Source organism: Canis lupus, chromosome 22, assembly GCF_048164855.1.
Source record: "Canis lupus baileyi chromosome 22, mCanLup2.hap1, whole genome shotgun sequence".
Lineage (NCBI taxonomy): Eukaryota > Metazoa > Chordata > Mammalia > Carnivora > Canidae > Canis > Canis lupus.
Genome location: NC_132859.1, coordinates 40,735,917 through 40,876,440, shown reverse-complemented (window position 1 = coordinate 40,876,440; position 140,524 = coordinate 40,735,917). Strand labels below are relative to the sequence as shown.

General features: G+C 48.2%; 4 protein-coding genes and 2 long non-coding RNA genes across 23 annotated transcripts in view; 4 read left to right on the top strand and 2 right to left on the bottom strand.

The window, feature by feature from the left end:
* The window catches only part of NKTR (natural killer cell triggering receptor), a 52,775-nt gene extending 18,431 nt beyond the window's left edge, over window positions 1–34,344 (top strand). For 4 of the 7 annotated variants that reach the window (XM_072793144.1, XM_072793147.1, XM_072793145.1 and 1 more), the window contains 15 exons: window positions 2,096–2,170; window positions 2,923–3,030; window positions 3,574–3,618; window positions 5,357–5,444; window positions 13,914–13,943; window positions 14,482–14,627; window positions 15,615–15,837; window positions 16,270–16,425; window positions 21,776–21,863; window positions 22,305–22,450; window positions 23,924–26,809; window positions 29,349–29,444; window positions 30,278–30,334; window positions 30,862–30,966; window positions 31,555–34,344. In XM_072793144.1, the coding sequence (XP_072649245.1) occupies window positions 2,096–2,170; window positions 2,923–3,030; window positions 3,574–3,618; window positions 5,357–5,444; window positions 13,914–13,943; window positions 14,482–14,627; window positions 15,615–15,837; window positions 16,270–16,425; window positions 21,776–21,863; window positions 22,305–22,450; window positions 23,924–26,809; window positions 29,349–29,444; window positions 30,278–30,334; window positions 30,862–30,966; window positions 31,555–31,642 (4,337 nt within the window). In that variant the 3' untranslated portion in view covers window positions 31,643–34,344. Of the gene's footprint in view, window positions 1–2,095; window positions 2,171–2,922; window positions 3,031–3,573; window positions 3,619–3,923; window positions 3,952–5,356; window positions 5,445–10,959; window positions 10,983–13,913; window positions 13,944–14,481; window positions 14,628–15,614; window positions 15,838–16,269; window positions 16,426–21,775; window positions 21,864–22,304; window positions 22,451–23,923; window positions 26,810–29,348; window positions 29,445–30,277; window positions 30,335–30,861; window positions 30,967–31,554 lie in introns of those variants that run through there. The other 3 variants (XM_072793148.1, XM_072793150.1, XM_072793151.1) reach the window with 3 other exon arrangements.
* On the bottom strand, window positions 15,631–39,386 carry LOC140614186 (uncharacterized). The gene is made up of 3 exons (XR_012015085.1): window positions 39,025–39,386; window positions 34,535–34,772; window positions 15,631–30,358 (listed from the first exon to the last, which is right to left on the bottom strand). It is a non-coding gene; the product is annotated as an uncharacterized lncRNA (long non-coding RNA).
* ZBTB47 (zinc finger and BTB domain containing 47) lies at window positions 37,661–52,489 on the top strand. Of its 3 annotated transcripts, none has more exons than XM_072793163.1 (6): window positions 37,661–37,800; window positions 43,321–44,892; window positions 46,494–46,641; window positions 48,146–48,261; window positions 48,691–48,835; window positions 48,960–52,489. In XM_072793163.1, the coding sequence occupies exons 2-6, from the start codon at window positions 43,402–43,404 to the stop codon at window positions 49,325–49,327; spliced, it is 2,268 nt and encodes a 755-aa protein (XP_072649264.1). In that variant the 5' UTR covers window positions 37,661–37,800; window positions 43,321–43,401; the 3' UTR covers window positions 49,328–52,489. The 3 variants fall into 3 exon arrangements, with proteins under 3 accessions (XP_072649264.1, XP_072649262.1, XP_072649263.1); XM_072793161.1 differs by lacking the exon at window positions 37,661–37,800 and adding an exon at window positions 38,728–38,933; XM_072793162.1 differs by lacking the exon at window positions 37,661–37,800 and adding an exon at window positions 39,546–39,701.
* Window positions 52,490–65,402: 12,913 nt separating this feature from the next.
* Window positions 65,403–73,272, top strand: KLHL40 (kelch like family member 40). Of its 2 annotated transcripts, XM_072793165.1 has the most exons (7): window positions 65,403–65,472; window positions 66,598–67,846; window positions 68,965–69,125; window positions 69,520–69,627; window positions 69,787–69,972; window positions 71,730–71,876; window positions 72,719–73,272. In XM_072793165.1, the coding sequence occupies exons 2-7, from the start codon at window positions 66,680–66,682 to the stop codon at window positions 72,828–72,830; spliced, it is 1,881 nt and encodes a 626-aa protein (XP_072649266.1). In that variant the 5' UTR covers window positions 65,403–65,472; window positions 66,598–66,679; the 3' UTR covers window positions 72,831–73,272. The 2 variants fall into 2 exon arrangements, with proteins under 2 accessions (XP_072649266.1, XP_072649265.1); XM_072793164.1 differs by lacking the exon at window positions 65,403–65,472 and having other exon boundaries at window positions 65,950–67,846.
* Window positions 73,273–73,493: 221 nt separating this feature from the next.
* LOC140614177 (protein-cysteine N-palmitoyltransferase HHAT-like protein) lies at window positions 73,494–139,790 on the bottom strand. Of its 9 annotated transcripts, none has more exons than XM_072793152.1 (26): window positions 139,671–139,790; window positions 126,176–126,427; window positions 123,995–124,143; window positions 120,364–120,506; window positions 118,697–118,786; window positions 114,829–114,945; window positions 113,512–113,616; window positions 111,221–111,382; window positions 108,226–108,402; window positions 106,351–106,557; window positions 104,032–104,171; window positions 103,442–103,525; window positions 101,146–101,268; window positions 91,948–92,102; window positions 89,229–89,343; window positions 80,437–80,555; window positions 80,000–80,067; window positions 79,335–79,448; window positions 79,025–79,219; window positions 78,479–78,688; window positions 77,963–78,134; window positions 77,343–77,487; window positions 77,185–77,220; window positions 74,461–74,662; window positions 73,936–74,077; window positions 73,494–73,735 (listed from the first exon to the last, which is right to left on the bottom strand). In XM_072793152.1, exons 2-26 carry the CDS (start codon window positions 126,397–126,399, stop codon window positions 73,611–73,613), a joined length of 3,519 nt encoding a protein of 1,172 aa, XP_072649253.1. In that variant the 5' UTR covers window positions 126,400–126,427; window positions 139,671–139,790; the 3' UTR covers window positions 73,494–73,610. The 9 variants fall into 9 exon arrangements, with proteins under 9 accessions (XP_072649253.1, XP_072649254.1, XP_072649255.1 ...); XM_072793153.1 differs by having other exon boundaries at window positions 126,176–126,422; window positions 139,671–139,720; XM_072793154.1 differs by lacking the exon at window positions 79,335–79,448.
* Window positions 81,426–96,999, top strand: LOC140614187 (uncharacterized). Its single transcript, XR_012015086.1, has 3 exons — window positions 81,426–82,177; window positions 84,016–84,204; window positions 89,580–96,999. It is a non-coding gene; the product is annotated as an uncharacterized lncRNA (long non-coding RNA).
* Window positions 139,791–140,524: the final 734 nt, after the last annotated feature.

The following is a 140,524-nucleotide window of genomic DNA, read 5'->3' as shown; positions in this document are numbered from 1 at the left end:
TTCTTCACCAAGTTAGAGAATAAGATACTGGAGGTGAGTGTTTTTTTTTAAAAAACATCATTGTGTGGTATCCCTCTCTGATTATTAGACCTGGAAATATAATCACATTTAACTGTTTTCACATGTGTTATACCACTAAGCAGGTTCATAATTCCTAATCATCTACAAAGAAGAAACTATAAACATTTGAAACTTTTACTGGCTTTCTTTTAGAGGCATTAAATGTTTTGAAAAAAAAAAAAAAAGAAACTTGATATTGAAGTTACTATGGTCGTAAAAAGGCTAAATTTTTTATTGTTTTGATTATATCTTTTATCCTGAAAAGTAACCGTTTTACAGGGGCCCTAAATATCTAAATATGTTCTAGTCTGCAAAATTAGAGGACTTTGAATTTGACACCGACCTAGCCAGCCATTTCCCAGAGACTTAGGAAGGTTGATGAAAGTACTTTTCCAAATAAATACAGAGTGGTTATATTACTGATATTACATGCATTTTTTAAAATTCTCATTTCCTGGGGTGCCTGGATTGCTCTTTCGGTTGGATGTCCGACTCTTCATTTCAGTTCAAGTCATGATCTCATGGGTTGCCTGCACTGGGCTCTACGCTCTGCTTGAGATTCACTCCCTCTCCTTCTGTTGCACCCTGTGGCCTCCCCGCCCCCCCCACCCCCCCGCATGTGTGTACCCCACCCAGTAAAATAAATAAAATTTTTGAAATTTGAATTTCATATCCTTCTTCATTCCTTTAGATATAAAGATCAGCTAAAACATTTTGAAATTGCTTTAAAATTTGGCTCCATTGAAGCTATAGACAATGTTGACCCAGGAGAGTCTTATACCATTATTCTACTTTTAATCCCTTAAGGATGTCTGTTATGTAGTAGCTTTGTAGCTTTGTTTTGTACTCAGGAACTGACTCACATGACCAAGAATAAATTCAATTCTTAGCAATAGAGAGTAAGTCAAGTCAATTTGTGTCTGTGCTGAAAGTGACTTAGATTTGGTACTCAGTTAATTTTAATTTATAAGTTCCTTTGAGTAAATAAAAATGTTCATTCATAATGGAAAAGATTCTGTAGAATAAAGGGAAAGAGGACTCAGGGAAGTGATTGTAAATCAAAATATTATTTTTTACTTTATTGAGAGCCTTTCATGAGGTCTGCAGAGTCAAAACTACTTTTGTGATAATACAATTTGCTTGTTGTGCTCCTATTCACAAGTCAAGTTTTCCAGAGATTACACAATATGTAATGATGTTGCCACACTGAAAGTTCTGGAATGTATGCTTTTTATATTCTTGTGTTTTTAAAAATTTTTGAGTTTTAATGTATAACATAGTACATAGCTATAGATTTAACCTACATTGTAAAAGCTCAATAATTTTTAAGAGTTGGAAGGAGTCTTGAGACCAAAAAGTTGGTGAGGCACTTTTTTGTAGCGTAGTTCGATCACATGTGTGGGCTTACTCCTTATCATCTTCTGTGTATTGTATGTTTTTGTCTGTTTTGTGTGGTTTTGGTATTTTTAGGAACCATAACCTATTCTCTATGCTCTCTCAGGGAATAGAATGTGTTTTAATTGGAGGTGACAATTCAGGAGGTTGGCTCTAAATAGTTCTTGCATAGAGGTAGAAAGCAGAAAGCTAGATATAGAAGACCAGACTTTCTTCTAATAGTACAGGCCAGAATGACTGTCTTATGGTCTGATGTGCTCTTATCACTGGAGGGGCTTAATAATAGATTGGACAACTGTTATTGAGAACATTCTAAAGCAGATTAATAGTATTCAGGTAGGGGACTGTACTAAAAGGGATATAATAATGCAAAGCCCCTTTACAAGACACTTAAAATCGTACAGTTTTGGAGCTGAAACCACTTAGGCTGCCTCTGAATTCTAACACTAACAAATAGAGTGGTATTCTTGTCGGTTGGTATTAGTTAAATTTTTTCCTGTTAAGTCTTTAGAAAAATTGAAATAAATTACAAAAATGGATCTTTCAATTTGTTAATTCTACTTATTTTATTTCTCCCATGTAAAATGTGGCATATTTAATCATCTTGCTTACCTTTTTTTTCTAATGTGTTTTATTTCAGTTGGTCGCATTATGTTTCAGCTCTTCTCAGACATATGTCCAAAAACATGCAAAAACTTCCTTTGCCTATGCTCAGGTAAATGAACTATTAAATTATTTCCAATGAGAAGTCATGGCTTATGGTTTTATCTTGCTTAACAGAATAGTTATTTTCAGTAAAAAGTGATTGACTGTAAAATGAGTTTAGCCTGTGAAAAAATACTATTTTCATTGATAGGAAATCAGGGAAGCATTTCTTAAAAGGATAGGGAGGACAAAAGAAATGGTCTCAAAAGTAAATAAGAAAGTACTACTGTGTGTAATAAAGTCCTCTCTAAACATTGTAGTTCATAAATTCTAAATTTCAGTGTTTTGAACAAATTTAGTTTTCTAGATTCACAAGAAATTTAGGATTAGAAGATAGGTAAAATATGATGCAGTTTTTTGTTATCTGTAATGGGATTTGTGTTTTTTAAAAGTAGAAAAAAATAGGAAGAACATCTGTGATGTTATTTTAAAATAACAAGTTTTTTTAAATCCATGCTTTGATACACTTATATACATATATGATCTTTGCGCCACCAACTCCTTGATTGCCCTCTTTTACCGGAGTGATAACCATTTCTGGTCCTTTTTTCTCCTGTGACATGTAGAGTCTGTGCCACACAATTTAACATTTATATGTTGCTTGATATGTTTTTTAGTTTCTGTGTATGTTACCTCGTTGCCCTATGTTTTGTATCTTGTACAGTGCTAGAAAACAGGGATTTCACGAAGGACTAATTGGATGCTTTTTTCCACAGAAAGATGTTTGTAGCTAAATTTCATTTCTTTCTTTTTTTTTTCCAGGAGAGAAAGGCCTTGGGAAAACAACTGGGAAGAAGTTATGTTACAAAGGTTCTACATTCCATCGTGTGGTTAAAAACTTTATGATTCAGGGTGGGGACTTCAGCGAAGGTAGAGCTAAAAGTTATGCTTTGAGTAACTCCATCAGTCAGTTTCTTAAGTGTATCATTCTATTAATTATGAATATTGTGTCACATATTGTGTAAATATTAAGTGGTCAATGGATAGATGTTGGATGAATGAATGTTGTGAAAGAATGTGTGAAAAGCAAAATACTAAGCCGTTTTACTTTGATTTTTGGACCTTTTGTTGTTTTGTTTTTATGTACTTTTAATAATATTAGAAATACTTGGTCAGGTCTCTTAAAATGAATGCCAGGTACTTTTGGATTATTTTTATTCTTCCTGAATTTTGTTAGTGTGATTACTTTTTGAAATCAATGTGTTATAGAGATAATTCTTAGTAGTATATATTATAATAGGATTGGACTTTTTTTGAACTTCTATTTTCAAGGTAAAGTTATTGAGCATTTGTAGAATTTTTATTATTGCAATACAAGGTGTTAGCTTCTTTAGCAAATTGAAAGCATAAAAAATTATAAGTATTAATATATTTTTAATTTTCATCATAATTAATGTAGCTCATTATTTGCAGGTAATGGAAAAGGCGGAGAATCAATTTATGGTGGATATTTTAAAGGTAAGGCTTAATATTTTATGGTCTTTTGTTTCAGTTCTGATATTAAAGCAAATTTGATCATGTACTTTTAATGAGGAGAGGTTTACTTATAGTTCACTTTTTGCATGAAACTAATGCTGCATGAAAATACTTTATTTGCATGAACTTTGGGATAAATTATATTATAATATGTAACTTAATTGACAAGATTAATTAAGGCTAACTTTATGGTTAAACATGACTTTCAGCATGGAGGTTAGGCAACTATATACATGAAAACTCCTATCTTCCTGCCTAAAACTGTCAACATATTCTTTTGTTTATAGAGAATGTGGTCTTTTGCAAAATGAAAAGGTAAGAGAACGAAGCTCAGTAACACAAACTCCAATTCTGTTCCCTTGCACCCTTCCTAATAAATTTATGGACAGCCTGGGTTAGGTTGTGGCTGGATTTCTCATAATTGCTTGAAGACTTGGAAAATTCTGTATATTATTTCATACATGCATCTGTATCTTTTTTCTTTTCCCAATGGGTTATTAGTTCTACATCAGGGAAAAAAATCTAGTTGTGTTTTTTTCCCCCTAAACCAAACAATTGCTTTGAATAAAAGTTGGTATTTCCTACTTTCTCAAAGGTTTGTATGTTTTCTTTTATATAATAGAACTATATGATTGTGTTTTATTCCAACAGTAGTAGTATTTGCATAAGTCTAACTATTGCACTTGCCCCAAAAAGCCTTAGAAAAGTCAGTTGCAGAGATTTTAATGGGATCCAATCTTACTAGATTTTAATGCCATGATAGCTTCAGTGTTATAATAGTCTTTTATATTTCTTTTGGGGGAAAATGGATTACTACTCTTTTTCAGAAGCCTGTTCCCAAGGTAATCATTTTTTAAAGTTTTCTATGTTTCTGTTTGTTCTAAAGAAAGATTTGTTTGTATGAATGTTATAAGGAAATTTAAATTAGTTTTGAAGGTATTTCTGCTGGAATTAAAATCATCTCTGAGTGATCTTTATAACAGTTTTTCCTTTGAACCAGTAGGAAGCAATTCATTAGCTGGTTCTATCAGCTTGTAGCAATTTGAAACTAATGTAAGCCACTTTAATGCGGTTCACTGTGGCAGATACTTGTGTATCTTAGAATTATATTTTGCCCTTTATGTTTTTGTTTTTATAGGACTTTCTTCATTAGATAATTTTTGATCCTATTCATTAGGAGTCTATATACTTGATTTAATTTAGGTACATCCTTACAACTTAATTTATGTAACTTTTTCTGTTTTGCTCTCATAGTCTAGCTTCAATACAATTAAATAATAAGTTTATCATATAGAAATTAAGCAGAGAAGATTATTAAACTTCTCCCATTTATATTACGTTAAGCAGGATAATTGGAGAGTTGAAGGAAATGAACTTTACTGTAGAGATTTTTAAAGATTTTTTTACTGGTTTTCCCTGAAAGTTTATAGTTTACATATCATTTAGCCAAAGTATGTTACTACTAAAAGTGACTATTCTAAGGCTGTTTGTATAAAGCATTAAATACATGTTCTTTCCTCAAGGCTTTAAGTAGTATTTTTGATCTTTTTACACTTTTGTTACTTGATTAGTTAAAAATTTTTTTTCTAAGTATTCAGACAAGTATCTGTACTGACCAGAAGAGGAATTTCATCCTTTACTTTCTATTTATTACTGTGACATTACACTTTAAAAGTGGCTTATAATTGGAGACTGACGAATTTGTGTTTTCTTCAAACAGATGAAAACTTTATTCTCAAACATGACAGAGCGTTCCTTTTGTCAATGGCAAATCGAGGGAAACATACCAATGGTTCCCAGTTTTTCATGTGAGTAGGCATAATTCAGAGATGAGCTTTTCTTAAACAGAGAAGCGCTGTTCATGAGAAAGATGGTATAGTTAAACCAAGTTTAAATGGAAAAATACTGTCAAATTGGATTTTGTTATTAATCTCTAACGTTACAGAAACTTGGTAAGCTCTAACAACTGCCTCAGCATTCAGCATGTATCTTTTAAGATGGTACTTAAAAGATGTAACTTGAAGATGTACATTATTTTCAAAATATGTTGTCATCTTAGAAAAAGAATTTGGCTTTAACTTAACAAAATTTTGGTGCTCAGTTTACCAAAACTAGATTGGAACATAAACTATTGATCAGCATTTAAAAATGGACTAGGACTGGATGTGCCCTTGGCCTGGAGAAACCATTGTTTGGTTGCTTTTTCTCTTACTGTTGCTCTTCAATCTTATTTGAGAGAGATACCATTATTTTCTGATACTGTACAGAGATGAGTGATATTGCTGTTGCATCAGCATTGTAAAAAAACCTTAATCTTTGAGACATTTATGCATAACTGAATTAACCCAATATTGCTGTCATTTCCACCAAAATTTATGAGATTAGTACTCAGGAAGCTTCAGAATGCTAAATTTGCTTTTTTTTTTTTAAAGAAAACAAAAACCAAACACCTTTTCATGTATATTCATGCACAACCACAACTTTATTTCTCATCTGAAAGACTTTTGGCATACTTTTAGTTACATTCTTATCTAAAGCAACTCTAAAACCTATTTTTATTATAATCCCAGGATATAAAATAGGAAATATAATTGGCTAGCATGAAGTTTAATCCTTTTGATTGGAGGTAAATCTCTATAGTTGTGCTGTATATGTTGGAGAAATATTTTACTCATAGTTTGCCAGAAAAAATTTTTGTCATCTTTCTGAATGGACAAGTATGAATGGCGCTTCCCTGTCTTTAAAGGAGTAAATTATTCATGTAAAGTAAATCTCACAATTTAAATTTGTCTGCAGAATAGATTTCCAACATGATCTTATAAAGTTCAGATAAGGGGCATTCTGTTCCTAAGAATGTCCTAAAAATGGAAAGCTGATGGAAGATGACAGTGCTTGGAGCTGTGCAGAAATAAAGGAAGACCGAAAACATTTGTTCCTCGATCATATTTTGATCCCATAGAGCAGTAGTTATTAATACTTCTCTACTAGAGTATTTTTCTTTCCTTTACCTTCTTAAGGGCCAAAAATATTAGTGGGAAATATTTTGAAAAACATCTTTTATAGTAATTTAATATAAAATTATATACTCTTTGATAGAGGTTTCCCATTTCCATTTTTAAGCTTATCTGAACTGTGAACATATAAACTAATGAAATTCATTGGTCAAGAAGCTACCATCTGAGGGCTCTAAAGTTTCTTTTAGATTTCCTTTTTTATATTAGTACATTAAAATTTATCAGGCAGCAGCCGCTTCTTCCCATTGTTACATACCAATTAGCTTGTTTAATTAAATGTTACAAGTAAAAACTGGTGCAGGTACATACATTAATTAATATCTAGTATATGAGGTTCTCCCTTCAAAAAATTTTGTTTCTATATTATTTAGTACTTGATTGTCTTTTGTAGGAATGCTTAGTAGCAAACAAAATTAAGGCCATTGCTGTTTCTACATAGTTAATTTTATATTGCACTGTTATTTTTGACAAGGAATGCCGAATGAAAATTTTAACACTGTGAATTCAGATTAAAATTTTTAAGCTTCTTTTTATAATTAACTGTAGATGGCACTAAAATCACTGTGAACTTGTGTTGAGAGAAAATGTTCTACTTTTAGTTTGAAATTTACTTCTGGAAATGAGTTTGCAGTTAAAAGCAATCTTGGAAGTAATTTAGTGTTTTTTGTACATAAAAGAAATCCTTATTATTTTTTTTTTTAAGAAATTTTTGTGGCATGTGCTTTTTTATGCTGGCTGAAAGTACCAGTTCCCTACGAAATAAAACTTAAAATCCACCTTTCTAAACAAAACACTTCCTTGCTTTTATAGAAAGGGAAAATGGAGATGATGGCCCATAAAAAGAAAAGTCTTTGAAAATCTCTGTCTTGCAAGCCCAAATCCTTTTGGAGTTGGAAGTAGTGAAAAAGTAAAATGTACTGTCTTCAGGTTGTATCTATGATCACAGATAAACACTCTAAAAGCCGGGGCCGCAAGAGTTGGTGGTGGCAGAGCCATCTGTTGGCTTCCCGAGGGTGGCTGCAGTGCTTTTTCCCTCTCACCACAGCTCTTCCTTGAGCACCTCAAACAGCTCTTCTGCATTCCAAACAGGAAAGGGTAGTTTGCCAGGAACTGCCTTTATAGTTCCAGTTTTATAGGCTTAATAAAGACTTGTAATACTTCCTTGCAAAATTGTATTTGTAGTTTATATTCTAAATCTACTACTTTGTAATTCCTAAGGAGTGAATTTGGTGTTATTAGTGTATTTGCAAAATATTTCTCAAAGATTCTTGTGCTTTGTGCAGTAACTATTGTCTTCATTACTGACGCATTTAAAACCTCCCCTTCATAAGGCATACATCATTTCTATTAAACATAATTATGCATATATTGCTTTCTTTGGAAAAATTATGTATATGATAATCAGATTTTCTTCTATAAAGCTATTTGTGATTTTTGCAGTAACTGCTTATATCTACTACTGTATTAGTCATAATTTTGGTTTGGGGGTCCTACCTAAGTAGAAGAAAACTGATTCTTCTGAAATAGTACTGCTCAAAAAACGTGGAAGAAGTGATAGATGGTACTGTCCCCATGAATCACTGAGGAAATAATGGTTCATGTTAAGGTATTTTTGAAGGAATTCAAAGATCTGGAACCGAAGGAGTAACTAGGTTAACTCAGTATTTAGTCATTTTGTTCTTTTTATTATTTATTTGTTGAAGCCAAACGCTAGGACTAGGAAGAAACCATAATAAAAGCTATAGAATTATAAAGTCTTAGTGGAAAAGGATTTCAAGATCATGTAGTCCAGCCTTTTCCTTGCAGAAGTAATGCTAAGGTAAAAAGGGAAACATTTTTCTTTTCCTTTGGCTGTTAGTCTTAATTCTGCTCTAATTTTCATTGTTTTTTATGTGCATTCATCAAAAAGATAAAAAAGGTATTGCATGAAGTAGTCATTAAAAAGATTAATTAGGTGGTTTATAGCTTTGTATTAAATAACTATGCTCCTGGGTTATTTTAGAGCCACTATTCTAGCTATCAGGAGACCTTGGTTCTTGCTTTATTAGCTAATTATCTTGAGTTAGTTTTGTCTTTCCTTTTCGGCTTGTGAAGTATCTACCCCATTCTCAAAGATAAACATTTTAGCATGAAAACGTGGACATAAAAGGAAGAAAGTGTTTTGTAGGTTGATCCTAAGTTTCTGGATATGTGGAATGATTTGTGTGCAAACATCTTCTTGTCTAAAAGAAAATAGTTGTAACTGCCTAATTTCCATCAGTCTGAAAGATACAACAAAGAAGCTTCAGGCTCATTTCCCTAAATTAGGCAGCAGTCTTTGTCAGCTGGACATAGAAACATTGGCATGGTGATTACACTTGTTTCCCTTCCCTTAGTCTGTGCGACCTTCTGTACAACCATGAAATAGAAAGACCTGCAGAGCTTTGGGGAACAGTCTCTGTCGTTGGCCACCGTCAGTGGTCATAATTAAAAAATTTAAGAAGACAAGATAATGTGGAAAAGTCCAAATTTTAAACACAAGTGTTATCAGGTATAAATAGACCTATGGGACTAAAATAGATGTTCCGATATATGTTCTAACCAGACTTGCAAATGGCTGCTCACCTGAGTGGGAGAGAAGTGCTGATTGTTTCAGAGCAGAGCAAGGGGAGTTGAACAGTGGTTTGGTGTTAAGGGATTTATAGAGCTAGGTTAGGATTTGGGGTAGCAAAAGTAAATTTGGGCAGAAATTCTTTTTCTCTCCACATATTCATGAGTCTGTATGAAAAGAAATGCTAGTAAGTGTTCATAACCTGGAAAATTCCTAGTTTTTCTTTCTTTTTTGGGGGTAGTATCTTTATGTGTAAATTGCAAGATTTTTCAAATCAGCGAAAAATGTTGATGAAACTTAACCAGGTTCTGAATATCAAGTGTCCTCTGTAACATCCAGTCTTACTTAGTGTTTATGTGACCTATGTATTAACAACCTGGAAGGAATTATGTATCTAGTAGTGTTTGATGTGTATAATGTTAACATTAGTGCTGAATTTTTTAAAGCTCTCTATTTGGTTATTTTTGGAACACAGGAGAGCTCTGTAACATGGCTTGGTTAGTTTCCATGGCCCTTACACAAGCTGTGTTACTCTGTATAATTTGGTGCCTCTTCCATGATGGTGTGGTAGTTTCAGGAGTTGAAAGAAAAAAATTGCTTGCTGTTCAAGGCTAGTTTAGACAAATAGGTTATCTTTATAAGTTCATACTACTTTACACCTGGAATCACTTTTTTTTTTACAACATTCATTGAAAACACATTATTTGAAACATGTTCTTTTTGACAGTAATTCATGTAGCAGTGCCTTTATAAGGAATTAAAGCTTGTTTTTAAATATGTCAAGATTTAATATGTCCAAAACCTTTTTAAACAATTTTGTATGTATACAAAATATATATAATATAATATATAATAGGGATTTTGGTCTGAGTATAATAGATGTGTTTAAAGTTTAAAAAGTTGATTAGACTGTATTTTTTGAAAAAACTTTTTTGTACAATGGGGAAAATTAGGAAAAACAATTATCACAGCCAAAATTTGATAGCATACTTTTATACTTTCATCTCTCTTGCCTTCTTATCCTTTGAGAAGATCCTTAAAATCCTTGTTAAGCTGCTTTTTTGTTTTACTATTATTTTGGAAGACTTTAACAACTCAGAGGTTGTTAAGGCAGTGAACAGAAACTATAGTCCAAACTCTACTCATTTATTCTTGATAGTGGTCTGTTGTGTGTGCTGAAAAAAGATTCCAAATGTAGAAATATGAAGTATTTTTAACTATTTTAAGTGAATTACTAAAAGAAGAAGAAAAGTTCCCTGAAATTTTGTTTTGAATTCTCTTAATTCTTTTCATTGAAATTTTTGCTTTCTACTGGTAGTAACTGCTCCTGGGCATTCAGATTTTTTATATCCATTTATGTACTCAGGATACATTATTCTCTTTTTGAGAAAGATGTTGGTTGACTTAGCTAGTTTGTAGGATTTGCAAAGCGAAATATAATGTTTGGTTACTCACACTCTAGTGTTAAAATATTAAGGCTCCGAACAGATGCCCACTTTCAGCACAGTGTTTTTCTTAGGCATAGTTCATCTCTACATGCATATCCTATGTGAAAGAAAATTTAGAGCCCTCCATTTTAAAAAAGCTTTCTTGCTTTGCATAAAACTTGCAAATATTTAATTTCAAAGTTATATTGATATTAAAACATAGATTCAGTCTTGTCTTAAAAGTGTATTACAATTTATTTCTTGCCATTTTTGTGTAAAATTTACAGAAAGAGTGTTACACCGTGCGCTCCAAAGGTAATGTCTTATTACTCTAAGGCTCTCTTTTTCTTTCTTTGCCTTTATCTCTTTAATCCTGTTGTTATGTGCATTGAACCATTTTAAGAAAAACTTTCTGCTTGATTTATGGCAGCAATACATGTAAAACAAGTGTGTTTTATTGTTCGTGGTTAATCCTGGGAAGTATATTTTAATTTCAGTGGCTTGTTTCCACCACATTTCCACACCTCTTCTGGGGGAGGGTGGGGAAGAGGGTGTATTGTATATAATGGTTTAGATTTCATTTCAGTACAGAACTGTTAATTTCTATATAAGGCCAAAAGCTTCTTTGATAATGGACAATAATGTAGATTGTTTTTTTGGAGTAATAGTGAAACTTCTCAATTTCTAGGATTTACAAAGTTTAAATGAATCCTTATACATATATTTTTAAAGTACGTTCAAGAGGTGGAGAAAACTGGAAAATTAGTGTCTAAGTGACAGGAAAAAAATGGAAATATGAAAATATTGAAAGCTTTTATAATTATAAGTGTTCTTTGTGGTTCTTTCTCTAGGTATGTTTTCATGAGCATGTGTAAACTTACATATTTATGATAGTCTCTGGCCTTCAGGTCTGAATTTATTGAACATGTATCATCAACTGCATGGGTCTTTAACAACTGTATAGTTTTGAAAGATTAGTACAATTAAGAGCTGGTGGGATGAGATCTCTTTGTCCGGTTGAGTAGGATTGAATAGCTTGGACCGAGTATATAATTTCTCCCTGCCCATTTGGCAGTGTCCTCTGTTTATCCATGTCTGGTGTTAGCTTAGTGCCAGTATGCCTGCTTTACACTGTTATTTCTACTCCTGGAATGTAGGCTGAGAACCCCAAGGGGCTTCTTTGTTAAGATACTTTCAGTATTAACATGTAGTCTAATGCAATTTAAGTATAAATTTGTATTTCTGCATCCTGAATTGTGGATGCAAGTGATGGGCTTAATTATTCACACCAGTTTAGGCATAGCAGGCCAGCTGAAATTTGTTCCTGAAATAATGTTCTTGTCTTCATTTTCTTCACGATTGCAGTCAAGGACCAAGTTTTTTTGTCTTCAGTTTTCACTTGAATTTAAAACAAAATTGGAATCTGTCATAGGGTAGCAATTCCATCCTCAAATTGAGTCTCAAATAGTTTATTGCTACCTCACTGTAGTTAGCTAGAGTGTTTTCATCTCACCATTTGTTCCAAAGGTTTGCTGTAAGGTGGTTTTTACAGGACTCCTATTAGCCAGTGTGGCAAATTGAATTGGGTTCTCTGTGTTTTAGAAAAATCTGTAGGCTTTTCCCCAAAAGATCTGAGAGTTGTGAGAGAAAAGATCAAGGAGTATACCTAATTAATAAACCACTCCTTGTTTTCACTGCTACATATTTGAAATTGATCCCTTAAAGTTGTAGAACATTTTTACCTTTACAGATTTTACCTCTTACATCTTTCATGCAGTGGAATCACTGTCTAGCATATGTACTAATTTCTTCCTATCATAAGCGTGCTTTGGTAAAGTTTTACTTATATGGGAAGCACATTTCCATCTTCAAAAGTTCTTATCCAAAGTAGTTTCTGGATGCTGGTTTAATTATTTAAACATTAGTTCCTCACCTGCTTGCTAGATTTTCTTCTTTTTCTTTCTTTCTTTCTTTCTTTTTTTTTTTTTTTTTAACTTACTATTATAATAGCTTGAGTTTTGACTTCTTCAGTCTTCTAACGGGAATTTGAGACTTTGTGGTTTTAAAACTCAAGATTGCTTTTAAAATTCTGGAACTTCTTAAATTGACAATTTTTCAAATTCTGTAGTACTTTTACAGAACTGAATATTCTTAATGTAAGTATAAATGCCACCATTCTTTGTAGAATAATGATTTTTAACGTTGTCAAGGTGAAAATTGTGTTTGGTTGACTTACATGTCTTAGAATTGCCTTAAAATGAATATAAAAATTGATATGGGAGCTTCTAGTACAATTGACTGCTTTACATGGCCTGATATCCAGTGTCCTTCTCAAAATCTTATATTTCTCATTCCTATAAACTAAAATATTTGCAGTATATACTTCTGAGTCTAGTTACCTGCTTTTGAATTTTTTCACTGCAAATCACATAGTATGAAGATTTGTGAAAATGCTATGGGAAATAACAGCTGGGTTAAAAATCTCTTAACCAGATGTACCCCATAGGCTTCCCAAGAGTGACTATCTGCGTTTGTGACAACTGTAGAAGAAGCAGGTTGGGCATTTTCTGGGCCATAGAAATTTAAAGTGTCTATAATGTTATCCATCATTACCTTACTTGCTGTCAGAAGTGTTGATAAAGGAAAGGTTTGCTCCCTATTGCATTTTCAGAGTTGCTGTGAGTGGCAGAGCTTCATCTTAGGTGAGAGAGGCAGGAAGTTCTGAAAACAGGACTCCTGAGTCCTATCTCCATCTGCCCACCTATAAGATGCAGGTTGATGCAGTATGAGAAATAACAAATAGAAGAATTCATTCAAGCTGGGGGCCAAGTGTTGATCACACTTTCCTTTCCTTAGGGCAGATGATAGTGCTTTTTATTCTCTATATCTTGATAATTTTTGAGTTTGTTTTTGCTTTTGTTATTGTTTTGGATTCAAGAGTAACTTTAATTTTAATATGTATTTCATATATTTCAAAGCTGTTTCATACATATGTATAAGGATAGACTTCATATTGGAGATACAATTTTATAATTTGTTATAATCTTGAGAATCTTTTTTAACCAGTCAAGTGGCTACTATTGCTGTTTGTAAAGTTCTTAAGTTTAGATGTATGCCACATTTAACTTTTCCCCTATCTTTTTATCTTTACCTCTTTGTTCTCTACATGCTGTGCTTTAAACCCTTCTGCTGTGTTCACCTGAACACCTGGTTTTTGCCATCTTTGTGTTGATGTTTATTACACAGTACCACAAAACCTGCTCCACACCTGGATGGGTAAGAGTGACATTTTATTACCTTGGGGAGTTGTTGGGTGGCCAGTCCAATACAGGTTGGATTGTGAGCGAACCTCAAGGGGGTACTCTTGATCTCTGGGTTAATCTCTCACAGCCAAGCCCCTCCTTAAGAATCACAGGTTAGTTAGTTTTGAGACCTCCCAGCTGTCATGTCACTGAATGGGGTCTTTATCTGGGCCCATGGATAGACCTCTCAGTCATGCTGTCTTGAGTGACCCCGTAACAACAGTTTCTGAGTATCAAGTGCAATCGGACTGTTCTCAGACTCTTTACCATAAAATAGTTAAGAAATACTGTTTTAGGCAGAAAACTAAGGCCCAGTTGAATAATTGTGGTTTTTTTTCCTTTTATGAAGCATATTTCAAAAATTCTAATTTCCTTCTAGTTGCTTCATTCATCAAACACTGCTTTTTTTATATTGAGGTCTGTAGACATGTCATTTATAACAGTTGTCATGATTACTACCTATGGTTTAATTGTCATCAAACCAATTATTTCTTGAATTTGTATTTTGACAGGGTGCATGTCGTCTTTGGATTAGTTATTTCTGGTTTTGAAGTAATCGAACAGATTGAAAATCTGAAAACAGATGCTGCAAGTAGACCTTATGCAGATGTGCGAGTTATTGATTGTGGGGTGCTTGCCACAAAATCAACAAAAGATGGTAAGAGTTTTTGTAGAGTGGTCGAAGCTTGGATACAAGTAAAACATGTTGAAGACTATAACTTAAAGATACCTTCTGGATTTTAGTAGTGAGAGAAACCATACAAGTAGTATAGCAATAGCCCTGTTGCATCTGTATCACACCTTCTATCCAGGCCATCCACAAATCTTATCAAATCTTCCTTCTTTTTACTTCCCCCTGCTATTAGCCTTGTCCAGACCACAGCTGTCTCTTACCTGAATGATTGCAGTAGCCTCATATCTGTTCCGTTTACCTCTGTCCTTCTTTATAATCTTTTCTCAGCAGCAGGAATTTACTGCTGGTAAATTCTGGTCTCCTTGCTTATACTCTTGATCATCCTCTGTAGTCTGTCCTTAATAACAACCAGAGTGATCTTCTGCAAGGGTTCCCTTCTCAGTCAGCCAAAGCTAAAGTCTACTTGGTTTCTAAGGCACTCTGCTCTCTGTGTATCTCTTCCCCCTTATTCATCACCGTCTCAGCTATGTTGACCTTTACTCAGACACACCAGGCACACAGGGACCTTTGTACTAGCTGTCCCCTCTGTCTGCAACACTCTCCATCCAGATATCTGCATGACCCCTTACCTCACTTCCATCAGGTCTCTGAAAGTAATTTTAAATTACCCCAACTCTCCCTATTCCCTTTACCTCCCGTTTTTTTTTTTTTTTTTTTTGGTTGTGTATGTGTGTGTGTATGTTTCTATCCTAGCACTTACTGTTTGTCATATTTTGCAGTTACTTACTTTCTTATCTGACCCAGCTAGAATATAGGCCTCATGGAGGGCAAGGGCTTTGTTACCTTAGAATCACACCAGCAAATGGTATTATTAACATGAAAAAAAGTTTATTTAAATTTTGTCTTTAGTTTTCTGTTTATAAAGTATGTTTTATGATACCTAGGTAGTCACATTTTCTATTCTGGAAGGTACTGAAATCCAGTACTCATATTCTTAATATTTCTTTAAAGTTTTTGAGAAGAAAAGGAAGAAACCAACTCATTCAGAAGACTCGGAATCCTCTTCCAATTCCTCTTCCTCTTCAGAATCTTCTTCAGAAAGTGAAATTGAACATGAGAGAAGCAGAAGAAGGAAACATAAGAGGAGGCCAAAAGTTAAACATTCTAAAAAGAGACGAAAGGAAGCAAGCAGTTCAGAGGAGCCAAGGAATAAACATATAACGAGCCCAAAAGGGTAAGTGTGAAATGCCAGGGGAATCTAAAAAACACACATACCTTGATGGGGAAAGTATGTGCAAATTGTGTAAACTTAGCTTTATTACCTGTTGTTGAAGAACGATAGCGTTTTTTGGACTTTAATCTGAAATCTGACTGCTCTAGGGGTAGCACAGATGTATCAAAGATTATATATTTGCAGGTGAAAAAAATCCTTGGAACTTAAAAAGTTGGGATCATTTGACAGTTTTCATACTAGAACTTTAGTACTGTGGCATTTAGTTAGGTGTTCATGCTTTATATGTTCTCTTTGTGAAAATTGTACAAACCATTTGAGTGAGATTTGTAAGTTAACAAATCAATTTTATTGCTATTATTAGTTATTTATTGTTAATATTATCATGAAATGCAAACATTGCACATTTTAATTGGTGACATGCTTTGTTCTCAGTCACTCTGAGAGGAGTGATACCAATGAAAAAAGGTCAGTTGATTCAAATGCTAAAAGGGAAAAGCCTGTAGTCCGCCCAGAGGAGATTCCTCCAGTTCCTGAGAACCGATTTTTACTGAGAAGAGATATGCCTCTTGTCACGGTGGAGCCTGAACCGTAAGTATGGTGATTAATCTCTTCTTTTTCATTTCTGTGAATGATAATTCCATCAGCTCATTGCAGTTCCACACATTTATTGAGCATGACCCTTAGTCAAAGCACTTTGAACTATACTGTGGGAGATGCCAGGTTAATGGAATGACATGTACCCTATCTTTCAGAATTCACATTCTACTAGTTGGTAAAAGGGGGTTGGACAAGTTGGCCAAGGGAGAGGTTCTTCTTGGAGTTCTGGAAAGACTGCATTACTCATTTTTTCTTTCTCTTTCATTGGAGATGAGATTTGGTTTGTGAGAGCAGAGGGTGATTTGAACTGTTTGGAGCCAATTGAATGATAAGACATGTTCCAATTTGAATAGTATAAAATTAATTGCATGGTGATTAGGGATATAATTTAGTATCATAAATATGTGACTTGCTCACTTGCTTTGCTGGGTGATAACCTCTCTGCATTGGGAAAGATGATGTGTAGCTTTAGATTTAGTCTCAAAAAGTAGTATGTAATATATTTTGTGTGTTACTTCAAGTTTAGAATTGTTAAATGTTTGAACAAAAATACCATAATGTGGCGTATCATTGGTAAGTTCCCTATGAAGAGTTCTGTTGAATGCTGAGAAGTTATGCACATGTCCCTGTTTACAGACAGGTATCTACATAAGGTTATCATGTAATTGATTAAACACTTTTAAAGCCTAGTATTGTCTCATCTCAAACAGCTGTTAGAAAATGGGATATATCTTTGCATTAAAAGCTTATTAACATGCTGATGTTTTCATTTTTAAAAATTCTGGCTTGTTAATAAATTTTAGTGGGATCCTTCTTTCTTAAAATACAAGACACCAAGTTCACTGATCAAATCTATTTGGCTTTCAGCAGGTAGGAAACTTGAAAGGGCAGTTTCTCTGTCATGGCAGGTGTTGTCCATGGGCCACATTTGGCCTATTGCCTATTTTTGTACAGCCTGTGAGGTAAAACATGATTAAATGTTTGTAGAAAAAAAAGGAGAGTAGTAGTTTGTGACATGTGATAATTATATGAAACTCAGTTTTCAGTGTGCATGAAGTAAGTTTTAGTGGAACACAGCCACATACATTTGTTCAGTATAAGAAAATAAGAAAGGGCTGTTTCTGTGCTACAACAGCAGACTTGAGTAGTTGTAGCAGAGTTTGTATGTGGTGCTCTGTTGCCTTACACTATTACTTGGTGCACTATGCATCACAGTGATGCTATTACAGCTCTCTGGTATTTCAGGTACTAGACACACAACCGCTATAAATGAAAAAAAATATTTTTTTTTTTTTTTATAAATTTTTTATTTATTTATGATAGTCACAGAGAGAGAGAGGCAGAGACACAGGCAGAGGGAGAAGCAGGCTCCATGCACCGGGAGCCCGATGTGGGATTCGATCCCGGGTCTCCAGGATCGCGCCCTGGGCCAAAGACAGGCGCCAAACCGCTGCGCCACCCAGGGATCCCCGAAAAAAAATATTTTTAAAGATAAAATATGTACAGTCTCATTACAGGTCAGCGTTACCAGATGAACAGCATTATCTATTTTGATAGACAACACTATGAACCCTAATTAAGTGAAATGTTATTCAGCCCCCCCCCCAAAGAACTCCGTTCCTCTTGTTAGTAGATCTTTATTACAAAGAAATAATACTCTTATCATATTTCATATTTCATTGATAAAACATTAGTGAAAATTTATTTTCTTTCTTCTTATCTAAGTACCTAAATAATAACCTTAATTTTCTTCTTGGCCTACCAATCCTAAAATACTTACTCTCAGATTCTTTTTTTTTTTTTTTTTTTTCAGATTCTTTTCATAAAAACTTTGCTGACCTTTGTTATCTGGTATTGCTAAAGGAGTAATTGCATTTGTGATTGAAAAGTGCTGATAATTTTGTTTGGTCACATAACATCTTTGGAAGTTATTTTATGCAGAATTGTTTTAAATCATAATTGGCTGGTAGTTGTTTCATGCAAAGATAGCACAATTATTTTATTAGGATCTTTGAGATTTTCATCAGTTGTTTGAGAGCTATAATGAAGTGTCCTTCAAGAAATCAGTATATGCAGGACACCTGGGTGGCTCTGGTTGAGCGTCTGACGCCTTCGGCTAAAGACATGATCCCGGATCTGGGATCAAGTTCCACATCAGGCTCCCTGTGAGGAGCCTGCTTCTCCCTCTGCCTATGTCTCTGCCTCTCTCTCTCCATGTGTGTCTCTTATGAATAAATAAATAAATAAAAAAGAAATCAGTATATGCAAGGATAAGAAGCAGGGGCTGTCAGCCACCTTACTGATACACCAGCAGTTAAGCTCATATCCCTTGTAATTTGCTTAGCAGAATTTGGGTTCCACATTTGGCTCTAGTTTATTTGTTCTCAACCTTAGCTGCACGTTAGGATAATTTGCAGGCTTTTAAGAATATCAATTTCTGGGCCATACAGCAAATCAAATCAGAATGCTGTGGGGAGGAGGTAGAGAGTGGTCACATTGAATCAGTATCTAAAAGGTTCCCATGTAAACATTAATTTTTGCTGAACACATGTAGGCAGGATCAGTGCTTTTTCTTCATGAGGAAAATGGGGTTATTGGTTGTGTACCACAAGTACTTACTTACCTCATTGTGAGAATTAAGTAATGTCATGAAATGACTGAAAAAACTATATGTATACTTTGTAGTTAAGACTCTTACAGTAACATTAGTATGTTTATCTGGAGCCTGCTTCCTAGAGCCTTAGCAAATCCTGTGCATTGGCTTTAAGAGTCAAGTTGCATTTCTTTCTGACTTTGTGCAAGATTTGTAGCCCCCTTAAAATTCTCTATGTTTAAAATGAAGATGCTAATAGTACCTACCTCATAGTGTTATGAGAATTCAGTGAGCTAATGCCTTTATAAAGTGCTTGTTAACCAGCAATGTACAATATGAAACGGGAATTAAGAAAGCAATTCTACTTAAAACAACATCTAAAAGAATGAAATACTTAGGAATAAAGAGGTGAAAGGTTTGTACAATGAAAATTACAAAATATTAGATGTAAATTAATGGAAAGATGTTGCATGTTCATGGGTTGGAAGACTTAAAATTGTTAAGATATCAGTACTCTCCAAAGCAAGCTTTGGATTCAATGCAATCTCTACCAAGTTGCAACAGCCTTTTTGCAGAAGTGGAAAAGTCAATATCAAATCAAATGGAATCCAGGGGGCCTCAAATAGCTAAGACCGTCTTGAAAAGGACAAAGTTGGAGCATTTGTATTTCTTGTTTTCAAAACTTAAAGCAGCAGTCATCAAAATAGTATGGTACTGGCATAAAGATACATATATAGACCGATGGGATAAAATTGAGAGTCCAGAAATAAACCTGTACCAGTATGGATAGCCAGGTGATTTTAGAAAAGGATGCAGAGTCCACTCAGTGGAGAAAGAAGTCTGCCTCTTCAATAAATGGTACTGGAATAACTGGATTTCCACCTGTAACAGAGTAACGCTAGACCCCTACCTCACGTCATATACAAAAATTAAAATGAGTCCATGACCCTCAACATAAGAACTAAAACTGTAAAACTCTTAGAAAATATAGGCGTAAATTTTTAAGTCCTTGGGTTTAGCAGTGAATTCTTACAATTGGCACCAGAAGTATGGACAACTATAACAAAAAGACAACTCAATTTAAAAATAGGCACAGCACTTCAATAGTTGTTTCATACAGATGGCCAGTAAGCACATGAAAGGATGCTTAACATCAGCATTAGTCATTAGAGAAATACAAACTACACCCACAGTGAGATAATACTCACCTACCAAGATGGCTATAATTTAAAACAATAACCAAGAAAACTAGTGTCAGCAAGGATATGGAGAAATTGGAATCCTTATACATTGGTGGCAGTAGTCTAAAATGATTCAGACATTGTAGAAAATGGTCTGGTGGTTCCTCAAAAAGTTAAACATAGATTTACTATGTAACTGAGCAGTTCCATAGGTAGGTATATATCCAAAAGAATTGAAAATAGAAAATCAAACGGAGAGACGCCTAGGTGGCTCAGTGGTTGAGCATCTGCCTTTGGCTCAGGTCGTGATCCTGGGATCTGGGATTGAGTCCCGCATTGGGCTCCCTACATGGAGCCTGCTTCTCCCTCTGCCTATGTCTCTGCCTCTCTCTGTGTGTCTCTTATGAAAAATAAATAAAATCTTAAAAAAAAAAATCAAACAGATACTTGTATGCCAGTGCTTATTGCAGTATACTCAACAATAGCGAAAAGGAAAAGACAGATCCCAAGTTGGTTGAATACACAATGTGATGTGTACATACAATGGAATGTTCCCTGGCCATGAATTAGAGATTACTAGAGGCTGAGAGAGCTCATGGGGGTGGGGGTGGGTGGGGACAGATTCCTTAATGGGTAGAGTTTGGGTTTGGGGTAATGAAAAAGTTTGGGAAAGATAGTAGTGATGGTTGTACAACATGAATATAAATATGAACTTTACACTTAAAAATGGCTAAAATGGGATGGATGCCTGGGTGGCTCAGGGGTTGAGCATCTGTACCTTTAGCTTAGGGTCTGATCCTGGGATCCGGGATCGAGTACCGCATTGGGCTCCCTACATGGAGCCTGCTTCTCCCTCTGCCTATGTCTCTGCCTCTCTCTGTGTGTCTCTTATGAAAAATAAATAAAATCTTAAAAATAATGGCTAAAAAGGCCAATTTTACATTATATACATTTTACTCAATTATGTTAAAAATGCTTAACATAATGTCTGACACATAGTAAGTACTCCATAAAAGCTAGCCATTATGTTAATAACATAAAAAACTTGAGGTATGAAGATTTCTCATGCATGGAGGACAATAGTTGCCACAAAAACTATACTCTTAGAATTACCACAAGGCTGCAGATTCAGAGCATTGACAGAGGGGCAGCTTGTAGAGTGGGGGGAAGACAAAAGATTTATTAAAAATATAGAATAAAATATGGTTTTAAAAACACAATTGGAGCATCAGAGTCAAATATCTCAGGATTCCTTTAGAACATCACTGTTTTGACAAGAGACATGTAAAGAGGGATTTTGTTTAAAAGTAGTTCTGTGCTTAAAAAGATACATAGTATCACTACCCATTTTTGGGTTACTTTTTTTTTTTTAAGGTTTGACATTTAAAAAGTTTGCCTAGAAAATCAGATTATATGGAGTGCCTCGTTCTACAAAAGTGTTGGATCTAAATAAAATGATTTTTTTAATAGGAGTATAAATTCTGCATTTAAATTTTTTTCCTGCATTTAAATATTGAGAAAACTGCCGAGCATTTGCTTATTTTAAATTTTCAATCTTCTTTTCCAGGAAGATTCCTGATGTTACACCCATTGTAAGTGATCAGAAACCTTCTGTATCAAAATCTGGACGGAAGATTAAAGGAAGGGGCACAATTGTATGTGTGTTAATAAGACTTCTTTTTTTTCAAATTACGTATCTAAGGTAGTATAGGCAAAATCCTAGCTTTAATTTTAGGTAAAATCCAAGATCTGTTCAAGGAGTTAGTTTTATTCTCTGTAGGTATATTGCTAGTAGAGCAAAATTTATTTGCTGTATTTTAAATATGAAATGATATGTGAAACAGTGAGTATGTTGAGAAATCTTAGTATGTTGAATAATCTAGGCTAATGAATGCAACCATTAAGACTTAAAGAAAAAAATCCCATTTTTTTTAGTCTCTTTTATGTTTGGCATAACTTCATATCCTCTTTTGTACTTTAATCATTATTTCTTTTGAATGGCATCTGAGATTGGGTCTTATACCTAACTCTGTCCTATAGCAGATTGTAATTGAGAGGTATTATCGAAACAGTTATTCCTATCTTTGTTTTTGAAGCGCTATCACACACCTCCAAGATCAAGATCATGTTCTGAATCAGATGATGATGATAGCAGTGAAACTCCTCCTCACTGGAAAGAGGAAATGCAAAGATTAAGAGCATACAGACCACCTAGTGGAGAAAAATGGAGTAAAGGAGATAAGTAAGAGCTTTAAGTATGAGCACAGTCCTGTTACTACTATATTTTAAGTGTTAAGAGGCTAGAGACTTACTTCTGGACTTTTCATGAAAGACTTAACATTAAAGTTAGACCATGACCAAAGAATACATTTGAGAATACTTGGCAGAAAGAGAGCTATTAAGTAGGAGGGCTGATTGGCTTCAGGATGCTTTTAAATAAAAATTCTGGGGACGCCTGGGTGGTTCAGCAGTTGATTGCCTGCCTTTGGCCCAGGGCGTGATCCTGGAGTCCCAGGATCGAGTCCCACATCAGGCTCCCTGCATGGAGTCTGCTTCTCTCTCTGCCTCTTTCTCTCTTTGTGTTCTCATGAATAAATAAAATCTTTTAAAAATAAAAATAGAAAATAAATCAAAATTCTGTTTTCCCTCCCAAAGCTGTAAAACTACTAAATCAGAGATACCCTTGTTCAATTTTAGAAATAATCAGGACTTAAAAATCATATAGCAGATCCTTTTCTAGCCAGGTCTCTTAGTCATTGATGAATGAATTAGTAGGTAGGAAAATCTGTACCTAGCATGTGCATTAACTTCTGACCCCGAGGACTGTTGGTTCTTTAGAAGTATACCATCTCTTACCCTCAATAATACCCCACAGGGGAATAGCCATTGTTGAAATGGGGCTGGCTCCAGAATAGCTAGTGAAAAATACACCAGTGGGATCCTCTATAATTGTTCATGGTAGTAGTCTCTACTCTTCTGTGGGTGTCCAGTAGAATGGTTAGAAGTTGGAAGAGGGAAAAAAAGATAATGCGTCTGTTGTGTGAGAGTGATTTAGACACAGTGATACAGAGAACTCTTAATGTTGAGCCCTGACACTACCCATTACCAAGTCTGCATCTATTTTCATGTGCTTTTTCCTCAGTTTCTGTAGTAAGTAATTAAACCTTAAGAGAAAGTCTTGATTACTGTGAAGCTGAAATAAAATAACAGCCATGTTAGCTTCTTAAGAGGCTTCTTTTATAAAGGTCAGGCAGCTGTCCTGTATCTGCAGGAAATCAACAGAATTGTTTGGGAACTTGATTGGACTCTCCCTCAAAAATTGTTCCCGGAAGCAGAGGGTCATGAACAGATCCTACCTGGCCAAGGAGCTCTGTCACTAGTGCTCTTATGATGAATTGGTTTGGTTTGGCTTCCAGAACTGTTTTTCTGTGAAATTTGAAATCTTTTTGCTTAGTTAAAAAAAAATATATCCTTTTATAAGTGAATCTGCTAGTAGTTGTCAGCAGTTTCAGCATTTCTCTGAAATTATAGGTCAAGAGGAGGCCTATCCATACCCTTTGGTTTATCCTTCCTATACGTACTTCAGGTGTTGATGGAGTAATTTGCTCTTTAGGCTTTTGTCAATGCATCTGTATTGACAACAAATGTGTATTTCAATTTAAAGCATAGAAAACATGCTTGTAAATAACCATGCATTTTATATCCTTTTCCATAGATTAAGTGATCCCTGTTCGAGCCGATGGGATGAGAGAAGTTTGTCCCAGAGATCCAGGTCGTGGTCTTATAATGGATATTATTCAGACCTTAGTACAGCAAGGCACTCTGATGGTCACCATAAAAAACGCAGGAAAGAGAAAAAAGTTAAACATAAAAAGAAAACTAAAAAGCAGAAACATTGCAGAAGACACAAGCAGACTAAGAAGAGAAGGATTATTGTACCATCAGACATAGAATCCTCAAAATCTTCCACCCGACGAATGAAATCCTCTTGTGACAGAGAAAGGAGATCTCGTTCTTCCTCGTTATCATCTCATCACTCCTCAAAGAGGGACTGGTCTAAATCTGATAAGGATGACCAGAGCTCTTCAACCCATTCCAGCAGAGACTCCTACAGATCTAAATCTCACTCGCAGTCTTATTCTAGAGGAAGCTCAAGATCAAGGACTCCCTCAAAATCCTCATCACATTCTCGAAGTAGATCAAAGTCCAGATCTACTTCCAAGTCAGGGCACCAAAGGACAACATCAAAATCACCAAGAAGAACAACCTCTCAGTTAAGTGAAAGTAAAGCAGTTAAAACAGAACCCTTAAGAGCAACAGCACCACAAAATGAAAACGTCATAGTACAACCAGTGGTGGCAGAAAATATTCCTGTAATACCATTGAGTGACAGTCCCCCTCCTTCAAGGTGGAAGCCTGGACAGAAACCCTGGAAGCCCTCTTATGAGCGAATTCAGGAAATGAAAGCTAAAACAACCCATTTGCTGCCTCTCCAAAGCACTTACAGTTTAGCAAATATTAAAGAGACTGGAAGTTCATCATCCTACCATAAGAGAGAAAAAAATTCAGAAAGTGATCGGAGTGCTTATTCAAAGTACAGTGATAGAAGCTCGGAAAGTTCACCAAGGTCAAGGAGCAGATCTTCTAGGAGTAGATCTTATTCCAGATCATACACAAGGTCACGAAGTCTTGCTAGTTCACATTCAAGATCTAGGTCTGCCTCCTCTAGATCTCATTCACGAAATAAATACAGTGATCGTTCACAGTGTAGTAGATCCTCGTCATACTCTTCTGTTAGCAGTGATGATGGAAGAAAAGCCAAGAGAAAATTTAGATCCAACGGGAAAAAAAATAACACTTCAAGTAAGAGGCACAGCGGCAGCTCTGAAAAGAGACTTCACCATAAATATGTGAAAAACAGAGACAAGTCTTCAAGTCAGAGAAAGTATAGTGAAAGCAGGTCATCTTTAGATTATTCTTCAGACAGTGACCAGTCAAGTGTTCAGGTTACACAGTCAGCCCAGGAAAAAGAGAAGCAAGTCCAAATGGAAATGAACAATAAGCAAGAGAAGAACAGAGATGAAGAGAAATCTAAGCCTGAACAGGAATGCCCTCGTTCAAAGAAAAGAGTCTTGAGAGAGAATCTTTCTGATCACCTTAGAAATGGCAGTAAGCCCAAAAGGAAAAATTATGCTGGGAGTAAGTGGGACTCTGGGTCAAATTCTGAACGAGATATAACAAAAAACAGTAAAAATATTTCCCGGCCATCTTCTGATAAGGAGGAAGGTGAGGCTACATCAGATTCTGAGTCAGAGTTTGGTGAAATTCACAGCAAAGCCAAACCTGCAACAAAGTCTTCAGCAAGTGCTTCGCTGCCTGATGGTAATGGTGCTTGGAAATCAAGTAAGCAGCAGTCTTCGACCTCTGATTCTGAGGGGTCCTATTCCAATTCAGAAAACACTAGAAGAAAGGCACGGAAGCGCAAACATGGGTCAAAGGAAACTCTTAAAAGAGAGCAGACCAAAAAAGCAAAGGAGAAACTGAAAGGGAAAAAAGACAAAAAGCACAAGGCTCCAAAACGAAAACAGGCATTTCACTGGCAGCCTCCACTAGAATTTGGTGAGGAAGAGGAGGAGGAGATTAGTGAAAAACAAGTTACTCAGGAGGCAAAAGAGAAAAAACAAGTTTCTGAAAACAGTGAAACCATGAAAGAAAATATTCCACACACTGAGAAGTCCTGTGAAGAGGGCAACTTTTCAGGTAAACGCAATCCAGTCACGACTTCTTCGGATATGGATCAGCCTGCTAAAGAGGATACTAAACTCAGTGCTTCTCCCACAGCCTTAACTACTGAGGAGAATGTCACTGCTTCTCCCTCCAACATTCAGCCTATTGCAGAAAGTGTCCCAAGCGGAGTGGAGGATGTGCTGCAGACAGATGACAACATGGAGATCTGTACTCCCGATAGGAGTTCCCCAGCAAAGGAGGCATCCCCTCTAGGGAATTCAAGGCTTGCTACCGCAGACGTAAACATTGTTCTAAAACAGGATATGCACACAGAGCATCCTGAGACAGAGGAGTCAAAACAGGAGAGCAGTATGTCCGAAAGTCAAGCAATGGGGGATGTGGGGAAACAGGACAGCAGCCCTGCTAGCTTGGCCAGCACTATAGAAAGCACTGTGAAGAGAGAGGTGGCAGAGAAGAGCCAGATCAGTCTCATGGATAACAAATGGAAGCCCCTGCAGGGTGTGGGGAACCTGGCGCCACCAACTGCTCCCACATCCAGCACTGTGGAGGTAAAGGCATTGACTACTGCACCTGACATGAAGCCACAAGGCCTGAGGATAGAAATTAAAAGCAAAAATAAAGTTCGGCCTGGGTCTCTCTTTGATGAAGTAAGAAAGACAGCACGCTTAAACCGGAGGCCAAGGAATCAGGAGAGTTCAAGTGATGAGCAGACACCTAGTCGGGATGGGGATAGCCAGTCCAGGAGTCCAAGCAGATCTCGAAGTAAATCTGAAACCAAATCAAGACACAGAACAAGGTCTGTCTCCTACAGTCACTCAAGAAGTCGATCACGAAGCTCTACATCATCTTACCGGTGAGCAATGTATTCTCTTTTGTCTCCCCCAAGGAGCGTTTATTACTGTGTAACTTGGAAGAACATCAAAATTAGGGACAAGATCACTCTTTCCAAAAATCTGGAAGGGAGTAAGGGGGTAGTCTTGTGCTCTGTGGCTAAGAGAGCCAGTTTGAGGACATAGGAAGTGGGGATTTTAGGTGAAGAAATTTAGGTTCAGTGTCAAAAACTATTATTTGTCACTTAAAGCTCTCTGGTAACAGAAAGGAGTTGCCATGATAGGTGGCAAGTTTCTCTCCTTGTCGGTGTGACGCTGCTCTCCCGCCTCTCAAAGATGCCTTCGAAGGGAATCCTGAATTTACAGAATTATGTAGGATTTAAAGATCATTAATCCAACCCTCCATTTTACACTAGTGGGAGGTGAGAGGCAAAGTTACTTGCCTAACACCTGCATCTAGTTGATCTTTATTTTGAGGGTTAGCAGGGAGGCTGTGGTAAAAATGATCGTCTTTAGATTTATTTATTTTGGTTCAAGCTGCATCTAACTTTTGTCATCAGCATAGGTTGGACAGTGCAGAGAATGAGAATTTTTACAAACTAAAGAAATTAGGTTGATGATATGAAGCTAGTAAGTAATTTGTATTCCTTTTTTCTTTTCCTTGTAAATATTTCATGGTTTACACCTCACTATCTTAATTGCTCATATCTCGAATGTGTATTTGTTTTTCGTCACTTGACCCTAAAATATAGTAAGAATCTTTGGGGTTTTTCTCCCCCCTTTTTAGCTATTTGTCTTCCCTTTCTCACCGGAATTTCTTTAAAAATAGGAACCAATGCTTGCCATCTGTAACAGCTGTCTCCCATTTACTCTTTAGTTGCTTGCAGTCTGTCTTCTGTGCTTCCCTCCCCCGCTTCTTCCTAAAAGGGCTATTTTCAGGTACTTCGCATGAGTGCCAGGGCATGTTTGCCATCCTTTCCATCTTTCTGGAACCTGCTGCTAGCTCTCCTCGACCCTCTCAGACCATTCAATGCCTGTGTTGTGGGCCCTTCTTCCTCCTCTTGCCCTGACTCCCAGCAGGCCCAAAGAGCTGCTGAATCCTGGCCTTTTCTTTCTAGGTTCATGTTCCTAGACGCAGGCAGCTATTGAGCTATTCCTGTCTGCTTAACATCTGCCTGCCATTCGTGCTTTGACAGTTCTGTGCTGTTGGTGATGCTGGCCACCCTCATTTAGCTTCCTGCCGCTGCCTTTGGGGTGGGTCGCATTTCATTTTATAAATAAAGACAGGGTTAGAAAGCCTAAGGAATTTGCTTTAAGTTATGCAGCTGATGGGTAGTAGACTAGACAGTTAACCTTTACTCCCTCTTTTGGTTACTCACCTGGCTGTGACTCTGCTACTAGACTGAACTCAAGTCTGGGACCATTTCCTACTTATCTTTCAGTTACCTCACAGAATCTGCTCTGTAATTATTTGTTGAGTAAACGACTAGAGTCTTATTAGAACATAACATAATTCTTTCTCTTGTAGATAAACTAGAAGCAGAGCATGTCTTCTAAAACATGAGTACAATGTAGTGAATAAAATAAAGCCTATGAAGATGTTACATAAGTAGCCTAGACACAGGGGTCTTGTTCTGTCATGACAGGTAGAAGGTTGAAGAAGAGTGGGGAGCCGAGGGAATGCCAAGGGGTGGAATTGCACTACTTGTTTTATTAAATATTAAGTAGATTTTTTAAATGATTAGGTATAAATAATATTTCACATTATGTCATCTAGTTTTTAAAAAACAGAGCTTTGACATACCTGATATATCCCTACCCAGTGCCACCCTACTTTCTTCTCTCCTAGAATTAAACATTATTCTAAACTTTTGTTGTAGTTTTGTTGTTGTTCTTTAGATTTGGCACAGATACTTCTATCTGTATACAATGTTTTTGCATGTCTTCAAACAAAATCTTTACAGATATATACCTACATACTTGCGTACATACCTACATACGCGTTCTGTCTGTGCATTTTTCACTCAGCATTATGTCCAGGCGACGTCTGTGTTGATGTACTTCATTCATTTTCCTACTTGAGAATATTTTACTGTATATTTGTGGGCCCCCCCAATTCTATCATTAATGGAGATTGTTTCTTCTTCTGGTCTTCCAGATAAAGCTCCAGTGAACATACCTTTACCAGCCTTTTCTGGTTTATTGCATTCCATTCAGTTTGTTTATTTTTTAAAGATTTTACTTATTCATGAGAGACACAGAGAGAGGCAGAGACACAAGGTAGAGGGAGAAGCAGGCCCCACACAGGGAGCCCGATGTGGGACTTGATCCCAGGTCTCCAGGATCACGTCCTGGGCTGAAGGCGGCGCTAAACTACTGAGCCACCTGGGCTGCCCACATTCCATTCCATTCAGTTTAAACCCTCATAAGCTGTCATTGTCAAACCTAGTATGAAGTGTTTGTGAATGGCCTTTCCTTTGGTTGTATTCTCCCCTTCCTATCCTACTAGTAATTGTTTGAACAGCATGGTGAGTTAATATATTTTTTCACTCTTCATTGTAGATCAAGAAGCTATTCTAGAAGTCGGAGCAGAGGATGGTACAGCAGAGGCCGCACAAGAAGCCGGAGCAGTTCCTACCGCAGTTACAAAAGTCATAGGTGAGTGTGGGGAACCGACCCTACCATGTGGTCTGCATCCTGTCTGCTTTTCTTTTTTCTTTTATTTATTTTTATTTTTTATTTTATTTATTTATTTTGTCTGCTTTTCAAGGGCTGCACAGGCAGAGTGGTGGGAGCCAATGAAAAGAATCCTACCATCACTGAATACCAGACAGGCCTATTGTCTTGTCTAGTTGTTTCTTTCTAGGAACTGTCAGATTCTCACTGGCTTTTCTCAGAGTGAGGAAAGAAGCAGTAGAAATCTTTAAGAGGCCCTGCCCAGGGATCCCCGGGTGGCTTAGCAGTTTAGGCCTACCTTTGGCCTAGGGCGTGATCCTGGAATCCCGGGATCGAGTCCCACATCGGGCTTCCTGCATGCAGCCTGCTTCTCCCTCTGCCTGTGTCTCTGCCCCTCTCTCTGTCTCTCATGAATAAATAAATAAAAAATCTTTTTAAAAAAAAAAGCTCTGCCCACCATCTCCCCCTCCCTCCAGTATATCTTCTTTGACCTCAGTTCACATCTGCAGTCACCTCTTGGCTTGGGTTTAGGACTGGGATAAGAGGATTGATTTGTTAATAAGAGGCCACAGGGTGGAGCATGTGGGACCCATGTTCTCCCAGCTTCATCAAACCCTCTTTCGCCTCTCAGGTAATCTTTCTAATGAAATCCAACATGCTTTTTTTAAAAAAATCCAGTGTTCTTTTGATAAATGAAGTAGATACAGCTACTGGATTTCATGGTGTTTTTTCCTTGATGGTTAAGAAATGTCTAGATTTTTGATATGGCCTATCCTGACCTACAAGATGATAGTCCCTCATGTGATTCATATTAGGACATCCAGCAGGAGCAGATCCAGGAGCAGCTCGTATGATCCCCACAGTCGGTCCAGGTATGAACAGGGATGGGGAGCCACCTGTGAGGGAAGATTTGAAAGGCCTTGTTTTATAAACCCTTCATTCCCTTTCAGAAAGTGTTGTATTCTATTGAAAAATTTAAACACATGTATTTGTCTCTCATAAAATCATATCCTATCTACATGAGGTTTTTTTTTGACCAGCTTTTATCTGTTGGCTCATTGTACTCTATAGTGTCAAAAGTGAAAATTGATACCTGATGGCAAGTATTTATTGAATATAATTGCCTAAAAAGATCCACCAGATTCAGTCAAACTAAGTCAGTGTTAACTTTGTAACATTTTTCAATGCAGAAAAGAAATTAACATTTTTCTGTTTAACATGGTAAGTCTCCCTGGGTCACTTGTTAAATGTTTCCAGTACTTGCTGTGCAAATGTGTCCTTCACAGTGTCATGTAATAATGCCCATGTTCTCAGAGAACACTGATCAGATCATAAACAGAAGTGGAAGCATGTGAATATTTGAATGGGAAAATTGAATATTGTGTTGTTGCTGTTAAAGCAGGTCCTACACTTACGATAGCTACTATAGCAGGAGTCGGAGTCGAAGTAGGAGCCAGAGGAGTGACAGTTACCACCGAGGCAGAAGTTATAACAGGCGATCCAGGTGAGTCTCCCTCCTTTAGATGACTACAGGGTGTGCTGTGCGCACTGGTGTGGGAGGTGACTTTGTCCACTGTGTGTATGTCCCTAGGATCTAGCAAAGTGACTGGCTCCCTGTAACCTTTTCAGAATAACTGAATGGTGACCGTTGCCAGGTCCTCTTGATGCACTGTCCCAGTGGTCCTATCTATACCTGCCCCACCTTCACCCCTCGTGGGGTCCCCATTTTGATTTCTATGTTTTTAAAGAAACTCGTTATGTGCCTTTTTTTATATTCCTTCTTCAGTCTAATTAAATATTGATGTTCATTTTGGGTAACATGGAAAATTACTCTGCTCATTTGCATGAGTGGATTTCAAGTAATTTCCCAAGATGCGATGTTTCTTTATCTTAACCTTGATATTACTACCATCTGTCATTTAAAACATCTTTGAAAAGTCTACACTGTTGCCACAGTCAGGACCCCATTCATCTACCCACTGTGCTATGCCACATCAGTATTGCTTTCAAGCCACTCATATCAAAAAAGAAGCTTTAAGAAGAATTCAAAGGGTTGAAGTTAAAAGGTGTCTGTATATTTCTTTTGTTACAGGAGTTGTAGATCTTATGGCTCCGACAGTGAAAGTGACCGAAGTTACTCTCATCACCGGAGCCCCAGTGAAAGCAGCACATATAGTTGAAAATGTCCCCTTTTTTGATACAAATTATATATTATTTGTAAATATCTGGTAACTTAAAAGTTTAAGAAACTTAATGGCAGTCTGTTGTTCTATTTCAATATTACAGATAAGTTTGAAAAATAGACATTTCTTGTTATTGTTCATTTACATGTGCACAGAATTTAAAATACAGATATGTCTCCCAAAAATATTTTTATGCCACATTTTACAGTAGTCAACTATGGAAATGAATTTCATTTTCTTGAATCAAGAAATCATGAAATTTAAGTATAATTTGCAATATTACTTTAGGTTGTCTCTTTCCATCTCATGTATTCCTTAGAATACAGATTCTTTTTGCCCGTTTTTCAGGTTTTAGCATATATGCTGCCAAGCACAGAACTGTGAAGAACTGTTAAAGGTGGCCAAATATTTATAGACCAGTTACACCGTCTTATACATTTGTGCTCTTAAAACAAACCACCCAGAATTGATACTAATGGTAGCCAGGAGGATAAGGCAGTGGCTCTGGAGTTCTTCATTCATTCATTCCTTCTTGCTTATCTCAGAGGATCAGGAAAGTGGTCATCATACAGCCCCCCATCTGTCTTACTCCAGGCTGGCTGGTGAGGTTAAGAAGAGTAAATCAGCCTTAACTATAATACCTGCACTGTCTCTAAGGCCCTAATATTTTATGTGCTTTTTAATAAATACTATCAGAAGTTTAGATTATAAAAAACAATTCTATTCCAGTTCATGTTTTGGTGCTCGGTACCTTTTGGTATCTCTTTAAGTATACTTTACATTAGAATCTCATAGGAGAGAGAAATGATTTTTTATTTTTATTTTTTTTAATTCGCTGGCACCAGGCATGGTTCCTTCTGAACTATATTCACTTTCAGAATTGGAGAGCTTACTCTCAAGTTCAGGTGTGGCCTGGGACCCACTGGAGCAGGCAGGATTGGCACAGGGAGTTGTGCGGCCCCTCAGGGCTGCTGCACATAACTGGCATGTGTGCCTCTAGGAGAGCAGATTGAAGAGTTGACTTCAAAGTACTACCAAAAGCCTCACTGCCACCATCCTGGAGACATTTTGGAGGGCCTTTGAGTCTTTCAAGTAAGAGAGATCTACCACAATAGCAGTTAAACTGTTCTAAGCACCAGCATGTTTCTCCTCTTTCTTCTGTGACCCACTCTGACTCAGTGAACCCTTGCATGACAGAGTGAGTACAGGATGACAGGGGAAGGGGGCGCCATACAGTACTGCACAAATACATGTTCGGTTTTGGGTGGTTCCTCCAAAAATGATTTGACCTGTAGAAACTGGTGTGATTTTTTTTTTTTTTTAATTTTTGAGTTTTTCCCCCAAGTGTACTTAATCACCTTAGTGCCAGTTTATAAGCCAGTTATGCAGAAGAAATTCATATTGGATGTTTGATATGGAACTTTGCACCATCCTACCGAGGCCTTGCTTGCTTGGGGTACTTGGGAAGTGGGAAAGAGCCCTCAGTTGGAGGGATCTGACAACCCTTGAGGGGTGAAGGGGTGACCATGGATATATTAATAAAATCATCACCCATAAAAAGTTCATAAACAGGGTTAAATTGTCAGCTGTTTGCCAGACTGATAGACGAGAGTACATTGAAAAACAAGACCCAAGTCAAACAAACGTACTTCCTAGTGAATACAGAACAATGTGTTATTCATGTGAAGGGTTTTCAAAAGTTGCCTGTAATACTCCGTGGGGGAAAAAAAAAGGCATTCAGAACCCAAACCAGAAACTGCCAAATCTAATTAGGTTAGGAAAAGTTACCTTTGGACAATGTATTCATTTTCTATTGCTATGTAACAAATTACCCCATACTTAGCAGCTTAACAACACCCATTTCTTAGCTCACAGTTCTGTAGCTTGGGAGTCTGGCACAGTGTGGCTGGACTCTCTGCTCAGGGTCTCACCAGGCTGAAATCCCGGGTTAGCAGAGCAGCATTCCTCTATGGAGGTTCTGGGGAAGGATCTGCTTCCAGGTTCGTTCAGTTCCCTAACTCAGCCAGAGGCTTCTCCCTCAGCTCCTGAAGGCTGCTTGCTTTCCCTCTTGTGTGTTCCCCTCTGTCTTCAAACCCTCAGTGGCCCATCTTATGCTTCCATCCCTCTGCCCTCCTCCACTGTTTCAAGGTTTGTATAATTAGATTAAGCCTGCTGATCAAGTCTCCCTATTTTCAGGTCAGCTCTGCCATAGAACATAGCATAATCACAGGAGTGACTGCATAGATGCAGGGTCCTAGGATGGGTGGGGGGTGGCGTGGGCCGTTCTAGGACCCTGCGGACCCCAGACATTAACTGCCCATTGCAGTGGAGTTTCATCCCCAAAAGGTGGGCCCTTGGAAGAGTTGATTGTTTCCAGCCGCAGCATTCAACTGTGTGTTTACTGAATGAACTACAGAAATAGCTTTTCTGCTTAGAGGGGATTGTTCTGTATTTTAAGTTATTTTTTAATAAAATTTAATTATGTTGTGTATTGTGCTTCTTAATAGAAAATGTATTATTGGACTGTTTTTGTAACGTCTTGTTTACTGCAAATGAAACATATAGCTGGTATTGTTCAAAAACTGTAGAAAATACTTTTGTACATATTGGCAGTGTCTAATTTGTATACACTTCATTTAAATGTTCCTAAAACTTGAAAGGGGGACCTCATAGAAATTAAAATATATACTTAGTCTAAAGCTGTGCCTGTTTCCTTTCTTTACTCATCCAGACTTCAGATCTTTCTGAAGTGTTGAGTCTCTTTGCTGACCCAGCCAGTAAAGAAACTTCATCTCTGCAGCTCATTTTCATCTTGTCCCTTAGTATCAGTGGTGGGGCATGAGGTGGAGCCGGAGAGAACTTCAGGCCGTGATGGAAATGTTCACCTACCCAGAGAAGCATTGATGATGCTTGATCTTTCTTCCTCTGCAAACTTCGGATTTCCTCCAGACTTTGTTGTTGTCATTCAGCTGAGGTGACTTGCATACAGACCTCTTTGCTAAGGAAGGAATATGTCCCATCTTATTTGGGAGTTGCTGCCGAGGGACAGCACGTTTACCTGTGAAACCACGTACAGCCTCCGCACATCCTCCCTAACAGTGGTTCGCTGGGCACATAGCACTCGCTCCTAGAGAAAACATTCATGATATTTTTAGTGTCCACATGAGAATTTGCAGGGCAAGTACAATTAACTTTTTTCTCCTCAGAACTCAGAGGAATTTGTATGTTTTTAGTGAATACAACATAATCTCTCACAGACTTGCAGAGATTCAGTTTTCAGAATTAACAGTAGACCCTCAAGTCAGAATCGCTGACAAAAGTCAAATCTGGATGAGGTAAGATTTAAAGAAAATTTCAGTCTTTTGCTGTAGGAAAATCCCCAAGTGAGGTTCCTTTTTAGTGAGTTCCGGCATTTTGTTCACTGATAGTGATCACTTAGATCAGCAGGGCAGTACTGGAGGGAAGTGCGTTGAGAGCTTCAGTCTTGACTGTTCTGAATTAGCTGGGCATTAAGTAAAGGGTAAGAGAATTCAAGAAAAGTATCCCTATCGCAAGTGACCATGGACACTGGCTAGGCATCACTGTTGGGAAGGGAGAGGAAGCTGTGATCAGTGTAGGGAGAACCTTGCCCTGCTAGTGATGCAAATTAGTTGGCCAGGTGAGGCCTGGAAGCCCCACCTCAGGCTGAAAGAGCCTGGACTCAGTTTCTAGAAAGAAGTCCCATGAGGAACTTGGGATAGAATGAGCTGGGAAGCAAGCTGAGAGGAGTCGTTCTGGGCAGGAAGAAGTCCTTGGATGCTCTAGGGGTGGTAGGCAGCCTCAAATCCGATCACGAATAGGCTGGGGGGCCCTGGAAGAAGAGGGGGAGCGCACCACCATGACAAAGCAGGAGGCTTTAACCGTCCATTTAAAGGTTTTGGTAGAGGGTAGAGGCAGTGCTCCCTTGCCCCTTTCTCCTCCTCCCTGTGGATCACAAGGCCCCAGAGGGGCTGTGCCGAGCTTGAGGCCAAATATTTCTGCCTCCTGGAGACCCTGGGACCTCTGTTCACAGCTCCACAGCCAGCCTGAGGACTGTTTGGGTCCCCTCGACCAGGCTAGAGGGCCGAGGAAATCGGTAACAAAGGAGTGACCCCGAGCCTCTGACTGCTCACGTGTACTAAGAGGACTTGGACTGCCTGTTGCTTGGCTCACGAGCCCTGAAAGAGGGGGTGTGCACAACTGGCAGTTGTGGAAATCGGTGGTGCCCTCCCAGAGGGCTGATGGATGGAGGCTCGGGCTGGCGCTTCCCAGCCTCAGGTCACTCAGGTCCTCCTGCAACCAACATCTCTACCAGCAGGCCAGATTCTCAGAGAACGGCTGAGCAGGACCCCACTAACCTCAATGCCTCTGGCTTCACTTGATTTTATTTTGAGCAAAGGACCTCTGTGAGCAATTATTCTATGGCAGTCCCAAGGGATTTGAGCCAGAGCCACACTGCCTGGGTTCAAGTTCTACTCTGCCAATTCCTAGTTGGATAACTAGATAAATTGCTTGACCTTTGTAATTCAGCTCCTCATCTGAAAATCTGGGAGACCAAGGCCTGCCTCTTCAAAGCAGTGAGAATTAAATACTTAGAACTGAGCATACATCAAGGTCCAGGGATGCCGGCCCCTGGGGTTGCCTGCAGGAGGAGGGTAGGAGCCCATAGGTTTCATGTGGAGAAGCCCAGGGTCCCTTGAACCAAAAGGGTGGGAGAGGACCCTGGAAGCTGCTGGTGAGGCATCGAATGCCAAGGTTGTGACGTTTACACAGCAGGAGGGAACTGGGCAACCTGCTGGTTTGAATTAGGCCCCACCCTCCAGCAGCTGCAGCCTATTAGTGTGGTGCTCGGTGGGGGCAGAACACAGGAGCAACACCCCCAGCTCCACACCCAGAGCTCTATGCTCGTGACCCTGCAGGGCCCTGGTCAGGCCCTAGTGGGCAGCTGGAGCTGCCCTGTCATCCCATGGGCTTGATGCCGTGTTGTCCCTCTGTTCTCTGGCACAGCCCACTGCTGTCCTGTCTCAGCTGCAGCAGCTACATGGCCTCGTGCCCCCCTAGGGAGGCCGAGCCCTGCACATGAAGGCACCCCCACCCCCATGCCCCGTCCACCGCTGGGCTGTTTGTTCTTCCCAGGTTCAGTGGGGCGGGGGGGGGGGGGAGGGGGTAGTCCGGAGTCCCCAAGCAAGCCTGGGAACTGCCCTAGCACAGTTTGGGTCTCTTTCTCCTCCTTGCCATGGGAGAGAACGGGGCTAGATGCTTAAGGAAGCGAGAACACCCTCGAGCTGGCCCCTCAAGGCAGGGGCATGGCTTTGCTGACCTTGCCAGCACCCAGCCCCAACTGTCCCAAGGATCACCCAGCTCTGCACCTATCTCCACAAACTCCTGGATTATTACTCCCGGGGCCTGGGATTCTCCTCCCTGATAACCCAGTCCTACCCCACCCCTCCAGAAAGCCTGCCTTGACCGAGCCTGAAGTGAAGCTCCCAGGGCAGGGCCCTCTCCAAAGGCAAGAGCCATTTTGCCATCCCTGTCAGGCCATTCCCGCCGACAAGAACCTGGGCTTTACCGCATCAAACCGCCTCTAGTTCCCTGCAGATGCTGCCCTGTCTCCTCTCCTGGCCTTTGCAGGGGCCGTTCTCTCCGCCGGGCATACCCCTCTGCTCTCCCTCTGCTCTAGTTAATGTTCACTTCCAGGCTTCAGCTCTGGGCGGCCCCGTCTGAGCCCACCATACTGGGCTCATGTACCCAAGTGCCAGTGGCCTCTCCCAGAGCCGGCTCTGCCCTGGGGCTCCCCTAGTAGATGGACTATAGACCCCAGTATTCCCTCTCTTCCCATCTAACCCCAGCCCCTCCTTGGTTTGACTGCAGCAGCCAAGGCCAATCCCGAGGAGGCCAGCAGCCCTACCTTGGTTACTTAACGCTGGCCACACCCCCTCGCCAAGCCTTAGCTGGAAGCGGGCCCAGAAGTGTCCCGTGCAGTCCTCTCTGCCAGGCTCCTCCTAGCCCGCCGGGAAGGCCACTGTCTCCCAACTTCCCCTCTCCCCAGCTCCTGACACTGGTGCCTGGCTGCATGATTTGTCCTGCTCTGGGCCTCACTGTCCTCATCCAACGATCCTTCCCTTGCCACTTCCCAGGTCAGTGCCAGGACCCCCTGGGTCCGATGAAGTGGGCTGGAAGGGAGGAAGGGACAGAAAGCAGCCCTGAGGTGACCAGCTGGTCAGGCATGCTGGCCACTCTGGCCTGGCCCCAGCCTGAGGCCTCTGGGAGCTGAACCAGCTGTCTGCGCACTTACCAGGGCCACAGAAGTGTAGGATGTCTGCAGCAGCCGCCTCCGGGGGCACGTCCCCGGCTGTGCCCCCACCTCTCCTCCCATGCCTTTATCTACCAGGGTCTGTCTATCTACCCCACGCGCCATCTAGCTATGTGTATCCCTCCCCTTCCCCTTGGCATTCTTCTGGTCACCCCCATCTTCTTTGCCCCTGAGATGTCTTCTCCCTGGCCTCTGGCTCAGGAGGCCCTTGCCATCTTACAGGACAGTCCATCAGATTTTATGGTGCTGCCTGCCTGGGATCTTCACCTCTGCTCCATTTCCTCCCCCTGACGCCCAGAACCAAGTCACTCTGAGCAGGCTGCAGAGTCCCTGCCCACTCATGAGGAAGATTGCATACCCGGGGGCTACTGCTCCAGCTGGGCAGGGGCTGCTGTGTAAGCACAGGGCACGTGTGTGTGGAGGGCCACGGGTGCTGCCAAGATAAGGGCCCTATCAGGGTGACCAAAAGTGGGGCAGCAGCCAGCCTGGGGTGGGGTGGGGGCCCAGAGGGGCATCTGAATGATGGCATGGGCGGCACGAGAGGCCCACAGAGGCCCCCTCTCCACAGTGGTCCAGCCCCCACCTGGGCCCTGCCAGGCCAGCGCCCCGTGGTCCCCACCCTGCTGCCTGCCTGCTCAGCCTGGCAGCGTTCCTTTGCAGCCTCCTGCCAGCACAGCGAGCCCCCTGCCCCCACTGGTGTCCATGCCAGAGCAGCATTCCGCAGGCCTGGCTGCATCTCCCCAGCAGAGTCTGAGCCGGGAGGCTACTCAGCAGTGGTCAGGTCACACGGCTCAGGGGCACAGCGGGGCCTGGGCCTCTGGCCCCCCCTCCTTTCATCTTGCCTATTCCCTGCCAGGGTCCCGGGCCGGCCACCTTAAAGGCCTGGTCACTGCGGCCGTGGTCCGGTCCCGCATCTCCTGCCCCGTGTGGGCGTGGGCGGCCGGAGGAGGCCACCAGGTAGGGATGGGTCCAGCGGCACAGGGAGCCCCGGGCTGTCGGGCATGGGGCGGGGCGCGGAGGGGGCGCCAGCCGGAGGTCCCAGACTCACCCTCAGGTCAGAGCAGCCCGGGCCAGAGGGTGGGGGGCGCTGAGCGAGGCTGGGGTACGAGGGTTCGGTCTCGGCGTGGGCTGGCTCAGGGCAGCAGGTGGAGGCCTTTCCGCCGCCGGTGGGGGAGTGGGCGCGCCCAGCTCCGACCTCGGGCCGCCTCCTACTCCGACCCCGCCTCTGTGGCGCAGCTGGAAGGCACCGCGTTAGACTGTGGGACGGACTTCCCCGCACACCGGGGCTCCGCGCAGGCCAGAGGGGCCGGGCCCACCGCTGGGATGGGAGCAGGGGCGCCCGGCCGGGGGGCCCCGCGGCCCGCGGCCGAGCAGGCTGCGCAGGGGCCGCGCACACCACGCGTGTCCGCGCCCCCCGCCGGCGCGCAGGGCGGCCTGGCCCTTTAAGCGTCCAGACGGCGGCCCCAGCTGACGCGCGGGCTCCAATCGGCGCCCCGCGCCCCCCGCCCGCCGCGCCCGAGGCTCTGGGGCCGCAGCTGCTCGGCGGCTGGACTCGCCGCGGCCCTGCGCCTCCGCCCGCCCGGCCGCGCCCCCGGGGGCCATGGTCGCGGGGCCCTGCGCGGGGGCGGCCCCCAGCGCGGCGCTTCATGGAGCGGCCCCGGCCCGGCCGCCGGGGGCAGCGCGATCCCGCGGGGCCCTGTGAGCCCCCAGCGCCACGGCACCATGGTACGCAAGGCCCTGCCTGTCCCGCCGCTTATCCGCCCACCTGCCCGTGTGCCCTCCGAGCGCGCGGCCCGCCGGCTCGGGGCGGAGGAGCTGGAGGACCTCCTCCCTGCCGGGGCTCCCCGGCCCCTTCTCGCGGGTCCCCGCGGCCGGGAACGCGGCGCTGTGGCGCGGCCCTCGGCGGGGAGGGGGTTAAATTCCTGGGGTGGGGGCCCGGGCGCGAGAGGCTGGAGTCCTGCTAGGCACCCGCGGAGGGGGGCGCCTCTCCGAGCCTGGGACGGCGCCGCCCTCGGGCTGGGTGATGGGGGGGAGGGGGAGGTCGGATTCCCGCCTGGGCCTTGGGCCACGTGGGCGCCGGAGCCGCCCTGCCTGGGGATTTGGGGCGACGGGGCCAAGCGGGGTGTGTTGGGGCGGGACGCCCGCAGCTCCGGTCCAAACTACTGTGTGACCTTGGGCCAGTCCTCTGCCCTCTCTGGGCCTGTGTCCTGGGAAAGGAATGGGGCCATGAGCGCAGAAGAGGCTGGCACAGACACCCCCTCTCCAAGAGGAGGAGCCTGGAAGTCATGAACCTGTGCCCCCTTGCTCCCCCTTGCTCCCCCTTGCTCCCCCTTGCTCCGGTGGGCCCCACCCCCGGCTGCCCGGCAGTGAGGATTGGCGTGGGTGTTTGGGGGGTGGTGCAGATCGTGCCCAGGTTTCAGCCCAGGGCCTCCAGGGAGGTACCTGGCAGTCTAGGGAGCCCGTGGCTTCATGGCACGGAGACAGGGTGCCCCTGGGATGCAGAAGGCTCTGGCCCTGGTGAGCAATCTCAGCAGGTGTCCCTGGCACCTGACCTCCCACTCCCCCAAGCCCCACCCCGCAGTGTCGCTGGCAGGTAGAGTTTGAGGGCTTGAGGCTCCCGCCAACAGGGTGCCTGACCACTGGCCTGATGGTGCATCTTAGACAGGCTGACCTGGCTTGGACTTGAGGGTGGGGTGTGTGGCTGCAGCTGGCCCGGCCCATAGGGCGGGATATGTGCACTTCCAGGACCTGGCACATCTGGCTGGGCAGGGAGGCAGGCAGGCACAGCTGGTGGGTTTTGCATGGGAGGTGCCAGGTAGGGGGAGGGGGTGGCTGAGCCCCGCTGGAGTATGGACTCTGGCAGCAGGGCTGTGCCCTGTCAAGGAAGCCCCGCCAGGGTGCCTGAGAGTCTGAGAGTCTGAGGCCCCTCCAGGGGGCAGGGTGGTGCTGGCTTGGGGCTTACTGCCCTGGGAATGGAGTCTTTGGGGGCACCAGTATCTTCCAGGCTAACCCCTATCCCTCCTTCCCTGCTGGGGCCAGAGGGACCAGATCTGCACACAGGAAGGTCAGGCACTCCCCTTTCTTTCCAAAGCCAGGTAGGCACTGGAGGGTACTGGGGCCCTGGGACCCAGGATGAGCTCCCCTCAACGGGCTTGGCTTTAAGAAGCCCTTATCTAAAGCCATTTCTGCCACTGTCTGGCCCCCCAGTGGCCCTTAGAGGCCCTGCCTGTCACAACCTAAGTTGCATCCTGAGCCCTCCCTGACCCGCAGGTGACAGTAGCTCAGGGGAGGAGGTTGCAGGTTGCTTGAGGTAGTGGTGGGGTCCCAGGGAGCCCAGCCGGTCCCCTGAGTCAGAGGTTCCCCAGATGCCTCTTCCTGCTTTTTAAGTAACTGAAAGCCAAGAAATCCATCCCTATGGCGTGGTGTCTAGTCCAGTCCAGCAGGGAAAGGGTGGCCTTAGCAGAGCTGGAAGGCCAGGGGCTCTGCTTTTGCTCACAGAACCCATTCTGAGCCTCGGTTTCCCCATCTGGGCAATAGAGTTTGGTCCCAGAAGATGAATCAGAATGAGTCAGAGGAGGGAGATGGGAGGGACTTGGCACCATATCCTTGTTAGATTGGCCAGGCCTGGACAGGCCAGCAGCCCTGAGACAGAGGGGAAGATGGGTGGCTTCTTGGCTGCGGGGAAGGCAGTGTGGGAGAACTCAAGGAAGATGGTGTCCATGGTCAGGAGGCTGGCCAGACTGTGAGCTGAGAGAGCATAGGGTGGGTACGCAGGGGTGGGGGTGCGGGGCAGGGCTGATCAGAAAGCAGGTTGCCCCTGTGGCTCCTCCAGGTTCGTCCAGAGGCCCAGGGCCGATTCTCCTTGAGGCAACTGAGAAGGTGAACATAGATAACACCCCCCAGCCCAGTCTGTGCCCACCCACTGCTCCCCCACCAATGGAAGGACTAGCACGGACAGTTGGGTTGGCTATGGATGGAAGGGACTGGGGTTTCATCCCATGGCTTGCAGGGAGGTGCTTGGGGGAGAGAGCTGATGGCATTGTGGCAGTGGGGCTAGGTACCTCTCAAATATAGGAGGCTCTGACCCAGCTAGACAGAGCCTGAGGATGGCCAGAGGCTGGGACCTGTGGGATTGGTCCAGGTGGGCAGGTGGTCGGTAGATATTAAGTGAACACCTGTGGCCCGGGCAAGGCAGTGGGCAGCCTGCCCCCCTGTGGGGTTCACCTTTTGGGAAAGCTGCTATGGAGAAGCCAGTCATGATTAAGCCAGCCCTTATTTCTCGACAAATCACGGGTTCTGGATGTGGCTCAAGGGCCTGATAATCTGACCCACCAGACTTTGAGGGCCTCTCTGAGGCTCCAAAGGCCCCAGGTAGTGTGGCTTCCAAGATGGGGCCACCTCAGAGCCTGTGGGCCTGGACCATACCTGTCCTGGGGTCTGAGGGCCTTCGAGAGAAGAGGGTCTAGGGCAGGCTTTGGGGGCCTCCCGTCTCTAAGCATGGTAGATGGGAAACTCAGCTCTGTCCTTCTACCCCCACAGAACCCCCGTATGAGGGGGAATTGCCGGCAGCCAGGCCTGAGGCCGTGAGCAGCAGCCTGGCCCAGTAGGAAGGGGCAGGCTAGATCCCATCAGCCTCTTCCAGCAGGGCAGTGGGACCAAGGCCTGGGCCTAGATTTCTTCACAAGAATTTCTACCCCTGCAAAGCCTTGGGCCCAGGCCTTGAGGCCCCCACTGCTGGTGAGGTGAGGGGTTTCCTAAGTACTACCCCTAGGGGTACAGTAGCAGCCAGAGGCCAAGCAGAAGCTGGTGAGCCTGACTTTCATGCTTGAGGGACCTGAGGTTGGGCAGGGTGGCTTCATTTGTATGTGCGAGTGAGTATGAGGCAGAGAACCCGTGGAGCATAGGACGTGCTGAAGGAATGCTCGGGTCTGGGGGGACTGACCACCTCGCCCCAGTTTGCCTGGATTGGCCCTGGTTTTAGCACAGAAAGCCCGACATCCCAGGAAACCCGTAGGTCCCAGGCACTCCTGGATGTCGGTGACCCTAGTCCCCGTTCCTTCCTCTTTCCTTTCTCCCCCTTCCTTGCGCAGGATGACCTGTTTCACGGGGAAGAGCTGCAGGCCCAGGAAGGTTAGCCCTCACCCAGGAGCCGACGGTCGCGATTGGAGTCTGAGCTCTAAGGGGCGGCTGGCTCGGGCTGGAGTCCTGGTTCCCCTGCGTCCTTGCCGGAGCTTCGGCTCCTTTATAGAACGTGGAGCCAGGAGTGATGGGCAGGCTGCCTCCCGGAGGGTGGGCGCTGCCCAGGTCACTGGCCTTGACCTGACCTGTGCCCTCTGCCCCGCAGTTGCTGGTTGAGAAGACGACAGACTCACCGGCGGCCGAGTTCTCGCTGGTGGAGGACGTGGCGCTGCACTTCGCCTGCTTGATGGGCCGCCTGAATGAGCAGCGCCTCTTCCAGCCTGACCTCTGCGACGTGGACCTGGTGCTGGTGCCCCAGCGCAGCGTCTTCCCTGCACACAAGGGCGTGCTGGCCGCCTACAGCCAGTTCTTCCACTCGCTCTTCACCCAGAACAAGCAGCTGCAGCGCGTGGAGCTGTCCCTGGAGGCGCTGGCACCCGGCGGCCTGCAGCAGATCCTCAACTTCATCTACACCTCCAAGCTGCTGGTCAACGCGGCCAACGTCCACGAGGTGCTCAGTGCCGCCTCGCTGCTGCAGATGGCTGACATCGCCGCGTCCTGCCAGGAGCTGCTGGACGCCCGCTCCCTAGGCCCCCCGGGCCCCAGCGCTGTGGCCCTGGCCCAGCCGGCCACCGGCTGCACCCCAGCCGCACCACCCTACTACTGCGACATCAAGCAGGAGGCGGACGCCCCAGGCCTGCCTAAGATCTATGCCCGGGAGGGCCCTGACCCCTACTCTGTGCGTGTCGAGGACGGGGCAGGGACCGCGGGTGGCACAGTGCCTGCTGCCATCGGGCCGGCTCAGCCCTTCTTCAAGGAGGAGAAGGAGGGTGGCGTGGAGGAGGCCGGCGGGCCGGCGGGCAGCCTGTGCAAGCTGGAGGGTGGGGAGGGGCTGGAGGAGGAGCTAGGGGGCGCTGGTACCTACAGCCACCGGGAGCAGTCCCAGATCATCGTGGAGGTGAACCTCAACAACCAGACTCTGCACGTGTCCACGGGGCCCGAGGGGAAGCCGGGCACCACCACGGGCCCGGCCACCATGGTGCTGGGCCGGGAAGACGGGCTGCAGAGACACTCGGAGGACGAGGAGGAGGAAGAAGAGGACGAGGAGGAAGAGGAGGACGAGGAGGAGGAGGAGGGTGGTGGCAGTGGAGGGGAGGAGGAGGAGGAGGAAGAGGAGGAGGAGGAGGGTGGCAGTCAGGGAGAGGAGGAAGACGAGGAGGAGGAAGCACACAGCGAGCAGGAGGAAGAGGAGGAGGAAGAGGAAGGGCACAGTGAGCAGGATCAAGAGAGCTCGGAGGAGGAGGAGGAGGACGAGGAGGGGGAGGCAGCGAGCAGGCAGGGGCCGGCGGGGCGGCGGGGCGGCAGGGCGGAGCCCCCTGCCCACAGTCGTATGGCCACGCGGTCTCGAGAGAACGCCAGACGCCGAGGCCCCCCTGAGCCCGAGGAGGCCAGGCCTCGGGGCGGGAAGAGGCCCAAGCCGGCTCCGGGAGGAGCCTCTGCGCCAGCCCGCGCGGGGCCACAGGCCGCTGACGGGCTGGGGGCCAAGGTGAAGCTGGAAGAGAAGCAGCACCACCCGTGCCAGAAGTGCCCTCGTGTCTTCAACAACCGCTGGTACCTGGAGAAGCACATGAACGTGACCCACAGCCGCATGCAGATCTGTGACCAGTGCGGCAAGCGCTTCCTGCTGGAGAGCGAGCTGCTGCTGCACCGGCAGACAGACTGCGAGCGCAACATCCAGGTGGGTGGGCCTCGGGGGCTCCTTGCGGTAGGCCGCCCAGGCCACGCACCCAGTGTCTTGCGCCTGCATCACCCACACAGGCTAGGGAGGCCAGGCTTACCTGGGCCCTTGGGGCCAACCCGGGCCCAGGGTGATGAGAGCCCAGGGGATAAGTCAGGGAGGGCTTCCTGCAGGAGGCAGGTAGACCTCGGCTTTGGCACATGGAGACACTTACAGATCGGACAGGAACAAACAGTACCCTTGGCCAGAGGGACCAAGGAGAGGATGAGAAGAGGGAGTTGTCTGTGTACTGGTGGCTGGTGGGTAGCCAGTTCTGAGGAGGGGGGAGCCCGTGTTTTTTAGGAAATCCTAGAGCTGCTGAAAGCCAGCGGGGCCATCATGTATAGTTTCACGGATCGTGCACTGCACAAAAGCACAGACGAGGTAAGGTAGGGTTTGCCCAGAGGGGGCGCCATTTCCACTTTGCTACAAAGTCTGGATAGAGCAAGGGGTGGCCAAGCAGGAGGAAGCCCCTGCTGTCAGCTCTTTGGAGATGCCAGCTGGCCTGAGCCTGGGAAGAGGGATTGGATGAGAAATTTGGGAAGAGCAGGGGCCGCCGAGGCCAAGCAGGGGAGCTGGGCTGCCTGCCAGGCCTTGGGTCAGCCGGAGTGTGTGCCAGCCTGGCCTCTCAGGGTTTGGGTAGCACAGGGCCCGCCAGGCTGCTTTGTATCTCTTCTGGCCGGGAGGAAGTTGTAGGAGCAGCAGGTAGGCGGGTACTAATTGCCTGAGCTAATTGCTAATTCCTGTGCCCTGTGGAGAAAGTGTTACCGGGGGTTACCTGGTCTCCTGCCCCACCCTCCTGCACCTGTTCCCACTTGCCTGCCCGCTGGGTTGCCCTTTGCCTCTCCACCTGCACACACCTGAGTCTTCCTCCTGAGGGAGAAAGATGCGTGTGCTTCTTCTGACCTGGACACCCTGACCCATTTCTGCTCATGCCCTGACCTACTCCAGCCCTCTAGAAGTGTGTCCTTCAGGAATCAGTAGGACAAGAGCAGGAGGGGAGCGCAGCCCCCAGGGTTCCCACCACCTTCCATTTCCTCACGGGACATGAGACCTCCTGCAGTTCCCGCCATCCCCAAAGCTGGCCCTCTGGCACCTCTCTCCTTGGGTCCCAGTAGGGGGGAGGCAGCAGAGATGGTGCCCCACTCTGGTGGGCCTGTTATCTTAGGAGGGCTTCTCCACGTACAGCGTGTGTGGCCTCCTCACATGTCATGGCCCTTCAGCCAGTTATGTGTCTCCCCTCTATAGACAGGTACCTTGTTGAGATGAGCACAGAGTAGTAGGGGCTTCCTGGTATAGGTGTCCCCTGACCCAAGCTAAGGTCAAGGATGGTGGGGGGGGGGCCTAGGCTGCAGCCCTGGGTAGGTGGGCATGTTTCCAGGGAGTTACCCAGAACGTTTCCCAACTCCCAGAACGTCAGATTTGTCAGGTCACTGGACATTGAGGGCTCTTCCTCCAGCACAATTCAGGTGGAGAAACTGAGGTCCAGAGAGGGGGCAGATTGTTCCAGGTCATATGGTCCGGACTCAGGACCCGGGACCTGTCATCCTCTCACCCTGCAGTGTGTGACATGCGGCAAAGCTTTTAAGAAGCTCTGGTCCCTCCATGAGCACAACAAGATCGTGCATGGCTATGCTGAGAAGAAGTTCTCATGTGAGATCTGTGAGAAGAAGTTCTACACCATGGCCCATGTGCGCAAGCACATGGTTGGTGAGTCTGGGCCGGGAGAGGATGGGGCCTGAGGTCAGAGCTGGGCCAGCTGTTGCTTGTGCTGGGAAGGACTTCCATCCCAGGGTATTGGGAAGGTGTGAGAAGGCCCCTCTCAATTGGGAAGCCTGGGGAGGCTGGTTGTAGTGGCAGGTGTGACCTGGATAGACTCAGAGGTCGGGGCTACTGTGTACAGTTGGACAAGTTGCACATTGCACGAGGGCTCCTGGACAAGATGGCAGATGGGGACCAGAATCCAGCTGGCACACTGCTAACCAGACTGTGCATCTCAGTATGGGGTTGTGGCCACCAGGGAAAGGTGTACCTTTTCCTCCATTACACAAAGTGCCATGTGGGCTGACACAGGCCCTGTCTCAGTTTAAGGACAGCTGTGCATCTAAATTTTTCTCACCTTCCAGCCTTTTTCCTTTAAAGATTTTACTTATTTATTCATAGAGACACAGAGAGAGAATGAGGGGCAGAGACACAGGCAGAGGGAGAAGCAGGCTCCATCCAGACAGCCCGATGTGGGACTTGATCTAGGGTCTCCAGGATCACGCCCTGGGCTGCAGGCGGCGCTAAACCGCTGCGCCACCGGGGCTGCCCTCACCTTCCAGCCTTTACAGGGCTTCAGGCTTCTCTGAATCAAACACGGTAATGAGGAAGGCCCCGCAAATGTATGCTGGGCTACTCCTCTGCCTTGGGCATGGCTGTCCCTCCCCTCTCGGAGAGCCTGACAGGGAGCCTGGGGTTCAGGTGGCCCTCCTTTCTTTGCCTGCTTGGGGCTCAAGGGCCCCAAGGGAGGCAAAGAAAGGGAGGTGTGGCTCCTGGCCAGGCCTAACCCCCTTGCTGCAGCCACCTGGGAGCAGGGACCCCTGGATGGAGGTCCCAGCTGGGAGCATGTTGAGTAGCCCAGGACTAGTGGTCTTCCTGGGCTTGGGTTCCCCAGCTCCGAGCTGTAAGGGGATCACCTCTCTGGCTCCAGTTGCTTCCTCCCAGATCTTCCTTGAAGAGTTTGTTAGTCCTCACCTGTCCGTGGTTTTGAGGGGAGCACAGTTAACTCCCTCTGGACTGTTCAGTGTCATCCCGTGAAAAGCCCACCTTTGAGACCTAAGACTACTCCTAGCCCCTCTGTAGAAGGGTGCACTGGGGCACGCAGAGGCTGTGCAGGGAGTCAGCGGTGGGGCCAGGGTTTGAGCTGAAGTCAATCCTGCTTGAGGTCCTTTGCTCTCTCCCGGAAGCTTTGGGAGTGAGGCAGCCTTTGCCAGAGGCTGAAGAACACGAGGGCCTCCATGCTAGTCTGACCAGACTTGAGAGCAGATGGACAGACCTAGCCCAGAGAGAAGGGGCTTGGCCTGCAAGTCAGCCCCAGGTCCCAGCCTGAGGCCCTGAGGCAGACCCTGGAATAGGGGGGCATCCCAGGAGGCCCCGTATGGGAGGCAGCCAGGCAGGGACCCCCGAGAGGAGCCATGGGGGTTACCCTGAGACAAAACGGCCTGCCCTGCAGCCCACACCAAGGACATGCCCTTCACCTGTGAGACCTGTGGGAAGTCCTTCAAACGAAGCATGTCTCTCAAAGTGCACTCGCTGCAGCACTCTGGGGAGAAACCCTTCAGATGCGAGGTGAGTCCCTTTCTGCCCCTGCCCCAGGGGCCACCCCGGATGGGCAGGGATCAGTTGCAGCAGCTGCTTAAAAGCCAGGGAGCTGGGGGCAGTGGAGTCTGCCCACCGCCCCACCCGCCCGGCACACTGAGGGTGAGCGGGCTCCTTGGGCCGAAACCACGCCTGGGACGGGCCTTCTGGGGAGGTGGACAGAGGAACCTCAGGCAGAGCAGAGACGGCTGCGGGCGCGGATGAGGAGGGCCTCCCGACAAGGAGGAAGGATTTGGGGGGGCCCTCGGCGCTAGGCCTGAGGACTCCATTCTGTGGCTTCTTCCCACTCCCGGACTTCACCCTCTCCTGGGCCCTGCCTGCCAGCGGCCCCCCAGGCCCGGCCCCAGGGTGTCCTCCCCGCACCCCGCCCGCCCTGCCTCACCTCCGCCCCACCCCCAGAACTGCAACGAGCGCTTCCAGTACAAGTACCAGCTGCGGTCGCACATGAGCATCCACATCGGCCACAAGCAGTTCATGTGCCAGTGGTGCGGCAAGGACTTCAACATGAAGCAGTACTTCGACGAGCACATGAAGACGCACACAGGTACGCCCCCCGGGGCCCCCCTCGGCCCCGCCCCGCTGCCTTCTGGACTGCCGGGCCGGGAACGGGGCGCCTGCACAGCTGGGGCGCCCACCCCTCGGTGACTCCCCGCTTTGCCGGCGCCTAGGCGAGAAGCCGTACATCTGCGAGATCTGCGGCAAGAGCTTCACCAGCCGACCCAACATGAAGCGGCACCGGCGCACGCACACCGGCGAGAAGCCCTACCCCTGCGACGTGTGCGGCCAGCGCTTCCGCTTCTCCAACATGCTCAAGGCGCACAAGGAGAAGTGCTTCCGCGTCAGCCACCCGCTGGCCGCTGACGGCCCCCCTTCTTCGGGCCCGGGCCTGCCCCCCGCCCAGCCCGCCGCAGCGCACGCCCTGCCCCTGCTCCCGGGGCTGCCCCAGACCCTGCCGCCCGCGCCCCACCTGCCGCCCCCCCCGCCCCTCTTCTCCACCACTGCCACTTCGGGCGGCAGGATGAGCGCCAACAACTGACTGCCCACCTGCGCGTGCCAGGTGGGGTGGGTGGCCCGGAGCCCGGGGCCGCCTCGGGGGGACCCCCTCCTGCCCTCCCCTCCTTCCCGTGGGACGGCGGACACCGGCCGGGCCCCGCGGCCGCCACCTCTGGACGCGGCTGGACGCGGGCCGCCTGAGCCCCCTGACCCTGTGGGTGTGCGGGCTGGTGGCCCAGTGCAGGTGGAGGACACCTCACTCCCAAGTGCCCCCCTTTGCAGTGACTCCTTGAAGCCTTTATTTTATTTTATTTTATTATTATTTTTTTTGGAAGCGAAGGAAAAAGAAAAGAGAGGAAACTATTTGCAGCACCCCCTCCAGGTGAGGCGGGTACTGGAGGCAGCAGGTACAGCAGGAAGGGAGGCGCTGGGGAGCAGGTGTGACCGGTCACTCTGCTGAGGCCTGAGCCCTAGGGGGTTGGCCAGGCAGGCTTCGGTCAGTTTCAGTGGCTCATCTCTGCCTCCCCCGTGCCCCCCCAACTTGCCTCCTCATCCTGGAGGGCTTGGGGGAAAGTTGGGGTGCCAGCCTCCCGGGAAGAAGCCGTGGATCTGAGGGCTGTGGACACCGGGGCAGGGGCTTGAGTGTGGACTCCCATGAGCATGTGGTGGAGGGAGTAGGGTGAAGTGTGAAGGCTGCAGACCCAGCTTTGCACCGTGTGCGGTGGGGGAGACAGGGGCTGGACCCCAGGCATTTGCTCACCCACCCACCACCCTGTCAGCAAGCACGGGGATCCCTGAGCTGTACCAGGCTGCACCGAGGTCCCCAAGTCCAGGAGAGGACATCCCCAGAAGCCGCTGGGCCTCAGGGGGCTGGGAGCTAGGCCCTGGGTGGGCAGACGGGCTGGCTCCCGCAGCACCAGATCCCAAGGGCTGCAGTCCAAGAGTCCCTGCAAATGGGAGAACCCCAAGGGCAGGTCCTGAGAAGGAGGCGCTGTTTGAAGGTTTCAAGGTGCTATCAGTGGGGCAGGGGGCGGGGCTGCTGTTCACAGAGCCCCCGGGTCCTCACCAGCTGCCCTGGTCGTCTCTCCGCACCAGAGGAGATGTGTGTGTGTCTGTACCCATCCCTGCTCAGAAGGCAGAGGCCTCCTCCTCTTCCTGGGCCTGGCCACAACCCACTCCAGGCTGGTGTCCAGCACCCCTGTCCTTCCTGGGCCTCTACACTGTGGCTGGGTACCTGTAGCACTGTCAGTGAGGAGCCCACACATTCAGGCCCCCAGGGTAGGGGGGGATTCTGGGGGAGCCCCAGCTTGTGCCCCACGCTTGCCCCCATGAGGCTGGCACTAATAGGACACCCCTTTTTTGTTGTCATTTAACGTCTTTATTTCCTGCCTTTAAAAAGGGGAGGAAGGTTCCATAAGCTACGTGTTTCCTAGTTAAGCTCTTTCCTTTTGTGTTTATACAGTTTTGTTTGTTATACTCTGCACCTTAAACCCCCATGACTACCCCCACACCACCACCTTCCCAAGCATGGCTGGAGTGGGAAGAGGCCTAAGCCCAAGGGAGGGGACAGCAGCAGGGGGCAGGGGGGGACGGTGGGGGACTGGGCCCCCTCAGCTCAAGGGCTGAGGGGGTTGGAACCCCTCTGACCTCCTTGTGAGGCCCGTGGCGCTGGCTGGGGGCTGGGGACATTTTAATCATCAATAAACGAAGCACTTTATTCTGTACAGATGTGGGCAGGTCCGAGAAGCCCAAGTGATTTGAGGATTTATAATCCAAGCTACACAGCCCTGACTGTTCTCTGGGCACAGAGGGGGCGGTGCCCTGGCCTAGTTGTGTTTGGGGCTACAGCATTGTAGGGCTAGGGCGGTGAGCCAAAGCCTACAGACGTACGCTCAGAACGGTCCTGCCGTCCTCTGGAGAGAGAAGGTGGGCCCTTCACTCAGAGGGGAAGGCTCCCTGTCTGGCCTGGCCGCAGTTCTGCAGCTCCCCGACTCCGATGCTGAGGCTTCCAGGCTCCTGCTTTACCGTAGCTCCCTCTCCCCCTCTCCCCTTGATCTCTGGGCTTCCATGACGTCCTCAGGGTCCCCCCCCCCCCACTCTCTTTCCTCCTCTTCCTTGCTACTTCTAGCCTCTGGTCCCAGTGCCTGGCAGCTCTTCAGAGCTGGCTCACATTTGCCCCCCCAAAAGTTGATCTCCCCCAGTACGCTGTAGGTCGGGATCCCCATGGGTTCCCCAACCCCTGTCACTGACACCAGGGTCTCCCATAGGGACCAGTGGCCTTGTCACCAGCTAGCCCCATTGCAGCCTTACTGAGTGAGCCTGGGCGGCCCTGGCCAGGCCAGGTGCCTGTGAGGCCACACTTTAATAAGCAGAGGCTGGAGATGAGTATTGGGGCGGGGTATCAAAACTCTGTCCCAGGACTTGGGTTCCCTGTTCGAATACACCTCTCCTCTGAGCACACGGGTCTGGACAGTGGGCTGGGCTCTGGTCAAAAGGGTCATTGTAGCTGTGTGTGGGCACAGCCAAACCCTCTCCTGGGAGGCACCTGTCCCACCTGTCCCACCTGTCCTTGGGAGGCAGGAGCCCTGGTCCCTGGTGCTAAATGCTCTCTTCCCCTTGGGCCAGTGTGGGCAGGAGCTCCTTTCCAGCCAGATCACAAGGGTCTGAAGCAATAATGGAACCTCAGCAGTGCCAGTATGGTCGGGGTTCTTGTTTTACCAGCTTTTACATTTCCTTTTGTTTCTAAAACAAATGAACAAGCACCTAGATATTGGATGAAGGGGACTGGGGTGTCTGTCACCCACTTCCCAGGGCTGGTGGCAGGGAACTGGGGTCAGGATCATCATGTCCCACTGCAGAGGGGCTGGGGGGCCAGGGTTCAGTCCAGATGAACTTCTCAGCCCGTTTGGCCAGAACTCGGGTCTGAAACCTGGGCCTGCCCCCTCATCAGCTCCCCCGGGCGCCCTGATCCTGGGCCAGCTGGGGATGAGCAGAGAGATGAGGTGGGGCCACGGGCCGGGCCAGAGCCTTGGCCTCTGACCTTGGCGTGTGCTGCCACAGCTCCCCTCCCTGGGGGCTCAGCGGTGGCGGAATGGCTGTGCCAGACGTGTGGACCTTTGATGTCTGGGCCCCAAGTGCATGAGGGGGGGACGATAGCAGGAGGGTGAGGACATGAGTGAAGGGGAATAAAATCCGTACAACTGTCCCTTGGCCCAGCCTCTTCTTTACATGTTGCCTGCCCCGCCTGCTGGCTGGAAAGACCTGGACCGGAGCGAGGGAGCCGAGCAGCTCAGCGGCAGGCTGCATGGGTCCCTGTGCCCCGGAGCCGCTCCAGACCCCGTCTCCCACTTAGGGCGGGCTGGGCTTGAGGAACACGCAGAGGCAGGAACTGAGGCAGGAGCAGAGATGTTTGGTCCTGAGCTGGATGCAGAAGGGAATTGAAAGAGGAGAGGTCCTGGGGTGCTGATGCTGAGATCCCCAGAGGCAGCGCCCACAGGAGGCCAGGGCCCCGACAGGATGGTTTTCCACGAGCACCGGGCGTGCAGCCACGGAAGCCCCAGGGCAGCAGGGGCCACTCCCACTCGTGTGCTCAGCGCTTGGCAGGCAAAGGGCGGTTTGAAGGAGCCAGCAGCCACCAGAGATGCTGACGTGGGCGCCAAGAAGACAAAAGCTCGCATGGAAGGCAGCTAGTGCCCTCCAAGAAGGCAGCAGACGGCTTTCCATGGGGACCTCCAATGAATTAATTCATTGCACAGGTAATATATGGAGCCGCGGCTCCGGGCCACATGGTGAACGAAGCCCCTGTGTTTTTGGCACTTTGGCCCAAGATATGTGAGGAGGGGTCTGAGCAGGAGGGCGGGGTGGCTTCATGAGCCAGAGAGGAGGTGCAGGTGCTGCACTCTGCGAGGCCACGCTGACAAGTGGAGGCTGGAGATGGGAGTGGGGGAGCTGGTCTTGTCCCAGGACTAGGGCTTCCTCTTCTTGCACGCACGCCCTCTGAGGGCAGGGGTCCAAACAGCAGGTCCCAGAATTTGGGAGCCTGCACCTTCCCACACAGCCCACCTTCTTGGACGGAAAGGAACAGGCTCACCCAGATCACCCCGAAAACGAGGCTTGCTGATGAGCCCAAGGACTGGGCTGCTCCCCTAGACTCTTGGTGTTCTGCTCTGCGTTTCTGCTCTCCAGCCGTCCTGCTACCCATCTGTTTGCATGATGCCTCTCTGCGCAGCCTCTCCCTTCAGTCCCCAACCCCCCATTCTAATAACGTTCCCAACTTCATACTCCAGCGCTGCTTAGGCACGAGTCACACTGAGCTGGGAGGAGGAGACCACTGGGTGGTGGCGGCATCTCTGCAGCACTTATTCTCCCTTGGTTTTGCTCTTTGGGACCAAACAGCTCATTAACAACCCATGTCCTGGAGGGTGGGTCCTATATTTATGCCCCAGTTGTAACGGAGGCTGGGAAGGCAAGCATGTCTTCTACTTCAGGCAGGTAGCACTCACCAATGGGGAAAGGCTGTCCAGAGGCCCTGGGTGGCCACAAAAGGTCCCTCTCCCATCTCGAGTCCTGGTTCTGGGACCCGAGCATCCTGAGAGAGACTGTGGCACATGCATTCCTCTGGAGTTTGTACTGCATCCCCTAGGAAGCTCCCGGCCTGGCAAGGTGAAGTCTGGGGGCTTGTTCCCTAACGGATTCTTCCTGGACAGCGCCACCCTTCCATAACATCAGCTGCTCCTGGGCGCTGGGTAAGACCAGTGCATGCTGTGAGTACAGCCCGGTGCCACACAGCACTGTTTTGTGTGGAATCCCTGGGGAAATATCTATTTTTTACAATTAAATTTTTTCTTAGACATAGTTGAAAGAGCCAGATATTTCTGGGAAGCCTTTTTTTAAAAAACAAAACAAAACAAAGTTGCAGTTGCCTGTACTTCTTCTTTTCCCCACTCCCAATAGGCAACCAGTTCCAATTTGATTGGTATTTTTGGTGGTTTACTTTCATGCCTATGAAATCCACCTCCACTCCTACTTCCTGATTGATTCAGTGTTAGGTATCATTCATTGCTTTCTTTCTTCAACACTACACACACACACACACACACACACACACACACACACACAGCTTCTCTTCCCCTTTCTTCAAGGATAGTTATATTATTACTTGGGGTTAGATTAACATTCAGTGTATATATTATTATGACTATGTAAACACTGATCTCAATGAAGCCATGTCATAGAATATTATTCCACTTCCTTTCCTGTACAATGTCTTACTTTCGTCTCTTTTTAAAAATGTGGTTACATCGGTGTCTGGGTATTTATCACTTCTGTGCCCCTTAACTCTGCCATAACTGTAACTCTCCTTCTTGTATGTGTGCACACAGCAGGTGTCCTATCAGCTCCCTCTTGGCAGTGTCCCTCCAGAACCCTCACTCAGCTCTGGACTGGTTGGTTTCCCCCCACAGCCACGGTGGGATCACCCATTCTTCTGAGGATCCCCGTTGCCAATTCCTAGGCGGATCTCTCATTTCCCCCAATCCTCTCTCTTCTTCTATCTGGGTAAGCTCCTGCAACTTGGTGAAGCCCATCATCCAGGGGCTTCCGAAGGTGGGGCTTATGGGCACATGGGAAGCCATGGCCAGACCCGATGTGATCGGTCCCCCCCTAGTAATGCAGGAGGCAGCAGAGCTAGAGACCATCAGAACCTGGCTTTGTTGTCACCCTAGCTCGGGAGCAGTGCAGCAGGATGGCCCTCATGTGCCCAAAAGTGAAGCCATCTCCCGTAAGGACACTTACCGCTTAACAGCATCCCCAGACCTACGTTCCCTATCACACACTCTGCTGAGACTGTGTCCCTTATAGTTTACTGCAGAAAACTAACTAGAAGATTCATGTCTTAGTGAATTACTTTTTTCCCTAACCCTACAATGTAGCTTCTCTTCGGGACCACTTCAGGGCACGAAATCCTGAAGATCTTGACTATTTTTATTCTACCCTCACATGGGATGAGTTTGCCTGGGTTCAGAACTCTAAGTTGGAAATCATTTTCCCTCAGGATTTTTTTCTTTATTTTTTTTTAAGATTTTATTCACTCATTCATGAGACACAAACACACACACACACACACACACACACACACACACACACACAGAGGCAGAGACACAGGCAGAGGGAGAAGCAGGCTCCATGCAGGGAGCCCGATGTGGGACTCGGTCCCAGGTCCCCAGGATCATGCCCTGGGCCAAAGGCAGGAGCTAAACGCTGAGCGACTCGGGGATCCCCACCTCAGGATTTTAGATGCCAGTGTTTCTGCTGAGAAGCCCGATCCCGTCTTGACTCCTGAAGCTGTGTGTGGCCTGTTTCCTGCTCTCTAAAGCTTTCAGGGCCTTTGCTTTGCCTCCAGCCTCATGAGCCTTCACAGCGATGTGCTTGGTGTGGGTTTTGTCTCATCTGTTGAGTGGGGTACTCGGTGAGCCCTGTCAGTTTGGGAAACTTTCCTGATTTATGGCTTTCAACCATTTCTTCTCCAAGTTTTTCTCTGTTCTTCAGCTCCTCTTATTTAGATTTTGGGCCTCTGGGCGGCTTCTCTCATTCTCTTACCCAGTCTCCTGGTCTTCGCCTTTTTTGTTCTACTTTCTGAGAGGTTTCCTCAAATTTATTTTCTAACCTTTCTATTGAGTATTACATTTCTGTCATTATACTTTTCAATTTCCAAAAGTTCTACTATGTTTCTCTGGAAGTTCCTTTTTAAATAGCACTTACCCTATATTATGTAAGCGTCTTTCTGATACCATTACTAGCAATGTTTGATTTTTTTCTGCTTCCAACTAATTTTTATCTTTGTTGCTTCTAATTTCCTTCCCTTTCGTTTGTTTCTTATGAGACTTTTTTCTTTAAAGATTTTATTTATTTACTCATGAGAGACACACAGAGAGAGCGAGGCAGAGACACAGGCAGAGGGAGAAGCAGGCTCCATGCAGGGAGCCCGATGCGGTACTCAATCCTGGATCTCCAGGATCACGCCCTGGGCTGAAGGCGGTGCTAAACCGCTGAACCACCTGGGCTGCCTGAGACTTTTTTTTAAATGAGATTTTCCTTAAATGTTGGGTGATCTTTGATCATTTTCTTCATTGGAGTTTTTATTGCGATAATTACAGATTCATATGCAGCTGGTTCAGCGTCTGCCTTCAGCTCAGGGCGTGATCCCAAGGTCCTGGGATCAAGTCCACATCAGGCTCCCCATGGGGAATCTGCTTCTGTCTCTGCCTTTCTCTCTGTGTCTCTCATGAATAAATAAATAAAATCTTTTTTAAAAAAAGAAGACAGAAAACCTCCTGTACATTGTACCTAGTTTCCCCCAGTGATAACATTTTGCAAAACTAGTACAATACCACAACCAGGACATTGACACTCCACTGATCTTAACCAGATTTCCCCAATTTTACTTGTCCTCACTTGTGTGTGTATTTACTTCTATAGAATTTTATCACATGTGTACGTTCACATATCTACCACAACAAAGGAGAAAGAACATTCCATCACTATACACAACCCCCTCCTGTGACCGCCTACTCTGTCCCTCAGCACTGGCAACCAACGATCTGTTCTCCATTTGAAAATTTTTGTCATTTCAAAATGTTATATTAATGTATATGGTATGCAATCTTTTGGGATTGACTTTTTTTCATTCAGCCTAATTGCCTGGAGACTGACGCAACTGACCCAAAAGTGTTGCTGAGTACTATTCCATAGTTCGCGCGTACTACATTTATCCAGTGAAGGAGAACAGGGCTGTTTCTCATTTTTTGCCATTACTAATATGGTTGCTATGAATATTCCCGTATAGATTTTGGATAAACCTAAGTTTTACTTTCTCGGGGATAAATGCCCAAGAGGACAATTGCTGGGTTATGTAAATAGTGGCATGTTTAGTTTTATAAGAGACTGCCAAAGTGTTTTCTATGAGGCTGTACCACTTTGCAGCCCCACTGGCCATGTATGAGGGATATGGTTTCTCTTCTTCTTTACCAGCATTTGGGTGTTGTCACGATTTTTTATTTTAGCTGCTCTGACAGATGTGCGGTGATATTGTGGTTTTAATTTGGATTTCCCTGATGAGTAATATCAGACATCTTTTTCAGGAGATGATTTGCCATCTGCACATCATCTTTGATGAAATATCAGTTCAAGTCTTTTACCTGTTTTCTCATTGGATTGCTTTTTTTTTTTTTTTTTTTTTTTACTGTTGAGTGTTGAGATTTCCTTGTGTGTCTAGATATTGCAAATATTTTCTCTCAGTCTGCAGGGTGTCCTTCCATCCTCTTCACATGGGCTTTTGCAGATCGTAAGTTATGTATTTTGATGAGATCTAATTTATCAAATTCTCCTTTTATAGATCATGCTTTTGGTGTTGGGTCTAAAGAACTCTTTCCCTAGCCAAATGCCAAAGCTACTCTCCTGTTGTTGTTTTTTCTCTAAGATTTTTATAGTTTTTTTTCACATTTTTATTTTTAATTTATTTTTTAAAGATTTTATTTATTTATTCATGAGAAACACACAGAGAGAGGTAGAGACATACGCAGAGGGAGTAGCAGGCTCCCTGTGAGGAGCTTGATGCGAAACTCAATCCCAGGACCCCGGGATCATGACTTGAGCCAAAGACAGACGCTCATCCACTGAGACACCTAGATGCCCCTTTTTTCACATTTTTAAAAAAAGATGCTTGCTTACTTTATTCTTTAATAGCCAACTCCAGTAATGGGACTGACAAGACTCTGTGTATGTGTGTGTTTTAAATTGTGGTAAAATACACATAACATAAAAGTCACCATCTTAACCATTTTTAAGTGTACAGTCAGTGGCATTAAGTACATTCACATTGCTGTATAACCATCACCACCATCCATCCGTGGGACTCTTTTCATCCCATAAAACTAAAAGTCTGTACCCATTAAATACTAACCCCCTATGCCTCCATGGCCATCCCCAAGCCCTGACAACCACCATTCTACTTTCTGCCTCCATGAATTTGACTATCCTAGGTATCTTATATAAGTGGAATCATACTATATTTGTCTTTTTGTGACTGACTTATTTCACTAAGCATAATATCCTCAAGGTTCACCCATGTTGTAGCATGTGTCAGAATTTCCATCCTTTTTAAGGCTGAATAATGTTCCATTTGTATATCAACCACGTTTCATTTATCCATTCATCTGTTGGTGGACTCTTGGGTAGCTTTCATCTTTTGGCTATTGTGAGTCATGCTGCAATGAACATGAGTATACCTGTTTTTAATACCTTTGGGTGTATAACCAGAAATGGATTTCTAGATCATATGGTATATTATATTTTTAATTTTTTGATGAACCACCATACTATTTTTCATAGTGTCTGTACCATTTTACATTCCTACCAACAGCACACGGAGTTACAATTTTTGCACATCTTCACCAACTCCTGTTTGTTTGCTTTTAAATAGTTGCCATCCTAATGGATGAGGTGGTATCTTGTGGTTTGGGTTTACATTTCCCTAGTGATTAGTGATGTTATACATCTGTTCACGTGCTTATTGGGCATTTGTACCTCTTTTTGGAAAAATGTTGAGTCAAGACCTTTGCCCATTTTTAAAAAAAGATTTTGTTTTTAAGTAATCTCTACATCCAACATGTGGCTTGAACTCACAACCCTGAGATCAAGAGTTGCACATTCTACTGACTGAGCCAGCTAGGTGTCCTTATTTGATCATTTTAAAATCAGGTTTTTTTTATTTTTTAATTTTTTTTAAAAGATTTATTTATTCAGAGAGACAGAGGCAGAGACACAGGCTGAGGGAGAAGCAGGCTCCATGCAGGAAACCCGACGTGGGACTCAATCTGGGGTCTCCAGGATCACACCCCCGGCTGCAGGCGGCACTAAACTGCTGCGCCACCGGGGCTGCCCCTATTTTTATTGTTGAGTCTTAGGAGTTCTTTATATTTTTTGGATATTAATCCTTTATTTGACTTGCAAATATCTTCTACTATCCCATGGGTAGCCTTTTTTGTCAATTGTGTTCTTCCATGTACAGAAGTTTTAAATTTTGATGTAGGCTAATCTGTTTTTAATTTCGTTGCCTATGCTTTTAGTGTCATATCCAAAAAATTGTCAGATCTGATGTCATGAAGTTTCACCCATGTTTTCTTCCAAAAGCTTTCTAATTTTTGTACTTACATTTTGAATTTATTTTTGTATATGGTGTAAGACAAGGGTCCAACCTCATTCTTTTGGATATGAGTATCCAGTTCTCTGAACACCATTTGTTGAAAAGACTGCCTTTTCCCCACTGAATGCTTTTGGTACCTGAGCCACCAATCATTTGACCATATATGAGACTTTATTTCTGGGCTCTCTGTTCTGTTCCACTGGTCTATATATCTGTCTATATGCCAGGACCACACAGTTTGTTTACTGTAGGTTTGTAGTAGGGTTTGAAATAAAAATGTGTGAGACCTCCAACTTTGTTCATCTTTTTTCAAGATTATTTTCAATGTTTTACATTTTAAATCCATGATCCTTTTTTTTAATTAAAGATTTTATTTACTCATGAGAGACACACAGAGAGGCAGAGACATAGGCAGAGAGAGAAGCAGACTCCCTGCAGGGAGCCCGATGCGGAACTCAATTCCAGGACCCCAGGATCACATCCTGAGCCAAAGGCAGACGCTCAGCCACTGAGCCATGCAGGCACCCCTGGTCTATGATCCACTTTGAATTAATTTTTATATAAGGCGTGAGATTTAGGTTGAAAGTGTTGCTGTTTTTGCCTCTGGATGTCTAATGGCTCTGTAACCATTTGTTGAAAAATATCTTTCCTCTATTGACTTGCTTTTGACCTCTGTCAAAAATTAGTTGAGCATATTTGGATCTATTTCTGGGTCCTCTATATCCTCCATTGATCTATCTGTCTGGCGCTCTGCCAATGCCACACAATCCTGATTACTAGTGCTACATAGGAAGCCTTAATATCAGGTAGAGTGATTCCTCCCACGTTATTCTTCCTTGCTAAGATTGTTTTAACTATTCTAGATTGTGCTTTTCCATGTAAAATTTAGAAAAAGTTTGTCTATGTATATTAGAAATGTTTCTAGAACTTTGATAGGCATTGAACTAAACCTATAGTTCAATTTGAGGAGAACTGACATCTTTACTGTGTTGAGCCTTCCAATCCATGAATATAGTATGTTTCTCCATTTATTTAGGTCTTCTTTGATTTCTTTTATCAGCATTTTATAATTTTTAGCATAGCTCCTGTATGTGTTTTGTTAAGTATATTCATTAATATTTCAATGTCTTTGGAGTGATTATAAATGGTGTTAAGTTTTAAATTTTGGTTTCTACATGTTCATTGTCAGTAGACAGAAATGCGTTTAATCTTTGTGTGTTGATCTTATACCCTCCAACATTACTGAGCCCACTTATTAGTTCCTAAAGTTTTTTTGTTTTTGTTTTTTAAGATTCCCTGGAATTATCTATCTTTCATTCCTGATAGTTTCACTGAATATAGAATTCATCATTAACAGTTCTTTCAGTTCTTGAAAAATGTTGTGCCACTTCTTTTGGCCTCCATGGTGTCCCATGAGAAATCCACCATCATTTGAATTAGTGTTCCCATATAGGTAATGTGTTTTTTTCTTTCTGGCTGCTTCTAAGATTATTTTCTTTGTCTTTAGTGTTTGGAAGTTTAATTATGATGTATTTTGGCATGGATTTCTTTGGGTTTATCCCTGTTTGGGTTTTGCTCAGCTTTTTGAATTTACAGGTGTGTGTCTGTCACCAAATTTTGCAAGTTTTCAGCCATTATTCCTTCCATTACTCTTCCAGTCCTCTCTTTCTCCTCTCCTTCTGGGACTCTCACAATATAAATGGTGGATCTTTGGTTATTGTCTCACAGGCCCAAGATGCCATCCATTTTTTTTTTCACTCTACTCTCTCTCTCTGTTCTTCAGATTGGGTAAATCCTATTCACCTGTCCTCAAGTGCACTGATTTTATCCTCTGTCATCTCTCCCCTCTATTGAGATTATCTAGCAGATCTTTATTTCTGTTATTGTGTTTTTCAGTTCCATGATTTCCATTTGGCTCTTCTATATAATTATACTTCTTTACTGAGATTTTTCTCTTTTTCAAATTTATTTCAAGAGCATTGTACTGATAGTTGAAACATTTTTATGATAGCTGCTTTAAAATCCTTGCCAAAAATAAATAAATAAATAAATAAATAAATAAATAAATAAATAAATAAAATCCTTGCCAGATAATTTCAACATTTGATTAATGTCAGTGTTAGCACTGGCTAATTCTTTCTATATTCAAGTGATGATTTTCCTGATTATTATTATGATAGGTCACTTTTTTTTTTTAACCGTACTCTGGACATTTTGGCTTTATGTTAGAAGACTTTGGGTTCTATTTGGTTCTTTTTTTTATAAACAGGCAGTTGCCCTGTTTAAGTTTGGCATGCAGGTGCTGGCCTACTTTTGTGGGCTGAGGTTCCAACGACAATTTAATTTCTAGAGATTTTACAGTGCTATTTTCACCTGCTTGGCCTGTCTGGTACTGCTGGGGTGCCCACCTATTCCTCCTGCTGCTGCTAGAGAAAGCAGGACTTTCCCCAGGCCGGGTTGCCCAGGGTCCCTTGGCAGGGGAGGTGGGTCTCAGGCCAGGAAGGAGAGCGCTTCCTCTGGCTGCTTGTTTTTCATGGGCTTCTGACAAACTCCCCTTGTTGGTGATGCTACATTTGTCTGATATTGTCAGGGGATTCCTGTCCATTTGCAAGAGGAATAAACCTACCCAGGTCATCTTTGATTGGTTGAGTGTGTGTGACACCTGCTACTGAGTTGTTCTTTTATTCTTAGGGTCTCGAACCAATTAGTCATCCTTCTCCCACCTTTCAGAGTTATCCTTTAATTGCCTCTTGCATATTTCTATGGTTTATCATTGTACTTAATAGCAAACAACAGGGAGAAATGAGTCCCACATTGTCTAGGCCAGAAGTCATCTTTTCAATAGTTTTTTAAAAGTGCAACACCAAAAACCCAGTGGCAGTCAGCATGCATAAAAGGCCTTGTGAACTGGGGGGCTTCACTGCACCCTGATCTGTCTCTTTGAGGTCCCTTGGCTATCAGTAGCTTTTTTTTTTTTCTTCTAGGCTGTCAGAGGTCAGGGAGGCTGAGAACAGAAGTTCTGGCTTCTACCTTGGGGAAGGACCACTGATGTGGGACTGTCCTGAACATAGAAAGACTACTTAGGAGATGGGAGGAGACCACCAAGTGTGACAAATGTCTGTCACAAATGGACACCTACCATGGCTACTCCAGCAAATACTCCGCAGTGAAGTCACCAGCCCACAGGCCTACCTCTGGGTGAGCAGTGAGGCTCACTGCTCATGCAGTGAGGGCTACAGACCTTGTAGAATTTCTTGGCGCATCTACAAGGTGTTCTCTGACCTTGGCAAAATGAGTGTAAATTTTCTCAAGAATTTCACTTGGCATTTTTCTTAAATAACTCTTGTGATGTGCTAAGATTCCTAATGAAGGCAGAACATGAGTAGACAGACTGGATGAAGTTCAAAATAGTTATCTGAGTAAAAGAAGTCAGGACAAAACGACGGACAGACAGACAGGCAGAGCACAGTCTATGATTCTGCTTATATAAAACTTTAGAAAATGTGAATGGATGATGGTAACATAACAGAAAGCAGACCAGTGACTGTCTAGCTGGGGATTTGGTGAGGAGAGATGAGAAAGGAATTAAAGGGCACGAGGACACATGGCTGATGGATATGTTCTCTAACCTGATGGTGGTACTGGTTTCAGGGACATATATCATCAAAATTCATTAAATTGTGGGTGCCTGGGTGGTTCAGTTGGTTAGGCATCTGCCTTCGGCTCGGGTCACGATCCCAGGGTCCTGGGATCAAGCCCCATATCATCGGGCTGTCCGCTTAGGGTGAGCCTGCTTCTCCCTCTCCCTCTGCGCCCCGCTCCCATCATGGTATCTCTATCTTGTGCTCATGTGCTCTCTCTCTCTCTCTCTCAAATAAATAAATAAATAAAATCTTTGAAAAAACTTAACCAAATTGTACACTTTAAATATGTGCAATTCATTGTATGTCACTTAAGCCTCAACAAAGCTGTTTAAAGAAAAACAAAAACATGGTAAGACTGATCTCTATTTGCTGGCCATCTAAATGTCAGTTTCTGTAAAAGGGGGTAAATAATACCTACCTCATCATTTTGAATAAGATTAAATGAGTAAAAATTAGGGGCACCTGGGTGCCTCAGTTGGTTAAGCATCTGCCTTCAGTTCAGGTCATGATCCCGGGATCCTGGGATTGGGACCCAAGTCAGGCTCCCTGCTTAGCAGGGAGTCTGCTTCTCCCTTTTCCTCTGCCCCTCCCCCTGCCTGTGCTCACTCACTCTCTCTCTCTCTCCTTCCCTCAATCTCTCTCTCTCTAATAAATAACATCTTAAAAAAATAAATGAGTAAAAATTTAAAGGATGAAGTGAGATGACATTCTCCCTTGACTTGACGGAAAGCCACAGTCAGGCTTTGTCCCTCTCTGTCCTGTACTCATGTCCAATCCCTGGTCGTCTCCCTGGGTAATTACCAGAGTGGAGGGCAGGTGTCAGAGGTGAAACAGGATTGGCCATGAGTTGATGACTAGATAGTTGCTGAAGTGGGGAGGTGGGTACATGGGAAATTGGCATATTATCCTCTCTACCTGTGGATATGTTTGCATTTCCCATAATTATAATTAAGTAATAAACAGTGGCTCCCCATTTCCCTGAAGGGAAAAACTGGCCCACATGGCCCTACATGGTTCCCCACCCTTACCCCTTTTCCCTCATCTTCTCCTATTCACCTCATCATTCATTGTTCCAGCCCCACCAGCTTCTGGCTTCCTCCCAGCTGTTCCTAGAACATGCCAGGTGCACTCCTACCTCAGGATCTTTGCTCAAGCTGCCCCCACCCCCCACCCCAGAATCCTCCTATCCTGTGGCTTGAACATGCTGAAATGGAGTCCTCTCAGTGAGTCCATCCTGACTACTCCACTAAAATTATTACCACCACTACCCCTCCCATGCCCCCTTCTCTGCTACTCATTACTTAGCAGTTATTATCATCTGACATCCTGTATAATTACTTGTTGCTGACCATGCCACCCACTGCTTTGGCTGAACATAAGCTTCATAAAGACAGGAATTCCTGCCTGATGTGTTCACTGATGAACTCTCAACACTGAGAAGAGTGCCCAGTGGGTTCTTGATGAATGAATGAGCCACATATTAATGTGCTACTGGAATGCCTGGTAAGGAGTGAGCACTATGGGATTCATCATAATCTAAAAATACGTCATTGAGTCATTTGATAAACATAAGTTAATTGTTCACTATGTACTTTCTGTCCTGGTCTTTGGAAAATGAAGCTACCACTAATTTTTTATTGCTAATTGGTGAGAAGCAGTATGGTAGGGAGAGATTCCCACAGTCTTTGGAGGTGAGCAGATCTGCTTTGAATCCTGGCTCTGCCACTTGTCAGCTATGAGATTGGCCAAATTGCTCAGCCTCTCAGTGCCTGAGCTACTCTCTGATGGTGCTTGTTGGAAATGCCCTACAGTTGGGGGCTGGGCTGGAACCCCGGGAGTGAGACTTGGTCCTTTCCACAAGACGGACAGGACTACCTCCAGGACCTGCCCGGCTGCTGTGCCTCTCTCTAAGACCTGCCGGTGGGGTGAGCAAATGATGGCTGAATGCACTGCTCAGGAGGGACAGGCAGTGACATCTCTGAGATCACAAAAGGGGAGGTGACTCAGCCCTGGCCCATCCTGGCCCCTCAAGCCTGAGGTTATAAACAAGTGACTCAGAGGAATGATGGGAGAATGCCCCATAACAGTTCACACCAGTGTCCTGGGGGCTAAATTTAACCCACAGCTGCAGCTTCTGGCACTTTGGGAACAAGTTAATCTTGGTGGCTGAGGCTGGTGTGTGTGTGTGTGTGTGTGTGTGTGTGTGTGTGGCGGGGGGGCGGGGCGGGGGGCAGAGGGTGGTAAGGAATCCAAAGAAGGCTGGGCATCAGAACTGGCTATCCTGTGCCTCTACCCTGGACACCCCTTAGACAGAAGACAAGGTGCAAGGGCCCCAAAGCCAAGGTAGGCTCAATCAAGCTTAGTATGGATCAGGGACAGTGAGCATAGACAGCTATCCTGGAACATTAAACTCTTAGAGTGTTATTTTTTGAACACTAGAATCCAGAATGTCACTCCCCTAGAATGTGAAAACCCTGGGAGTTTAAATACCTAGAATAGTTGAATCCCAGGAAATTACTTTTCTAGCCCGTCTGACACCTTGCAATGCTAAAACCCAGTGACAGTGTACCCCCAGGGACCCACTCAGTGCTTCTGAACCTCAGCAGCACTGTAACTGAGACGTTTAGAATCGAACCCATCCAACTCCCATTGTGTAGAAAGGGAAACTGAGGCTCAACGGAGCCATGTGACCTGTGCAGGCCCTTCAGAAAAGCTGTGACCCTCTTTACCCAAGGCATCCTCTTGCCGTCTTGGTCTAAGGACGGTCTTTGATCCTGGAGTAGAAAGGGGTAAAGCTCTTTCCATTTTAGTTAGTTTTTTTTTTTTTTTTTTTTTTTTTTTTTTAAGATTTTATCTATGATTCATGAGACACACAGAGAGGCCGAGACATAGGCAGAGGGAGAAGCAGGCTCCCTGCGGGGAGCCCAATTTGGGACTCAGTCCCAGGACCCTGGGGTCATGCCCTGAGCCAAAGGCAGATGCTGAGCCACTCAGGCGTCCTAGCTCTTCCCACTTTTAAATGTGAGGCAACAAGGTCCCCAATGACTGGATGTCTTTCCAAGCTCATCCAACAGGAAACCCAGGCACAGTGTACCCAGGGGAGTCTGGGGTGAGATATACTCCAGGGAGGAAGACAGAAAGTCCCAGAAGGCAGGAAGGGAGGGAGACCCTGGAAGAGTGACACCAGTGCTTCTCCTTATGAGGACTAAGGGGCAGAGCTTGCTCATCCCTTCCCCTCAGGGGCACCGCCTGACCACGCAATGTGATCAAAGCCTTGCCTCGCTCCATTTAGAAATGAGGCAGCGAGGGCCTCAGGGGCCCAGGTACCCCACCCCTGCCCCATGAGCCCCTGGGCTGAGGCAAGGCCTCTCTGGGAGGGGGCCTCTGCCCAGCTGTCTGACCCCTCAGCGTCATGTGCAGGAAGCCGGGCAGCTCGCCTTACACGGCCTCGTCCACCTCTATATATAGCCCTGCGGAGACAGCTGCGGAGACTGCGTGACCCAGAAGGAAAGCAGGGGACCAGCGAGAGCAGGCCCCCGAGCCACCCACCATGACGCTGGGCTTGGAGCAGGCGGAGGAGCAGCGGCTGTACCAGCAGACGCTCCTGCAGGACGGGCTCAAGGACATGCTGGACCACGGCAAGTTCCTGGACTGCGTGGTGCGGGTCGGGGAGCGCGAGTTCCCGTGCCACCGCCTGGTGCTGGCCGCCTGCAGCCCCTACTTCCGAGCGCGCTTCCTGGCCGAGCCCGAGCGCGCGGGCGAGCTGCGGCTGGAGGAGGTGTCCCCGGACGTGGTGGCCCAGGTCCTGCACTACCTGTACACGTCGGAGATCGCGCTGGACGAGGCGAGCGTGCAGGACCTGTTCGCCGCCGCGCACCGCTTCCAGATCCCGTCCATCTTCACCATCTGCGTGTCCTTCCTGCAGAAGCGCCTCTGCCTGGCCAACTGCCTGGCGGTCTTCCGCCTCGGCCTCCTGCTCGACTGCGCGCGCCTGGCCGTGGCCGCCCGCGACTTCATCTGCGCGCGCTTCTCGCTCGTGTCGCGCGACGCCGACTTCCTCGGGCTCTCGGCCGACGAGCTCATCGCCATCATCTCCAGCGACGGCCTCAACGTGGAGAAGGAGGAGGCCGTGTTCGAGGCGGTGATGCGCTGGGCCGGCAGCGGCGACGCCAAGGCGCAGGAGGAGCGCCAGCGCGCGCTGCCCACCGTGTTCGAGAGCGTGCGCTGCCGCCTGCTGCCGCGCGCCTTCCTGGAGAGCCGCGTGGAGAAGCACCCTCTGGTGCGCGCCCAGCCCGAGCTGCTGCGCAAGGTGCAGATGGTGAAGGACGCGCACGAGGGCCGCCTCACGGTGCTGCGCAAGAAGAAGAAGGACAAGGGGAAGGAGGCGGCCGGGGCCAAGGCCGCTGACAAGGGCACGGACAAAGCCAAGGCAGAGGAGGACGAGGACGAGGACGAGGCGGAACGTATCATTCCCGGCATCCTCAACGACACCCTGCGCTTTGGCATGTTCCTGCAGGACCTCATCTTCATGATCAGTGAGGAGGGAGCCGTGGCCTATGACCCAGCAGCCAACGAGTGCTACTGTGCCTCCCTCTCCACTCAGATCCCTAAGAACCACGTGAGCCTGGTGACCAAGGAGAACCAGGTCTTTGTGGCTGGGGGCCTCTTCTACAACGAGGACAACAAAGAGGACCCCATGAGTGCTTACTTCTTACAGGTGCCTGCCCAGCCCTAGGAGGGGCAGACAGTGCTGGGTTCCGGGAACGGGGTGGGGTGGGGGTCAGCTTTGGGGCCCAGCAGAGGCTTGTGTCTACTTGTTGAGGGGTGTCATTGGGTTCTAGGATGAGATGTAGACCAGGGAGGTTGACTGACAGCCACTTGCCTGAAGGTGGAAGACAGTTATAGGCAGTGGACAATTAGCCGCATAACTCTGATGTCTCAGTTTCAGGGGAATGTGAGCCCCAGGATGGTCTGATATGTTGGAGGCCCTATCTCTGCACAGGGTTTGGGGTCAGGCACAGTGAGAAGGGGGAGCAAGGTCAGTGTAGGGGCCTGGGACAGGACCTTTGCATGAAGCCAGGACACATGAAGGGGAAGTTAGGTGCTTCTGCCTGAGGAATGGGGAACTAGAGACAGACAGAAATGAGCCCAGTGAGTGGTGTGCCCAGTGAGGCCTGACCAGGTGTGAGAAGGGCGAGGGACAGCTTGGTACCAGGGTTAAACTGGGGGCAGGGAGGCGGAGGGGCAGCTCCACCAGTTACCAGCCAAAGCCTATCACGGGCATTGTTTATTTTCTCTGGGCCTCCCTTTGTAACTGGGATATTTATTCTTCTTGCTTGATAAGGTTGTTTGAAGGTTACAGATGGTTATAAAGTGTTCATCAGCACATTGCTCAGCCTTCAGAAAACTTTCCAGAGAGATGAACCACAAATATGGTTGTGAGACTATGGAGGTATACAGGGTCGCAGACTTACACTAGATTTTAGGAGATGAGTGGCAGAGCTGTATTTGGAGGTTTTCTGTTTGGTGGGATGGGGTGGAAAACAGGACGGGAAGGCTTCAGTTTCGGATTTGTACGTGGGGGAAGGGACAGGGCTCTGCGTGGGGTGCCCCATCGTGGTGCTGTAATGCTGGTGCCGGGCGCCCACCTCCAGAGGGCCTCGGTAGTTCTCAGCCTGTTAGGAGGACAGGGCACTGTCTCCAGGGATGCCCTCCAGGCTTCGCTGGCCCTGCCTGGAGACCTGGCCTCCTCTGTGACCCGGGGAGGCCGGGCAGGGCTCACCTGGGGAAGGCGGGGCATGGGGGCCGGTGACTGAGTGGACCCCCGGCCCGCAGTTTGACCACCTGGACTCCGAGTGGTTGGGGATGCCGCCGCTGCCCTCGCCGCGCTGCCTCTTTGGCCTGGGAGAGGCTCTCAACTCCATCTACGTGGTCGGCGGCCGAGAGCTCAAGGACGGCGAGCGCAGCCTAGACTCGGTCATGTGCTACGACCGGCTGTGAGCGGGGAGCGGAGGGCGGGCTGGGGCGGGGCGTGGTCGGGGGGCGGGGCTTGGGCGGGACCGGGCCGTGGTCGAGGGGCGGGGCTTAGGGGCGGGGCGGGGCCGGGGCGGGGCTTAGGGGCGGGGCTGGGCGTGGCGAAGCCCGCGGGGGGCGACCAGGGCGCGGACCGCGGCGCGGTGGGGGCCAGACAGAGCCCGAGCCCAGGGCCGCGCCGGGAGGCGGGCTTGGAAGGGGGCGGGGCGGTTGGCAGCGGGGTGGGAGCGGGGACCCGACAGGTGCCGGTAATGCATCGGGTACACCCCAAATACGTGTTGGGTGGGTGGGTGAAAGCAGAGACAGGGACCCAGCGCACCCTGAACCCGGCGCTCGCCCCACTGCGTGCTCCTCCAGGTCGTTCAAATGGGGCGAATCGGACCCGCTGCCTTACGCGGTGTACGGCCACGCGGTGCTCTCCCACATGGACCTGGTCTACGTCCTTGGCGGCAAAGGCAGTGACAGGTGAGGCTCGGGCCTGGAGCGAGCGCGGGCGCAGGGTGCAGGCTCGAGCGGGAGCACAGCGTCCCGGGCCGCCAGGGACTGGGTCGGGGCGACGGCACCAGACGGAGGGGCGCGGGGCTGGGGCTTCCTCCCTCTCACTCCCTGTCCCCCACCCCCCAGGAAGTGCCTGAAGAAGATGTGTGTCTATGATCCTAAGAAGTTCGAGTGGAAGGAGCTGGCACCCATGCAGACTGCCCGCTCCCTCTTCGGGGCCACCATTCATGATGGCCGCATTTTTGTAGCGGCCGGGGTCACAGATACGGGGCTGACCAGCTCAGCTGAAGTGTACAGCATCGCAGACAACAAGTACGGCTGTTGGCCGCCCCTCCCACTGGGAGCCAGGGACTGCGAGGGCCCCATTGTGACCGGCGCACTGTGACTGCTTTGGACCTGTTGCCTCTCTCCATGAGTGCCCTGGCAGGACCATAGTCACTGCTCCTGGGGGTCTGCTGCTGAGCTTGGACATCAGCACAGAAATAGCCTCTCTCTCCTAAGCAGCAACGAGGCTGGCTTCCCCCACAATTTGGGGCAAGGGTTAGGGGCCAGCCTGGTCTGCAGGAGAGAGCTCCAGGGGTGGGGTGGGAGGTGCCAGCTTCCTCATTCAGACTCATACCCCGGGCAGTGGCCTGGTGCTAGGGATACAGTAGTGACCAAAACAGAAGTTGCTCTTGCCCTGGGAGAAAACTGAGCTGGCAATCTATTTGGACTTAGCCAGCAAAAAGGATGGCGGGAGAAGGATGCCCCAGGCAAAGGAAAGTTGGTGCCAAGGCAGTTAGGAGAAAATGAGGCAGGCCCTTTGGAGGAAAGGTCATAGCTCAGGTCAGATAGGGTATGGTGGGCGAAGGGAGGTTTGGGGCTGGAGAAGTGGCAAGCAGGGCAGAGGGACTTAACCCTGAGGGCAGTGAAATGCCTGTGACGGGTTTTAGGCTCACATCTGTGTTTTATTAGGCAACAGCGGATGTAGAGAACAGATTAGAGGTTTCCCAGGAGGCAGGGGTGCAGCTGTAAAGCAGCAGGAGGTAGTGGTGGCCTGGAGATGGGGGCACAGCAGAGATGGGGCAGAGGGGATGCACCAGAGAAAGACACAGGCTAGTGCTGCTCACACTGTGATGTATACACAAATCCTCTTAGGATCATGTTAAAATGCATTTTCTCATTCTCAGGCCTGGGGACGGGCCTGAGTGTGTATTTCTAACAACCCTTCCCTTAGGTGATGCTGGTGCTGCTGGTCCATGGGCCACACTTTGAGTAGCAAAAGCTTAGGAGATAGAAAAAAAAAAAACCCAGAATTTAGAGATTGATTGAATGTTGGGGATAAGAGGGAGAAGTGGATGCTTCTGAGGAACCATTGGGGTTAGATGGGAAATATGAGGGTCCAGTTAGGACATGTGGATTTGAAGGACCTGGGAGTGTCCAAGAGGAGCCCATTAGGGCAGAGAGAATGCTGAACTGGGGAGATCTGGGGCCAACAGTAAATGGAGGGGACAGGCTCCCTCAGGAGAAAGAGGGAGAAGCTGAGGCCTGAGCCCTGAGGGATCGTGGGGGCTGATGCATTATCCAGGAAGGAGTCTGAGGACATGAGAGACTAGGCAGGTGGGAGATGAGAATGTCACATCAGCAGAGGTGTGTCCTGTGCCTGGATTTTATGCTCTGTGGTGACTGTGGACTGGAGAGCTGTTTTGGAGGGTAGGGATGGAAATTGGGCAGTGAAGAGGGGAAGAAGGATGGGGCAGGGGTACCAGGGAGGACAGCTCAGGGCAGCAGAGGTAGCGAACAAGGAAGAATTAGTTCAGGAGCAAAGGAGAGTCAGTGGGGAGATCCATGGTGGATTGTACCGGGCTGAATGCAATGACCAGCGGACCAGGAAGGGAGATGGGAGAGGTAGGAGAACAGGGTACACCAGAGGGCCGTGCTGGGAGGGGCAGGACACTGGAGGTCGTGCAGGGAGCATGGGTGCCTGGGATTTGGGTTTCTAAGGGGTGTAGTTGAAGCTGTGGGCACTGGGGCTACAGAGCTGAGGCCCCTGGGTGATGTACCTCTTCACACCCCCTCCTCCCCACCAGGTGGGCATCCTTTGAGGCCTTCCCGCAAGAACGCAGCTCACTCAGCCTGGTCAGCCTCGCGGGCACCCTCTATGCCATTGGTGGCTTTGCCACGCTGGAGACTGAGTCTGGAGAGTTGGTCCCCACAGAGCTAAACGACATCTGGAGGTGAGCCAGAGCCCAGGGCGGTGAGGGAAAAGCCTAGCAAGGCTGATGCCCCTCAGTGGTGCCTGGCAAGCTCATCTGGGGGTGGGGTGATCCCTCTTCCAGGGGGTCCCGTGGGGAAGGGATGGCAGACATGCCTTGCTCAGCCCGGTTCTTTCCGGTTTGGCTGGCACAGTCCTGGTTTGCTCACAGGGCACCATGTCTCACTGTGGAGCGTCAAGTATGCTGCAGTCAGGAGCTGCCCCAAGCCTAGGGCACAGACCCACAGAAACAGGCCCCAGGGAGTAGAGGGTCCCCTGAAGAGGCAGCCAGATCTTTCCTCCCCGCTCCGCCCTTGGGTGCTCATGCTGGAGTGGAGAGCTGGGGCCAGGATTGAGAAGAAGCTGGACTCCAACTTCTCAGAGCCATGGCTTTCCACGCTGACCCTTCCTGGGTGTGGAAAAGGTGTCAGTGTCTGGGGCTCCTGCCACACCTTCAGTTATTCCCACTGCTGCAGGCCTGGGGGCGGGTGGGTCTTGGGGGTCTCCTGGAGTGCTGCATACAGAACTCTCCAGAGAAGGGGCTGTGGGGATTGTAGGCCTTCCTGAAGGTGTGGCATTCCCTGAGAGGTGACCCTTCCTGGAAAGGGAGGTGGCTGTTCTTTGGAGGTGGGCCTTTGAGGGGCCCCCTTTCCCAAGGCATGAGAGTTCTCCAGGACCTGACCTTTCTGGAGAGGGGCCTGGGGCTGTGGGGACACTCCAGAGGTAGGCCTAGTAGACTCAGCTGCCCCTCCCCACTGTGGCACACACTGCACTACTAGGCTGACCGGGCTCTGTGGCTCTGTCCCCACTCCCTCCCACCCCCAGATATAACGAGGACGAGAAGAAGTGGGAGGGTGTCCTGCGGGAGATTGCCTATGCAGCCGGTGCCACCTTCCTCCCTGTGCGACTCAACGTGCTGCGCCTGACCAAGATGTGACCAGCGCAGGGGGTCTGAACCGAGCAGCCCTCCCATCCTGTGGCCACACAAGCCCAGGCTTCTAGGGGCTCCAGAGAGGAGGCCGGGAGAGGCTAGAGCCCACCTGGATCCTGTTGTGCCACCAGGGCGCTGCTTCAGCAGGGGAGGGGAATCGCTGCCCAGTCCTGGCCTTTCCAGCAGGGACCAGGAGCTTTGGGGCTCTCTGGTATCTCCATGTCCCTGGTCTCCTTGTTCCATGAGCCAGAACCACAGGGATGTGTTCCCAAGCTGCGTTCTAGGCCAGTCCCAGCCAGCCTGTGTGGAGGTGAATTTACCCACAGGACTCTGTCTCCTTGCCTGTCAGATGGGGAGTGTCCCTCTCAAGCGCACCCCGCAGCCTGGATGAGTCACCTTCCTTAAGAGGAATAAAGTGCCTTCTGAGCAAGTAGCTCAGGGTCTGAAATCAGGTACTCCGAGAGTCAGTGGCCAGGTGGTTGGAGATTCCGGGTGTCAATGTCAGTTGCTGGGTTGCCCAGGTCGGTGGGCTCCGCACCCCATGTGGGTATCTCCTCCACATCCTGGAAGCCTGACCCCCCTCCCTGTAACCCAGAACCTCCACCTCTTCATTCATCATGGACAGAGAGCCAGGAGATTGCTAGTGGAAGGGATAGGGAACAGCCAGACTATGGTAGAAAGGTCTTTTATTCTATGGGTCAGGTCCCGTCTGGCCTGGCCTGGCCTGGGCCTGGGCTTGGGAATAGCTGCGCAGAGCCATCCTTCGTCCCTCCTTCCTCCTCCCACCTACTCCAGCTTCTCTTTGTCCTGCTTCTGGTCCTCCTCTAGTGCCATGGTTCTCTCTCGCTCCTTCACCAGCTGGACACCACAGTAGGTGACAAATAGGACAGCCAGAGTGGTCTGGGGGAACCCTGTGTGGGGAAGAGGTCATCGATGCCCGGGAGCAGGACCCCATCCTCAGTGACTCTTCTTCTAATGGCTCTCCCCACCTGATTGCCCACCCCCACTGAGCCCCTGGGGTGTTGGGGTGGGGTGGGGGCCTTTCAGAAGGTCACAGACCTCAAGGTTGATGCCTGGCATTTCCTGTGTCCACAACCCCCCTGGGCCTCACCTGTGAGTAGCAGTCGCCTGGCAACCAGCTCTGTGAATTCAAGGCTGTTCAGGCTTACAAGGTTGTACATGATGATGGCCCAGAAGTTCATGGCTCCGAACAGGGCCCGGACCCTGCGAGACATCTGCTCCGACAAAGAGGCCTGCCCAGTCCAGGGAAGCATTGGCAGTGGGACGAGAGGGCCAGGGGAAAGAGGACATGCTTGGTCAGAGGCCCTGCCCACATGGCTACCCTGGGTCCTGGGCATGTGCTTGGGTCTCTGAAAGTCCCCAGGTCAGCCCTCCCTCATTGTTAAAGATGGGAATACTGAGTACCAGAGAGATGGGAGGGCCTGACCAACACAGCCTGGCCCAGGTGCCCACACCCCACAGAAGGGGGTGCTAGATACCTGCAGGGGGAGCCATTGCCCTGACAACAGGGACGTTGTGTTGAGAAAGTTCTGGACTGGGGGCCAAATGTGAGAGCAGTAGTGCCACCCTCTGCAGTGATCCAGCCAACTCCTGCCCCAGACCTCCTGCCACTCACCTCAATTTGTGCTAGGGGCCCCCACTCTGCCAGCTTCTGCACCCAGAGCTCAAAGTTGAGGCCAAAGCAGTTAAGGAATGACCACAGGTAAACAATATCACAAGGTCCAAGCCACAGAGTAGTGATGGCAAATGTGGCCACAGTGGCCCCCAGCTCTGGGATCACCTCGGAGTGCTCCCCACCAATGTGATCATACACATACCTGCAAGAAAGGCAGGAGAAAGGACCAGAGGGAATGTGGGGGAAGGCAGATAGGAGAGGGCCAAAGGGTACACAGCAGGGGCAGCCGCATTCAACAGTATCATCCTGGGCACATCCAGCATGCCTGACCCCAGGTGGCTGCTCCTCCTCTCCCAACTTCAGAATGTGGAAGGCTCAGCTTTGAACTTCATATCTCTTCATTCATTCCCGAAGTGATCTCATCCAGACCCAAGACTCTGAACCCTGTCTCTATGCTGATGAGCCCAAATCTGTGTCTTTAGCCTGCTCTCTTGCCTCATACATCCGTCACTAGACCTCTCACTTGGATGACTGATTCCCCCATCCCTGTCCAAACCCGCTGCATCCTCATCTCAGATAATGACACTTCCAGCCATTCAGTTGCATCTGGAAGCCTTGGCGCCATCTTGGACCGTCAGTTCTTCTCTCCACATCCAAGCCAGCAAGTTCTATGGGCTCCACACAGTCCTGACTGCTGCTTGCCACCCCCACTGCCACCACCCTTGTCCAGCAGGTCATCCCCTGCCATAGATTACTGCAAAAGTCTCTTAAGTCATTTCCGTGCTTCTGCCTTTGAACCCCTACCATCTGTTCTCCACACAGCAACAAGAGGCATCTCAAAGGGTATAAGTCAGATCACATGACTTCCCCAATCAAACCCTCCCCCAATGGCTCCCTATTGCAGTTAGACTAAACTACCTACCTACTAAGGCTAGGAGATCCCACGATGTCTGGTTTCTGCCACCCTCCCTGACTTCATCACCCACCATTTCCCTCTCATGTTGTCGCCTTACTTGCCTTCCCGTCCCTCCAACAAACACAGCTGGCTCCTGCCTCAAGCCTATGCACTTGTTCCTTCTTGAAATTCTCTTCCCTAGATTTCCTTATCACTCAAGTCTCAGTTTGAATATCATTGCACAGAGGCCTGCAGAGACCACAACTGTAGAAGCTTCTGTCCTGTGGCCGACCTCTATTCCATTACACTAGTTTCATTTTTTTCATAACACTTACCACTCTCTAAAATGATCTTATTTATGTGTTTGTTTACCTGTTTATGGTCTGTTTATCCCCAATAGACTGTAAACTCCAATTTAAGGCCTTTGTCATATTCACTGTTGTAAATCCCCAGTGCTCAGAACAGTGCCTGGCACATAGTAGGTACTCAATAAGTACTTGTTACATACATTCAGTAGAAGACCCACTGAGTAAGGCCTCTCCATGCCTAGACCTCTTCATTTCCAATGGTTTCTTCTCCACACCATCTCAGCCACCTGCTCCCATGGCCATACTCCCAACTTTGGCACTTGAATTTTCATTGCTTCCAAGTTACCATTCTCCCCCCATCCCCTCCAGATGTGGCCTCCCCCAAATCCAGTTCTTCAATCTCATTGATTCCTCCCCCTCTTCCTCACCTTGAGACTCTATCTTTACTGCCCTCTTTAACTGGCTTCAATTCAATAAGTCATCATTGTAAATAACCTAAAGCCCCTTATCCTTCACTTCTTCCTTCTTGCCTGTCTGGGAGAGCCTGATCACCTGCGTTCTTACTTGCACTCAAGAAGCTAAAATCTCACAACTTCACATATCGAAGTCCATATGTCCACTGCCTCCACCCCCACCTGGGCTCTCAATGCCAAGGTTTCTCTAGTCAGCTTCTTCTGCCATGCTCTGCAGTGGGTACTCCACCCTTATCACTTCCCCAGCTGTGAGTGCGTGTGGTGGGTGAGCTAGCCAAGAGGAAAGGTGGCACAGTGATGCACAACCCTGCATCTGTCAGCCGGTGACCTTGTCTCCTACTTCATGGAGAAAACTGAAGCCTTCAGGTGGATCCTTTACTTCTCTCCACTAACCTGACACCCTGTATCCATGCTAGCTTCTCTTTCTCCTCCCTGTCCTGAGGCTGAGCCTCTGCTTAGCACTGGTTCCATTGCCTCCTCCCTCCTTGGGGACCTCACCCTATCAATCACCCCTCTATCCTGCCTCCCCAACTTATAGTTCCTCTTAACAACCAACCGTGGCCCATTATTTGCTGTCTTAAGACACCTCACTTCTCCCTTTAGCAACTCCTCTGTCATCCCACTCAGTAGCTAGCTTCTGACAGCAGCCTGTGACCCAGCTGCCCCAGTCCTTTTAGCTCCAATCTCAGCTATACCTCTCCTCTTCTTGACTTTCTCTCCTTGGAACTTATGCACTCCTAAGGACTAAAGACCACCCTCCCACACTCAATGCTCAGAGCTGCATCCATCCTCCAGACTTCTCTGAACCCCAGACCTTCACACCCAACCACCACAAGGACCTCTCCCACTCCAACCATTTCTCTCATATCCAGTGCCCCACCCATATCCAAACCTCTGTCTTTCACCTAGACCTCTGTGACGACCTCCTTCTTCCTTCCTCTGGCCCAGGTCTTATCTTTTAAAGAGTGGACCATCTCTTCACTGCCGGGCTCAGATACCTGGCAGGATGACTGTGACCACTACCCCACTCCACCCCACCCCAACTCACTTGCAAAGCCAGTCGTTGATGCCACGGTCAAAGTGCCTGAGGAAGGAGAGCGGATGTGTGTGAATCAGCCAGGAAGACAGTTCCAGGGGAATAGGGGAAAAAGGCTAGTGGAAGGTGGGGACTGTAGGGGCGTGCCCCCCAGACCTCCTTGCACTCACGTTTCCGCGAAGACGTAGAGTGCTGTGATGCACTTGGGAGGCTGGGGTGGATCCAAGTGGTCGAGGCGTGCCACAGTGTTGACCACACCAAAGAGGACAGCCGCCTTCACCCAGTCATACACCAGATTTGAGTAGGCTAGGCCAGCTGGGGGCAGGGTATCATCACTGCCTGGAGGGCATCGTGCTGGTCTCCGCTCCCCAGATCCCCCAAATCATGGTGGTGAGGCACAGAGCCCGGCCCTCCCCTATGGCCTCTCTGGGCAGGTTGGCAGGTCTGGGGAGAGATCCTGGCCCCTGGTCCGCCCCCATGGAGACCTCACCCCCCCACACGTCCTAGGGGAGGAGCTGGGCCCGGCCCAACCCAGGGAGACCCCATCCAGGTGGTAGAAACTGTCCCAAGACCCTTGTGAGGTGGGCTCTGCCCCTACCTCTCTGGCTTCTCAGAACAAAGCTAACTCCAAGTCCTAGACATTTCAAAGAATAAATCCCAGCTCCCCCACCCTTGGATAGGTGCTGTGCCTTCTCTGGGTGTCAGCTTCCCCAGGAGTGATGCCAGGGGGTGCAGAGGGTCTGTCTTTCTGTCTTTCCCGGTCCCTGTTCTGTCCCGGATGCGCACCCACCGAGGGCGCTGTCCGGGAGGCGGTTGGCAAACTTGAGGTCACTGGGGATGGTGAGGATATAGAAGAAGTGGAAGAAGATGTCCACGGCTATGATGGTCACCACGCTGAGGCCGGCCTGGGCCCGGATGCGCCACAGCTCACCCTCTTGCCTCACCGGCTCCACCTGGCTCATCTGGGAGATGCAAAGTGTCTGAGTGGGGAGGCAAGCCCTGCTGGGGGAATCCTGTCTGAATGGGGAATCACCAACTGCCTGGGGATCTGAGGGTGAGGGGAAATGGGGCTTTATCCTGGCAGCCCTGCTTGAGAGTGGAGTCACCTTTCCACCCTTTGATCCCCGTCTGAGCAGGGAATGTGACCCATACTGGGGTCTGAGGAAGTAAGGTATTATGGCTTCATCTGGGAGTAATGCCTGGGGTGAGGACACAGCCTGCCCTGGGAGTCCTGGCTAAGATGGGAGCCCCTGTCTGAAGAGGAAGTCCCAGGCCTGTGCTGGAAGCTCACAGGGTGTCCCCTCACCTGGGCATGGAAGCGATCAAAGGTCATGATGGGCCCGAAGAAGAAGAAAGGCAGGTAGAAGTTGTACTTGAGCAGGTCAGCTAGGGAGTAGCGGCGGTCAGGGTGGGCACAGCTCTCCAGCGCAAAGCTGGTACAACGCAGCACTGTGAAACCGCTGCCCCCATGAAACAGCACCTCTTGAAGATCAAAAGTGCCTGTTACAAACCCGCTCTGGATGGGAGAGAACAGGCCGCCAGCTCACCAAGTGTCCCCACTCAGCTTCCCACAGGGGCCCAGCCTTGTCCTGCCCCTTCCTCTCTTGCAGAGCCAATCCACACTGGCCACTGAGTGCTAATTCGCATTAAGTGCTTGGATAGAGCAGGGAATGAGCTAGACACATCCCTGCTGTGGTGGAGGGGGGTATGTGCCACATTCAAAGGCTTAGAGACAGGTGGGAGAGTGAAGGAAATTCTTAGGGGAGATTCTGGAAGCAAGGGCTTTGGATGGGGTGAGAAGTTTGGGGTCCTATTTCTGTACCCTCCACCTTTGCCCCTCCCCAGTGCACACCTGCCAGGAGATTAGGGGATCCAGCTTGAAGGAGGCAAGGCTGACTAGACCCAGGCCAAGACAGAGCCAGGGCTGGCCCAAGAGTGAGGCCACATAGAGGCTGACACAGTGACCAAACAGCAGCAGCAGGTACCAAGGGCCCATCGTGCCCAGCACAGCCAGGGCCCCATACACAGCATACATCCAGGAGCGGAGCTGTGAACAGAGAGAAGGAATGGCTTATCTAACCATACAAATGGAGGTGGGACCCCAACCCTTGTAGCTTAGGGGAAGCTGGCAGGGGGGCTGGGGTGGCCCAGGTCCAGCTCACCTGGGGGGCAACCATCGTGCAGAGCTTAGCAAACAGCACATGTCCAGAGAGGGCGAAGACGATGACATTGCGGAAGGAGGTGAACCACATCACCCACTCGAAGTCAGCCACGTCCTGGAGTGGGCCCGGGCAGGTTAAGCAGGGGCAGGGGGCAGGATGGGCTGGCACTTGGGCTGATCAGAGTCCTAGTGCCTCCCCAGCCCCCGTTTTCTTGTGCATTAGAGGACAGCCATGGCTGGCAGGCCCTTGCCTTCCCCTCTGAGGGAAGTACCAGCCAGGTAGGTAGAAAGAAGCGAGGGGCCCGTGTGAGCTGCCCTACCCCTCAGAGCTCCCCCTCTTCAGCATATTGCCTGACATTCCAGCATTATGGCATTGTTCCTGGGAAAGATGGTGCTGGAAGCCCCTGCTGAAGCATGTCTCAGTTTAACTTTTCCTAAATGAGCAGTGTCTGGGGGCGGGTTTGATGTGGCCCCAGGAGGACACAGGTTGAATCAGTGAGAGAAACTGAAGGCTCTGGAGCTCAAGCCAGGGACCTTTCTCACTGTGAGCCCTCTGTTACATGGGAACATCTAGAATGGGGGGATAGTTGGGAAGGGTCTGGGATGAGAGAGACATGCCGGGGATTGGGGACCTCAGTCAGGGACACTGGGGCATGGGGGACCTACCATCTTCCGGCCAATGTACTCCCAGCCAGGTCGCACGGACTCCCGGAAGGCCTTCCTGTGGGCCCCATCTGAGAACAGAGTGTGGCCTCAGTGGGCGCTGGGGGGACTTCACACCCACACCTTTGCCTGCCCCTACAGCAAGGCTTGACCCCCACCTTACTGGGGAGGGAATGGGTCTAGGTCTCTCTGTGCCTCTTCTCTGTGGGTCTCACTGTGTCTCTTGGGCCAGGTCTCTGACTGTCTCCCTGAGTGTCTCAGTCTCTCTCTGGGGCCGGTCTCTGTCAGTGTCTTTCCTTGTGACTACACCTAGCTCAGTTCAGACCCCTGGAATATTCTGGGTCTGGAGTCTTTAAGTTTATGGCCTTGCTGGGTGGAAGCCTGAGGCCACAGGGAAAGAAGGGTCTCACCCACCCTGTGCTCCAGAGTCCGGCTGTTACCTTGTGAAGCTTCAAGGAGGCCTCGGCCAGCATAGGCCAGAGCCCCACTCAGCACCAGGGAGTACAAGCCCAGCTCCGCTGTGGGCAACGTGGTCCTGATGCCCATAGCCTCGATGGCACTGGGGGAGACAGATTGGGTGAGGGTATTGCCACCCCCCAGCCCCGCCTAGCCCCACAGAGGTGATGGGGATCCCATTCGGAAGAGAGATTGCCCCTCTTCCCCTTCAGGGATCTCATGTTATTATCCTACCCTTTCCCTTCCTGCCCCCACTCCCCCCTACTCCTCTTAGATGCCATAACATGGGGCTCCTCTTCCTAGCTGCTGCTCGAGCTCCCACCCTTCCCTTTGGAGGCTTTTGAAAGCATAATCTTGACTCTCAGCTTGCCTGCCTCACCTTCATTTACTCCTTCATACCTTCCAGGTGGACTGGCCCCCCTCTTTGCTCAAATTGCTCCTGCCAAGGCCTCAGATAACCTTAACACAGAGGTACCCCATCTGTATCACCTCAGTCATGTTTCTGTTCCTCAGGGTCCCCAACCCCCTCAGTGAACCTCTGTCAGCTCCTGACAATGCCGCCCCTCCCGCTAGTGCCCCCTTCTCTGATTCCCACACCCCTCTAGAGCTGCCTTTACTTCCCTGAGGTCTCCTGGCCTCCCAGGTCCGATCCCCAGCATTAGGCTTCCTTACCTCATTCAGCTTCCAGCCTCTCACTGATTCCCATTGCCCCAACGGGTTCCTGAGCCCCGGCCTGCCACTTCCCTGGTCCCTGCCTGTGTCCGTGGCCACACCAGCCCACTCTCTCAATGCTTGGGTATTCGGGCCCTGGATGCCAGCTGGAGGCTGTGCTATTTGAAGAGGTGCCCTGGGGGTTGTGGGTGTGGGGCCAAGCAGGGCCGGTTGGGCACTGGGGAGGGTGCTGGCTACTGTCCAAGGTGCTGACCGGTATCGGGCTCAGGGTGAGCCTAGCCACTCCCTTCTTCCAGGGCCTAGTTCATCCCCAGCAGTCCTGCTGGGCCATCTCCTCCTGTGCCCCTCCTATGCTCCAGCCTGGCCTTAGGCTTTCCCAAGGGTGCACAGTTAAAAGACCCAGCAGTTAACAGACCCAGGGCCAAATTAAGAGGAGGAACGTGTCTAGGCACCTTCTTGGGCTAGGCCAGGCTGGGCCAAGAGGAGGCTGGCATGACCCTGTCTCCCACCCGTGATCCTCCCCAAAATTTCCCTTACCAGCACTGCAACCAGCTCTCCTGGGCCCCCACAGTCAGCATTCTCCCCACCACCGAGACAGAGGGGCCATGGACCAGAGAGAGGCAGGGACCCGTCAAGGTCACACAGTGAGCCTGGGATGGGATTGTGTGTTCCTAGGGGAATCTTAGATAAGAGAAGACCATTGCTGCCCCTGCCCATACCAGGGGGCTTCCCGGACTCTGTACTGTCTGCCTGAGGGCCGAGGCACCTCCTCACCCGCCAGGTGGGGGAGGGAGGCCCGGAGGATCGGGTTAATGGAGCAGGAGCTTGAAACCGGAGCACGGTGAAGAGCCCGCGAAATAGCTTTGTCAGCTGCCTCCCACTTGCCACTTTCCAATTTTAGCTCCCCATGGCCGGTGCGGGGTGTCCCCAGTGAGGCCTCCGTGAGCAGGGCCCGGGCTGGCTCCCAGCCTGAGACCTCTTCCGGCAGACCCCTGGACTGGGGCCCCCATTGGACACAGCGGTGCCCCCGTCCCCAGGACCTGCCTACCTCAGGTACACCTGCAGTGAAGACTGCTTTGGGGTCTAAAGTCTGGGATGAGGGGCCTGAGGTGGGTTCCACAGGTCTCAAGGACCCCAGAGTGGCTGCATCCCCGGCTGGCACTGACCTTGAGGAGGCTGTGAGGGACCCTGGCACACTGCCCACCTCGGGGCTCCGGGGTCCTGCGTCCGACCGTGCGTCCGTCCGACCAGCTAGGCTCTGGGGCCACAGTGAGGTGTGTCCAGCCCTGGGGTCCCCACCCCCTCAAGGCTATGAGCGGTGAGTGGTGACAGCAGGAGGAGGGTGGAGGAGGGCAGGGAGGAGGTGGCCTTCCTGGAGCGGAGCTGAGCAGAGTGGAGCCAAGCCGAGCACTGCAGAGCTGCTGGCCACAGGGAGCCGCAGGGAGGATCATGGGGGGGCAGGGGTGGGGGAAGGGGTGGCCAGTGGCCTAGGTTCTAACAGGGACACCTGGGCCCCACTTCAGCCTGCCTCTTCTGCTCTGTAGAGCCTGTGCCTCCCTCTCACTGCTGGCCAGGACTCCTCTCTTCCAGGAAGACTTCTGGGCAGTCCCCACCGACCTCTTGCGAGCCCTGCCCCCACTGCACGCATTCACAAGCACACTTCATGCTCAGCTCCATATTCTAGCTTGCGCCTTTGAGTGAACTCCCAAGGGCAGAACCATACAGCCCCCTGCCCTGCCTTATATCATTATGCTCAGAGTCCTAACTGGCCAGGCATTGGTGTCTGAGGGAGGACTGGCTTGACTAGTAGGACTGGAACTGTCAGGAGACATGTGGCGGGGGGGGGTCCCATACTCCAGTCGTGTCTCATATGCAGTTGCTCAGGGGGAGGGGTGCTAGTAGGGTCACTTGGCAAGGCTTAAGTAGGTTCCTGGAATGGCTGGCATCCTTTTGAATGTCCCTATCCAACTGGGAGCCCTGTAAGGGCAATAGGACAGAGCTGTACTCGTGGAAGGGGCAGCCAAGGCCTCAGCCCAGCCTTCCCCCAATGGGGAAGGGTATTCTGAAGAACCCACCAAGAGGATGGGAACATCTGGCAGTCTTCCTTTAGGATGAGGACCTCAGAATCTAGGGTAGCTGAATACACTTGTGCCATGTCTTTGGAGGCCAGTTCATGCATGTGCAGGGAGTAGGGCCTGAGGCGTGGAGGGTTAAAGGAGCTTTGTGACTGTGACAAGTCACAGGACAGGTCCTAGAGCTGCTGCTGATCCTCTGACTCCAGCCATAGGCTCGGCTGCTTCCTGCATCCCTCTCCCACCCCCTAGCAGGGGAGCTTCCAGAGCCTGACCAAGGCCGGGGAAGGGGAAAGAGAGTCTCCTACCTTCCATGATGCCCTTAGGCAATGAACTTCCTCCCAAGCAGACACATTGGCCCAGAGGAAGCAGCAAGGAGTCCCCAGCATACATACCCCACAGAACAACACAGAGGCCTTCATCACGGGTGCCCGGCTCTGAGAAGTGTACACTGAAATTGCTGCACCATATAGGGGCTGGGGGAGGGCTGCAGGTGGGCTCATGGGCACTAGGGGAGGCCAGTGTCAGGGACAGATGCCTGAGCAAGACTGCGGGGGTTAGGGAGTGCTTCCTATACAGGGGTGGGTGTGGGGGCACACCTGAGCAGACTCCTGAGGTAAAGAGTCAATGGTGGTTAGAAGGGTAGTAAGTTAATCACAGCAGCTGGGCAATGATTCCAAGGCTTTACATGGACTAACTCCTTTTCATGGCACCACAACTCCTAGGGAGGGTGTTACCATTGTTTGACAGTTGATAGAAAAGGATACTGACCCACAAGGAGGTCAGCCCCATAAGCTTCTGGAACTGATTGCCCTGCAGGAGTAAGAACCCCACCACTCACCGATCCTGGGTGCAAGCGGAGACCAGTCTGGGCCAGCCGTCCAGCTGGTGACCCCATGAGGCTCGGAGAGAAGGGCTCAGAGCACAGGCTCAGCCAGCTGACTTGCACCGAGCCCAAGATCTGCCTCGCTGCGGGGATCCACTTCTCAGAGCCTCAGAGTCTCATCTGTAAGTGGACCCGCTCTCTTATTTATTGGGCTTTTGGGGGGATTCTGTGACTTATTCCATGAAGGGCCTGGCTCACTGAATTCCTCACAAAGAGAGATACAGATGCCTCACTCCAGAAGCCCAGAAAGGTAAGGCTCACGCAGCAGGAGCTGGGCCCCAGGTGACCCCATGCAGTGGGGTCTGCAGGGAGCCGGGCATTTGGGGATGGCAGCCCTGATAGAAGGCTGGAGAGGCCTCTTGGACCTGGCGCTGGACAGTCCAAGGCCAGCTCCTCCCTATATGAGAGGGGCGGTGAGGGAGGGTGCCTGGCATGTCCAGCCCACAAAACAAGGGCAGGAAGCTGACTAGGCTTTGATTGGCACAAGGGCCTGGGGTCAGCCTCCCGAATGCCACCAGGGCCACTGGGAAAGATGCAACGGGCAGCAGGGGCAATTCTCTCAAGTCTCAGCATCCCTTGTCATTTCTCAGTATGTTGTTACTCAAAGTAAAAATTCATAGAGAATATCCCGTGTCTATGATTGTGTTTTGTGTCAGTTGTATGTGTATGTGTGTGTGTTTTGTGTTACGTGTTGTGTTTGTGTATGCTGCATGCACTTTGTGTGTGCACGTGTGTTGTGTGTATGTGTGTGTGATGTGTGTACTGTGTTTGTGTGTCTATGCAAGGCTTACACCGTAGGCAGTGCCTGTGGAGAGGAGATAGGGCAGCTGTGGGCTCGCTGGAGGCGCAGAGGGAGAGGTGAGGCTGGTTCTGGCCGCTGCAGATGGCGGCTCAAGGGAGGACCCCGCTGCAGACCATCGTCCCTGAGCTCCTGAGAGCAGGGAGGGGCCCAGTGGCGATGGAATGTACTCGGGGCTCCAAAGGGCCTGAGCCAGGCTACGCCCTCGTCCGGCTCAGCTGCAGTGCCCCAGAGGCCTTCATGGGGACGGTGGCCCCGCCGCACCCACAGCTCGACCAGGCTCACCTGTCAGTGTTGGAACCTGAGCACCCAGGCCGGCAGCACCTGCGTGGGGTGCAGCCAGGGGGAGTCCGCACCTGAGGCCTCTCCACCACCCGCCTCTTTACTTGTCCTTGCCCCTCTCTCCCCCTCCTACCACTTCTGACTCTGTGAAGGGACCTCGGTGTTCTCATCTGTGAAAAGCGAGTCCAGCCCACCTGCTTCCCACTGACGCCCAACCGCCCTGAGGGCTGGGGGTGCCTCCTCGGGGTCCCCAGGGACAGGTGGTGCTGCTCGGGAGGGGTCACGGGCACTCAGCTGGACGGACCAGGTTGTCCCACTCCCTGCCTGGCCCATGCATTAGATCCTCAGGGCTCTAGTCCTTGGCCCCTTTGACAACCTCTCCCTTCTTTAAAAAGTTCTGCTCCCTGGCTCTCCTCGGTCTTCCCCTTCCATCCCCCACCACCCATGCTTCAGGGAAATATGGACAGCCCCGTCCGTCCCTGCCCAGATCTGGGCGGTGAGCCCAGAAATCCTCGGCACAGAAGGTGAGAGGCTGTGAGGGGCTGCATTGTCTCTGCATCCCATACACCCCAACCCCAACCTCTCCTTTGGCAAATCAGATTATCTCTGACTTGGGGAAGAGGCTGGCATGTGAGTGGCACTCACTGCCTGATTCAGGCAGGCTGGATGAGTGGATGGTGACCTGTAAGTCTGTCTCCCCAGCTGGCAGGGGACTTCCTCGAGCTCAGGGACCGTGTCTGTCTCACCTGATACCACCGTGCCTGGGACGGTGGGGCTACTCAACAGGTGCTTGCTGAACTAACAGATGTCATACTGAGGGCTACCGTTTATTGAGTGCTTACTGTGTGCTAGCCTCTGCTCTAGCACTTGACACTTTTTAAGTCAGCGACTCCTGCAGAGGGACTCTGATGGGGGATGGAGCAGACTTGGTCTAACTAAGCTGAAGGCAGGTGCCAGCAGACGTGACAGGGGCCCCTGGCACTCAGCTCCACAGCAAAGCTCTCAAGACTGCCCGTAGCATCTGGAAGTTAAGACAGTTGTCATTATGCCCCCAGTTGACCTAAGCAAGGACTGAACGCCCAGACTGACCTCTGCAAGATGCCAGTTAATCTGTTGACCCCAAAATAAGCAAACAGGCTTTACTACACCTGACAGTTTTCCTGTCCACTCTCCTTCATGTAAAGCCTGTTTCATCTTTGTGGAATGAAAACAATCTATTGATACGTGTCCATTGTATAGAAGCAAAAGGCAACCTAATGATTAGCTAAATGTCTTTGAGCTATTCTTTGACACATATAACTGCAGCCCTTGAAGGAGGTTTCTCTTCCTGTCCCCGTTTTACAGATGACATGGAGGTTCAGGGAGGTCCAGTAACTCGCCTGATGCCACACAGCTGATGAATGGGGAAAGAGATGTGCCCCAGGTCCCCCACCAGTGCAGACCCTGTGACTTGGTGCCCTTTCCTCTCTCAGACGCAACCCTGAGCCAGGAAAGGCAGTAAAACCACCCTTGAGTGGTTAAGGTGTGGGTTATGCCACCCTGCACTTCCCGGAGGTGGCCCCTGCCCCTCTGTCCATCCCAGAGGAAGGATAGCTGGTTATCCCTCCCAAGGACTCCACGGAGGGCCTGAGCCTGCACCCACACATGCTCAGATCACCCTGTGGGGCTTCCCATGCCAGCAAGGGAAGGTACGGACTACTGGGTCTGGTGCCCTGACTCTGTGTTGGGCCAACTCCTCACCGTCACACACTGTCCCCTCCCAGAACGGGGCCTCTCAGCCTCTCTGGCTCTGCCTGGCCATTTCCTTTCACAGGGAATCAGAAAAACTCTTCCCTTCCTGGAGCCCTAAGGAGCCCACCAGCATCACTGACGGCCTTCACTACACCTTGCCAGGGGACCTCTAGACCTGTGTCTAGAGCACCCCCACCAGCACAGAGCCTGAGGAAGGGCCAGAGTAGGCAGGTCCCAGGAACCCCAGGTGGCTTCCCACACAACATGTGTCCCCACATCTGTGAGTCACTGGGGAGAGACTGGTCTTCGTGTGTGTGTGTGTGTGTGTGTGTGTGTGTGTGTGAGCGGGAACACATGCCCTGTGGAGAGCCTGAGTCCAGAGCTGGCACTGTCTGGGGTGCATGAATGCACCGTACAACTGTGTGCTCCTGAGTCTAGGTATTTCCATGCGTCTACAGCTTTGTGGGGGCCTGTGTATACACAGGTGCAGCCAAGGGGGCTGTGGTTGGTATGTGTGGCTACCCTTCCCCATAGCTGTACATGCAGTGAAGCCCAGGGGACACTGACAGTTACAGAGGGACGTGGGGGCTCACCCCTATGTGGCCATGAGGGAGGGGCACCTCGACTTGGCCAGGACTCATGTCTCAGAATCCTCCTGCCCGCCGCACCCCCCCCATCCCCCTCCCCCCCCCCCACACACACCGGTATCCACTATCTGCAGCCTTTGGGAGCAAATGGAAGGAACTCCTGTAGTCAGACGCGTTATCCATTGCGCCACTGGCCCGGAGACTGGAAGGAACTCCTGGAGCGGCTGACTGGGGGTGGGCACTCCCACCCTGGCCAGTTGCTCTACTTGGAGGACCCTGCTTTTGTAGTCAGGCGGGCCAGGGTTAAATATTAGCCTAGCTTCTCTCTGTAAGCCTCAGTTTCTTCATCTGCAAAATAGGACTATCAATTCCCAGGTTACTATAGGACTAGGTCAGGCTTCCACAGATGCTCACTCATGGGGACCTGTGGTGAGTGTGAAAATAACCATTATTATTACAAGTCCAAAGGTCTGCATCTAAGGAAGAGCCTTGAGGAGTGGGCTGACAAAGTGGGTGGGAGTACATACCCCCACGTTTGCGAAGGCTGGGGTGGCCACAGAGCCGTGGAGGGGGAGCTGGGTGAGGGGGGGGTGTGTGCCCTGGCGAGGGGTGGGTGGGCTGGGGAGGCTCGCAGCTGGAGCCCTGAGAGCTGTCTGGTATGGATGGAGCCCTGTGGGCATGCAGGGCCTCTCAGCTAGGCCCAAGGCCAAGGGTGACGAGCACCTGCCCCAGGGGCTGCATCTGTCTGTTCAGAGCTGGCTTGTCGTCCCAGGGCTCTCACTGGTGCCGAGCAGGTCGCCGGTCCTTCTCCCCTGCCATTGCCTGGCCTGTCTGGGCTCTCCGCCAGGGCTTCTCCTTTGCCCTCCTGGTCTGAGGTGCAGGCTTTGCTCACCCTTGGGGAACTTCTTCTAGGAGAACTTCTTCTAGCTGAGGTGGTTGCCCCAGGTTGGCTTCCAGGAACAGATGGAGTCCTCTCCAGGCCTATGGCTGCCCCGTCCCTCCAGGCTGACACCGGGCGACCATCCTAGCACTGTCCGCCTTCTGCTGCCGCAGGGCCTGCAGAAAGACCCCTTTCACCTGGCCCAGGGTCTCATGGTACATTCGGAAATCCTCCTCCTTTCCACGCAGGGCACTGCCCAGGGCAGCCTTCAGCATTTCATTCTCTTCCACCTGGATGGCCAGTCTGGGCCACGTGAAGAAAGGGCTCAGTGTGGCCTTCACTGGCATACCTGTGCATGCACGCATGTGCACAAGGATGCTGGGAACAAGGCTGCCAGCGTGGCTGCTCTTGGTCTCAGGTTCTCTCTGACCCATCCCCTCTTCCCCAGGACCCTGGGGGGACATCATGTGGCACTGACTCCTCTCTGGGCCCACCTGCAGACCTGGGCCTGGCACCCAGGAGCTCCCTCAAATGTTGGCTGCCTTAAGGATGAGTACTAATATGTAGGGGTCCCCCCATGCTTCCAGGAACATCACTGCCTTTGACCCTGAAAAGTTTAACTGAGTGAGAAAAGTGGCTTCAGCAACCCATGCTTAGTAAAACTCTTGGAACTCTGGTCCTCAGGGTGCAGCTGGGTCTCTCTGCCCTCTGATGGCCAGTTGCTGAATTGCAGGCCTAGAACCCAGGACCCAGCAGGCAGCCCTCCTGGCAAACAGAAGTCAAATGGGGAGGGACATGATCCTTCCACCCATGGAAGTACCTCCACCCAGACAATGCCACCCTCAGGAAGATGGGGCAGGAGAGCACCTGGTGGTCAGCTCCTCCATCTGTGATTCCATGGGCACATTGGAGAGCTGGGTGAAGGAGGAGTCCTTCCTTTCACTCCCGTTCGGGTTGTGCCTGGTGTTGGAGGTGGGCAGACCTGCGGGGCAGTAGCAGCCACTTTCTGTGATGAGGCCGTGGCCCTGTGGAAATGCTCTCCTTCTCCCCCTCCACCCCACTGCCTGTTTCCTGCTTTGCTGCTTGCTGAAACATTATACTTCCTTCAGGATGGAGGACAAGGCATAGCATAATTTATTAAGTTGTTAAATCACTGTGTTGTACACCTGAAACTAACACTGTGTGTCAACCATACTTCAATAATTTTTTTTTTTTAAGATGCAGGACAAAGGCTGCCTTCCTCCAGAAGCCCTCCTTGATGCCTGCTCTGCATTCCCCTGGACTTACACTTCGGTCTCTACCACAAGTTTCTGGAAGGCAGCCAGGCCTGAAGCCTGCTCTGCAGGTTGAGCCCGAGTCTAGATCATCACTGCCTCTGATACCCTCATACCATTGGGGCCCCCCTGCCTCCAGAGCCAGCAGCTCTCTACATACATACAGAAGCTCTGCCTCTGACCAGCAGCTCCCTACATACATACAGGGCATCCAGGGTGGTCAGGGCCAGAGGCCACAGAATGCTCAGAAAAAGAGAACAAAGACAACTGGTGGGAATTTGGGCACAGTCCCAGCCTTGGAAAACCTGTACTGAAAAGGGCCTCAGAGGTGGCATGGTTCTCAGGGATGGTGTGGCCCAGGGAAAGTCACCTGGCATCAGTAGACTTGGCTTTCACCCCCTGCTGTGTGGCCTCGGGTAAACCACCAACCTCTCTGAGCTGGTTTTCTCATCTGTAAAATGAGGATAATAGTTCTTGCCTCTAGAGTTTTGTGAGGCCTGGGTGAATTCACACTTATACCTCGAGGCCCTGTGTCATTGGACACCTGCTGAGTATTCCCTCACTTCTCTGACCTTGCCTCGTACTCCCCTCCCCTACTATGTGCCAGCCTCACTTGCTATTCCTTGCTGTTCCTTCAGGCCTCAGCCAAGCTCTCACCGCAGTGCCTCTGCACTTGCTCTTTCCTCAAGTATCTATATACCTCATCCCCTGCCCTCCCACACGGTCTCTGTACAGATGTCAACTCCTCAGTGAGGTCTTTACTGGCCTCCTGGAAATCAGCTGCTCTCTCAGTACCTCCTGCCTGCTTCTCTGCTGCAGGTCCCAGCATCTGCCTCCATCTGACTTGGCATGTCTTTTACTATTTTTTTTTTTTTTGTTATTGTCTATCTTCCCCACTGGAGTGGAACAGCCATGGAGGGTCTCCTCGTTCTACAGATGGGCGGGGGTGCTCTCCTTCCTAAAGTGGTGGTGCTCTGCCCGTGTCACAGGCCAGCAGGTGGCAAAGGCCACATGGACCCTTTCTCTCAGGCAGCTGCTCCTTGCTGTCTAGGCAGAACCAAAGTGGTTTTTCCTGCCGTGGCTTAGCACTCCCTAGTTGGGTTACTCAGGATGTAAGCCCAAAGCCTAGAGACACCCATTCCTAGAGGACCTATTCTTGAGGGCCCAGCAGGGTCAGCAGGGCTAGGCTATAGGGACCTTCCTCAGTCTGGACTGAGCAACTGGAAGGCCCCTTGTTTTCTGAGCTCCGCTGGTGGGAGCAGGGGCAAGGGCACAACTCCTGCTTTATGCCTCACTCTAGCACATCCTTCTGAAATGTTCTGATCTTATCTGGGCTGGGGACAAAGGTCTGAGTGTCCTTGCTAGGGGAGGGGGTGGGAGATATACTGGGGTGCTGAGAGGTGGGGCAAGTGGGGGTAACCCCTCCACTCCAGAGCCATTAGGGGGTTGAGATGAGGCTGTCCGAGGGAGGCAGGCCTAGTCCCTCCACACTAAAGATTCTCCCTTGGCTTCTGGCTCTGGCATCCCACATCCCTGGCAGGCCCCAGCCACACAAGATGCTGATGCTGCTGGTCCAGGGACCACACCTTAAGAATCACTGTATTGGAGCAATAGATCTTTCAGTTTAGGGCAACAAATTTTCCTTCTGCAGCTAGGTGTGGTCATGTGACTAGGATCTGCCCAGGGAATGAAAGCAGAAGTGACCGGAGCAACCTTAGGATCATGCCCTTAAAAGGTAAGGAGCAGGTCGTCCCTTGCCCTCTTCCCCTTCCTGCTGCTGGTGGGGAAGCCAAAGTAGCCATCTCAGACCATGGTGGCTGCATGTTGAGCATGGTGGAACACGAGACAGAGAAGCCAGGTCCCCAGGCCTAGGGAGAAGCCATTTCATCCCTGCCGCCAGAAGCAGAGATTCTTCTCCTGGTCTGCCACTGCCGTCCTGATCTCCTTAGCAGGCCAACTCTGCCCCAGGACCAACTCAACTCTAAACAAAGTCAGCTGAGGACAGAGGGTTAGGGGCTGGGGTGGGGGGCAGTGAGGTGGTAGCCGAGGGCACTGGGCAGAGGCACTGCCTTCCATAGGGTTTGCAAGGTGGCTGGGTCAGGGCCAGGTGCAAGCCCTCTGAGGCTCCAGGTACTGACCAGGGGGTCAGGGGACGAGGACACCCAGTGGCCTGGGCAGGCAGAGCTCCACCCCGATGGAGGCCTCTGCTTCCCACATTTTTCTCAAAGGGACAGAAAGGGTGCCACTGATGGGCTCCTCTATTAGCAGCAAGGCCGCCCCCTAGCACCTGGGGCCCCTGGTCCAGCCCCTACCTGTTTTGCTCCTGGAGGCTGCCTTCTGACTGACCGACGTCCTCCCGGGCTCCAGGCGCATCTTCTCCAGATGTTGCTCAAGCACCACAGTGCGTTGCCGCTCCTCCTGCAGCTTCTTCTCAGATTCCAGAAGCTTGCTGTTGCTCTCCTCCACCCTGGTGATTAGACAGGAGGGGCTCATACCCCAGGGGAGGCAGGGGCAGCCCCCACCCCAGCTGCTCTGGCTCTCAGAGAGGCAGGCACAGCTTATACTGGTGGTGGTGTGACTTGTTCTTTATTTTTACTGCAGAACATAGGAACATGTGTTTAAAAATCATATAGTTATCTCCAAGGCTTAAAATGAAAAGCTTGCCAGCCTCTCACACTCCTCCCCACTCCCATTTCCGGCTCTCCAGAAGCAATCACTTAGAACACTTTTAGCGTTTCTTTGAATATTTACTGCCATATTTCTACAGATGCCCATACTGCTATTTTTTAAGTTTTAAATATAATTTTTCAACTTCCTGTCATGCAACACGAGAATTTAGTTTTATTTTAGCCCTCTCCCCTTACCAAGCAGAATCACCGTCCACCTCCCAATGTGTTACGTATCAATTTTTCAGCTGAATTAATAGTAGGGGGGTGTATTAGTTTTCTATTGCTGCTGTAACAAATTACCACAAACTTAGCAGCTTTAAAACAACACACATTTATTATCTCGTGGTTCTTTAAGTCAGAAGGCCAGCAGGCTCTGTTGGTTTGTCTGCTCCAGGTTCCACAAGCCAAAATCAAGGTGTTGGCTGACCCGGGCTCTTACCCAGAAGTTCTGGGGGAGAATCCACTTCCAGGCTCACTCAGATTATTGAAATAATTCAGTTCCAGTTGAAGGACTGAGGTCCCTTTTTCTCACTGACTGTTCGCTGGGTGATTTTCATCTTTTAGAGGCCACTTGGTCCTCTCCATCTTCAAAGCCAACCAGACACCATTAGCATGCTTTGAATCTCTGACCTCTTTTGCAGCATCTCTCTGACTGACCCCAGCTGGAGAAATTTCTCTGCTTTTAAGGGCTCAAGTGATTAGATTGGGCCCACCTGGTAATCCAGGATAATCTTCCTATTTTAGGGCCCATAACTATAATTACATCTGCAAAGTCCCTTTTGCTATATATCATAAAGTATTCACAGGCACAACAGCAGGGAGTGAAGGGTATGGGTGGAAAGAATCCTGTCTACCACAGGGAATTACATTAGAATAATTATTCAAATATGGAGCATGGTAATGATCACATTTTCTTTCTTTCTTTTTTTAAGCTTTTATTTATTTATTCATGAGAGACCCAGAGAGAGAGAGAGAGAGAGAGAGAGAGAGAAAGAGAGACAGAGGGAGAGGCAGAGGGAGAAGCAGGCTCCATGCAGGGAGCCCAATGTGGGACTGGATCCTGGGACTTTAGGACCACGCCCTGGGCCGAAGGCAGGCTTAAACCTCTGAGCCACCCAGGGATCCCTGATCACATTTTCTTATTTAAGTTTTTGCTTTTCTTGGAGTTAGTGATTGCTTTCAGTTTATTATTATTTATTGTTATCACTTATTATTATTTTCTATATGCCCATCATGAATTCATGGGACTTGAAGACATTGCTATTTAGTCATTTCACATGAAGGAATTGTTTAATCTCACTGGGACTCTCGCAAAGGTCTTTCAGCTAGGTATGGCACTCCAGACTTGTGTGATACAAAAGGCTCAGCTTAGAGGGCAAGGACTTCCTGAAATTTAACCTAAGCAAAGAGTTGCATACACACATGCAAATTGGAATGGAGGGCTGGAATTTTACAGTGTTGGAGGAAGTGGTCTTCCACTTTGGTGAAGAGTCAAGAAGGAGCAGAATCATGCCAATTTTGAACAGTATACAACTACTAACACATACTGTATACTACCACAGCTATACAGCTACTAACATGACTTGTCCAAGCATGTTCCTTTAAACTTTATTTGCAAAAGCATAAAAAACAATAATAATTTACATGTCCATCAATAGAGGAAATACAGAAAAAGTCAAATATTTATACCATGGAACATGTTGGAATATGACAGGGTTGTGCTGTCAGACTAATGTCCATATGTAGTTCTTTATTTATTTATTTTATTTTTTTTCATATGTAGTTATTTAAATTGAAATTATTGAAGATGAAGTAAAATAAAAAACTCAGTTCTTTGGTCACACTAGCTACAGTTAGAGTGATCAAAGCCCATGTGGCTAATAGCCACTGCACTGGACAGCAGAGCTATAGCTACCTCCATCGTCATAGAAAGTTCTACTGGACAGCACTGCTCCGGCAATGGGAAAGAATAAGGTAGAGCTACATGAACAAATACAGACCACCAAATCATGAGATTGGTGAAGAAAACCACATGCTGCAAGAATGCATATAATATGATGCCATTTATGTAAATAAAGGACAAATAAATCACAGTGGATTAACACAATAAAAATACTCCTTAACCATAAAAAGGGTATGTGCTGACTTGAAGAGGATGTCTGAGATATATTATTGAGTGAAATAAGTAGCAGAAGATTATGCATAATATATGACCTAATTAAAAAATTTATAACAGATTAAAAATTTAAAAACAAATAGATACCAGTGCTAATGAAACTCAGCCAATGAGCTGACAATAGGGATGTGCAGCAGTTACTGACTAGTCATCTGGGGGTGAGGGGCTTTCATTTTACTGTCGTGTATTTCAGTAATGTTTGCATTTTGTTTAGGTTTGTATTGTTTGTTCTAGGGGAAATAAACTAAATGCCTTGTCAATGCTAAAGCACTTTATGAATTCCAACAAAATTGAGGAAAAAACCAAACTTTTGGTTTCCCTTCCCAAAATGTGCCTTCCTCATTTTGATCAATGTTACCACCACTGATGCAGTTGCCTGACCTAAACACCTGGGTGTCATTCTTGCCTTCTCTCTCTTCCTTGCTGCTTTCAGCTTCCAATTTATCAGCAAGCCCTACAGCTTTTCCTCTAAACACACACCAAAGCCAGCTCCTTCTCACTCTTTTACCTGTGGCCTGGTCGTGGGCTGCTCCTCTGTGGGCCTCCACAGATTCCACAGATTACACTTGCTACTCAAGACTTCCCTTTGGTATTCTGATTATCCTTTTTTGACCAGTCTTCATTTTCACAGATTTTTTTCTTTAATCATTAGCTGGGCTAACTCGGCTAGATGCTTGTTTGTGATGGCTTTGGGAGTGATTTTAACAGCTCTCTCACACCATATGCATCAATTTCATGACAGACCAGATTTGTTTTTAATTTGTCTTTTTACTTTGTAATTGAGTTTTATGATATTTCAAGAGTCCGATCAAATTGACCCAATGGCAGTGTAAAGTGAACATTATTATGTAAGGCAAGCCATTAGTGAATGTTTTCATGTAAAAATTTTGCTTTCATGAAGACTTTAAGTGTAGGGATACTGATTAAGAATACTCAGATAAGGGGTGCCTGGGTGGCTCAGTTGAGTATCTGCCTTCTTCTTGAGTCATGGTCTCAGGGTCTAGTGATTGAGTCCTGTTTCTCATGGCATTGGGCTTTCTACTCAGTGGGGAGTCTGCTTCTCCCTCTCTCTCTGCTTCTCCCCCATCCTTGGTGCTCGTACGCACGCATATGCTCTTTCTTAAATCAATCAATCAATCAATCAATCAATCAATCATTAAAAAAAAAAAGAATACTCAGATAAGGAGGTCTCCCTACCTAGGTATTAATTTAATATAAATGATACAAGACCTTTATGAAAGACAAACATAATATTATACTACATACATAATACATAATTATAATACTATGTAGTCATAATACATAATTATGAATACATAATTCATAAAGAGCTCTGTAAAGAAAAAATATGACTCCCTAAAAAATGTGCAATAGTATGAACAGATATTTAACAGAAAAGGGTATAAATGTGAAAACTATGCTCATCCTCACTTTTGGTTTTAGCAAAGTGGATAAAAACAGCTGAGATTATAGTGTTTCTTTATTAGTTTGGCAAAAATGTTATGCGCTGATAAAACCTTGTAGAGGTGAGGGTATGGGGAAATGGTAGATCACATTATTGATGGGAATGCAAATGGATTCATGTTAAAAGGGCAATTTACCATCATTTGTGAACATTTAAATGTACGTATTCTTTGATCCAGTGATTCCACATTTAGAAACTTATAGTTACATACTCTTGCAAAAATGTAAAGATGTGTTTAGTATGAGTCAATCTTGTAATAGAAATATATGTGCATTTATGTGCACATATATATACACATGTATATATATATTTAAAAGATGTACATCTTTGGATGTGCAAAGAAAACATTTTAGAAGTTCTGACAGTTCTTTTCTATGAGAAATGGGTAACTGTAGGTTGGAAAGGAGGCTTTTTTAAAAGATTTTATTTATTTATTCATGAGAGACACAGAGAGAGAAGCAGAGACATAAGCAGAAGGAGAAGCAGGCTTCCTGCAGGGATCCTGATGCAGGACTCCATCCTGGGACTCTGGGATCACACCCTGAGCCGAAGGCAGATGCTCAACCACTGAGCCACCCAGGTGTCCCCAGAAAAGGAGACTTTTTACAATAAGTAAGTATACACTTGTAATAGAAAAACTAATAAAACTTCCAACCACATAAAGTGGAGATTTTGATGCCAATGTGAAGGTAGAGGCTGTAAACCTGGGCTCCCATTAGGCAGCAACCTACAAGGAAGCTCTCTGCATGATTCTAGAAACATCAAGAATACCTGTTTGCAATAAAAGACAGACATCCATAATCCAGGGAAGCGGTAAGGAACGTTGTAGTCTACCAGGGCCTTAAGTGTGTGAAAGGGGGAAGCACCAATCATGAGAAAATTGAAATACAAGGCCAGCACTCATGAGTTCAGGAAATCCTAAACCAATAAATTAGCATAAAGTACCAATCAGAGACCACTGAAACCCCCAAAGCTCCACAGAGACAAAAGTAGAACCATTCTTTAGGAACACTTTCACAACCTGAGAACTCCCACAAGAAAAAAAAAAAACAAACCAACAACACTGAAGACAAGCTCACAGAAATAACACAAAAGTACAAACACATTGAGGAATTATTCACTGTGAGGGCGAGTCAACAGACATTACTTAGGATTCTAAGTAATGAGGATGATAGAACAACTCTAAGGGGATGAAGTAAGTTTAAAATTATTACAAAGGGAAAAGCAAGAAGTCTTCATGAAAGAATGAATGCTGTAAGAAAGAGAATGGAAGGTTTTACACAAAAAAGAACTGCCAGGGATTTAAAAAAAAAAGTTATTAAAGTAGGTTTCATGGCACATAAAGCACAACTGAAGAGATTTAGTGAGCTGGAAGACAGACTTGAAGAAACCATGCAGTTATCAGCCTAAAATATTGCGAAGGTTTAAGAGTTGTGGAGGAAAGAAGAAGCAGGTCTAACATGGGCTGACCAGGCATTTCAGATGAAAAGAATAGAAACCACAGGGAGAGGCAACATAGGGAGAGATGTCCTTGGCAATACATAGATTGAAGTCCTTGGAATGAAAAAAGCACACCAAACCCTAAGTATGAGAAAGAAAATGAAATAAAGTGCCTTGACCCATCACAGTGAGACTTCAAAATACCAAAGACAAAAGGAATATCTGAAAAAACGTCTAGAGAGAAAGGACATCACTACGAAGGAACAACAGCCAAACAGAGCAGATGTCTTTTTTGGCAACAGTGGATGCTTAAAGACAATGAGCTGTCACAGCCTCCCAGTGCTGAGAAAGTACCCAACCCTCTAGAATTCTATACCAAATGAAATTCTCCTCCAAGAGCAAAGCAGGATAAAGATTCCAAAGTAAGCAAAGATGCAAGGAGTTTACCATCCACGTGGCCTCATTAAACTAAAGGATGCACTTCAGTAGGAATGAAGCTGAACCCAGAAGGGAGGCTGAGAATCAAGAAGCAATGGTGAGGGAAGACATTTTGAAGTATGTTGGCCAAAGTAAATGAACACTGACTAATTTTTTAAAAGATGAATTTGGAGGGTTAATTTCAGAGGGTTTAGAAAGAAGACTGCAATATTAGAAAAACATTAGAAGCCAGTAACATGAAAGACACAGTAGGGGAATCAGAATTAAACGTTCAAAACTTATCAGGCTGCCTGGCTGGCTCAGTTGGAGGAGCATGTGATTCTTGATCTTGGGGTCGTGAGTTCAAGCCCCACGTTGGGGGTTGAGATTACTAAAACAAAACTGAAAAACCTTTAAAGTTATCCTATTGTTAAAAGGGATTATAAAGAAATCTACTGATTTTAGACTTGTTGAATTCTGTGGTAAAAGTTATAGGTAACCACTAAAAGAAGAGAGATAGAATGTGTAACTTCCAAACTTGTATGGGAGAGAGGGAAACAAAATCTGACCTATCCAATAGAAAGGAGAACAGAGAAAAAGGAGCAGAAAAATCATGGCAAATACAAAATATTGAGATGATCAAAATATTTCCAAATAATACAAAAATGAAGATGGGTTAAATTCTCCTCCTCAAACACCAATTCTCAGATTGAATATAAGAACAAAGCCAAGGGGGCCTGAGTGGCTTGGTCTGTTACGTGTCAGACTCCTGGCTTCAATGCAGGTCATGATCTCGAGGTCGTGGAATCAAGACCCACATCCTGCCCCAGATCAGGTTCCTTGCTCAGTGGGGAATCTGCTTGAGATTTTCTCTCTCCCTCCCCTTTTGTTCCTCCCCCTTCTCTCATGCATGAGTTCTCTCTCTCTCTCAAATAAATAGGTAAAATCTTTTAAAAAAAATAAAAAGAAAGCCAATTATATGTTTTTCACAAAGAGACATAGTTTGTGACATTTGTCATGGGAGACTAAGCAGACTAACCCCTCCTATTGTAAACAACTAGAAAAGTGGATAAAATATAAGAAATACGCTGTTCTCCGACATTGGACAACAGGATAAGAGACACAGAACACTGGATACAGGACTGGAGAGAGGGGACACAAAGACAAGTTCTATCATAGTTTTTTAGTCTGACTGTACCGGTGAGGGGGTGAGGGGACCCCAAGCAGAGCACATTGGTCTTGCTGGGATAAGGACACAAGCCTGGGGAACTGCAGGGAGCCGGAGGCAGCTGGAAGTTGTAGGGAGAGTATGAGAGGGGGAAGCTCTGCCCTCTTGAGGCAAGACTAGAACACTCCCCCATCCCCCCCCCTCCCCCCCGCCCCTGCCCCAAAAAAAGAAGGGAATAGATACTGGAGAATCTCTGAGAAGGGCAGGTGCTATGCTTTGGGGTGAGAAATCTGAATAGATTTGGGGGATGTGAATGCAGAGGGGGCTTGGCCCTCCACCTTTCCTTGTTAGATCACCAGGAGACAGCAATGCTCCAGACTAGAAAAGGCCATGTGTCTTGTCTGATGAGCCTGGGACAGTCTCAGAAAGCTAGCTCCCCTACACCTTAAAATGACACAGAGCAGCAGAGTGAACCCCAAAAGGTCAAGGATCTCAGCTAAGAGAAAAATCACACACACATGACTCATAGTGAGTGCCTCCTTAAATTTTGTGCCCTGAATAAAGTACCTTGCTTGCCTCATGCTAGTCCCAGCTCTGCATGGGGAGGCCCTGGAAGAGAAACAGTGCACAGAAAGAGAGGCCAGTGAAGGAGAACCCTCTGCCGAGCTCCTAGCTGGACGGGCCATGTGAGTGATGCAGGCGTTGCATGGATTAGAATCCCTTAGGTAACCCGCAGAATGATGAGGAAAAAAAACCCATCATGTTGGAAGCCATGAAGTTTGGAATGGTTTGTAACATAGCAATACATAACTGAGTCACCTTGGTTCACAACCCCCTCCCCCCAAAACTCAGGAGCAACTCGAGGAAAATGGGAGAGAAAGCCGCTTTAAACCGAGTGTGTTTCTTCTATTTGATAGACTAAAGGCTTGTACCATCTATTACATTTCAGTTACAGAAAAAGAATTAATGTTACTTTTCTCCTATTCCTGAATAGGTCTGAAACTCATATCCTCTTCATGTATTACATGGAAAAAAAAAACACAATTAAACCTGGTCACTTCTCATTGCTTAGGTATTAGCCATCCTTTGACCACTTCCCAACAGCCCTCACTCCTTCTTTGGTAATGATACTCTGTTTTTCCCTTTGGCAAACTGCCCCTCCTTCATTCTATGAGCACCTGAGGTACTTCCAATCAAGGTGCCTGGCCTAAGTCCAGGGATGGACACGTGAGCAACCCAGGCCAGCTAGATCTTCTTTCCCAGAATCTGCTGGCTTAAGAACTGGAGGCCACTGGGCCTGTGTTGTTCCAATGCCCCAGGAGAGACTGCCCAAGGGTTCCTGCTACTGCATCCACCCCCCAGGATGCCCAGACCTTCTTGGGCTCCTCTCCTGCCCCACCCCTTAAGGTTCACCAGCACCTTCCCAAATCTGCCTTTCCCTTAACTTAGCCAGAATTGGTTTCTACTGCCTGTCACCAAAGAGCCTTGGCTGTATGCCCTATTAGAGCAGGAACCCAGTGGTGTCCTTTATATTTTCCAGTGTGGAGGTCACATGATTGGGCCATGTGTTGGCCTGAGTACCTGCAATTGTTGCCAAAAGGGTCACTTGAGGGAGGAACACTGATTTATCTGAATGGAATGGAGAAAACTATGCCTCCTGATCCATGGCCTTGGGCCACATGCTTCCTCCCCCTCCCCAGAGAAGTCTCAGCTGTCATCTATGAGCAGCTCTCTTGCTCTTTGTAATTCAGACATGAGTCTAGCCTTTGTCTTCCCACCAAATCCCCCAATGCCCTGAGTAAGGTACCATATTCATCAGAGATCTTAATTATTTATGGATTGATCTGACTGCTTTAACTACTCCAGAGAGCCTCTTCCCTGAGACTCCCACCTCATGTCCACCTGCATATAGCAGTCCTATTGAATATGGTAGAACACAGCAAACCACAAGTGTGGCAGTAGGGCCCCAAGGCTGTGGAACACCTAGGTGAGCACACAAGTGGTGACTGGGAATACTCTAGACCAACACTGTGGAAGCCAAACTCTCCAGGAAGGTGGACCCAGTCATAGAGGAGACCTGGTCCCTGTCCAAGACGATGCCCTTGTACCAGGCTGTCCACACCCCCAGCCCACAAAGACTCATGAGAGCATGTCTCCCTGGGTGCCATGTGTTACCGTTTCTGCAGCACAGTGACAAACTCCGTGAGCCGGTCACGCTCCACTTCAGCGGCCTGCCAGAGGGCCTTGAACTCGGTTACCTGTGCCTGCCAGCTTTTTTGTTCTGGGGAGTCTGAGAACCTAGGGACCAGAGTGGGGGCAGAGGGCAGAAGTCACTTGGGTTATCTGAAGACACACTTACCTGTGATGGTGGGGGGTACTGGAAGAACATTCAGGGATTTTCAGAGACAGCCACAGAGAAGGCAGCCAACCCAGTCCTTCCTGGCCCTGCTGGTCCTCCTCCTCTGGCTCCTTCTCAGCCCACCATTCCTGTGCCTGCTGAGGTCTCTAGACCTCACTTAGCTACATCAGTACCTCTGTCCATCCAGTCCCTGTAGGGGCCTGGAGTTAGGCTGGCTCTTATGGAATTTGGCCCCTAAGGGCCTGGGGTGCCCCAGGAACCCTTTGCCAGGTAGGCTTAGTCTCTGTCTCCTTGCCAGTCTGCCCCGGCCCTCCTGCATCTCCTGGTTTGGCCCTAAGCCCATTGTACTTTCCTGGACTCTTGGCTTTGTATCTTGGTCAGTTTTCTTCAGTGCTAATCTAGCCTGTCACCACTTCCCTCCTTGCCACTGGGCCTGCCTACCAGCCCCTTATCTGTTTGCTGGTGAGCTCTGCCCCCCGAGCTCCCCAGAACCCACCTGTGAATCTCAAGGCGCTCTCTGCAGCTGAAACCCTGGTGATCCTGGGATTGTTCCCACAGGACACATGGATACCTGGGCTGGGGCATGCGAGACCAGAGGCTAACTTGTTCTGGGGCCTTGGGCAGGTCTCTTTCCCTCTCTGGGCCCGGGTCCTCCCTCTGAACACTGAGGGGGTTGCTGAGAAGGGCCTGAGGACCTCAGACTCCTCTGTGCTCTGCCTCCTAAGTATACTTTAAGGCATTGCTGCTCAAAGCACAGTCTCTGAGTCAGTGACTACAGATCCAGACCTGCCGAATCCGAACCTGCATCTAACCTGCAGATAACTAGCTGCTCTGTGTGCACTGTGATTCAGAAAGCTCTGATCAACTCACCTCCACAATTTTCTCATGGGGAGCAGGGGAGTAAGGGAGTTGCAGGAGAAAGGGGATTTCCTCCCAGATACCCCATCACAGTTACCACTCCAGCCCCAATAGACACCATCTCTGGAGTAGCTCCCTCCTGTCCTATCACTGATGAAAGAGAACTGTGCGCTCCATGGGGGTAGAGCCCACACGTGGTTGGGTTCAGTAAGTATTTGTGTAGCGTGCAAGAAGTAAGCTTGAGAACCAGCAGTCTGCATAGCTGAGGAGCACAACTGTTTCTGCTTCCCTGTGGAGGGCAGAGGCCATGGCCACACAAGCCTGGAAGGGATCTTGAGGACCACCTTGTCCCTCTTCCTGCTCCCACTACAGTGACTAAAACTCCAGAGAGACAGAGGCCATCCGCTCTCCCTGTAGCACCAGACCTCACACTTTTGGAAGTGTGCCATGAGCCCCTGTGGCTTAGAGCAGCCCACTCTCCCTGAGTGCCCTTGGGACCCCCCGGCTCATGGATGGGGCAGCTGCAAGGCTGGCCTTGGCTCACAGTCCCAGTGCTGCCAAATGTCAGGCCAGAACTGTCTCAGGCACTTCTTGGGAAACAGCATCCCAGAGAGGATTGATGCCTAGAGCCATATAGCAAGTCAAACACGGACTAGGGCCACTCAGAGGCCTGGCCCAGAACCTGAGCTGACCAGCCTGAGGGGTGAGGACGGGGGTTGACAGCAGGAGCATGGCTCCAGTGGACAGTGGGCAGGGCTCAGGACAGAGCTCAGAGGCAGGACAAAGCCATCATTTGTCTGTGAGCTGGCAGGGAGAACAAAGGGCCCATTTAAGCCCTGGGCTTGATTCTAACAACAAAGAGGGGGCCAGAGAGCTGAGGGGGTATCAGTGACTTAAAGTGGGAACCCATATGACATGAAATTCTGCCCCTAGAGACTGATTCTCAGTGGGGAAGAGAAGGCAAGGGAAGGAGCTGGGCTCCAGGCCCTGGAAGATTCCTTGTGTTAACTCTATGGTAGCAGGAAGGGCAGGAGACTGCAAGCCAGAGGCCAAAACTCTAGTTCTAAAGCCACTTGCTCTATCACTTTGGATCAGCACTGGGCCTCTCTGACCCTCCATGTCCTTATGTAAAGTTGGAAGAGTCCCTGGACTTGGCCTGGTCTTGGTTTCCCCCCCTTTCAATGCGATGGCAATACTGGCTGAGCGATCAGGGATGGGAAGGACTGTGAGGGCCCTGAGGTCCCGAGTTCATACCTGGGTGAGGCCCCATGAGGACTGGGCAGAGAAGGCCACGTGAGAGCAGATTCCACCAGCGTGTGGCCCAGGCTGGTCACGGAGCTGTGTGAGGGCAGAAGGGGCTCATCATCATGGGAAGGCAGGCTGCGGCCTACCTGGGAGGAGAGTAAGGCCAGCAGGGATTCCAGGAACCTGAGAAGGCAGCCAGTGCTGGCCCTCGCAGCACCCCTGGCTGGGCAGTCTTGCTGATTTCCTGCCCTTCTTTCCAGAACTCTTGCTTGCTCAAAATGAGACAGAACCAGAAGACATTAGAGCACCAAGCAATCCAACACAGGTCTGTTTGAGAATTCTAGAAGCAGGTGCATTTCAAGGCCAGCTGAGAGAGGATGTACAGGGAGATGTAACCAGACGTCCTGCAGTAATAATATCTGGACCTAACGGGCTCCTTGGTGCAAATGCAGGGCTAGTGGAATATGAGAGGCGCACATACTGGAAGGACAACGCCATAGTCATCTTAAAATTGCATCTGTGGCTTCCCAGCAGAGGCAGCCTTTCTTTGGAATAATTAATATTCATGTTCTCACCCCTCTATCCCATTTTTTTCTTACCGAGAGGATCCCAGCCTGCCAACGTGATCACCTGCTGAGGCCAGGGACTTGGTCTGGATGGGGTCCTCCAGGAACTTGGTGTAGGCTGAGTGGTCCTCAGTCCCACTGGACCCCTTGTCCATTCCTTTATTCTGACGATACTGCAGGAAACAGACATGGGTTCGATTCTCAGTGCTTTGGCTCAGAGGCCTGCAGAAGGCAGGAGGGGGCCTTGGCTTGAGTCTGGGGCTTTTAGGGGATGTGAAAGAGGCTTCTTTTCAGGAGTGAAAAGCAAGGCCTGTTTGGTGAAGGCATTCCTTGCATGATAATGACATCTAATAATGCCTCTCTTCAGAAAGGGAGCTACGTGGGGCGTGGGGCGGGGCGAGGTGGTGGCTGGGCCTGGAAGCTGTTCTACATTCAGGTCCCAAAGGGAAGTGCATGGCCTTTGATTCAGGGCAGATCAGAGACTGATGTCTTTGAGTGGACCCACCTCTCTGGGCAGCCCCACCCATGCAGGGTGAGTGCCAGGTGTGACCTGAGGCCAGCTGCCTTTGTCAGCTGGAGACACTTAGACTTTCCAGACACCCGGAGCCACAGAGGTTGGCAGGGCCTCAGCAAGGGCCAGCAGTCTTGGTGGGAGGCTGGTCTTACCAGGCCCCCTCCCCTCCTCCCACCTCCTTCTTCTGTATAGCTGGTGAGGCCAGACTGAAAAAGGAGCACTGGAGGACCCCCAGCAGGAGGGCAGGCCGTCAGGGGTGGATAGCTGGTGAGCCCTGGACAACCTGGCATGTCCCCCAGCCCCACTCATCCTGAGATGCACACACCAATTGCCTGGTGGGTAACGCCTGGCTCAATCAGCTGATGATCTCCAAGGTAAGGATCGATTCCCTTTTGTGTGCCTGGAGCCAGGACAGTGGTAAGGTGAAAATACTGGAATGTTCCTGTGTGCTCCTTCAGATTTCACTTCCCAGTGGGAAACAGGGCAAGGAGTATGAGGCCATGTCTCCACTCACTGCCATACACACTCTGTCCCCAGACCTTTGTCATAGCCCTGGGCTCCCCATCAGCCTCGGGGACTTCAGCATTCTCCATCACAGCCACTGAGGCCCTGGGCTGCCTGGGCCTCTGGGAATGGATGGCTCTAAGACAGACCACCAACCCCAGTTGACACCAGCCTGAGGCTGGGGCTGAGGGGCTCTTGGGTTCCGGTGTTTTTGACCAGACCATGGATCTCTGGGAATAAAGGGTGGGGTGCTCTGTGACATGCCTTAGGCTATACCAGTCAGCCTGGCTATGAGTCTTCTGTCACTGGGAGACCTGAGTATCTGTCAAGGAATCTTTACCCCAGAGGCCACCCACTCCCCTGCCCTCTGAGCACCACCACCACCACCACCACCGGAAGGAGCCACAGAGAGCCCACAGAGAGCCCACAGTGCCTGACTCCTAGCAGCCAAGGCTGTGCTGGGAAGGCACCTGTCAAGGTTCAACACTTCAGGAGCTCTCTCCTTAGACAAGCATTTATGAGCATTTACTGGCTGCTCAATCCTGCACCAGACAACTAGGCACCACGGTATATGCCCTCTCAGGAGGAGTTCGGGGGAGGAAATAGGAAAATGATCACACAGGGTGACAAAAGTTTGGCTTGAGGATGCACAGAGAGTTAGGAGAGTGACTGAGAGAGGCATGTAACACAGAATGGGGAGCCCTGGGCTACCTGGAGGAGCTCATGACTCGGTAAGGCTTAAACGCTGGGGGCCATCAGCCAGGCATTGGCAGTGGGGGAGGAAAGGGAAGGCCCCTGCCTCAGGCATGTGCACAAGCCTGGAATGGGGAGAAAGCAGGGCTATAAGAGGAGCTAAATGGTGGCCCTGTGGCCAGAGTGTAGGGAGCGAGGGATGGGAAGGGGAGGGTTGGAGAGGAGAGGTAGGAGGAGTGGCCAGAAAAGCTGGTTGTAGTCATGTGGGGGCCTGCAGGCTGGATGAAGTGCAGCTTCCTTCCCCCCATCCCACTGCCTGGAATGTGAGTACAAAGCCTGGCACTGTAGCTACCATTGCGGATCGTAAAGATGAGGCCCAGAGCTTGGGAGGGTGAGGAGAAGCTGGATAGAGCCTGGACCCTTGAGGACTGAGTAAGGCCAAGGGTGAGTGGGAGCCCCACACAGGTTTTATGCAGAGAAGGGAGACAATCGGAAAAAGAGGAAAAGTATGTGAAAAAGGATGGGAAGCCCGATGCAAGCAGGGGACCAAAGTGGAGCCAGGTGGTTTCTCCGGATGGCAGATGGAATTGTCAGGGCTTGGACATGGATGCTGGGCCAGACCAGGCCAACGCCTGACTCACCTGCATACTGAGCTGGCCAATCTCCTGCTCCAGCTGCTGCACCTTGGCCTCCCGCTCAGCCACCATGGCCTGCAGCTGGGTGATGAGGCTGCTGCTCCGCTGGGCCTCACTGTTGACACGCTGGTCCACACGGTGCTGCGACGCCCGGCTCTTCTCCTCCTGCAGACTCAGGCTGCCCAGAATCTCTTGTAGCTGCTTTAGCTGGTCCTGTGGGGCCAGCCAGGAGGGCAGATGACAGACAAGGTTAGCCATGACCCCTGGGCAAGGCAGGACAGGGAAGACTGCCTTCCCTTACCTGCTCCCTGCTCCTGCGGGAGCCTAGAAGTGGGATACCACCTGTTCCCTTGAGAAGCAGAAGGAGAACTTTCTTTGCCTTAGGGTGGGGGTGGGGCACACTCAACCAGGCACGTGGGGACCAGGCCCTCTTCCTGTTCTCAACTTCCTTCTCTGAGATTGGGCCAAGAAGGACATAGAAGGGACTCCTGAGACTGCAGAAAGCAACTCATATGGTGTCCCCTCAGCCAGTGGGGGAGATATTTGGGGAAAAAGAAACCCTATCCCTCTGCTGGGAGATGGTGGCAGGCAGTACCTGGACCACTCACCAGGGATCTCTCAGCAACCAACTGAGGCACCATCCCCTGTAAATGCCCCCAGAAGACTACCAGGTTAGAGGCTTCACTAGTGGGCCAACAGAAAGGACATGCCAGTGATTTGGAGGGACTGAGGCCCAGAGAGCACAAAGCACACTGCTGGTGAATGGCAAGGCTGGGGCTGGTCTGCAGCTTTCATCATGACATCTACAGTAACAAAGGATGGTGGCACACAGGGACCTCCAAGGACATCCAGGTCCACACCTTGTTTAAAAACTGGGATCAGGGACGCCTGGGTGGCTCAGCGGTTTAGCGCCTGCCTTCAGCCCAGGGCGTGATCTTTGGAGTACCGGGATCAAATCCCACATCAGGTTTCCTACATAGAGCCTGCTTCTCCCTCTGCCTGTGTCTCTGCCTCTCTCTGTGTCTCTCATGAATAAATAAATAAAATCTTAAAAAAAAAAAAACAAAATAAAACTGGGAGCTGAGGCTCAGAGAAGGGGTAAAATCGGTCTAGGGTCACCAAGTGAAGTGTCAGCAGAGGCAGGCCTAGAGTTCAGGTCTTCTGTGCTCTGCCTGCCACCCCATGCCCCCCAGACAAGCTAGGCATGGCCACCCAGGATCTGGGGCACAATTTGGGATTCAGAGACCCTGGGGCATCCCAAGTCCCAGAGAAACAAGGCCAATCTAGGGTCGGGAAAGCAGTGTGGCCTTGCTAATCAAGGAAGGCCTTATAGTCAGACCAACATGGTTTGAACTCAGTTATATGGTTTTGGATGACTTAGCTAACTAATTGGAATCTTAGTTTCCCCATGTGTGAACTGGGATTATAATATATGACCCTAGGGATTGTCTCGGTGAGTAATCATGAACCACATGCACCCCAAGTGCCAGGTAGGGGCTCTATGCTGTCACATGGACAAAAATTCAAACTGGGCCCTCAGCTGTCCCTTCCATTCATTGATGAAAAAATAACCCAGGGTCCAATCCCATCTCCTTCCCCTGCATCCATTTCTTCCTCTTTTGCGGTCCACAAGTCCAATGGCTGGTGCCAGGCTGTAACACATCATAACCAGCACAATATCACAAAACATGACTGGTACGTGTGCTTGGGCAGCCTCTGGTTGTTCTCATCCCTGGGGCACGGCTTTGGGGCTGGCACCCCTGGGGCTGCTTCTGGATTATGCAGGTGGCATCTGGGGTAAGTGAGAGCTCACTGCAGCTGGGGCTGGGTCATGGGCTTCTGGGCAGGGTGTGGGCTCAGGTTTGAGGGACCGGGCCATACCATGAGGGCATCGATGAGCTCATCATCATGCCTGCCCTTCTCTGCCAGCGTCCCCATCTGACTCCTGAGGGTCTTCACTTCACTCGACAGCACCTTATTCCGGGACTTCACACCCTCAAACTTCTTTTTCAGTTCTTCAAGCTCTCTCTGGAGGCCATCTCGCTCACCAACAAGTTTCTGTAATCCAGAAGTATAGTTGTGGGCAATGGGGCTGAATGGGACTTTGGCTACATCTGGTCTCTGGCTCCTACTCAGAGGTGAGGCCCAGTGACAAGAGAGGACCTGCTGAAGGCCCGAGAGCAGGGCAGCAGAGCTGGGGCCCCAGAGCCTAGCCCTCACCTCTGAGGGTTGTCAGGTGGGCCCATAGACTCCTGCCCCCTGCCCTTGCATGCAACTGATGTCACTGATAGATGACAGCACTCCTCCATCAGCCTGAGGACACAGGCATCCAGGCAGCTGCCCTTGCTCTGCCAGGGTCAGACCTGAGAGGAACCACACTTGCCAACTGTGGGTGTGTCCTCCACAAAGGATGGCTGTCCTCACCTTTCAATCCTGGCCTGAGCTGGGGAAAGAGAAAAGCCATGCTTTCATGAGCAGCACTGAGTCTAGGTTCAAACTGAAGTGGCTCACCCTACCAAGAGCCAGAATGAGAGGGAGGTGCCTGTTGCATCACCTCACTTCCTCCATGTATGTCCAGCACATCAGCCTAGACTGTGCCTCACTTGGGTCAGCTACTAACTGGCAACTCAAGTGCTGTGCATGCCTTTGGAGTCTCTCTTTATTCATCCCTCCCTCCCTCCCTCCCTCCCTCCCTCCCTCCCTCCCTTCCTTCTCAAATATTTCCTGAGGGCCTACTATGTGCTTAAAATTGTTGTAGATGCTGGGGATACAGCAGAGAACCAAATAGAGTCTCTGTCCCCAAGGAGCTAACATCCTAGCTGGGGAGACAGATGTTAAATAGTGACAAGTGCTTACTGGAAAGTGGGGAAGGGAATGGGTAGAAGGGACAATGGCATGGTCAGGGAAGTCCTCTCTAAAAGGTGACATCTGAGAAGAGATCTAAAGGAAGTGAGGGTATGAGGAAAGGCCCTGGGGTAGAGCATGTGTGGCTAGAGCCCAGTGGGAGAGGGGGCAGATCAGGAGCAAGGTCAGAGGGGGCAGAGTCCAGATTAGGTAAACCATCAGGAACCAAGATTGAGACACTGAGGAGGGTTTTGGGCAATAGGTTACATAATCTGCTTTGGTTTTGAGGGTTAATTATCATTGGAAAAGTATTTTCAGATCCCCGTGGAAGTGACTTACAGAAATGAAAAATTGTTGGTGATGAATTTAGAAGACCACCAATCTCTGCAGGTAGGCAGCCATTATTTACCTATTGCTCTGCTGTCTACACACTCTAGGCTCTAGAAGCCTCCTGGCAGAGGAAGTGCACACAGGGAATATCTTCTTTCTACTCACATTGTGGCTTACAAGAGGTTCAATGACTGTAACATATTCTATTCTGTGTGAACATGTAAGCCTGAGCTGGGTGCACCACACACCCAACATTTTCAAATCTCAGCTCCCCATCTCCCTTGAATTCCCCTCCCTGTGTCCCCTATGCACCCACTACATTCACTGGAAGTCCTTCAAAACCCCTCTGTATCTCCCCTTTCCATCTTCCATCTTGTCACTGAGCCCTGTAAAGTCAACCCTCAAATGTTGCAGGTGTCCAGCCTTTGGCTATAGTCCTACTGCCTTGGCTCAGGTTCTTGGTCATGTCTCAAATGGATTACTGCCTCCGCCTTCCATGCCTCCTCTGACCTAGCCCCCCATACCTGACCATGTGACCTTTCCAACATGCACAGCAGTCCAAACCCTTTGGTGGTTCTCTACTTCCTTCAAGATTAAAGCCCAACCCCCTAGCTGGCCTTGCCCACCTCTCCAGTCCTACTGTTCTCTCCTCACACCTGATGATCTAGGATGCTGGGGGTGCAATGGAGCAATGGTCACAACGTTCCTAGCACAGGGTCTAGTCTTGAGTAGACACTCGCAAATGCAAGTCTCTTGATGACAAGGTAAGGCCTCACCTTTAAGAGGCCCATTGCCAGGGCCACTGAGGTAGGCTGTTCAGCCTGCCAGCACTCTGTCCTGTCCTGCTTCTTCCTCTACTTTCTTTGAGAAAACCCTGCTCCTCACTCTCACGCCAATTTCTCAGAGGCTGACTCACCTCCCAGACCTAGGGGTTAGGATCCGAAGCCTGGCCAATCACAGCAGCCTGTATCAGTGACTGGCTATAGTGACTGGCTCAGGGATGGGCCCATGACCTATGCTAGCCAGGTGACACTTAGTTCTGGGACTTCACTGGAATTACCAGGAAAGAGAAGCCCTTTGTTTGTTTGTAGTACCAAAAGCTGGAATTACCAGGAGTCTCCACTCGAGAGGGTGAAGTCAGGTCCAGAAAACGTGGCATTAAGTAAGACCAAGTCCCCAGATCCTTGGATCCATCTGTGCCTAAAGCTAGGCTGCTTCTATACTGTTCATCTACAATGTGCCAATCAGTTCTGTTTGTCACATAAGCCCGGTAGAGTCCAGCTCCTGCCACTCCCGGCACTGCCAGTGAGATGCAGTGCATGGTGCTAGTGTTAGCCCGCCCGCCTTCCAGCAGCCTAGAGCTCTCTTCCATTGAGCCCTGTCTAACACTGTTACTGGCCATCACTCTGGGCTGTGACTTTCTCCTCTCCTTCTACAGTGACCATTTCAGGTCCAGCCTCTCCAGAACAGCCAGGATGGGCCACCAGAAGCTCATGAAATGGGCTGAGGACCCAGTCAGGAAGTTCAAGCTGGATTAACAGGACATAAGGAACATGCACCAATGTGACCCCAAACCCCATGTTCCCTGCCTCTAAGGGGTGGCTTGGAGCTCATGACCACAAGGGCTTTGAGGCCCTGCAGAGGTGGTCATGATCTCCTGGTCCCACGTACCCAACTGACCTCTTCCCTGGACATGCATTACCTCCCAGCCGTCCTGTTTTTCTCTTTCTAGGTTGCGGATCCTCAGCAGGTTTTTCTCCTGTGCTGAGAGCTTCCTTGGGTCTGGATAGGCAGATGGCTCATCACTGGACATTCCCGTAGACTGGCTCCGGGTCTGTCCCAACTGCTTCTCAAGTTCGCGAACCTGAGGGTGATAAAGTTCGTCATTCCACAGTGGGTCTGCACTCACAGACTCAACTGCTCAGGGGCTGTCCTAAGGTACAATGGGAAGCCCCACTAGACAGAGGACACTGTACTTCCAGATGAACACAGAAGCCCCATATGAGGGGCACTGAGGTGGGGAAAGAACCTGGGGTGGCATCTGGAGCAAAACAGGGGAGGACACAAGGGAGGTTTAGTCTGAGAATGAGAAAGATCACGCCATCCTTTATCAACTATTTGAGACCAAGAAGCAGACGTGTGACTCCAGGAACCTGGGAGGGAAAGGATGGAGGACCTCAGTACAAGGAAGAACTCTCTAACCCAAGACTGGGTGCATTCCTGGGGAGACTGTGGGTTCCTGGCCACTTGCAGGAGATGCTGTAGAGGAAGGGCGGGGTTTAAAAGCTGAAAGATCAGCTCAGAGCCTCACTAGCTGTGTGACTATGCACAGCTCACCTAACTTCTCTGAATCTCGGGTCCCTTACCTATGAAATGGGCCTAAGGGTCCACCCTGCATAATGTTATAAGGATTCAGTATCCTGAACTTGTTTAAGTCTGGGAACTCCCAAGATCCTTCTTGAGATGAGAAATCTTGGGGCCCACTCCAGACCAACAAGTCAGAGCTCCAGGGGAAGGACTGGGAATCTGCATTTTAAACAAGTGCTATGGGTGCTTTCTAGGATTAGGCAACTTTGAGGTGAAGCTCTCAGCACACAGTCTAGCACTCATAGGCTCTCGGCAAGTGGCAGGTAGATGTCACCCCACAGAACGATGGCTTTATTGCACTGGGGTTGATGTGAATAACTCTTAGGGTCCTTCTAACACGGGTTTCCGTGTTGATACTACATAAATGATGGAACACAGCTAGGTAAACCTGTGCCGGGGCAAAATTCACTAGGATCCCCAGTAAAGGCCCGCAGCACGGCTCTGAAGGCACATATCAGCGCCCTCGTGTGGCATGCTATGGTAATTCCATTTAAGCATCAGCACGAACAGTGTGAAACTTTTAATCATTTATCTGTGCATCTTAACAACAACTAATGTGTGGTGTGCTTATTATGGCTGGGCACTGGGCTGGGTGCTTTACAAATGTTATTTCATTTAACTCACAACACTCTTTTTTGCAGACTGAGGGGCAGAGGGATGAAGTGATTTGCCCAAGGTCATCGAACTAGTCTATAGACTAGTGACGGAGGCCAGACTCAAACTGGGGTCTCTTGAACCCCAAGGCCACACATTGGTCATAAATCACAGTGTTTTGGACACTGTTCCCCCTTCGTGTTGGCCTCAAGGGTCCTATAGGATGCCCTAGGATAAAAGCCACCCAGGAACTGTGAACTTGGAAGTTCCTGGGGATGAAGGCCATGTACTTGCCCAAGAGGGAAAGTCACCCACCTACTCTTGTGCTTCTTGGTTTGAAGGTGAAAGAGGAAAATAACCACCACAGCTAACCTTTGTGCAGTGTTCCCTTCACGCAAGGCACCATGTTGGCCATTTTACACCTATTGACTCATTCAGTCTTCCCATCAACACTGTGGGGTAGGTCCTGTTGTTATCCATGGTATAAGGAGAAGAAAACCGAGGCCCAGAGAGGTGAAGGAACTTGCCCACGGTTGTACAGCTGGCAAGTTGAGAGCTGGGATCCAAATTCAAGCAGTCTGGCTCTGGAGCCTCAGCTCATAGCCTCTAGAGAGTGCTCCAAAATATTTAGAACATAAAGAGGGGGACAAGGCTAAGTCTTTAGTGGGTAATTAAAACTTTCAAAAGTCTACAAAGCCATCTGGACAAAACTGGAAAAAGCCGGCAAGTACACCAGTCACGCAAATTTACATGAACTAGGGGAAAAAATATGCCTAGAGTAAAATAAATCAAAGGTTTTGGCATTTCTTAAGTGCCAGTGCCTGGCACATGGTAAGTGTTATATAAATCCTTGTTCATCAAATAACAAATTAAAATCAGGTTGGTGGGGGAAAATATAAAACAACAGCCCTGCAAGTATGCTCTGCTGGGCCTAAAGGCCTTTCTAAGGTCCTACATGTCCAATGTGAATTGATATGTGCCTTTCTGGTGCATTTCAAGCCCTCTGTTCTGGGCCAGAAGAAGTTCACTCACCTTGCTTTGCAAAACGAGAATTTGTTGAGCCCTCCCCCTCCAGGTCCCTGGGGAAGACAGGAGCTGTTGGACATTCACATCTTCCCCGACCTCGCTGGTCAAAACCTGGAAAGGACAAGGCCTTTGGTGAAGACAGGAGAGAGAGGGCCCCACGAGAACCCTAAAACTGCCATGTACTCAAGCAACACTGGCTGTGTGGGGCTCCCAGAGGGCCTAGGCCCTGCTTACACACTTTTCTCCTGCCTCAAAGGCCGGCTGACCATGCTCTCAGAGCATCCATCCTTGGGAAAGTAATGATTCTCTTGTCCTTAGTATTTCTTGGTCATGTTGACCGCAGATAAGGAATCGCCAACAATGTTTAAATGGGGTCCCCTGCTCTTGACATATTCTGGGATGAGTGAACCACAAAGTTGACCAAAATCTGTTTCCTCAATTTGCTCACCTATCACTTAGAACTGAGATCATTCTAGATGGCTACAGGAAATACATCGCCACAGGGACTCGACCTCTGTGAAAAGCCACTGATGAGGGGCCATGTCTGAGTACAGCAAGAAAGAGGACCATCAAATGCCAGCTGGGGATATTTGGTTTCAGCAAGGCCCAACATTGTGGCTGCTGAACGGTGGGGTGCAGACCCTAACTCAAGGCTTTGAGGTGGAAACAGAACTCTCCAGCTGGTGCCCCCAAGCCCCTCTGAAGCCTGTCATGGGAACCAATCTAGTGCACCAAGTCTCTGGTGCTTGTTTCCACAATAGAATACTGTTTTGGAAATCTTGGCTAGTCTGAGTGGTTCCAGCAGGGAAGACAAATGCCAGAGAATTCACTATGTAAATAAAAATAAATAATGAAGCAGCTGGGCCTGTGTCCCAAGTCTGAGTATTTTCCTTTGAAAGGGGTCTTTAATACACAAACAACCTATTCATTTTCTAATATTACAGATGGCAGAGGGCAGGAGGCAAGTCTTGGCAGGCTTCCAAGTCCAAGGTGGCTTATTAAGGAGAGACCCAGGATCTACTAGGGTACATGTAGCACAAGGAAAGTCCACAGAACTCTCCCTGGGTAGGTGGCACTGTCCTCTTCTGTCCAGGGTGAGAAGGGTACCACTAGGGCCTACAGGCAGCTGAGAACCCTAATCACCAATGGTCTGCATGAAGGGTGGACAGAAGGAAGTTATTGGATGTGGAGCCTGACCCAGAGCAAGCAGCATGATGCTCATGGGGCCAAGCCCTTGCTGCTCCTGAATGGAACCCATTGTTCTGGCCATGCTCTTCCCAATCCCAGCCAGTCAAGAACATCTGACCCTTGGCTCTGGAATACCTTCTGGGCCATCCGGAGCTCCTGCTTCACAGTCTGGATCTGGTTGCGGAGGTCACTCATCTTCAGGTTTGTGGCTGCCAGCCTGTCCTGCAACACCTTCACCTCTGGGGTCTCTGGCTAGTTGGGCAGGGTGAGAGGAGAGAGTAGTCACTTGTTGCCTAAAGAGTAACAATAATCATAGGATCCGTTCAACCAGGTCTGTGCTGGGCATCATGCTAGGTGCTCCATGAGGGGACACTCATTTAATCTTCATGAACCTCTGTGAGATGCATCCTGTTGCCAGCAAAGCAGAGGTTGGCAGAAGGGGTGCATCCCCTTGGCTGGGGGGACCTGGTTGGAAAAGCTGGAGCAGGGACACGAATCTGGCAGCCCACCTCTGGGAGCTGAACCTTTCACTCACAATATCGCACATCCATGGATGCAGGTGGTGGCCACAAAGGGGGAACCCCTGGAGGGAAGCCTGTGGGATCCACAGCTCCCAGACACTTCCAAAGTGTGGGCACTCTCTGCTGTGCTCCAGAGACTGGCATTGCAGCTAAACTGTCCCCACTCAGAATAAAGAGAGGACTAGTTCCATCACAGAAGGCAACCCTCGCTTGGCAGGAGGATCACAACCATCCTAACTTGAGGCCTCCTTCTCCTGAAACCCATCAGCTTGGGCCCTGAGCTCCTTTTCCTGGCAATGAAATCACTAAACAGAAATAAGGACCCTGTTTCATTGCCAAATGTTCCATTTCTGTGGCTTGAAGAACTGTAGCAATCATGAAAACTGCCTGCTGGAACTCATAGAAATATCTTTTTTTTTTTTTAATAAGGTTTGATTTAAACTACTTGGATGTAAATTTTTCTCAAATGTGCCACCCATTTCTGTCTTTGGTAGAAGTTTCTGAGACTCACAGAAGTTTGGCCTTAAAGGGATTTCCACAGTCAGCCCATGGGAACCCCTTCCATAAGTGATGAAAATAAGGTCCAGAGAGGGGAAGTAACTAGCCCTGGGGCACGCAGCCTGTTGGGGGTGACATGAGTTGGATTAGAAGAAGCCCAGTCCTTCCCCAGCGCTGATTTTCCCCCTTGAGGCTGTTTCCGGCACCTAGGCATCACGAGTGGGCTGATCAGGAAGCGGACACACAGTCCAAGAAGTCTGACCTCATCCGGTTCCCTCCCCTATGGAATGAGTATACAAGCACTTCCCTGTCCGCTTCTTCACAGCACCACCATGAGGCTAAACAGAATAACCAATGTGAACAGAGTATACACTGGGAACTTACATAAAACACAGATGTATCTTTTTAAAAAATTGTGTATGTGTGCACATGTGTACGTGTGTGTATGTGTGTGTGTGTGTGTGTGTGTGTGTCCTTCCCCCCAGTCTGGCTGCTTGCCATTCCTTCTCACTGCTGTTGGATGCCTGTCCTGCCCCTGCTAAGGTGCTGCTTTGCATCTGCCCAAGGCTGGCAAGCAATACCCCTGCCTGTCAGGTCTTTGATACCATGGGCCCACTGGCCCTGACAGGTGGTGCAGAAGTTGTGTTTATGAGCATCCCATGGGATGGGCTCACAGCTGTGAGCCTGCTCAAAGCATGGGAAGGGCAGACATCTTGGACCCGGATCTAGAACCCAGGCAATGACTCCCCTCTCCAAGCCTGGTTCCTCATCTGTAAAATAGGATTGTATTAACACCAGTGCCTGCGGCGGGGGGTTGCCGTATGAGTTGAGAGGAGATGTGTATGAAGAACTCTGTCTGGGGCAGATTCTGACAGAGGACCGTGCTGGGGTGCCTAGCCTGGCTGGGGTGAGGTGCTGCTGGGGTGAGCAGCTGGCAAAGGGTGCTGAGGCCTAGCTAGTGTCCTAGTGAGGGCTGGGCCCATGTGCATGGCAGCCTTCTCCCCTTTGCTCCCCTTTGCTTGTCCAGGAGTCCTCTCCTCCTGGACAGCTGGGCCAACTCTATGTCGTCGTCATCTCAGAGCTGCTTCTGCCTGGAGCAAAATTCCACAGGCTTTGTGGGAGACCTGAGCATGGGCCTAATCCTCCCGTTCCCTGTGCTATTTTCTTTGAGGGAATAACTGACATGCAGTCCAAGGGGAACAGACAATGCCAATGCTGCTCACGACATAGCCTCTGGGAGCCCCACACCAACCATGCCAAATGGAGACAGGGCATTCAGGTCCACTCTGGAATGTGCTTTGGCACATGGGGGCCAGAATGTGCAGTGATCGCAGGCCTCTGAAATGTGGTTCAGGCTTGGGCTACCCTGAACCGCATAGTGAGGGGGCACATTGCTTTTGTCCTTTCTCTGATCAGAAGGTGCCCTGGAAAACACAGGGTACTGCTGAACTGAGGCTGACAGCCTGTCACCCACTCTTCCATCAGAAGCCTACCGGGCTCCCTGCAGCCACGGAGCAGAGCTGAGTGCTCCAGGGAGGTCAAGGCCTCCCTCCGTGGGTGACTCAGCCTCCTCTGGTTTACATTCCCCTTTCCCTCTTGTGGGAGGCTGGGCTGCAGCCAAACATTGCTCAGCCAATACCCAGCGAGGAAACAGAATACTTAGTGCTCACCGGCCTCTCCACCATGCTTATACTGCTCCTGCTGGAGGGCCCTTCCCCATCTTCCTTCTGCAGCAGGCCCACCACAGGAACCCCTCCTTCAGCCCATGTCCCAGATGCCTCACATGGAGGGTGTGTTCCCCCTGTGAACTCTTGAGGGCCTGGGGCTCTTTCTGAAGGCCCTGTCCCTCTCCTTCCTTCAGCATGGCTACCCATCCCCTCTTGGGCTCCCCTTTGTACAGAGGACCTGTCTTTGATTCCTTATGTCACAGGGCTCAGAAAATCCTGTCAGTCTCCCATCAATGGCAGCCTAGTCAGGGACATGGAAATGTTCTGTGTTGTAGATAAACCAGGAGCAGCTGAGCCAGGAAAAGTCCTTCAGAACAGCCCCTGCCAAGGGCAGAGCCCCTCTCTTGCCTCCCTAGCAAGGAGACAGGTTTACACTAGACTAACATTCACCCCAGTGAGTTCCCTTCCTGGAACCTAAGGGCCTGTCGCTGTAGACTGAAGGCTGAATCCTCCTCAACACGGGCATGAGGTGGCTTGATGCTGAGTTGTAGGCAAAAAGGAGGTGGAGCTAGAAAAGGAGCACTGACGAGGTAGTCCTAAGGCTTGACTCCCTGTATCTCCAGGCTTCCTATGAAAACCCCTGGGGAGGCTTTATTCTTAAGACTCTGATGCTACCTACTATTTGGTGTGGGCTCCATGCCTTTCCCTGGTATTCCACAGGGTCAGACTGCCTTCCTTTTATGGAGCAGCAATTCCCATTTCCTGGGTTCAAGGCCCTACTCACTGGCTCAGTGGACTGGAAGGTAGGAAATAAGCTGCCATTCCCAACAGTCACTTTTATTTTGTAGACTTGGGAGTTCTAAAAAGGCAAGACTTCTCACAATATGAAATGTGCTCCCCACTGCCCCAACTAGGCTCAAGGAGCAGTAGTGAGCTCCTTGTCCCTGGGGTAAGTAAGAGGCTGGATATCTCCCCAGTGAGGATGCTGTAAGGGATGCTGCTGGGCCAAGAGTAGGAGGCCAGTTGGAGCAGGCCTTCCCTGCTGGTCCTGAAATTCTAGGGTTCCAGGGTCTCCCTCACTGGGGGCTGATCAGAGTTAGACCTTCTCTGGCCTCCCTGGGGGCATGTCTGGCCTCAAGCCACAGACTCAGTTACTGTTCCCTGACAACCACTCTGAGGATGCTGCACTAGTGGGCACAGGCCAGGCAATGGGGTGGAGGTGGACCCCGAACAGAGGCGCCTACCCTCCCATAGAGGACAGGAGAGCCAGGCCCACAGCTGCCCCACAGACTCTCTAGCACAGAAGAGAACTCATACCAAGGCTCTGTCTGCCGTCTGAGCCCTCGGCGCCTTGGCTCCCGCGTCGGTGGCCATCTTGGCTGGTAGCCTGGCCAGGGCCCTCTGCAGCTGAAAAGCAAACCTTGCACTTAATACTGGATCGTGCTTGGCAACTGTGGTGCCTGAGTGCAGCGCTCCCCTGCCACCGCTGGGCGTGTGCTTGCTGGTTTCACTGGTTCAGCTCACTTTAGGACCATTAAGGGAAGAGCTCTGCCCTTCAAACTGCTCTGCGATGGGAGAGGGCCTAATCGATTGTCTGCCTCACTCCCCAGGCACACACCAGGATTCACTGCTGTGCTCCACATAATACATAATACTGCAGCCATGGTCTGCATCCCAGAGTTCTACCCACAATCTGGGAGGTGTTACGTAAAGGGACGATGGACTTTGTGCAGTAGACAAGAAGACAGGGTCTGAGATGCTAAGAAATCTGCCACATGAGCTGATGGCCTATTGCCAAGCCCGGCACTTCATACAGGCAGCCAACTGACCCTTTAAAAATTTCCCAACTGTTCACAGAAAGGAAGACCATGTCTGACAAGGCTGGGGGTGGCCTGCCCTCCCACCTCTGACCTCACCTTGCTCCATTCTTGGCCACACAGGTTTCCTCTCAGACCTTCTTCCCCACTCAGGGACTTGGTGTCTGCTGGACCCTCTGCTTGTGACCCCTTCCCACCCTCCAGGGACCCACTGTGTGTGCCCCCTCCTCTGAGAGGCCCTCGGTGCTGGATCTGCTTCTGAGGAGGGCAAGGTCCATGCCTATTTTGCTCCCCAGTAGAGGGCCTGGCACAGAGCCTGAGATGGTTCTCAGACAATTTGTTATAGAGTAAAGAAGCTCTAATTTGATGCCCAGAATAACAACTAAGGACAATTCCAGAGGACAACAGAATTCGAATTGCAATGCAGCACCACCATGTGCTGTGTGACTCGAGAAAGCCCTCTAACCTCTTGGAGCTCCAGCCTCTTCAGCCCACATAAGGGAGCTAGGTTTTCTCTAGCATTCAGATTCCATTCCAGCTCCTATGGGACCATGAACTCCTTGGGTTGTGTCCTTGCAAGATTGGGGGGGAGGGTCTGTGACTAGCTGTGGGACGGCAGGGAGCAGCAGAAAGAGGAACATGGGCAGAAGTGAGACCCACTGGTGGAGTGTGCCGGGCTCTAACTTCACCTTAGCAAGGACCCCTGTTAATGTATGTAACAAACATTTATCTAGCATTTGCTACATGCCCAGCACTGCCGAAGCATTTTATATTATTGAGTCTCTTAATCCTCAGAAAAACCTTAGGGTGAGTACTATTATTACTGCCATGTGTCAGATGGAGGAAACTGAGGCACAGTGAGTTTATAACCTGCTTGAAGTCACAAAGCATGTCAGTGATGGAGCTGAAATTCACACCCAGGCGGTCAGGCTCTGGGTCTGTGTCCTAACCACCATGATGGCTGCCTCTCCATGCCCTCTGACCTCTTGCTTCATGACACACTTTCCCCCTCTCAGAACATGGTGAAGACTGAGGGACTCTTTGCACACGCTGACCCACAGGCCCTTCAGAAAGACCCAAAGCATCTAACTGTGGCTCCCTCTCTCAAGGAGTGGTCCAGGGTCCTGGAAGTCCCCTCTAGAGGCAGGAATGACTAAGGCCCCTCACTTCCCGCTCCAGCTCCTGGATGCGATTGCTCAGCTGCTTCACTCTGGTTTTCGCACCCTCTGACTCTGCCGTCAGCACCCGGTTCTTTTTGGACAGCTCGACAATTTTGGTGGCAATCACATCCCCGGCCATACCAGCTGTCCCTATGATGAAGGAAACAGTAAGGTCAATGAAATGCACAGGCCCACACGTCAAACTCATGCCACACTACCAATGGCCCCAGGGTTTTAAAAGCTGGAACACCCAGGCAAGGGCAGAGGCTCAGGGGAGTTATGACATACCTAGTCACCCTGAAACCCAACTCCCATGAATAGAAATGCAGCCACTCAGAAAATTATAAATTTTATTTCTATGGGATATAAGTTTATTGCCCCAATTCTTCATGCCTTTCATGCCCTCCTCAGTGACAGGTTACACATCCACATCCTATGCTCTATGACTCTACTGTGCCCTCTAGGCAATAGGATATACTCCCTCAACCCTTCTATGCCTGCCTGACTCTGGCTCAGCCAATGACTTATTTGGCCATCAGTTGTCAGCAGATAAGGCACAGGTAGAGGCTTGAGAAGCATTTGTGTAGTTAAATCCCCCTCTTTTTGCTCATGCCATCTCCACAAGAAGAACACAGCTAGGCCAGCTGGCTGGTCCCAGGAAGAGGAAGAGAAACGTGGCACATAGCTGAACCACCCTAGCTAGGCCTGGCCTAGGTCTGCCAAGCCCCAATTAACCCCAGATGTTTGAGCTCAATACATGCTTCTTGCTGAATGCTGCTGACATTTTGTGGTGGTTTCTTTCAGAGTTTTGTGGTGACACCGAACCAGTACAAATGCAAGCATCCATTTAGTATGTATTTATTGGGCTTCACAAAGGGTTGGATACTCTCTGTATTAGGGATTCAATGGTGCATAAAAAAGATTTATAGAGTTTACATTCTAGCCAGGGAGATAGATAATAAAAAACAAATAAATATGTATTCCAGTGTCCAGGAAGACTACGTGCTATGAAGTAAAAGAAAGCTGGACAAGAGAATGAAAGGGATAGGTGACACTATTTTAGACTGAGTGGTCAGGAAAAGCCTATCTGAGGAGGTATGTATGAATAGAGACCTGGGTGAATGAAGTGAGGGAGCAAGCCATCAAGAAGAGTGTTCCCAACTGGGAAGAACACTCTAAGAGGAGGACACAGCAAGTGCAAAGGTCCAGAGGCAGGAACATGTTTGGAGTTGTTGGTCTGCTAAGAGCATCAAGCAGGGCAGAGTAGCTGGAACACAGTGGACAAGGGCAGGAGGCTGTGGAAGAGGTGGCTGGAAGGGTGTGAATGTGGGAAACTGAGTGGTGTGGGGCAGATAGCAGCCCAGTAGACTGCCTGGCTAGCCTTAGAGTCCCCTGTCCATCTGTGCAACAGCATGTTTGGTCAGATGGTCTGCAAGTTCTCTGAATGCTTCTGACACTCCGGGAGTGGGTAACTGGCAGAGACACCTGCCTAGCCCTGCTTTTTAATACGACTGTCATGAGCCTCATAACAGCCTGGGAGTGACAAGTGGTGGAAGGTAAATAGGCAGGCTTGATGGTTTTCAAACCGACTCAGCCCAGGCTTGCTGCTGCTAGCCTGGGCCAGGCAGTGAGTAGAGAAACTGGGAGCAACTATCCTTGGCCACCTCCTATCTGCTGAAGAGGTTGGGGATGCTTCAAGAGGAAGGGCTCAGAACATGGGGATGGAAACCAGATCTAGAAGTACACATGGTCCAGCCATGAGTTTTCTGGGTTGTTTTCCTTCCAGGAATCAAAAATCCTGGAACTAGAGGTAATTAAGAGGTCCAAGAGAGGCCTTTTCTAGTCTAAAGGGCAGGAAGGGGTACTCAGAGAAAACAAGAAAAATCTGTTTTTTTCCACCCAAGCCCCACTCTTAAAACTTTAACCCCATGATTGGGGGGGGGGGGCAGTGAATGGGTAAGCACAAAAATGCTAAGTATGTGGGTAAATATAATGGACTACTTTTGTCTCCTTAGGTTACCCTATGTGTAATGGTTGAGAGCAAATATTATAACATTGTCTATTGGGATTTTCATATAGACATATAGACATATAATACATCTAAAAGCTGGGGGACCGATATGGTGGTCGTTTCTTCATTCCACTTGAAGTGGTAAAATATTAATTCTAAGTAGACTGTGAAAAGTTATATAATTTGTGATCAACTTAGCAATCACTAAAAAATCATACAAAGAAATATCATCCAGAGAAATACCGTCTAAAAAAAAATTAAAGCCATCACTAAAAATCCAGCTAAAGGAAAACGAGTCTGTCAGTGGCCTGTCACTTGTGGCCTGGTCTAAAAACATGGGCCAGGCAGTCAGACTTTTCTCTTTCAAACGTGACATTGGAAATTAGAAATGGGGGCCACACAGCAAGGAGTGGATTCTAAGGGGTCTTGAGGAAGAGTTAGGGCTGGCAATCAGACAAGACCATGAGCAAGTAGGCAGAGACCAGGAGAGAGCATGGGACAGGCTAGGCAAGAGCGAGTAGCCCTCAGGCCCCAGTCTCCCAGGATGAGGAAGCATCTCCTGCTCCCCTCCCTGGAGCCCATCAGCTTCTGCTGAATGTCAAGCTGCCCTTATTCATCTAAACCCAAGCCAGGCTGGGTGTGTTTCTATGCCTCACAAGTCCCTCTCCTCAGTGTGGTTTTTGTTTTAGACAGAAAAGTCCAAAGAATGGAGGGAGAACACAATAGGCTACCAAGGGCCTTTAGGATACCAAATTCCCTTGCTTTTTAACTCCCTACTGGTGCTTTGCATGCACCTACCCTTAAAGACACTGGCTCTCAGAGGCAGGGAGGGACGCTCTGACAGATGCCAGCTGAGGCCCATTGGTATCTGTGATTCATTACACCAGCTTTCTGGTTTAGTCAGCTACCTGGGAATTACTCAATGGGTGTATATGGAACAGAGGACAATCAGGGCCAAGGTCCCCACCACAGCTGCGGGGCCAAGGTCTAGCTCATAACCACAGAGCCAATGTCCAGCTCACACCCACAAAGCTAAGGTCATCCTCAGGTCCATAGGGCTGACCGACATCCCTACCAACAAAGCCAAAGTCCAGCCCAGACCTGCAGGGCCAAGCCCCACGCTACACCCTACTGAGTCCTAGGAAATCCCCTCAACACAGCTACCTTCCCTGTCTCAACCATTTTTTTGGAGCAGCAAGTGCTGTAGAGTGAATGCCTACTTCCACTGGGGCTTTTTCACATCCACAATACAATGTCTGAGTCAGAGCAGCAGGATAAAAGGGACCTTGCTGGTTCGTCAACACGCAGTGAGTGAGCATCCATGGCGAACCCCTGTCGTGAGTCCTAGCTGGGTTACCAACACTACCCAGAAAGCCTGCCCACTGTCCCTGCTATTCTTGCACTCCCATTTCCTGGCATGCTGGCTTCCTTAGCCTGTTCTCTTCCTCCACCCTCTCCTTCATTTCCAGGACTTATCTGGACAAGCCTGACCGCAGCTGACCCTTGGCACTCTCTCAAGCACCTACCCTCTGGAACCTGCTGTTTGCCCTGCCCAGAAGGCTCCATGGCAGCTGAGCCAGCTACGTGGAACTCAGGGCAGGCACTGTCACAGCAAGGGTGGAGCTACCTGTGAAGGCAAATCTGTCATCTTCTATTTTCTTTTTGAGATGCTTGATTTCAAAATCCCTTTCCTTCAGCAGCTTATACAATCGCCCGTTTTCATCTACCGTCTCCCTGAGCTGCTCTCGAAGGTGTGCAATCTCATCTTCAAGCATCCTACAAGGGCAAAGGCAGAATTACAGGGACCAGTGGGTGGGAGTCAGGTTTGTTGTATCTGGTTAGACACTAGGTGGTGATAAGAACAGTCTGAATGAAATAGAAAATGTCAATGAGCAGATTTTAACACACTGTTCTCAAAACTGAGTGACTATGAACACATGCACAGACACACACACACACACGAAAGGACACAAAAAGTTTGAATAACATTGTTTACTACAGGCTTAAGAGAGGGCTATAAAACCAACTACCTCTCTCTAAGAATTCATACTCCTTCAAGCATCCACAGAACATGGATACAAATGTATTATATTATAGGTCACAAAGACAATCTTAGCAAATTCCACAGAGTGGACATCATACAGGCCATTTTCTTTAATGGCAATTGACTAAAATTAGAAATCATACTAAAAAGGTAGCAAAAAATAAAATAAAAATGCAAACCCCCAAATCCATCATCTGTTTGAGACTAAAAAAACCCACACTCCTAAATAACTTAGGGTTGAGAAGAAATTGTAACGTGTATTATGAAATATTTAGAACATAATGAGTGCAGCGGTGATATACATCAAAGTTTGTGAAATGCACCTAAAGTGATACTTGGACATTTATAGTTGTAACTATATATATATATATATATATATATATATATATATATATATATATATACTGTATATATATATATACATACAGTTAAGGCTAGGCCTCTAGGTAAACCTGATAGAAAATCAGAGCAGGTGCTGTGTTTTTTTTATTATCAGTGTCTTGCCAGGCTCTCTTCAGCCCTTTAAAACATGAGTAACACGTGGTTGATGGGTCTGTGATCACTTCTACTGTGAGGCTCGGAATGGACTCCCTAGGGACAGGTGTGCGGGGGGGGGGGGGGGGGGGGGGGGGGGGGGGGGGGGGGGGGGGGGTGGGGAGCAAGTATAGAAGTTAGAGGGAAGAATAATTATTAGGAAAGCTGATATTATCATTATCATCATCATTTTTTTTTTCATCATCATTTTTTTTAAAGTAGATTCCATGCCAGGCACAGAGCACAATGTGGGGCTTGAACTCATGACCCTGAGATCAAGACCTGAGCCAAAATCAAGAGTTGGATGCTTAACTGACTGAGCCACCAGTCAGTTGTTGTTATTCTACCAAAGGCTAAAGTCTCCATCAATTCTGGTTTCTCTGATTTGAGGAAAGATCATTGGGAACTAGGCCTGGGGTTAATTTAGAGCTAATATTTAGGAGCCACGGGGACTTTTTCCATTTTTGAGCAGCCTGTATGTTTTTCCCAATTAGCATTTTTTAGTAGAATATTTTGAAAATTGAGAAACCATAAAAAGTAGAATCTGAAAATGGAGAAGATAGATTCTGGGCCAAACCAGAAGCAAAGAGACAGCTCAACAAGTATTGTGGGTTTTTTTGGTTTTGTTTTTACTAGCAGAGAATTTTGTATCAGTATAACCTTCTTCTTCTAATAACAAGTATAAATCAACATGCATCTGTGATATTGTTGGATTTAGAGCAAAATGAGAAGATTCTGGACTCCTTACAACCTTTTCACCAACTGTGAAAAACGAAGGGACCCATCAAGAAATCTTTACACAGGTATGTTTATGGGTGGTCAGGGAAGGGAAATGGCATAGGAGAATGATCCCAGATGACAATTTGAAGCAATGATAATTTAAGACCCATCAGAGTTAGACAGCCAGCTCCTCAGAAACCCAAACACAGTTTTCATGAAAGAGAGGCTGAATAAGAAAATTCAAGTGAATAAACTACACTCTGATGAGTTTCAAATTTTCCATTTGACTTTAAATGATTTTTAAATACAGTTCATATCAAATCATATCCACCGGAACACAGCACTATCAGATGCAATTCTTCAGTAACCACCTCTGTGTCAAACCTCTGTGGCTCAACTTATAAACACATCTAGTCAACGTGAATGCCCAGCCATCTGTAATCAGCTCTCTCTCTCTCACCTTCCCTACCTCCCTCCAGTGCTCCTGGAGGAGTTCAAACTTGCATTTACCTCTGCTCAAAGCTGTTTTTTGAGTTTTGCTCTCCAGCTTGGAGAAGGCTGAGGCCATCGGAGATCTTCAAGGGCTCTTTTTGGTCATCGACTTTGATTTTGAGGCTCAGTTCTTTTTCCATCTGTCTCTCCATCTGCTTCTGTAACCTTTTGTGCTGCATCTCCTGCATGGCCTTGAACTGGAGCCGCAAGGTGTCCTGTGTGCCTTCATCTGCTGCCATCATGCCCCAGGCGTAGGAAAAGAAGCCTGCACTGAAGCAAACCCCACCAAGTACACATTTCCCAAGATTACTCCGCACACAGTTAGTCCTGTCTACAGCCTCCAAGTCTGGAGTACCCTGAGTATCTTTGTGTGTGTCCATAAAGAAGCTCAGAAGACCCAACCTTACCTTGAATCCCCTGAAAGCCAAAGCTGAGCTGAGCATCCTCCCCAGCCTTGAATATGCCACCAGACTGCAGATGGCATCAGAATACTCCTCATTGCTCAGACTCAACACTGCCCTTTCCTGTCTCTAAAAACACTCTCTCATAGATGGCTCTCATCTATGGCTGGATATTAGACTCTCCTAGGAGCCCCTAAAATATAGCTTGGGCACATCCTTGGACCAATTAAATCCCAATTTCTAGGAGTGGGATTCAGACATGACTACTTTTTAAATTTTCAGTATAATTTACACATGGTAAAATACATAAGTCCTGAGTATACAGCTCAGTGAATCTTTACATAAGTATACATCCCTATGGTGACCACCCAGATCAAGGTATGGGGTATTCCTGTCCCCCCGCAGGCTATCTTGTGCCCTCTCCAGGCAGTTATCTCCCCTCCCCCAAGTAACCACTGTTTTGACCTCTGCCATTAAAGATGAGTTTTGTTTTCTTTTTAATCAGCTCTATTGAAGTATAATTCATTGACGATCAAAAGTGCCATTTTATGTGTGGGAATGAGTCTTAACAAATACATATACTTGTGTAAACCACCACCACCATCGTTGTAGAATATTTCTTTCACACCAAAAAAGTTCCTTTGTGCCCCCGTGTAGTTCCAATCCCAGGCAAACTCCTATCTGCTTTTGGTCACTCAGTTTTTGCCTTTCCTAGAATTTCATATAATTGGAATCATATAGTAGGAAGTCTGTGGTTTCTTTTTGTTTTGTTCTGTGTTTTGTTTTGCTCTTGTGTGTGTGTGTGTGTGCGCGCGCGCGTGCACATACACACATGCTTAGTACTACCTTCTAGAGATTCTCCATGTTGTTGCATGCATCATTAATTCATTCCTGTTTATTATTGGTAGTATCATAGGTTGTTCATACATTCACCCGTTACTGGACACCTGAGCTGTTTCTGTTGTCAGCTCTTATGGATAAAGCTGCTATAACATTCACATATAAGAAAGTCTTTGTGTGAGCATATGTTTTTAATTTCTCTTAGGTAAATACATAGAAGTGGAATGCCAGGTTATATGCTAAAATTCATGTTAGTTATATAAGAAACTGCTAAATTGTTTTCTAGAGTAGCTGCAACATTTTCCATTCCTACCAGCAGTGTATTGAGAGTTCCAGTTGCTCCACATCCCTGCCAGCACTTGTAGGGTCAGTCTCAATTTTAGTTTTTCTAGTGAGCTCTCAATGGTTTCAATTTGCATTTCCCTGATGTCAAATTATATTGCGCATCCTTTCACAGGCTTACTGGCCATTTGCATATCTTCTTTTAGGACATGTCATATTTTTTGCCCATTTTAAAATTGCGTTGCCAGCTTATTATTGAGAGGTCAGAGTTCCTTATACATTCTGGGTGGTTTGTCTACTTTTCAACTTCAGATAAACAGAATAATAAAACACAGACACTGGAATTTTTAAATGGTCACCACATGATTTTAAAGTGTAGCAAGTGTTAAGCAACTCTGCCTTAAGCCAAACTGAAGTCACATCATCCACCCACCATCTAACTAGTCATAAATTTTCTTGATTCTCCATAAATGTCTTCACATTTGCCCCCATATTTCCAGCCCCACTGTATACCACTCTCACTATCATGCTCATGGCTACCTCTGGGCCTTTGCACTTGCCGTTCTCTCTCTCCATAGAATGTTCTCCCACTGCTCTCCTGGCTGAGGATGTCAACTTCACTCACTTTTCTCAAATGTCACCTTATCAGAGAGGCCTCTACACCATTCTCTTATAGAAAGCTTTCTCTCACTCCCCATGCCCCTTATCCTGTGGTATCTTCCTCCACAGCACTTAGCTTCACCTGACACAGTATATGTTTGTTGATTGCTTCTCTCCTTGTCTGCCAGGCTTTTAATGGCAGACACCATGTGATGTTCACTCTTGGGCCCTCAGTGCCTAGAATGGGGTCTATCAGTGAATATCACATAGTAGCAGGCATGAAATGAGTGAACTAATGGCAGATGGTTCTGTTCCCAGGACGGCTCAGCAGGTCCCTATTGCCCTGGCTGCCCTCTTCCTCTTTCCCCCACACTTACAGTCTAGCTTGCATTGGTCAAGGGACTACTTTCTTTAAAGCACAGCTCTGAGCCTGACATACCCCAGCACCAAATAGCCTCACTAGATGCCCATTAGCCATGAGACCAAGTCCAAAGGCATTAAAGGCTTTAGGGGATTAAGCTCTGTCTCTCCTTCCAGCCTATTGTCCCTTGTGCTCCTCTGTCCCTATCTGTCCTGCTCCCCTAGACTTAAACCTTGCTGATTCCCCAGGCCCTGCACAAACAGCATACCCTTTCCTGACCCTCCAGGAAGAACATGCTCCCTGCATCTATCTCCACTATACTTACCGCCCACAGGGGTGGTCCGAGCCTATACCTGGGGCTTCTCAAATCTGTCTTGATAACAAATCTCTAGGGATACAATCTACAAGTACTGATGTCCAGGCCCCAGCCCTGGAGGATTCAATCTAATTGGTTTGGAGTGGAGACCAGGCATGGGGCTGTGTTAGTGCTGCCCAACTGGCTGGGATGTACTGAGGACTGAGCCTGCTGTCTGACCCTTGAGCCTGTTGCGTTAAAAGAGGCACTAGTGTTACCTTGGAATTCCTTACCAGGTAGCTGGACCCGTAAGAGGAACTGTGTGCAGTAAAGAATTAAGTCATCAAGTCTGGGTTGTCCACACCCTGCACATTCCAAAGAAAGATTTGACCCTTGACCTGTTCCTAGAAGGTAACCTCTAAGTCTTTGGTATATCCTTCCTGGCAACAATGCCCTTCTTTACCTGGGGGACTTGGGCCACTAACAGACACTGGATGGTCTATGCTAACAATGTGATTTTATGATGGGGGCCTTGGGCCACGCTATGTATCAGCTTGACTTCTAGAGGGGTGGGTAATTGAGTGACTAAGGTCAGCCACGCAGGCAGTCAGCCACACCTGTGTGACTGACCTGCAGTAAAAACCCTGGACCCCAAGGCTTGGGTGAGCTTCCCTGGCAGGCAATGCTCCACACGTGTTGTCATGCACTATTCTGGGAGAAGCAAGTACTGTTCCTGAGACTCCACTGGGAGAGGGCAACTGGAACCTTGTGCCTTGGTCTCCTGGACTCTGATCAATGTGCCTTTTTCCTTTGTTGATTTTAATCTGTACCTTTTGTCATAATTAACTGTATAAGAGCTTTTCTGAATTCTGTAATTAATTAATTTAATTAATAGTAATTAATTTAATTCTATCAAATCGTGGAAACTGGGAACCCTCAAATTACAGGAACCCCTGGACACCTTTGCTGAATATGTGATAGCCATAGATAAGTCTCTACTCAGACTGTATTAAACAAGCAGACAGACAAACAAAAGGGCTTTAATTGGGGGTCACATAGGCATGGCTGAATGCCTGTGGGGTTGACCTTAGTCATTCAATTTCCCAATCCATCTTTTGGGACACCCAGGGATATAATACAACTTAACAATTGGACTCAATGTTATAAACAGGCAAATCAGACTTTTTCTGTAAAGAGTCAGATAGTAAATATTTTAGGCTTGGTGGGCCATATGGTTTCTGTTGCAAGTATTGTACTCTGCTGTTGCAGCAGAAAGTAGCACTAGATAAGCCGGAAATGAGTGGGTGTGGCTGTGTTCCAATAAAACTTTATTACAAAAACAGGCAGTGGGCTAGATTTGGACTATGGGCCTTAGCTTGCCAACCCAATTTAGGGGAATTTCACCTAAAAAGTGAGTCTTGAGATTGAAGAAAACCCTACTGAGCCAATTATTTGAAAATGTAACTAAAGAGTTTAAAAATAAATTTATCCCGTGATTCCCTATTTTTGTAGGTTATAAGAAGGGACAATCATATACTTCATTTTCCAAATTGGGTCACCTTGGAGAATGAAAGGAAGAGCTATTAATAATCATTCTGGGTCAACTTGGAGGCTGTGACTAGCATATAAAGCAGCAATTTCCACTCCTGCGACACACTGGAACCACCTGAGGAGCTTTAAAGATACTGGTACCTGGGGCCCACACCCAGGGCTTCTGATGTCATTGGTCAGGCCGCAGCCTGGGTGTTGGACACTGCTGGTCTAGGCTACTGTACAAGTAGCCTGGCCCTGGGGTTCAGGATGAACTTGGCTCTGTGTGAGTCTAGAGTGTTTCTAGACCTCTTTGGGCCTCAATTCCTCTTCAGTAAGCAAGAAATGATGACAGGGAGGCCATAGATGTGCTGTGAGGGCCAAATGCAAAGTGAGGGTGGTGTGTGTGTGTGTGTGTGTGTGTGTGTAGATATTTTGTCAGCTATGCATTGGAAGGAACGAAATATTTTTTCCTCACTTCCTGGTGGTCTCTCTTGGGTACTCCCTTTCTCCTCCACTTGCCCCACACTCAGATGCTCCCTGTCCCTCACAGTCATTCTTGTGACCCATCAGCAGAAAGCCTTCCCTGGGTTCTGGGCCCACAGTGACCCAGCCCCATGACATGGCTGCCTCTAGCCCCCCCAGCCACTCTTTCATATGACAAGGTCAACTCCTATGCACCTTATCTCCTGCCTGCTCACCCCAGTACCCTCCTGATGCCCCTCATGTCTCTGGCTGCCTGGTTCTTATCTTGGTACCTCTGATCTATACTGCACATGACCATTTGGGACCTTTCTAAAACCAGATATAAGTGGGTCCTATCTCTCCAAGACCCTGCCAGGACTCACAGAGGGCCATCTGGCTCGCCCAAGGGTAGCATTCATCCCACACTTTTATTTATTTAACTTTCACAGAATGCACTATAAGGATTTGAATTTGTTGCCAACATTCAAAGATCTGTAGATTTCAATTAAATCCAGATTTCCAGTTTCTTTTTTTTAAAAGTTTACAAGTCTGGCCATGCTGGGTTCATAGCCTTGCATGAATAGCAGCTGCTGGATAGAAAGAGTTCCCCCTGGGCAGGCTCTTTCAACTCAACACCATCCCTACCTACTCACTCCCAGTTGCTGCAGCCAGCACATCAGCTGCCTGGTATCATTGCTTGTAAATGCTGTTCTTTCTCTTATAACTGCTGGAATCACCTCCTTTCATTTCCTATCAGTCTTGGCACATGTTTAGGTTTGTGACTCCTCCTAATGTTCAAGCCTGAGGCATCTCAGAGACATGCTTCAGCTACTCTACCATCCCGGGATGCCTTCCTCCCCAGGCTTTATCCCCCTGACCCCTACCAGTTCCTCTAAACTCCTGGTTAGCCTTTAGGATTCCCCTGGGGGCATTCTGTGGACTCCCTAGACTCCTCTGGGTGTCCCTTAATCACTAAGCTTACCCCAATGTATTATAATTATCTATGACTTTGTTTCTATTCCTTCCTTTTACTAAGAGGACTCTTGAGGGTAGAGGTCTCATGTCTTATTCTTGAATTCTCAGTATCTTGCTAAGAATGGGCCTTCAATTATTTGTAGAATTGTCATTGAATGAATGTAGCAGGTGCTCAATGATGAAGCAGAAAAAATGAATGAATGATACAGAGAACAAACTGACGGTTGTGAGAGGAGGGGGTAGATGGCGGCCAAATTGGGTAAAGGGAAGTAGGAGGTATAGAATTCCAGTTATGGAATGAAAAAGTCAGGGGATGAAAGGTACAGCACAGGAATATAGACAGTGATATTGTGATAGTGCTGTATGGTAACAGATGGTGGCTATGCCCTCGGTGGTGAGCACAGCATAATATATAGAGTTGTCAAATAACTATATTGTACACCTGAAATGAATGTTACATTGTACCAACTATACTTAAATTAAAAAAAAAAAACTTAAAAAAATGAATGACTGAGTAAAAGCCTTTTTTTCTTTTTTTTATTCCTGATGTGTACTTGAAGTCTCCAGGGGAACAGGTACTTCTCAGATACACACTGTTTCCTGGGCAAATTAATTTATGCTTCAGTTTCCTCATCTGTAAAATGGGTTGATAATCATTATATACTTCACAGAATGGACATGAGGAGTAAATGAAAGAATGCATGAAAACTGTGTGCTACAGCACCTGGCACAGAAGCACTCCTGACAGTTTAGCTCTTATTATCGCTCTCCTCATATGAAATGGGGTGTCCTCAACCCAATCAAGCCTGTGGAAGACAGCATGTCTTCACTGACAGGGCACCTTTGGTCTCCATCAGTCCCCAGGCCATTGCTCTGTGCTATGCCAGCCACCAGTGGGGATTTGGATGTTGTTGGTCTGGGCTGTGGCCTGGGCATCTATTTTTAAGGTTTCCCAGGTAAGTCTATTGATGAGTTAGGCCTGAGAATAAGGGGAGATAAGTGGTCTGAGAGGCTCAGGAGACCTGCAGGAAAGGTAGCATCCCAGTCAGCCTGAAGCTGAGTGCTAAAGAAACGGGCTTGGGGTAGGGGGAAATGGGGGTGCCAGGAGTTAGGGGGGCAGAGGGCTATTCTGCCAGAAAAAGAACATTTGCAGAGAGAATGTGATGAGTGTGGGGAACTGAGAAAGGCCTTCAGGATGGCCAGAGGGCAGGGCAGAGGTTTGGGGAGGGACTGGAAAAAAGGCCTTATCTGGCCCAACTAAGGAGCCTGAACTTCATCTTGAGGATGTTGGGGATGTTTGGAGGGTGCAGACAGGATCACATTTACATTTTACAAAGCTGGAGGCAAAGAAGCCTAGATGGGAGGATGTTTCTGGGAAGGAACATGGTCCTGAACCTGGTCAAGGCTGTGGCAGTGGGGAGGAGAATGGGGAACAGGAATGGCGACAAATGGAAGATATGGGTGGCAAGTGTGTCACCTAGAAGGAGAGGGAGAGTCAAGTGGGTTTGAGTTTGAGTGGCTGGGGAGAAGGTGAGTCCTTCTCCCTTCCAAACTGCAGGCAAGCCTGGTGCCAGGCACTGCTGAGTCTGAGATTCCCTAGGTTTTCCACATGGGGATGCTGGGTGGCTCAGAAGGGCAGCCTGACGTGGAGCTTCAGCTGTCCCAGACTTGGGTGGGGACAAAATACTGTGGGCAGAAGGTGAGCAGGAGGCTGGAGAGGAGGTGGGAGAGAGAGAAGGGAACAATGGAGGAAGAAGAGATGGCCAGGAGCAGAGAGGTGAGCAGACATTACCAGGTAGAGATGGGAACAGATGGATAAGTCTGAGCAAAGAAGAGGCACGGTGGGCTGAGAAGGACAGAGGTGGTGGGAGCAGGAAGCTGTAGTTAGGGGCAGTCGAAGTGTGGATGCCAGGGACCTCCTGGCATGCGGACCGCATGCACCCCAGACCATTCTTCCTCTTCTTCCTAAACAACTTAATTACAAGTCAAGGTAGACCCATGACCAAAGACAACATGGATCTCCATGGGGGATGCTGATTGCCAGGAAGCAGAAAGGAAAACATGTATTTTTTAAAAGCAGATAACAATAGTGCTAAGCTCAAGTTTTCAAAACACTTGTTGGCCCTGCTTGATTCCTGACTACTTCATGACAATGTGGCTGGTGTATATTAAAAACAGGACCAAAGGTATGCCTGTTGTTTATATTTTGAAGAGTCCAATGAAAGAATGGAAGATTTTCTGTCACCTTCTACCTATTCTCAAGGTAGGAACTGTTATGTTCATCTCTGAATCTGGTCTCTGCAGTACAAGCCAGCATGGGTATGCAGTGGGTGCTAAATTAACACTTGTGCCATGAATGAATAAAGGAACTACAGCAGCAATTTTGGCCTTAGAGCAAACAGCACTTAAGACATTCAACTTGATTTCATTTGCTCCTGTTGGGTGTGGGTTATAGATCACTCAGCAAATATTTATTGGTATTGCACAAAGAGCTATGAGTATATCTCTCCTTGTGGAGCTTACAGTCTGGTAAGGAGACAGACATTGATCAAATGATCACATAAAAAAGCATAAAATGATCATTGTGATGCTCTGAAGGAGATACATGTGTTGAGAGTCTCCATCAGAGAGTTTGGCATGGTCTGGGAAATCCAGGAGAGCAATTCCAAGGAAATGAGCTGAGACCTGAAGTATGAGTAAGAGTTAAGTAGAGGAAGATCATTTAGGGCAGCAGAGGGACAGCCTGTGTCAAGGCTCTGTGGCAAGATGAAAAATGCCAGGGCCTCTCATGATCAGTGCTCTCTACTCCCTGTGCACATCTAATCCATCAGCAAATTCTCTTGGTCTACATTCAAAATATACCCAGAACCTGAACATTTCCCACCTCCTGATCCTTATTGTAGCCTCCTAACTCCTGTCTCTACATCTACCCTTGTCCCCAATCCCTTTTCAACACATTGGCCAGAGTAACCCTGTTAATAAGTAGGTCAGACCATGTCCACCTCAGCATAAAAATGGGGCCTCATGTAATCCAGTTCCTTGCCAATCCCTCTTTTATTATCAAGGATGCATCAAACTCACAGACTTTTGTGCTGGCTGTTCCTCTGCTAGAATGTTCTTCCCAAGGATTTTCATTATTGTTGTTGATTCTTTGGGATTTTCTACATAGACAATCAGGTCATCTGAGAACAAGACAGTTTTATTTCTTCCTTTCCAACCTGTAATGGTTACTTTTCTAGTCCACTGCCAGACAGGTAGACAGATGTCTACTCAAAGAGCATCTCCTCAGGGAGACCTTCCCTGCTCACCCTACCTAATAATACTGCATTCCTTTCTCCTGCTTCTACCCTCTAAACTCCCTCTCCCAGGCCCAGCTTTATTTTTCTCCATCACACTTTTAACCATCTGATATACAGGACATTTTACTTGTTTACCACTTCTGTTTTCCAACTAGCATATAAGCTGCCTAGGAGTGCATATTTTATTCTATTTTGTTCATTGCTGTATTGCTGATCTTGCAACAATATTTAGCACACAGTAGGTGCTCAGTAAATACTTCTGGAACAAATGAATGAATCTGGCCTTTCTTAGTCCAACTCTCTTTGGTAACCAGCTGTATCTGTGAACATGCTATTCATAAGTAATTGTAAAAAATGTTTAGACAAGCATTATCTTTAAAAATCCACCTTAATAACATTTGTGCTTTCTACACATGGTGCTCTGGGGCATGACCAGGGTCTTTTTACTTGCTCTGGACTTAAGTAGTAGAAGTGGAGGTGCAAAGAGTTTCAAAAGTTAAAACGGACCAGAACCTCTGACATGTAAAGAGTTTAGAAGTTGTCATTCCTATCCTCACAATAAGAAAAAATGTAAACTAAATATCAACAATTGGAAATCAGTGGAACTCCCAATCATTAGACAATTGGGGTCATAGGATAAAGTATTCCCTGAAAACTGGAGAGTCAGGTGAATACAGAGAATCACAGTTTACTGGGAGCAGAAGCCTGCAGCTAGAGTCAAGATCAGTAGAAATACTAACCTGTAACTGATGAGTTGTTGGGGACTCAGAGTGAACTAGCTTGCAGTTTTAAAACTCCAAGGGGTCTAGTCCTTTGGGAGACCTCATACTTTTATGAATTTTACCCCCAGGAACCCTACCAGATCTCACTGTGAAAATCAGAGGAAAATCTGCTCCTGCTTTTGGCAGTGGGAGAGGAAAAGTAACTATTATAGACTAGAAGGAAAAAAATAAAACTGTCATGTTTTCTCAGATGACATGATTGCTATGTAGAAAATCCCAAAGAATCAACAAAAAGAAAAAAGACCCCCCCCCCCGCAAAATCCTGGAACAAATAAGCAACTATAGCAAGGTTGCAGGACACAAGGTTAATAAACAACAGTCAATTGTTTTCCTACATACCAGCAAAGAACAACCAGAAATTGAGATTGAAATGTAACACCATTTACATTCACATAAAAAATGGAAATACTGGGGGATTCCTGGGTGGCGCAGCAGTTTGGCGCCTGCCTTTGGCCCAGGGCGCGATCCTGGAGACCCGGGATCAAATCCCATATCAGGCTCCCGGTGCATGGAGCCTGCTTCTCCCTCCTCCTGTGTCTCTGCCTCTCTCTCTCTCTCTGTGACTATCATAAGTAAATAAATAAAAATTAAAAAAAAATGGAAATACTTTAGTATACATCTAACAAGATATGTAAAAGATTTATCTGTATGAGGAAAACTATAAAACTCTGATGAAAGAAATCAAAGAAGAACTAGATAAATATTCCATGTTCATGGATTGGAAGACTTCACTACTGTTAAGATGTCAGTTCTTCCCCCCAAACAAAACAAGATAGACAACAAAAAAGCCGTCAGTTCTTCCCAACTTGACCTATAGCTTCAACACAATCCCAATCAAAATCCCAGCAAGTTACTTTGTGGATACTAACAGACTGATTCTAAAGTTTATATGAAAAGGCACAAGACCTAGAATAGCTAACATAATTTTGAAGGAGAAAAACAAAATTGGAGGACTGATGCTACCCAACTTTAAGACTTCTTATAAAGCTACAGAGATTCAAACAGTGTGGTATTGGGGAAAGAACAGACAAATAGATCAATGGAATGGAACTGAGAGAGCCCAGAAATAGACCCAGACAAATAGAGTCAAATGAAAAGAAGCAAAGGCAATTCAATAGTCTTTTTGACAAATGGTGCTGGAACAACTAGACATCACATTCAACAAAATGAATCTATGCAGACCTTACACTTTTCACAAAATTAACTCAAAATGGGTCATAGACCTAATGTAAAATGAAAAACAATAAAACTACTCAGATAATATAGGAAAAAACCTAGATGGTCTTGGGTTTGGAGATGAGTTTTAAGATACAATACCAAAAGCATGATCCATGAAAGAAAAAATTGGTAAGTTGGACTTCATTAAAATTAAAAACATCTACTCTTCCAAAGATACTGTTATGAGAATGAAAAGACCAGCCACAGTCTGCAAGAAAAACTTTGATTGCAGAACACATATCTGATAAAGGACAGTATGCAAAATATACAAAAGAACTCTTAAAACTTGACAATATGAAAACAACCCAATTAAAAGGTGAGCAGGGATCCCTGGGTGGCGCAGCGGTTTGGCGCCTGCCTTTGGCCCAGGGCGCGATCCTGGAGACCCAGGATCGAATCCCACATCGGGCTCCCGGTGCATGGAGCCTGCTTCTCCCTCTGCCTGTGTCTCTGCCTCTCTCTCTCTCTCTGTGTGTGACTATGATAAATAAATAAAAATTAAAAAAAAAGGTGAGCAAAAGATCTGAATATGTATCTTATCAAAGAAAATATATAGATGGCAAATAAGCATATGAAAAGATGTTCAACATATGTCATTAGGAATTGCAAATTAAAACAACAATGAGATAACACTACACACCTGCTAGAATGGCTAAAATCCAAAACAGTGGCAACATCAAGTCTTGGCAAGTATTTGAAGCAACAGAAAATTTGATTCATTGCTGGTGGGAATGCAAAATGGTACAGGCCACTTTGGAAGACAGCTTGGGAGTTTCTTGCAAAGCTAACCATAGTCTTACCAAATAATCCAACAATCATATTTACCCAAATGAATTGAAAACTTCTGTCTACACAAAAGCCTATAAGTGAATATTTATAGCAGCTTTATGCATAATTACTTAAAATGAGTAGTAACCAAGATATCCTTCAGTGTGTGAAAAGATAAACAAATGGATACAACTACACAAGGGAATACTGTTTAGTGATGAAAAGAAATGAGCTATCAAGCCATGAAAACGCATGAAGGAAAGTTAAATGCATATTGCTAAGTGTAGAAGCCAGTCTAAAAAGGCTGCATTCTGGGCAGCCTGGGTGGCTCAGCGGTTTAGCGCCGGCCTTCAGCCCAGGGCCTGATCCTGGAGACCCAGGATCAAGTCCCGCCGGCTCGTGCATGGAGCCTGCTTCTCCCTCTGCCTGTGTCTCTGCCGCTCTCTCTCTCTGCGTCTCTCATGAATAAATAAAATCTTAAATAAAATAAAAAGGCTGCATTCTGTATGATTCCCACTACATGACTTTCTGGATAAGGCAAAACTATAGAGAAGTAAAAAGACTAAGGGTTGCCAGGGCTTGGTGGGAGGGGAGGAGGCATGAGCAGTGGAGTACAAGGGGTTTTAGGGCAATGAAACTCTTCTGTAAGATACTTTAGTGGTGGATACTTGACATTATGCATTTGGCAAAACCCACAGAACTGTACAACACACACACGCGTGCACCCTAACGACATCACCTTTATCAGTAGTATCAGTGTACCACACCAATGCAAGATGTTAATCATGGGGAAAAGGGAGGAGCATATAGGAACTTTCTATTCAATATTTCTGTAAATCGAAAACTGCTCTAAGAAATAAAGCCAATTATTATTTTTTCTTTAAGTTAAGGCTAAGTATGCATGGAAGGAACTCGGTTCGGGGAAAGCCTTGGAGCCAAGGGATGGGGAAGGTGGCACCCACCCACTAGGCTGCTTCCTGTATGTAGCAAAGCAAAGGTCCCAGAGGCAGTTGAGCACTGCGGACAGAGACCAGTGAGGAAGGGCTGAGGCCCCTCCAGGCTTGAGCCTCCTCTGCCCCCACCAGCCTCCGTCTTCCCTCTGCCTCTTTTTTATTATGTTCTCCTACAGTATTCCCAGCAGCAGCCTGGGGCCCGCGGGTGGAGAGGAGAAGCCCAAGAAATTCCTCGTTGGGAGCCCTGTACACCGACTGCAGGTCAGGCCGGCGTCAACGCAGGGATGGGGTGGGGGTGGGGCGGGGATCCGGCTCTGAGGGGACTCGCTCGTCCGGGGGTCGGTCCCGTGGGGGCTGGCCCTGAATCGGGAATAGGCGCGAAGCGGATACCAACAAGTCGCTTAGTTCCCGCTTGTCCTCTCAGTCCTATGCGGCGGGGCTCCGTAGCAGAGACACCGGAAGGGGGTGCTGCTCAGGCCGACCTGGGTCGGAGCTCTGGCCCTGCCTCCTGTGTGACTTGGGCAGGTGACCCACCGTCTGCACCTCACTAGCCCTTCTACCATACGGAAACTAAGCGTCTGTCTGGAGAGGCGAGGCGGGTGTACGCGGAGATTCACAGAACGAAGCGGGGAGAGACCTAGCTCGCCGGCCAGCCTGCGCGCTCCGACTCAGGTCCAGGCCCTCCCAGCTGCCGCGGGCTCTCCCGGCTTCAGCCTGGGACCTTCTGCCCTTCCCCGCACTTACAGCGGTCACTCCGCTCCTCACGTCTAAGGCCAGAGAGACTCTGTCTCCTCTTCCGGACGCCGGCACGCGCTGCCCCGGCAACCGTCACCAGGGAAACCAGCAACGCTGTGTGCGTGACGCCGCCACGCGTCTACGGAGGCCGAGGGGGCCTCGGAAGCCGGCAAAGTGGCAGCGGCGTTGGTGGCTCAGGTCGTGGAGGTGTGGGACTAGGAGCGGTGGCTGGGTGGGAAAAGGCATCTTGTACCTGAGACTTAAAAGTTGGCTCAGTCATCCGCTTCTGGAACACGTTTTAAAAGTTACGTCGGCCAGTTGTCCTGCAAGGAGCTGACAAGTGAATGATCCCACTGCGAAATTTAGCGCACTCAGAATGCCTTTGAAAAATGTGGGGGGAAATAGTGTTGCGAAGGTGAGTGAAAAAAAGCAGGACGCAAAACAGTAATTGCTAAATCTTTTTTTCAGATTTTTATTTTTTATGTATGAGAGAGAGAGAAAAAGAGAGAGAGACAGAGGCAGAGACACAGGCAGAGGGAGAAGCAGGCTCCGTGCAGGGAGCCCGACGCGGGACCCGAACCCAGGACTCCAGGATCACGCCCTCGGCCAAAGGGAGGCACTAAACCGCTGAGCCACCCAGAGATCCCCTAAATCTGTATTTTTAAAAACAGAACAATACTGTGAGGAATACATAGAAATATTAAAAGAAAATGGTAATATTTGGGTGGTGGAATTACAGTGCTGTTATTTTTGCATTTTGGGGGACTTTTAAAGATAATGAATATAGTTTATCTTCATCGTAGTACACACTTGCATGTTTGTTTTTAGACACTGCCTAGCATAAGTTACTACTCTATTCAGGG

Bases quoted from the DNA above. Each gene is read 5' to 3' on its own strand.
- LOC140614177 (XM_072793152.1), bottom strand. From the start codon at position 126,399: ATGATGGCAGCAGATGAAGGCACACAGGACACCTTGCGGCTCCAGTTC. The intron at 124,144-126,175 runs GTAAATGCAAGT...TTGCCCTTGTAG, and splicing joins AAAAACAGCTTTGAGCAGAG to GATGCTTGAAGATGAGATTG. The intron at 101,269-103,441 runs GTATGAACTCGG...TCTGGTCCCTAG, and splicing joins CCTCATGGGGCCTCACCCAG to GTTCTCAGACTCCCCAGAAC.
- KLHL40 (XM_072793165.1), top strand. From the start codon at position 66,680: ATGACGCTGGGCTTGGAGCAGGCGGAGGAGCAGCGGCTGTACCAGCAG. The intron at 69,628-69,786 runs GTGAGGCTCGGG...CCCACCCCCCAG, and splicing joins GGCGGCAAAGGCAGTGACAG to GAAGTGCCTGAAGAAGATGT. The intron at 69,973-71,729 runs GTACGGCTGTTG...CCTCCCCACCAG, and splicing joins TACAGCATCGCAGACAACAA to GTGGGCATCCTTTGAGGCCT.
- ZBTB47 (XM_072793162.1), top strand. The intron at 44,893-46,493 runs GTGGGTGGGCCT...CTCACCCTGCAG, and splicing joins ACTGCGAGCGCAACATCCAG to TGTGTGACATGCGGCAAAGC. The intron at 48,836-48,959 runs GTACGCCCCCCG...GCCGGCGCCTAG, and splicing joins GCACATGAAGACGCACACAG to GCGAGAAGCCGTACATCTGC.